This window comes from Eleutherodactylus coqui, chromosome 2 (genome assembly GCF_035609145.1).
Source record: "Eleutherodactylus coqui strain aEleCoq1 chromosome 2, aEleCoq1.hap1, whole genome shotgun sequence".
Taxonomy (NCBI): domain Eukaryota; kingdom Metazoa; phylum Chordata; class Amphibia; order Anura; family Eleutherodactylidae; genus Eleutherodactylus; species Eleutherodactylus coqui.
The window spans coordinates 92,565,359-92,682,531 of NC_089838.1; the positions used below are offsets into that span (position 1 = coordinate 92,565,359).

The 117,173-nt window shown below is 44.9% G+C and overlaps 1 protein-coding gene across 2 annotated transcripts; it reads left to right on the forward strand.

Moving 5' to 3' along the window:
• The first annotated feature begins 36,076 nt into the window (after positions 1-36,076).
• Positions 36,077-98,961, forward strand: SHROOM1 (shroom family member 1). 2 transcript variants are annotated; one of them, XM_066591203.1, is made up of 8 exons: positions 36,077-36,292; positions 71,812-74,371; positions 79,178-79,245; positions 82,254-82,862; positions 83,648-84,169; positions 86,919-87,027; positions 92,537-92,809; positions 98,340-98,961. In XM_066591203.1, exons 2-8 carry the CDS (start codon positions 71,915-71,917, stop codon positions 98,592-98,594), a joined length of 4,293 nt encoding a protein of 1,430 aa, XP_066447300.1. In that variant the 5' UTR covers positions 36,077-36,292; positions 71,812-71,914; the 3' UTR covers positions 98,595-98,961. The 2 variants fall into 2 exon arrangements, with proteins under 2 accessions (XP_066447300.1, XP_066447301.1); XM_066591204.1 differs by having other exon boundaries at positions 36,077-36,274.
• Positions 98,962-117,173: the final 18,212 nt, after the last annotated feature.

Genomic DNA, 117,173 nt, shown 5'->3' on the forward strand with positions numbered 1-117,173 from the left:
TGCAGTGCACAAATATAAAATCTGTACTATCACATATCGTGCCTTTGAGGGATTGTGGTTTATTTAGTTTGTGGCATTTTTTTTGGTAATGTAAAACAAAAAGAAAACCAAACAGGGAAACAGCAAATACACACAGTGTGTCAGCGACCTCAGACATCATTTAAAGTCACTAGTCTGGACGCTACAAATTATTTGCAGGTATAACGCAACTAGGAATGGTTTTCTACAAACTAAAAAGTTAGCTAATAAGTTACATAAAACTACATTAAAAAGTAAACCCCTTAAAAATGAAATTAAAAGGAAACATGAAGAAAGCATGGGGGAGGGGACAAGGAGATGGTGGTGGTGAAGGTGGTAGAGCACGGCCCAAGTTGGTACTTCAAGCAGTTTGCACTGAGGCAACAGCTTCATATTCTGCAGGAGGCAACCATACTGCCATTTCTTAGAAGTGGTTCTACCTGTGCGTTACATCCTCAGCACATAGAACAGGTCGTAAAGTGGATGACTCAACATGAATCAAATGCCACCATCTCCTCTTCCTTCCAGTCACAGGCACGCAGCAGTCAGTCTGCACCAGTTGGCCGTGAGCATCACCCGCCTACTTCATCTCTTCTTAAATAGTCCGAACTCTCTGAAGCAGACCATATGGATCAATCTGAGGAGTTGTTTGACCATTCAGTGTCAACCGTGCAGTTCAAATAACCAAAGGGAGAAGACCAACACATTTAATGCATTGATGCCAAACCATTTTTTCTGAAGAGCAAGATGAAGGGGGGTCAGTGTACATGGTCAGCCCTCCACAGGCAATATGTACTAAGGGCAATGTGGAAACGGAGGTGCCAGCTCCAGGTGCTAACTATGACATAGAGTCTACTCAGGAGGAGAAGGACAGCGAAGAGTAGGTATTTGACACAACATGGATAGACAGGAAGAGTCATGATAATAGCTCACAGGGGGTTGGGAAAAAGAGGTGAATGTTGTGGAGCAGCACCATGCTAAGACAAGGAGTAGGGTGTTGCAGACAGACATAAGGTACTATTAGTCATAGTAGCACCAACATCAAGCCCACAGCTCAGCCTGCTCACAGGACCTTTGAAGCCTGGGCATTCTTTGAAACCACATGTGCTGAAAAAAGAGTGGTCATCCATAAGATCTTCAGTAAGCGTTTAAAACATGTCAAGAACATAAACAACCTCAACACAACATGTATGATCAGTCACATGAACTCCCACCACCTGTTTTGTGATAGACATGATAATTAGTTAGTGTAAAATGTCTATCGATTTGTACTAAACTAGATGTATTACGCAGCTGTAGTGACTTTAACTCTTAGAGGCTAATGACTGCATAATTTCATTATAGTAATTGCTGGACAATGGCATGGTGAAAGATGTGTGTGGTATAATGTTGACTTGGCACCAAGTTCTACAAGCAGCCTCTTAAAGAGTTAAGTCACATTCCAATACTGAAGAAGAGTATCCAGCCCCTCCCCCACACTAAAACTTCTCCAACAAAAGAGATACTTTCAGTTTTGACCGCATGCTGATAGAACAAAGGACTGGGAAAACACACTGGACTTGGAGAGGGGTGGGGGATTCTATATGATCCAACAAATGAGAATCCTATATGTTACTGATGTAATCTGTTGCATGCCCATAAAAGGGCAGGTATAATGTGTTTCAATAAATGAGGCTGTCTGGGCGTTTCTGTTCAGAGCCATCTTGGACATGAGACTGATATCTTGCGTCCAACTTGGGGCAGTGTGCGCATACTGTTTTCCTATACAATTTGGAAGCTACAGAATACCCCGAAACCTGCTGGAGGAAAATATGATCCAGCTCAATTGGAGTCCCTGGGTGAGCAGAGTAGAGATTTTTGATTTCTTTCATTCTGGAAAAATACAGAGATCGGGAGATAACACGTAGAACTCAGGGGCCCGAAAATCTACAGCACACGGTAAGATTGCTTTATCTACCTGTGTCAAGCTGATTTCTAACTGTTAATCTGCCTATGTCTAATCCAGAGTGATAAATCAATGAAAGGCAGGTAATATAGTTCTTTCTACTCGGAAAAAAACACCGTTTTAACCTGCCTAGGGGTATTTTGTATGCTGGGTATGTTATGTCTGAGACGGTTAAAGATTGTGTATACAAGACCAACAGATAAATTCTGTGAGGGTTAATGTGTCAGAAGGGCGGACTTGGCTGTTTAAGCCTGAGGGCGCGCGCCAGAGGGACACATACTCCTAGGTAACTAGTATGAGGTCAGGAAAATTTAAAATACGCGTATGCACTTGTATGATTGAGCGTGTTATGTGCTCTCATAAGTGAGGAGGGATACGCAGGGTTTAAAAAAGGTGTATTTACCTGTATGATTGAGCGTGTTATATTCTCATATGTGAAAAGGTATACGCTAGAATTATAGCCGCCGGCTGGAAACTCCAGAGCTCTTGGTCATTGAATATACTCGTCAGTCTTTGTGTATAGTCAGAGGTCTTGTGTTTAAAGAATGTGCAGTGTTGGTTATTGGGGGTGGGTAGAGTGGCCTGAAGTTAAGCCACTGAGAGCATTTCCCAGTTAACCAGTCTGTTCCCTTTGTCTTGTTTTTATACTGTTAATGTGCATTGTGATTTGCGAGGGATATAAGGAGAGATGGGTGGAATTTGGAAAAGGAGTTTTACTGTGTCCAGAAATTTCAAATAGGATAGAATAAGCAGGCAGAATAGAATACGGGATCAGTGCAGGATGTTTTGGAATATGCAAAACATGTAGAAATGTTTTACAATAAAAAGGATCAGGAAAAATGTTTTTGAAAGAAATGAATATTGTAAGATAAACTGCCAAAAGTTTTCAGAAGATAAGCAGGAGGCCCAGCAGACAGAAAAGGTATAATGTAGGAAAGAGATTCAAGATGAGAAAGTGTAGTGGTGGATGTGTATTGCCTGTATTATGAACAATGTAATGCCTTTGTGTTGACTACAGCCCCTCCCTATAATGGCGGCCGCACTTGCAATGTTTAAAACCCCACATAGTGTGACTCTGCAGCAAGTGTGGTGAGCCCTGCCCCCACCCTGAAATTACTTCCCCCCATGTGCTCACTTTCAGGGTGTGTGATGTTCCTTCCGGCCATTCCAATCTGGGATAGGACTAAACCCCGCCCCTTCCTCCTCCAGCAGCCATCTTGCCTCACCTGGGAGATTTGTAGCCCCGCCCCTTTCTGCCTCTGGCGGCCATCTTGCTGCACTCGGGAGGCCTACATTCCCCAATGCCACTGTATCCAGTGCTAACATCATGATTGTCTGAAGTAAGGTCTTGTTTGACCAGGCTTTGTTACACTCCAAAATGTGGCCACCTTGGATGTGTGATAAGTTCAGGGAGACAAACCTTTGTTCTTTGTGAAGATGCAGCTTGGTACATAGTAGACGACTAAGCTGGTTTATAGTGTATGGAAGATTGGAGTTGATGCATGGGGGACAGAGGCCAGGGACCCATGAAAAGGGGACACCCTCTCATGGTGTGTTCCCAGGGGCTCTGTTTTCCACTGCCTGCTTCTCCAATGGATGCTCAGACAGATGATGTTAAGGAAGGCTCCTACAGATGGAATAATTTCCCTATAGTCACCCAGCAAACTTTTTCACGCAATTTGATGAAGTAATTTTACTTGTTATGTGAGAAAGAGGGACTGAAATGCTCAGAGTAGGATGTCAATTCATCCGTATTCTTTAGTTTTTTCCTTAAGTCTTTTGTATATTCTAGTGTCAGTCTACACTGAAGCTATAATTATATTCCAACAGGAGAGTGAAAGTTAAACATTGACGTTCCTTGAAATACTATTACACCGGGTGATTGTAAATTTTACTTGTGTTGCGCCCCCTTGTGTTAAAAAATGCTAACTGCGACCTGGGGAAAAAAAAAATCTAAAGGAGATTTTCGCTCAGGCTTCGCTGCATACAATGTCACCTTGACCTACAAAGTGCTTGTTTTTATGCCTCTTGGTTTCCTCTTTCAACGTTGTACTAGTTTGAACGCGATTACTCTTTTTCCATTGAGTATTCCGGTTCAAAAGGAGGGAGGCATAGGTGATCTGGGTCTTAGATGATCTAGGTGTTGTAGATCAGCTATTGGGTTTTTTGTTGTTTTTTTTAAAATAAATAAATGATTTTGTGCTACAAGATTCTGATCCATGTGAAATAGAACATCAACATTATTATTTAGTACTGATACAGCAAGAAACTGCAGGTATGCAAACAGTTACCGTAACCTCTATTGACAATGTATATGTTGAGCTTTTTGCAGATGGTACCAGGGTGTCTCAGCACAAGAAGCGGAACTGAAGGCCCTCACTGAGGCGAGTAGAGTTGCGAAAGGTAAGACGGCAACCCTTTACACTGACTCCTGGTATGCATCTGGCATAGCTCATGATTACAGCCCAATATGGAAGGCCAGACAGTTTTTTTTTTACCTTAGCAGGACAACCAATTGAGAATGGTGCAGCGGTGTAGAGTCTCATGGAGGCCCTACTTCTACCTGACAAAGTTGAGAGTTCGCACCGATTCCTACACTGGAGAAGCGAGAGACGACACCCTCGCCGACAGCACAGCAAAGGCAGCGGCCCTTAAGCCATGGAAGAAAGAAGAAAAGATACTGACAGCATGAGTCAGTGGCAAAAACTTTGGACATTGACAAAATTTGGACTTTGATATGCTAAAGACTTTACAGTTACAAGCCAGCAAGGAAGGAAAGGATAAATGGACTAATATGGGAGCAGCAGAAACAGGACAGCGTATGGTGAACAGTCAACAGCACTTGCCCACCACAGTTCCTGTATCACATGATGGCCCAGCTGATGGACGGAAAGACCCACCTAGTAAAGCAGCAATGATGTCGACGCTTGAAAGAGGTTGGGCGACTCCTGGGTTCTCTGTAGCTGCTGCATCATTTGTCCAGTTTAGCATGATCTATGCCATAGGTGAGTCAGGGCAGAAGTAAATTTGCAAAATCACACTTGCCGGGACCACTCTACCTATTTCAGGGATTGCAAATTGACTACGTTCAGCTCCCACTTGTTGGGAAGTATGAATATGTGCTTGTTGTTGTTGATGTCTTTGCAGGTTAGAGGCCGACCCTGTTACCAAGGCAAACAAGTAGGTAACCGCAAAGAAGCTCATGAACGAGGTAAACTGTGAATATGGGGTACCAGAAGTGATTCAGAGACAGACAGAGGTACAAACTTTGCAGGTGAATGTAACATGTCATGTCTGCTCTGGGTGTATCCCGGTCCTTTTACATACTCTACCACCTTTAGAGTAGTGGAAAGGTGGAGAGACTTAGTATCACGCTAAAATGCAAGATACTCAAAAAATGACGCCACTTTGAAAAGACTGTCATCCAATAGCCCTATTCAGTGTTAGATATGAACCCAGGGGGGATCATGCATTATCTCCCTACGAGATTGTTTGGGCTAGCCCCAAGGCTAGGTTGCTACTATCCTCGGTAGTTACAATTACAATCTGATGTGTTGACTAAGTATGTGATTTCCGTTGTTAAAGCACTAACCAAAGCCTATGCACAGGTGTTCTCTTCCAGACTCAGAGGCAGACACTGGGACACATAACTTGCAGCCTCGGGATTGGGTGTGTGTCAAGAAGTTCCTCAGGAAGCACCCTCTTGAGCCCCGATTTGATGGTCCCAACCAGGTGCTTCTGACTACTGCCACAGCTGTGAAACTAGCCGAAAGACTTACATGGATCCACGCTTCATACTGTAAGAAAGCCTCAGATCCGGGAGACCAGTCTTAGTTGTGCCAAGGACATTACTCTGGTTAGGGCTAGTGAGAGAGGAGGGTGGCAACTGGAATCCTTAGTTGGAAGAATATGACGGTATGGTTACCTTCTGGTATAACTCGTCCAACACTCAAGTAGCTGCATATTCCTTCGACTATTGTACTGTGGTCCCGTGTCTAGGCGCAAGATCCCACCGCGGACCAGATTTAGCCCAGTCCAGCTGGTTATATGACTTATATACCCGGGGAATACAATATGTTTGCGCCACTGATAATGTCTGGGGAGAAGACTGCCATTATTGGGGATTAGTGGGATGGAACGCAGGAACAGACTGGTCCTATAAACCGCGAAGTGCCTTAAATAAGAAAGATAAGAGCGGGAAATCCCTAATTAGTCGTATAACCCTCCTTGAGAATAATAAGGACAGCAGGTATTGGAAGGCTGAACTTAGTATGTTGCTTGGTTTTAGTACGGTTTTTACACTAATCATGGGAAATCCAAGCCCGGGGACGGGAGGACTTACAGTTTGGGGACATACCGGTACGGGAGGACAGATCCCTTAGGGAAGTTTAAAATAAGGGATATGGTAGATGCACCCGAATGGAAGCTTTCACTTAGTCCCGTGCCCACAATTAACCCCCTCCGCCGTAAGATAAAGACCTTGACGAACATGATGATCATAGCCGACCCTACCTTTTGAGGACACCTTGACAGTAGCGACTGGCTACTCTGACCAGAATCTCTGGTTGGAGTTGATGAGGTACAATGCTAACAGGAGCAACAAGTCTAACTGTTGCGTGTGCGGTAGTGCCTGACCACACTCGGGGATGGTCCCCCTAAATCTCCCTGTAGATGCTGAAGAGTGGTTTCTTAGTCTCTTCACGAACATTTCCGCTAATTACACTGTTTGTGAGAAGTGGAAAAAGGAATACTCTATAACTACTTAAAGGGGTTGTCCCGCGGCAGCAAGTGGGTCTATACACTTCTGTATGGCCATAATAATGCACTTTGTAATATACATTGTGCATTAATTATGAGCCATACAGAAGTTATAAAAAGTTTTATACTTACCTGCTCCGTTGCTGGCGTCCTCGTCTCCATGGTGCCGACTAATTTTCGCCCTCCGATGGCCAAATTAGCCGCGCTTGCGCAGTCCGGGTCTTCTGCAGTCTTCTATGGAGCCTCTCGTGCAGGATGCCGACTCCGTGTAGCTCCGCCCCGTCACGTGCCGATTCCAGCCAATCAGGAGGCTGGAATCGGCAATGGACCGCACAGAAGAGCTGCGGTCCACGGAGACAGAGGATCCCGGCGGCCATCTTCAGCGGTAAGTATTGAAGTCACCGGAGCGCGGGGATTAAGGTAAGCGCTCCGGTAAGCTTTCTTTACCTCCCTGCATCGGGGTTGTCTCGCGCTGACCGGGGGGGGGGGGGGGGGGTTGAAAAAAAGAAAACCCGTTTCGGCGCGGGACAACCCCTTTAAGTGTTTTGCACCGGAAAGAGTATTACTGACTACCCTGGAAACTACACCTGCCAGGCAAATGGGCAGGGTGGAGGGAGATTTTTGGGGAAATCACTAACAGGTATTGCTCCTCCTACGGTACGATAGGAGGGGAATGGATGCAGAATCAGGTCCAGTCCTTAGGAGACGTTTACTGGCTTTGTGGAGACATGAGGTAGAGGACCCGCCTGGAAGGTAATTGGGCAGGGGAGTGTGCCTTAGTAAAGCCCTTATGCTCCTCCACATTCTGTCAGACAGCATTGAGGATAATGAGGTTACCCCCAATAGTTACTTTATCTCGATCCAACCCTGTCTGTGTTCTGTGGTTATCCTGTCATGTTAGTCTATCATTGTTTTCCGCATAGGTACGGCGGTTCCTTCCAGTCTTGACACTAGGTAGAGCAGGGTCAGTGTCGGCGGCCTGGACGTGTCCACCTTAAGGGCTATCTCCAGGAGGGACATCGGTGTGGGTGAAGATCAGGGAGTCCCACGCCGTGCGTACCTGTGCACACTACTAGTATTCTAACATTATACCCCCTTGAAGACCCTAAATCGAACCTTCAATGCGCTCCAATTATAGGCTCACACGCAAAGAACTGGGAAAATTAGATGGAGAGTTAGAGGATAGACATTTTAAGGGGGGATTGTGATAGACATGATAATTAGTTAGTGTAAAATGTCTATCGATTTGTACTAAACTAGATGTATTACGCAGCTGTAGTGACTTTAACTCTTAGAGGCTAATGGCTGCATAATTTCATTATAGTAATTGCTGGACAATGGCATGGTGAAAGATGTGTGTGGTATAATGTTGACTTGGCACCAAGTTCTACAAGCAGCCTCTTAAAGAGTTAAGTCACATTCCAATACTGAAGAAGAGTATCCAGTCCCTCCCCCACACTAAAACTTCTCCAACAAAAGAGATACTTTCAGTTTTGACCGCATGCTGATAGAACAAAGGACTGGGAAAACACACTGGACTTTGGAGAGGGGTGGGGGATTCTATATGATCCGACAAATGAGAATCCTATATGTTACTGATGTAATCTGTTGCACACCCATAAAAGGGCAGGTATAATGTGTTTCAATAAATGAGGCTGTCTGGGCGTTTCTGTTCAGAGCCATCTTGGACATGAGTCTGATATCTTGCGTCCAACTTGGGGCAGTGTGCGCATACTGTTTTCCTATACAATTTGGAAGCTACAGAATACCCCGAAACCTGCTGGAGGAAAATATGATCCAGCTCAGTTTCCTTGAAGAGCCCGCATGAGCCAGCCTCGTCCTGCTCCTTCTTACGCTGCTGTAGCTGCCTCTTTTTCTATCTCTACAGCTATTCCTTGGAGCCAGTCCGTGCTTGAGTGTTGTGTTCATCTTGCAGAATTTCTCCTTGTAAAATTTATTACCTTGCTTTTAAAACAAGCAGCACACCTCGTGTCTTACTTGGTACAATTTTTGATCTAGGAGACCCTATGTGGGTCTTCTTGTGTTTTCAGTGACACTTGTGTGCTATGATTGACCTTACACAGCTGTACACTATTTTGTCCAATATTTGGAAGGAGCATAGTGTTTCCCAGATGTGTGGCTGTATTTCCATGCAATTTGGAGGGGGGCTTCAGCTGCTTTGGGAGCGTTGGTGAACTCGATTTTTACTCCCATTGACTTTAATGGGAGTCAGAATCAGCCGTCCTGATTCACGATGATTTTTGTGAAATCGGCCTGATACTGACACAAATCTACAATTTGACACTATTCCACTAATTGCTCATAACTACCCATGACATCACATAGCAATTTACCAAGATTGCAGTGTGTACTATTGTCAAGGAGTCTGCACCATAAAAAATATAAATAGAAAAAAACATTAGTCACACGCTTACCCAATAATTGCACAAATGTGTAATCTCAAACACAGGAAAGGTTAACTGGATGGTTTCCTAAGCCTTGAGTTTGAATGCAGGCAAGAGCAGCAGATAAAATGAAATTAGGAATGATTAACCCAGGCGGCAATACGTGAAAGCAAACAGCTGCTATTCTGCTTATGAAATCTCAAATTAACCCTTGAATAGCAGGCTGCCAGTAGGTAGCAAAACTGATAAATAAAATTTATGGGATTTTAAAGGGGTTTTCCAAGTTGTACAATTTCTGTAAATCCAGCCCCCTATAACAAAGAAGCGATATACTCACCTCTCCCCGCTATTGCTGTGTCTCGTGGCACTGCTTGGTCCTCTACACCTGTGTTTATGTTGCTTCAGCCAATAACAGAGCTTGGTGCACTGAGGATTGTTATTGGCTGCAGCGCCTCTGATATCCCGTAAACAAGCTGGGGAAGCCTGGAAAAATGACGTCAGAGGGGAGACCTGGAGTAGCGCTGCAGGACAGAGAGGGAGCGGGGAGAGGTGAGTATAGGCTTATTTGTTATTTTAATGCATAGGTGGCTGGATTTACAAGAACTGTAAAACTTGGAAAACCCCTTTAAGAATATTTTGTTATGTAGTATTAAGACTTTCATTGTAACTAACAATTGCTTTTGCATATTTACATATCTAGCTATAAGGATGCTAGGTTTAGTTAAACACATTGTAAGTCATTAAAGGGGTTGTCCTGCGCCGAAACGGTTTTTTTTTTTTCAATAGGCCCCCCGTTCGGCGCGAGACAAACCCAATGCATGTGTTAAAAAAAAAAACGTTTAGTACTTACCCGAATCCCCGCGCTGCGGCGACTTCTTCCTTACCTTACTAAGATGGCCGCCGGGATCTTCACCCACGATGCACCGCGGGTCTTCTCCCATGGTGCACCGTGGGCTCTGTGCGGTCCATTGCCGATTCCAGCCTCCTGATTGGCTGGAATCGGCACACGTGACGGGGAGGAGCTACGAGGACCAGGTCTCCGGCACGAGCGGCCCCATTCACCAGGGAGAAGACCGGACTGCGCAAGCGCGTCTAATCGGGCGATTAGATGCTGAAATTAGACGGCACCATGGAGACGGAGACGCTAGCAACGGAGCAGGTAAGTGAATAACTTCTGTATGGCTCATAATTAATGCACGATGTACATTACAAAGTGCATTAATATGGCCATACAGAAGTGCTGAACCCCACTTGCTTTCGCGGGACAACCCCTTTAAGTTTTCTTTGTTAATCAATTCTGGAATGTTGAATTGTTTACTGCTATTAAAACAGTACTAACACCAGAGCTTCTGGATTTACATGTCAGAAGCCTGGAGGCACAGATTGTTTAACGCCTATGAACATTTGCTATAACTGTTTATATGTCAGAAACCACATTTATCGTCATGCCTGGTGATTGTGGCTATCAGCTCCTCCTATCTATTACATCTGGCAGTTTTGGTAGAAGCTGCATCCTTCTGCAACATTGGTCCTCTATTAGTACACGCACAGCAAACCCTTTAAAGTGCCAGCTTGTCCGCCAAGCTTTTCTATTCCCAGCCAATTCATCTGGTTTGCATAGCTGTTCTATCGCTCTGTTTTATAGTTTGACCTGTGTCTGCTTTACTCAACTTTCCAATCTTCTTCACTCCTGACCTCAGCATGTTATATGACCACTCTTACTCTGTCTACTGCCTACCCTGCCCCTGATTTATTCTTATGCAAGGCTTACTGCATGGTCTATGGTCATTTCCTAAACTCCAATCATATTGAGCAGAGATTGGAACCCTTATATGTAAAGTATGCAGCTTAACCTTCCGATGTCTCCACAATATATGTTTCACTCTTCACCACCCACATTGAAAATTACAAAATTGGCGCATACTGTCCTTTTTATAAGTAAATGCTGTTTATTACAGTACTGGCTAAAAGTAGAAATTCCACCAATAATGTATGTCATACAGCATATCAAACAACCCCTTCACATAGACAGACTAGAAATAGAAAGACAGGCTGAGCCAAGGCCAAAAAGTTATTTTGGCAATGGCGCTCCTTTATAGAAGCATTTTTCACCGTTCCCCAAATTATGATGTGTGTATCTCCTTTAGACATACTACTTGGTACCTCACTTTGGAAAATGCAGATCAATTAGAGAAATTAAAAATAGATATGTGATTGTTCTCAGTGAGAGAAACCAACTAATCTTGTAGATATGATACCTTTTAATGGCTAACAAAATACATGATTTTACAGCAAGCTTTCAGGTCTTCTATCGATCCTTCATCAGGCTAAAATGAAACTGGTTTGGATGGGGCACATATACAAATATACAAATGCAGAGATGACACCCCTCTTGATTAAAATACAAATATCTATGTGTGGTTAGTCACATGTATTTTTTTATGTCAGGGTGAAGAGAACTAGCACATAGCAGGGCAACAGGAACAGACAAGTACTAATAGTGCACTGAGTAGCCATGTCTGGGTCCCCTATATATTAGGAGAATAAAGTCTCTTGACCAGAGGCGTAACTTGAAGCTCCTGGGCCCCAATGCAAAACCTGGAACGGGGCCCCCAACTATAATGCTTTATTCATAGTACTGGGCTCCCTATATGGAGAAGAGAGGCTTTATGGGCCCCCCAAGGCTCCCGGGCCCGGGTGCAATCGCACCCCCTGCATCCTGTATAGTTACTCCCCTGCTCTTGACCTATTTGAGTCCAGAAGTGGGTATATGAGTTAGAGGCATCATATGTGCATTTGTAGCGAGCAGGAGTTGGGGATGGCAGCTTGTGTTCACTGTGGCTAATGTACTCTGAGTCTGACACATTATGCTACAAATAAAAGGGGTAAATGGTAGATGATGGTTGTAGTTTGTGATGATAGTCCGCAGCAGGCCAGAGTGAGGGGCAGCTGGATAGTTGCACTCCCACCCAGTCGTGCTGCGAACAAAGTTTACGGTTAGGGGTTGCAGTCCCTGCTCCTGCAGGCGGTGTAGCATGCGGCGTAGTGCAGATGTTTCCTAGTGAGAAGGAGTACCAGGAGTCAGGGTGACAAAACTCTTATAAACTTTTATTCAAAGTTCCAAGTAAAACAAGGTTACATCCAATACAATCTAATTTCTGTCCACAAGAATATGTAGTTTGGTGACTGGTGATACTGCTCTCAGGATAATGCATTGTATCTGGCATTGGAGATAGCACTCTTGCGGCGGCCCACCATTGCGGGGGAAACTCCAACAGTGGTCACGGGTGGCTCTATGATCTCTGCCGACAGCGGCGTCAGCATGGTCTAGCTCGATCGTGCACACAGTGAACACGAACGGAGCATCAAGGCTTATGATGTTCCTGATTTTTATCATAAATGTCACATGACACCAGCACCTCTTCTAGGTCGCCATTCACATGGCGCAAAATAAAGAGTCCACTGTCTAAGGCCTCCTTCCCACAGCTATTAGGTTCTATTGAACCTAATAGTTCAATGCTTACGGTGCGGAATTCCGGGTTTATTGCAGTCAATGGAAGCCGTCCGTTCACGCTATCTTCCGCTGCAGCACAGCGGAAGATAGCGTGAAATCGCCTCTCTGCCTAACGCCGCCGCGTCATGTGACGCGGTGGACGTGTCATGTGATGTGGCCGGCGTGTCACATGATGCTGCGGCGCATCACGCCGAAGCGTCATGCGGGAGCGAGGACGCCGGATCCGCAGGTAAGTTTGGGGTCTCTGGGGGGCCCCGCGGCGGAGCCCGTCATGGCCGTGTGCAGCCGGCCTAAGAGGGAAGTTTTCGTTCAATAAATTTTTATTGGATTTTAACATTAAGGCAAAACAGTTCCATTGACACGTAAATGATATTAAACATGGACAGGGCGCTCGTGACCCCATGAATCTTATTGCAATAAATTCTTATTCATACAAAGATGCGTTTTGCTTGTAATTTGTCATCTTGTAAACAAAACATGTGACAAGACAGGGGTTTGGGACCAGGGGGGGAGGGAGGAGCGGGAAGTGTGTGTGTGTGTGTGGGGGGGGGGGGGGTCCAGGTATTTGGTTCAGTGGTATAGAAGCCAGCCGTGGTCGTTTGGTTTTATGAGCAAGAACCCGTTTGTAGCCATCTGGTGAATGAGGGTGTCTCCCTATATCTATCCACGTTGCCCAGGTCTTATAGAAATTATCATAGCCCTGGGGGTCATCGGTTAGCCTCAGTCTCTCCATCCGGGCTATTTCGTCCATTGCCCCCACCCATGCGTGTCTGGGAACCTCCTTATCCTGTTTCCAAAACCTGGGGATTGACAGGCGGGTTGCCAAAATGAAGAATTTTACGAGGCCTTTTTTGAGGGACAGGGTGTTGGGGGCAATCGACAAAAGCGCCATTTCCGGTGTCATGTCCAGAGTTTCCCTGCACGTACTCTCATACAGGTTTTTCACTTGGTGCCAAATGGATGCGACCATGGGGCATTCCCACCAAATGTGAAGCATCGAGCCGGTCTCTTCTTTGCAGCGCCAGCAGATGCTCGAGGTTGATGGGAAGATGGTGTGCAATCTTTCCGGGGTCATGTACCATCTAGATAAAATTTTGAAGTTTAGCTCCTAGATTCTGCTCGCGATGGACATCTTATGTGTGAGCAGAAAAGCCCTAGACCAGAGCTCTTCTGGGATCGGCCGACCTAGCGCCTCTTCCCACGCCCCCACCCATCTGGGGCGATGGTCTCCTAGCTTTTCGTCTAGTAGTTGGTTATATAGCAGTGAGACTGTGTGTCTGGGCGTTTCCGAAGCGCAACATAACTTCTCGAAGGGGGTGAGGTTCGCTGTCCAGCCCCCCGCGGGTTTTATTCTCTCCAGGTAACTACGGATTTGGAGGTATTGCATCCATGAGCCCGGGGGAGAGCTCGCTGTTCCACTAATATCTGCCATGTCCCGCAGCTTTCCCAACTCCAACACCTCCCCTACCCTTGCCTCCCCTCCGAGTGGCATGAACCTCAGGTTGCGTGTGTGCTGTGTTGCTGGGAGTTGTGGGTTACCAGCCAGTGGTGTGAGAGGCCCTGGTATTGACACGTCGCACCCCCCTCTCCAGGCCCCCAGGAGTGAGTTCATTAAAAACGAAATCGTCGATTTCTCATGTGTCCTCAGACCGGGGACCCAGAACACCCCTCGCGTCTCGATGTCGTTACCATCATTCTCTATTTGCACCCACTGTTTGTCAGATCTATGGTGAAAGAGGTCTAATATGAGGGTGCCGATAGCCGCCTTATGATAGAGACGCAGGTCTGGGAGTCCCGCCCCCCCCCCCCTCTCTTTCCGCTTAGTTAGGCTTTTGTAGCTAAGTCTCCTGGATCCTCCTTTCCATACAAATTTAAGGATTTGGCTACGTAGCTTATCGAAAAAAGCTTTTGGAGGGTTACATGGCGCGGTCTGAAATATATATAGGACCCTTGGGAGGATATCCATCTTGATCGCACTCATCCTGCCAAACCATGATAGCAGGATACCCTCCCAATTCTCCAAGTCCTTCTCAAGGGTTCTAAGGAGGGGTTTGTAGTTTAGTTCATAGGTCGCGGTCGGGTCTGTCGGGATTTGAATCCCTAGATATTTTATTGAGACCTGTTTCCAAATAAAAAGGAATTCTGAGGACAGATCAGCTACGATTGTCTGAGGTATTGAAATGTTCAGAATCACCGACTTTTGTGCGTTAACTTTGTAGTTGCTAATTTTTCCAAACTTGTTAAATTCCTGGATAATGTTTGGGAGGCCTACACGGGGGTTAGTGACATATATTAGGAGGTCGTCCGCGAAAAGCGATATTTTATATTCTGCCTTCCCGACCTGCATCCCTTTTATTGAGGGGTTATTTCGGATGGCGTTTGCGAGCGTCAAGAGGGAAGTTTTAAGAAGACAACTGAAGGTGCACGGCTGTATTATACTCATACTTTTCCAGCTTTGATTTCTCCAACAAATCACTTGTATAGTACACTTTTTAGGTATAACATTTTATTTACAAGGTTTCGTTCCTTTTTTCACGCTTTCAATTTCACATGCCTACTAGGAGACACTCTCCGCTCTGAACATCAGACTTCCCCAGTCCCAGTTATCTAATAGGCTGTCTGTGGGGTTTTCACTCATGTCACAGTAACAGCATTCACTCGAGCTTCTATTTTCTCAGGCTCCTTACATTACTTTCCTTCTTTTCATTATAGCAGAAGAACCGTACCGTGCGCCTCAGCCTCGCGTTGGGCCGTCCACCTCCTCCGACTCCACCCCCTAACTACCCAAGACTTTCAACCACGTCACTCACGCAGTTAAAGGTGCACACACATACTGGATTCACTCACCGCAGTCATCCACATACATCAACACTACAACTTCGAGCCACTTCACTCTCAATATAATGCATTGTATCTGGCATCCTCTCGCAGATGTAGGGAATGGACCTATATCTGGCTTTTTTTTCTTTCATTAAAGAAACAACCATTCTAATAAAACTATATACATTTTTTAAAGAAACAAATATTTTAGTAGAACTATTTACATTATTTATGTAGTGACTAGAGATGAGCGAGCATACTCGCTAAGGCAAACTACTCAAGCAAGTAGTGCCTTATTCGAGTACCTGACCGCTCATCTCTAAAGATTCGGCTGCTGGCGCGGGTGACAGGTGAGTTGCGGGAGTGAGCAGGGGGGATCGGGGGGGAGAGAGTGAGAGAGAGATCTCCCCTCCGTTCCTCCCCGCTCTCCCACACCGCCCCCCGCCAGCAGCTGAATCTTTAGAGACGAGCGGGCAGGTACTCGAATAAAGCACTACTCGCTCGAGTAGTTTGCCTTATCGAGCATGCTCGCTCATCTCTAGTAGTGACAAGTCTGGGTGACTACACATGCAGCTCTCTACATTGTAATTGATAGGACTTATGAAATTCCAGGTCGATATCTCGACATCCATCCTCTACAATGGAGAGAGCCATATGCATTGCCTCCTCCTGTCCTGAATGCTGATTGGGAGGTAGATGACTCCCATTCTCCCAATAGGTGGGAGTTCGGAAACTTACTCCGGCTTATTGTGGCATATACTTAGGATACATCATAAATATCTCAGATGGTAATACTTTTGCGCCCCTTGGAAGTGGTTCGGTGTGACCATCAAAGCAAAAAAAAGTTGTGCACGCCAGCTCTAAGCTTTCCTTAGTAATCCTCTACTCCATACTTTCAGAGAGTTATGGCCAAAATGGACCCTCTGGCTGGAGCTAATGTGCTCTGGCATCTGCCCCTTTGATTTTTCACTTCCACTATAGTGGAACAAGTGAATGTTAGTATCTCAGCATTGCAAAGACACTGGCATTGTAGGTCTCACGGGCGCTGTGCTCTGTTTTGATCACCAATGCTAATGCTTTCTTCATATTGCCATCTACGCGTTCTGTCAATGGGCTTCATCATAATTGCCAGCTATGCTGAGCTATTTTTTTCTGATAGAATGATGGAACAGAATAGAATCCATTATAATAAATGGGTTTAGTCAGCTGCTGCTGAGATCTATCAGTCGCTATTTTATTTTCGTTCTTCGTTTCCATTACGGAACAGAAGAATGTAAATATGAACGCAGAATATGCAGGCCGTCACTCTTGTCTCACATAGATTTTTTTCGGTGCATGATGCTGTAGTGGCCCACAGTTAGGGACCCCTCCAGCACTGAACCTGTTTGTCTCATGTCACTGTTGAGAGTGGTGTATGGTGCAGTGTTATCTGTATTAACACAAAACAGGGCATGAAAGAGTTAATGTCTGGTGTCTGGAATTGTATCAGTCTAGTGTATTGTTTGTCCTAACTTCTGTATGCAGGAGCCTGGTAGTACGTCTGGGGTTAGGGGGAGGAGTTAGTGAGAGTTTGAGTGGAGAAGAGACAAGAATTGATCGAGAGAGGTCGGTGAGAATGGTGATGGAGGTGTGAGAAGGTAAAACCACTCCCCACAGAACTGCAGCTTAAAGAAGCCAATAAAGCTGATTGCCATTAGCAACAGAAAGGAGCATGTATGAAAGAATCGTGATGTGCAATACAGTTTGCCTCAAGAGCAGCGTCCATCAGATAAGGCCGGCTGCACACGGCCGTCACGGCGCCCCCAGAGACCCCATACTTACCAGCGGATCCGGTGTCTTGGGTCCCGCATGACGCTTCGGCGTGACGCGCCGCAGCGTCATGTGACACGCCGGCACGTCACAAGACACTCCCACAGCGTCACATGACATGGCCGCGGTGGGCGGAGAGGCGATTTCACGTTATCTTCCGCTGTGCTACAGTGGAAGATAGCGTGAGCGGACGGCTTCCATTGACTGCAATGGAAGCCGGCCGCGCGTACACCTGCGGCAAATAGAGCATGCCGCGGGTGAGGACGGGAGATTTCACGGTGCAGAATTCCGCTATGGAATTCCGCACCGTGAGCATTAAGCTATTAGGTTCAATAGAACCTAATAGCTGCGGACAACGTGGCGGATTTTCGCCGCGTATTACGCAGCGGAAATCCGTCCGTGGGAAGGAGGCCTAACAGCGACTGAGGATGTGTGTGCCTCGGGAAAAGAACTGTACTTTAATTTGAATGAATCAAGGAATGTAAATTCTAGAAAGTTTATTCAGAAGCAGTGAATGCTGTACTGTTTGTAATTGCAAGTAACCAAGTTAACCGTGAGTAAAAGGAAACCGTGTGCCCCCAGTTTTGATAAGCATTTTTGTTGTGGAATGATCTTTATTCTGGGTGGATAATTTGTCACTTGTCCAGAGGCACTGGCATCACGATGACAAACAAGGACACCTTTGGGATAACCAAGTTACATTACCTTATTCTCTCTCGGAGTGTGGCTGATCTGGGTCACCCTTTGGCCAACTTGGAAAGAATGTCAAACTGTACACCGCCGTTCCCTCGGCTGAAGGCCTGGTTAGCAGTCGCTGCAACACCAATAGAAAGTGCCTTGTCCCCTAGTTACAAACATCTACATATAGCACTGTTTACTACCATGGCTGAAGGCCTGGTTACCGGTCACTGCAACACCAATAGAAAGTGCCTTGTCCCCTAGTTACAAACATCTACATATACCGCTGTTTACTAATACTCAACTTTATGCTTAACCATGAACAGTAGGTCAACATCCCCATTCTACTACTGTCCCTTTGGGGAGGTACTTCCCCAGTCCATATCTGTTTCTACGGTAATCTGACATTGTCCCTATAGTGTGCACACTAAACCATTGGAGACCAGTATCACATGTCCTGCAGCTTGATCCTTGTCCCTATTCATGGATCTGTCATCTGCTTATCGGACCCAGTCTCATGTAAGAAGGGAGCCTCCTTCTCCTTCCATGCAGTGCGTCAACATCTTCTTCCTTACAGCTGACACTATTATGGGCCTTTGTGGCTGAAAACTGCACATTTCTTAGGACATGATAGTTTACATGTAATTGCTGTGTAAGACATTTGCTGATCATGTTGTCATCTGGAATTCATAGATTATTCATGAAATGATCCACAAACCCAACCTACGAGTAATCTTCTCCACTGTCAAATAGGAACCTCACCGAGTCTCTTGTGAGCCAGTCTGAGCACAAATGTTACGGTATCTATAGGGAATTTTAAAAAGTCTCCTTTTGCTCATATCAAGACACCAAAAAGGTCAGTTGTTAGTAATTAAAGTTATTTTAATTTAGGCATTGGAAAATGTAATTTTATTTTTCCCTGGAATTTTACTAGTCATGTGACCTACATCGACCGTGCTCTTCATACAGAGACGGGGAATTGTCTCACATTCTTGTATAAAGGTCAGCTACTGTCCGAGTCAGGTTCTAGTTTCTGAAATCCTGCTTAGAAATTCCAAAGTGCAAATACCCTGTTGCATAATCAACAGTTAAGGTTTGTGTTCTTATTTTATAAGAGTGAGAACAATATGGTTACATAGCATTTTCCAGAGTGAGCAGCTCCTGGCTTTTCATCAGAATTTCTCAATTTGTGTAAGTTTAGAACAAGTAAAAAAAGTATATTAAGACTGACATATAGGGTCAGATTTATTAATAATATCACTGTAGATGGCCTGGCACTATAAATTAGGGCTAGATTTACATCAGATTTGGGCTCCACAATCCTGCTCTGTACACCTATAGACTATTGTTAGCCGAACGTCTGCCCATAGCATGGCCTTTTGGCATACATCTGGCGAGTATACACTAAGTTGATAAAAGTGTTGGGACACACATAGAAGTTGATAAGATTTGATTTTATTCACATTTTTCAATACACTGTTGGGCTGCCTTTAGCATCAATGAATGCAGTAACCCTCCTAGGCATGCTTTCCACCAAATTCAGAGAGATGTGTGGACGGATTTGCCTTCGTTATTTCAGATATGGTGTGAAGGTGGTGGTGGTGGTGGTGGGGAAATCATAGGCATTTTGGGCATGCACAGATACAGCATTCTAGTTTGTCTGAAAGACGTTTGCAAACATTCTGTACTTCAAACCAAGGCTCAACACTATATACTATATAACATGGCGCTCAGTCATGTTGGTAGACACAAAGCTGTACCAAAGTATTGCCACAGGGTAGTTAATGCCAGGTTGTCCAGAATGTCTTTGTAATGATTGACATTGAGGGTAAATGTCACTATAGCAAATGGCCCTAGTCCTTCCTGGAAGAAATACACCAACAGCATAACAGAATCTCCTTCCAACTTCACTGTTTGGACAAGGCAGTCTTGAAGAAACCACTCTCCAGGCAACCGCCATACCCAAGTGTGGCTATCCAATCAGTTGGTGGTGTTCTGTGATTTAGTTACCCACAACACTTGTTCTACTCATTTACAGTCCAAGAATGACACTCCAAGCACCATCACAGGTGCCTCTGTGCATTTACGGTTGTGAGGTTAGACTTGTATGCCACTGGTCGTTCACAGTAACCCTTCGTATGCAGTTCCCTATGGCTAGTTCTGGTGGTAATGGATGTTCCAATGGTCTGTGAGATCTCCTGAGCGAGTGTGTCGGCAAATGAGTGTGATGCCTTCACAGCTTGGACAAGGCTTTTTTGTCCACGTTCTGTCTGTTTACAAGGTCTCCCTGAATGTGGCTGCACTGCCCACACCAGATGGTTTCCTTTCTGAGTAACATTGCCAGCAGTGGACTTTGGAAGGTCTAGAAGTGCTGTGATGTCCCGTACCGATTAGTTGCTCAGGTGACATCCCACCCCCATATTCCGTTGGAAGTCGGTCAACTCTACACCTCGTTGCATTCTGATGGCTTCTGTACTGGGATATGCCTTTATAGCGAATGTGCAAGCTTCTGATGTGTTGTTGATGTGATGTGGGAGAGATAACCCTGTGACTAGTGCTTTCATGGAGCATCTATAGCCAATGATATAGGGCTATTTGCGGCTGGCAAGCTGTTATGTGAGCAACTGTTACAAAAGAAATTGCCATGGGGACAACTTTGGCTGGCACTTTGTTATGGGACATCTGTGACTTGATCTCATATGCCCAATAAAGTGGCATGCTAAAAATTTCCCACCACTGTTCCCAAATGTTGAAGGCACGTGGTAGGTTTTTAGTCTATATATGCTGCCTATTTAATCTTGCTGAAGCAAGTTATTTGAACTCTTCTTATATTAAACCGAAGAACCTTATATGAAAAGCTGCCAGTGTTGGCTACAGAAGCCAATGTCCATGTTCCATTTTCAGTCTAGTTTAGAACATAAAAGCTGAACTCAGATTGGTTGTTATGGGCAATAGGGCCAATATTGAGACCAAAACCAGAAGAGACACCCACTTTAATAGATTTGTTATAGGGAACACCTCATAAGCCTATAAGTGTCTGACTGAGTTTGCTTAACTTCCCAGCTTATTATTTTATGGAAATAAGTTGATACCATGGTAACAAATCTCCGGGATATATATATAGTAATGTCAGATGCTGTTTTTTATTAAACTTATTTAGAAACTTGCATTATGCAAGGTACGTAATGTTCCAATATGTTGCACTATGGTAGAAAGGGAAATCAGGTAAAGCAAGAAAAAGACTGAGTTCGGCTTTGCTCATACCTCCTTTTCTGCTTGTGTCGGAGGTATGTACGTCAGCAGTATTCTCTAATAAATACCTCCAACAGAAGTCTTCGTTGTATGCCACTGTAAAAGAATACATAGAGGCATATGTCAACATTTGACTACCATTGTAAAAAAAATTGCGTTAATCTGTATGGGAAAATAGATTCAGCTTTCCTGTATAGTGGAGGAAAAGGTATATCGATACTTATAAGATCAATACATGCCAAATGGACACTGTTTTGACATATACGGGGTGCTTGAGGGTATATCATATGTTCATTTTGTGTGTCGAGAACTTTTGGTGTATTAATCGACTCTCAAAAGTGTGAACAGAGCTTTAAAAGGCATTTCCAGTTTCAAACTATTGATGGGCCTACCCGCAGGATAGGGCATCAACAGTAGACCGATGAGGCTGCACTGCCCAGGACTTTTGCCGATAACCTGTTTTCCACAGTGCTCATGCTGCACTGAGCTGATTTTTGCAGTAAGCAGACAGCTCTGTTCCCACTGCAGTGGCCAAACTTGGTATTACTCGGTCACAACAGTTGGAATGTAGCTGTCTGTTTCCTGCAGAAATCAGCTCAGTGCACAAGCACACTGGACCATCAATAGTTTACAACTAGACAACCCCTTTACTGCAACTAAATGTCTGACATGTCATAGCTTACTGGTGGAGTCTGTGCCCTCCAAGAATCCACAGTTTCCAGGATATAGAGGTTATGTCTTTTGTAGAGCAGCAGAACTGCTTGCAAACCAGTTGTGCACTGGACAGCAGGCTAGATGAACAGCACCCACCCATCATTTACTGATGGGCTGTCTGCATTTCACTGTTTATTCTTGCACATGTAGGGCATGTTCATTTGCACACAGCAGATAAACCCGCCCTGATTTTAATGGATAATTAGCCTAATGAGTTGCAGATGTGTACTTTTTTTAAAACAAAACTGCACAGTGTATTGCGCATCTGTGCGCATCTCTTATAGACTTCTATGGGAGCCTTTGGTGCACAAAAGTGCACAACATAGCGTAGGTCCTATTTTTTGTGCACATGTAAAAATGGAAAATGTGTACAAACCCACTGACATGAATGGGTTCTATACTCTGCATATTGTGTTGTTTTTGAGAGACATAACGTAAGTGTTGTTCCTCCAAATAAAAGCAATTGAGGGCGAGTGGGATAGGTGGAGGGTCAGGGAGATCGGGGCATGATCCGACCAGGTGATGTCTCCTACCTCGCATTCTGTTACCAATGGTAAGAGCCATTTTGTTGTTAGGAACATGTCGATGCGGGAATAGGTATTATGTCTGTGGGAGAAAAACGTGTAATCCCTCTCTGATGCGTGTTTGCATCTCCATACATCGTAAAGATCTTCTTTTTGAAGCCACTCGTGAAGATGGGGGGGAGCTCTGTCGCTTTTGGATGTTGAATCCAAGTCTGGGCTATGGATGATATTAAAGTCCCCACATATGAGGAGCTTACTGTTTAATCAAAGCGTTTAGGAAGGCAAGCTGTGCAGTGTTAGGGGCGTAGACTAGAGATGAGCGAACGTGTTCTTCCGAGCTTGATATTCGTGCGAATATTAGGGTGTTCGGGATGTTCGTTATTCGTAACGAACACCATGCGGTGTTCTGGTTATTTTCACTTCCTTCGTTAGCGCGCTTTTCTGGCCAATTGAAAGACAGGGAAGGCATTACAACTTCCCCCTGCAACGTTTAAGCCCTATACCACCCCCCTGCTGTGAGTGGCTGGGAAGATCAGGTGTCACCCGAACATAAAAGTCGGCCCCTCCCGCGGTTCGCCTCAGATGCGGTGTGAGTTAGATGAGGGACAGTGCTGTTTGTACCGGAGCTGCTGTAGGGAAAGAATTGGTAGTTAGTGTAGGCTTCAAGACCCCCCAAAGGTCCTTATTAGGGCCACTGATAGCTGTGTGTTGGCTGCTGTTAGCAGTGGCAAATTTTTTTTCTCAAAATCGCCTCTGCAGACCGTTGCACCTGGCATTAGGGACAGAAGTGCTGCATAGGCAGGGAGAGTGTTAGGAGTGAGTGTAGCCTTCAAGAACCTCAACGGTCCTTTCTAGGGCCATATTTATCCGTGTGCAGTACTGTCCAGGCTGCTGTTAGCTGTGCTGCATTTTTTTTTGCTTCTCAAAATCGCCTCTGCAGACCATTGCACCCTCCATTGATACTGCAGGGAAAGAATTGTATAGGCAGGGCCACAACACAGTTATTATTCATTGAATATATGCAGTGCTGCCTTTTGGTGGAAAAAAACTGAAAACAAATCTATTTGTCCAGCCTCTGTCCGTCCTAAGGGCGGTGGACACGTGTGAGCTGCGTGAACAACATTGCTAAATCAGACGCACCCAGCTACGCTTTACTGCTGGCTTCGCCATTTGCTTTCCTTAATTGGGAAAAAAATACCTGCTCTCCAAGAGTTATAATAACTCTGCTACCCTCACGTTCTGTGACACATAAGCAGGGACACAGCACAGTTATTAAACTTCTCATGTTCATTGAATATACGCAGTGCTGCCTTTTGGTGGAAAAAAACTGAAAACAAATCTATTTGTCCAGCCTCTGTCCGTCCTAAGGGTGGTGGACACGTGTGAGCTGCGTGAACAACATTGCTAAATCAGACGCACCCAGCTACGCTTTACTGCTGGCTTCGCCATTTGCTTTCCTTAATTGGGAAAAAAATACCTGCTCTCCAAGAGTTATAATAACTCTGCTACCCTCACGTTCTGTGACACATAAGCAGGACACAGCACAGTTATTAAACTTCTCATGTTCATTGAATATACGCAGTGCTGCCTTTTGGTGGAAAAAAACTGAAAACAAATCTATTTGTCCAGCCTCTGTCCGTCCTAAGGGCGGTGGACACGTGTGAGCTGCGTGAACAACATTGCTAAATCAGACGCACCCAGCTACGCTTTACTGCTGGCTTCGCCATTTGCTTTCCTTAATTGGGAAAAAAATACCTGCTCTCCAAGAGTTATAATAACTCTGCTACCCTCACGTTCTGTGACACATAAGCAGGGACACAGCACAGTTATTAAACTTCTCATGTTCATTGAATATACGCAGTGCTGCCTTTTGGTGGAAAAAAACTGAAAACAAATCTATTTGTCCAGCCTCTGTCCGTCCTAAGGGCGGTGGACACGTGTGAGCTGCGTGAACAACATTGCTAAATCAGACGCACCCAGCTACGCTTTACTGCTGGCTTCGCCATTTGCTTTCCTTAATTGGGAAAAAAATACCTGCTCTCCAAGAGTTATAATAACTCTGCTACCCTCACGTTCTGTGACACATAAGCAGGGACACAGCACAGTTATTAAACTTCTCATGTTCATTGAATATACGCAGTGCTGCCTTTTGGTGGAAAAAAACTGAAAACAAATCTATTTGTCCAGCCTCTGTCCGTCCTAAGGGCGGTGGACACGTGTGAGCTGCGTGAACAACATTGCTAAATCAGACGCACCCAGCTACGCTTTACTGCTGGCTTCGCCATTTGCTTTCCTTAATTGGGAAAAAAATACCTGCTCTCCAAGAGTTATAATAACTCTGCTACCTTCACGTTCTGTGACACATTAGCAGGGACACAGCACAGTTATTAAACTTAGATAATTCATTCACTAGAGGCAGTGGGGCCTTTCGTTTTCCAAAAAGGGCAAAAATTATATTTGGCCTGCAGTCTTGCGCCAATTTATTTCCTGCCTGTGAAATCAAATCACTGGTAATACAGCATGCTGAGGGGTAGGGGTAGGCCTAGAGGACGTGGACGCGGCCGAGGACGCGGAGGGCCAAGTCAGGGTGTGGGCACAGCCCGAGCTCCTGATCCCAGTGTGTCGCAGCCGACTGCTGCGCGATTAGGAGAGAGGCACGTTTCTGGCGTCCCCACATTCATCGCCCAATTAATGGGTCCACGCGGGAGACGGTTATTAGAAAATGAGCAGTGTGAGCAGGTCCTGTCCTGGATGGCAGAAAGTGCTTCGAGCAACCTATCGTCTACCCGCAGTTCTGCGCCGTCCACTGCTGCCAATCCGAATCCTCTGTCTGCTGCTCCTCCTTCCTCCCAGCCTCCTCACTCCACTACAATAACACCTGCTCAGGAGCGGGAACACTCCCAGGAACTGTTCTCGGGCCCCTGCTTAGATTGGGCAGCAGCGGTTCCTCTCCCACCAGAGGAGTTTATCGTCACTGATGCCCAACCATTCGAAAGTTCCCGGGGTCCGGGGGAAGAGGCTGGGGACTTCCGCCAACTGTCTCAACAACTTTCTGTGGGTGAGGAGGACGATGACGATCAGACACAGTTGTCTTGCAGTGAGGTAGTAGTAAGGGCAGTAAGTCCGAGGGAGCAGCGCACAGAGGATTCGGGGAAGAGCAGCAGGACGATGAGGTGACTGACCCCACCTGGTGTGCAACGCTTACTCAGGAGGACAGGTCTTCAGAGGGGGAGTCAAGGGCATCAGCAGGGCAGGTTGCAAGAGGCAGTGTGGTGGCCAGGGGTAGAGGCAGGGCCAGACCGAATAATCCACCAAGTGTTTCCCAAAGCGCCCCCTCGCGCCATGCCACCCTGCAGAGGCCGAGGTGCTCTAAGGTCTGGCAGTTTTTCACAGAGACGCCTGACGACCGACGAACAGTGGTGTGCAACCTTTGTTGCGCAAAGCTCAGCCGGGGAGCCAACACCAACAGCCTCACCACCACCACCATGCGCAGACATATGATGGCCAAGCACCCCACGAGGTGGGACGAAGGCCGTTCACCGCCTCCGGTTTGCACCCCTGCCTCTCCCCCTGTGCCCCAACCTGCCACTGAGATGCAACCCCCCTCTCAGGACACAGGCACTACCGCCTCATGGCCTGCACCCACACCCTCATCTCCGCTGTCCTCGGCCCCATCCAGCAGTGTAGTTCAGCGCACCGTTCAGCCGTCGCTTGCGCAAGTGTTCGAGCGCAAGCGCAAGTACGCCGCCACGCACCCGCACGCTCAAACGTTAACCGTCCGCATAGCAAAATTCATCAGCCTTGAGATGCTGCCGTATAGGGTTGTGGAAACTGAGTCCTTCAAAAGTATCATGGAGGCGGCGGCCCCGCGCTACTCAGTTCCCAGTCGCCACTACTTTTCCCGATGTGCCGTCCCAGCCCTGCACGACTACGTCTCCCGCAACATTGTGCGCGCCCTCCCCAACGCGGTTACTGCCACGGTCCACTTAACTACGGACACGTGGACAAGCACAGGCGGGCAGGGCCACTACATCTCCCTGACGGCACATTGGGTGAATTTAGTGGAGGCTGGGACAGAGTCAGAGCCTGGGACCGCTCACGTCCTACCCACCCCCAGAATTGCGGGCCCCAGCTCGGTGGTGGTATGTTCGGAGGTGTATGCTTCCTCCACTAAAGCACCCTCCTCCTCCTCCTCTGTCTCGCAATCAAGATGTGTTAGCAGCAGCATGTCGCCAGCAGTCGGTGTCGCGCGGTGTGGCAGCACAGCGGTGGGCAAGCGTCAGCAGGCCGTGCTGAAACTACTCAGCTTAGGCGATAAGAGGCACACGGCCCACGAACTGCTGCAGGGTCTGACAGAGCAGACCGACCGCTGGCTTGCACCGCTGAGCCTCCAACCGGGCATGGTCGTGTGTGACAACGGGCGTAACCTGGTGGCGGCTCTGCAGCTCGGCAGCCTCACGCACGTGCCATGCCTGGCCCACGTCTTTAATTTGGTGGTTCAGCGGTTTCTGAAAAGCTACCCACGCTTGTCAGACCTGCTCGTAAAGGCGCGCCGGCTCTGCGCACATTTCCGCAAGTCCCACACGGACGCTGCCACCCTGCGCACCCTGCAACATCACTTTAAGCTGCCAGTGCACCGACTGCTGTGCGACGTGCCCACACGGTGGAACTCTACGCTCCACATGTTGGCCAGGCTCTATGAACAACGTAGAGCTATAGTCGAATACCAACTCCAACATGGGCGGCGCAGTGGGAGTCAGCCTCCTCAATTCCTTTCAGAAGAGTGGGCCTGGTTGGCAGACATCTGCCATGTCCTTGGTAATTTTGAGGAGTCTACCCAGGTGGTGAGCGGCGATGCTACAATCATTAGCGTCACCATTCCTCTGCTATGCATCTTGAGAAATTCCCTGCAAACCATAAAGGCAGCTGCTTTGCGCTCGGAAACGGGGGCGGGGGAAGACAGTATGCCGCTGGATAGTCAGGGCACCCTCCTGTCTATTTCTCAGCACGTACAGGAGGAGGAGGAGGAGCATGAGGAGGATGAGGAGGAGGGGGAAGAGACAGCTTGGCCCGCTGCTGACGGTACACCGGCTGATTGCCTGTCATCCTTTCAGCGTGTATGGCCTGAGGAGGAGGAGGAGGAGGAGGAGGAGGAGGAGGAGGAGGATCCTGAGAGTGATCTTCCTAGTGAAGACAGCCATGTGTTGCGTACAGGTACCCTGGCACACATGGCTGACTTCATGTTAGGATGCCTTTCTCGTGACCCTCGCGTTGCACGCATTCTGGCCACGACGGATTACTGGGTGTACACACTGCTCGATCCACGGTATAAGGAGAACCTGCCCACTCTGATTCCCGAAGAGGAAAGGGGTTCGAGAGTGTTGCTATACCACAGGACCCTTGCGGACAAGCTGATGGTAAAATTCCCAGCCGACAGCGCTAGTGGCAGAAGGCGCAGTACCGAGGGCAAGGTAGCAGGGGATGTGCGTAGATCGAGCAGCATGTACATCCCAGGCAGTGCAACAGTCTTTAAGGGCCTGGCCAGCTTTATGGCTCCCCACCAAGATTGTGTCACCGCTCCCCAGTCACGGCTGAGTCGGCGGGAGCACTGTAAAAGGATGGTGAGGGAGTACGTAGCGGATCGCACGACCATCCTTGGTGACGCCTCTGCCCCCTACAACTACTGGGTGTCGAAGCTGGACATGTGGCCTGAACTAGCGCTGTATGCCCTGGAGGTGCTTGCTTGTCCTGCGGCTAGCGTCTTGTCGGAGAGGGTGTTTAGTGCGGCTGGGGGAATCATCACAGATAAGCGTAGCCGCTTGTCAACCGACAGTGCCGACAGGCTAACACTCATCAAGATGAACAAAGGCTGGATTTCCCCAGACTTCTGTTCTCCACCAGCGGACAGCAGCGATACGTAAGCAATACGTAGGCTGCACCCGCGGATGGAAGCTACGTTCTCTCTCACCATCCAAAACGGGGACATTTCTGCTTCATCAATCTGTGTCTAATATTCCTCCTCCTCCTGCTCCTCCTCCTGAAACCTCACGTAATCACGCTGAACGGGCAATTTTTCTTAGGGCCACAAGGCTCACTCAAATAATTTTTCAGAACAATTTTTATAAGTTTCAATGCGCTTAAAAGCATTGGAACTTTAACTTGAACCAATTTTTCGTTACACTGGGCTGCCTCCAGGCCTAGTTACCACTTAAGCCACATTAACCAAAGCGATTAATGGGTTTCACCTGCCCTCTTGGTTGGCCATGGCCAATTTTTTGGATGTACATTAGTACTGTTGATACAGCAATTTTTGTGGGCCCTCGCCTACAGTGTAATCAAATTAATTTTTAGCCCACCTGCATTACAGCTGACGTTACCTCAGCTGTGTTGGGCAATGCAATGGGATATTTTTATGTACCGCCGGTGGGTTCCAGGGAGCCACCCATGCTGTAGGTGCACACTGAGTTTTTAATACATCTGTACACTTCTAAAGAACCCGTCTGACTGGGGCATGCAGTGTGGGCCGAAGCCCACCTGTATTACGCACGACATTACTACCTCAGCTGTGTTGGGCAATGCAATGGGATATTTCTATGTACCGCCTGTGGCTTCCTGGCACCCACCCAGGCAGTGGGTCCACAGGGAGTTTAACCTACATGTGTCCACTTGTAAAGAACCCCAGTCTGACTGGGGCATGCAGTGTGGGCCGAAGCCCACCTGTATTAAGCACGACATTACTACCTCAGCTGTGTTGGGCAATGCAATGGGATATTTTTATGTACCGCCGGTGGGTTCCAGGGAGCCACCCATGCTGTAGGTGCACACTGAGTTTTTAATACATCTGTACACTTCTAAAGAACCCGTCTGATTGGGGCATGCAGTGTGGGCCGAAGCCCACCTGTATTACGCACGACATTACTACCTCAGCTGTGTTGGGCAATGCAATGGGATATTTCTATGTACCGCCGGTGGCTTCCTGGCACCCACCCAGGCAGTGGGTCCACAGGGAGTTTAACCTACATGTGTCCACTTGTAAAGAACCCCAGTCTGACTGGGGCATGCAGTGTGGGCCGAAACCCACCTGCATTAACCCTTTCCAGTCCACTGTGTGACCTGTGAAGACATTAGGGTTTAAGGCTGTACAGCTCCGTTGTTGGTAGACGTCCGTCGGGGTTCTCTTACTGTATATTGCCAGCCTCTCTGCTGTCGGAGCCTATCCTACGTGTCAGCTCATGCAGTACTGGCTTTAGCCAGCATATAGCGCCGTTGTATAACAGCAGAAAAAGAGTAAGCCCCCTAGGAAAACCATATACAAATTGGATTGGAAAGGGTTAAGCACAACATTACTACCTCAGCTGTGTTGGGCAATGCAATGGGATATTTCTATGTACCGCCGGTGGCTTCCTGGCACCCACCCATGCTGTAGGTGCACACTGAGTTTTTACTACATCTGTACACTTATAAAGAACCCCAGTCAGACTGGGGCATGCAGTGTGGGCCGAAGCCCACCTGCATTAAGCACGACATTACTACCTCAGCTGTGTTGGGCAATGCAATGGGATATTTCTGTGTACCGCCGGTGGGTTCCAGGGAGCCACCCATGCTGTGGGTCGACAGGGACTTCACAATAGGGAGTTGTACCTGCCTGTGTCTATGAATTAAAAAGCCCGGTCTGACTGGGGCATGCAGACACCTTGACAGAATGAATAGTGTGTGGCACATAGGTTCCCCATTGCTATGCCCACGTGTGCAGCTCCTGATGGCGGTGGCACAGGATTCTATTTCTCATTGCTTCTGTACAGCATTGTGGGCTATCGCTCCGCCACTTTTAAAGAGGGTCGCTGTCTAGCCGTGCCAACCTCTGCAGTGTGTGCCTGCGGTCCCTCGTCATGGCAGACGCAATTCTAAATAGACATGAGCGTGGTGTGGCATGAGGGCAGCTGAAGGCTGCCCAGGGACACTTTGGTGTGCGCTGTGGGGGGGGAGGGGGGGCGGTTGGGCAGCATGTAACCCAGGAGAAGTGTCAGTGGAGTGTCATGCAGGCAGTGATTGTGCTTTGTTGGAGGTAGTGTGGTGCTTAGCAAAGGTATGCCATGCTAATGAGGGCTTTTCAGAAGTAAAAGTTGTTGGGAGGGGGGGGGGGCCCACTCTTGCCGGTATTGTGGCTTAATAGTGGGACCTGGGAACTTGAGATGCAGCCCAACATGTAGCCCCTCGCCTGCCCTATCCGTTTCTGTGTCGTTCCCATCACTTTGTTGAATTGCCCAGATTTTCACACATGAAAACCTTAGCGAGCATCGGCGAAATACAAAAATGCTCTGGTCGCCCATTGACTTCAATGGGGTTCGTTGTTCGAAACGAACCCTCGAGCATCGCGGGAAGTTCGTTCCGAATAACGAACACCCGAACATTTTGGTGTTCGCTCATCTCTAGCGTAGACGTTCACTATAGTGAAAGTCACATTGTTCATTTTACATACCAAAGCGACATATCTACCCCTTTCATCCAGGAGCTTCTTCTGAAGCTGGAAAGCCACCGTTTTTTTTATTGCAATAAGGACGCCGCTTTCTTTTTTGGGCCATTCGCATAGAAAATTTGGGGAAAGTCCCTATTAGACAATCTGATGGAGTCACCTTTTTGAAGGTGAGTTTCCTGAACGCAAACCACCTCTGCTTTGGATTTTTTAATTTCTCTCCACAGAAGGGATCTTTTAAATGGACTATTTAGTCCTTTTGCGTTAACAGACATAACTTTTAGAGCCATTTGGGATGTGGTGGTTTTACGCTAAGGAGACCGTAGTTTGACGACAGCCATGTTACATAACAACAGATATTGTAGAGAGTAAGCAATAGTAAGCATAATGTAAGAATCAAATAGCTAGGTACCTTATGGGGAGGAACAAACATTTGAAACAATATCAGGATAAGTCTAAACAAAATCGTGCAGTGAGTCAGACTGTGCAAACTTGGGGAAAGTCTGCAGAAAAAAATAGTGACATAACCTGTCCTTGTAGAGCCGGACATCAGCGTCGCGAACATTTTAGGTTGCATCTCTCCACTCCTGTGCGATCTTGGGAGAAGGGTTGTTTCTCTTAGCCGAAATCTGATCCGGTTGAGTTGGACAGGGGATGTTCCATTTCTCTAGGAGGTCCAGACCTTGATCCAAAGTGGCGATTGCATGGGTTCTCCCGTTCTTTGTGACGATGATTTTAGTTGGAAAACCCCACTTGTATCTCACGTCGTGATTACGTAAGGCAGAGGTTATGGGGGACAGTTTCTTTCTTGCTGCTATTGTAGCTTGGGAGAGGTCAGCGTAGAGTGTAATGTTTTGGAAAGGAGCTGGAAGTGTGGGGAGCTGTCTTGAGGCTCGCATAAGTTGTTCTTTAACATGGAAGAAGTGAATCCATGCGATTGTGTCCCGAGGGAAGGATGGTGGTATAGACTGAGCTCTTGGTAGTCTGTGTGCCCAATCTATTATGAGATCCGAAGTTGAGCATTGTGGGAGGATTGCTCGAATTAGGCTTTGCAAAAACTCAGTGAGTTCAGATGGGGGTGTCGTTTCAGGAATGCCTCTAAATTTTATGTTGTTTCGGCGGTTTCTGTCCTCTATGTCCGCCAGTTTGTTTCGCAGGGATTCTACTTCCTCTTCCAAATTGTTATGTGAGTCCACTAATGAATTGTGGGCTTCTGCAAATTCTCCCATTTTACGCTCTGTATGATCCACTCTTTCTCCTAGTTCTTCCACATTCGCATTTATGCCTGCCAGGCTATAAGCGATGTCTTTTTGTATTGATGTGTGGAGCGCCAGCATTGCTTCTTTTATAAATTTCTCCGAAGCAGCGTGGTTATGAGCTGGCATGTCTATTAATGATGGTTCAGTTGTTTGATCGGAACCAGAAGAGTAGCGAGCTCGTTGTTTTTGTGGACTGGAGGAGTTTGACTTGTTCTCCATCCCTCCTGGGTGGGGTTGGGGGTATTGACTGCTTCTCTTGCCGCTTGTTACCGCTGGGTCCGCTGGGAAGGTGTTTGGAGTCATGCGAGCCTGATCTGGGTGGTTTTTGCCGGCCAGGAGCTTATTAGCGGGCGTTGTGCGAGGGGAAATTCGTTTATCTTTGGGACCCGTGATGCTCTCTTTCTCCCTGGAACTGTTTGTCGGGCGTAAAACAGCATCCCTAGTGTCTTGGGAGGTACCCCCTGCTTTAGTTGGGGCTTCAACTCCTACTTCCAGTAAGGTCTTATTGTTATTGAAGTGGCTGGGCTCCTCAGAGGCATAAGCCTGAGAGGTTGGAGATAGATACCTCTGTGGGGTCTCTGCAGCGTCAAGCTGGTCAGGGAGGCTGATCGCAGGGGGAGCTCGTGGGAGATTAGTTTCACCCACCTGTGTTGCTTGTGCCCCGTTCGGCTTGACAGCATCTCTTATGGTAAGCGGTGCGGGTGATAGCTTCTCCGTGGTCTCCATGGGAACGGGGAGGCTGCAGAGAGCGTGTCTCAAGTCTCCGCTCTCCCTCTCTGTCTGCAGTGCTATCGGAGGTCCCGTGGATAAGCCTGAGGCAGCGGGGGAAGCTCCGCGGCTCTTGTCTGAGCGGTGTTCAGCGTCGGAGGTGGTGGAGATGCTCTGCAGGTAGTCCGTGTCGGCGGGAGCGTCTCTTGGACTTCCGCTCAAGCTGTCAGCTGCGCTGTCTCCGCAAGTTAGTTTCAGCGGTGATGTCCGCGGGGAGGTAGAGGGGAGACTTCTCCTTCTTGTGGGCAATTCTGGGAGGTTTTGTCCCCTATTGTGGCTTGGGTCTCCCTCGGCAGATCTTTGCAGGTCGTCCGGCGGCTCCCCCCCTCTTACAAAGCGCGGGAGTGCAGAGCCGCCATCTTTGGGCTCCTCTCCTCGGCTTCTTGTGGCATAAAAATCTGTCAGTTTTCTCGGAGAGAGCTTTCTCACCCTCCTAGGCATGTTGAAGTGTGTAGTCCTTCTTCATGAGTAGAAAATGAAGCTTTTGGGCTGATTTTTTAAGTTGTTTTAGCTGTCGCTATGCAGGTTAGGAGGAGAGCTGTACTAGGATGCGACCATCTAGCTCTCCTTCCAGGCCACGCCCCCTACTCTGCATATTGTGCATGCAAATTTTGCGCACTCAAACAGAATCTCCTCACAAATAGGACGTGCTGCAATTTTTCTAACTCGTAGCAAATGAAAAAAATCACACATGGGAATAGACCCATTGCAAATACTGAACTCTATTTGCATGCGTCTCACAAAGCACAAAACTTGCACGATAAAATCGTTCATGTAAACGGAGCCTGAGGGTGCATTCACACGAACGTATATCGGCTCGGTTTTCACGCCGGCCGATATACGGCGTCTCTCTGTAGGGGGGGAGGCTGGAAGAGCCAGGAGCAGGAACTGAGCTGCCGCCCCTCTCCGCCCCTCTGCACTATTTGCAATGGGTTGTAGAGGAGGCAGAGAGGGGGCGGGAGCTCAGTTCCTGCTCTTGGCTCTTCCACCCCCCCCCCCCCTGCAGATAAGGACGACGTATATTGGCTCGGCGTGAAAACTGAGCCGATATACGTTCGTGTGAATCCAGCCTTAGGGTGCATTGAGACGACCGTATATCGGCTGGGTATTCACGCCGGCCGACATACGGCGTCTCTCTCTACAGGGGGAGAAGGCTGGAAGAGTCGGGAGCAGTGCTCTGAGCTCCTGCCCCCTCTCCACCCCTCTGCACTATTTGCAATGAGAGGAGCCGGGATGGGGGCGGGGCCAAGTTCTGTGAATTAGCTCCACCCCTGTCCCGCCTCTCCTCATTGAAAATAGAGCAGGGCGGTGGAGAGGAGGCAGAGAGGGGGCGGGAGCTCAGAGCACTGCTCCCGACTCCCGACTCTTCCAGGCTCCCCCTCCTGCAGAGAGAGACGCCGAATATCCGCTGGCGTGAATACCCAGCCGATATACGGTCGTCTGAATGCGCCCTTAGACTTGTGTCACACAACCGCATGCGTATTTGCACTGCATTTTTGCTGAATGAGCGTTATGTTTTTGGGTGTGCTTTGGTGTATTTTACTGTAATTTTTGCGCATGCAAGTCTTATTCAATTCTGCATGCAAAAAAACACGCAATGATGTTCTCAGTCATTGAGATGACCAATTAGTTTAATGAGTTCAAGCTGTGTTCCTTCCCTGTGCTGGAGCATACTGTATATTTTTCTGCACGACCAAATTGCGCACGTCAAATACATGCATGTGAATGAAACCCATTGCAATCAAATTAATGGGGATGTACAAATGCGTGCAAAATACACTAGATGTGTGAAACAATGCATCACTGTGCAGGCGAAAGAACACATCTGGAACTCCTTAGACTAATTAGCCATTTCAATCTGTGCGTCTATGCTTGCCAGTAGAGATGAGCGAGTGTATTCGCTAAGACAAACTACTCGAGCGAGTAGTGCCTTATGCGAGTGCCTACCCGCTCGTCTCTAAAGATTCGGGTGCCGGCAGGGGAGAGCGGTGAGTTGCTGGAGTGAGCAGGGAGGAGCGGGGCACCCGAATCTTTAGAGACGAGCGGGCAGGTACGTGAATAAGGCGCTAGTCGCTCGAGTAGTTTGCCTTAGCGAATACGCTCGCTCATCTCTACTTGCCAGGCGCAAATGAACATGCTGATGTAAAAAGTACACTAAAATACGTTGATGTGCGCACAAAAAGTCTAGCGCATTCCGCACATATACAATGCTCATGCAAATACACATGCATTGTGTGCAGGGGGTCTTAGGACACATTCTTGGGACAAGTTTAGCATCTACTTTCTAAACACTTAAAGGGGTTGTCCCGAGGCAGCAAGTGGGTCTATACACTTCTGTATGGCCATATTAATGCACTTTGTAATGTACATTGTGCATTAATTATGAGCCATACAGAAGTTATAAAAAGTTTTTTACTTACCTGCTCCGTTGCTAGCGTCCTCGTCTCCATGGTGCCGACTAATTTTTGGCCTCCGATGGCCAAATTAGCCGCGCTTGCGCAGTCCGGGTCTTCAGCAGTCTTCTATGGAGCCGCTCGTGCCAGAGAGCGGCTCCGTGTAGCTCCGCCCCGTCACGTGCCGATTCCAGCCAATCAGGAGGCTGGAATCGGCAGTGGACCGCACAGAAGAGCTGCGGTCCACGAAGGTAGAAGATCCCGGCGGCCATCTTCAGCGGTAAGTATTGAAGTCACCGGACCGCCGGGATTCAGGTAAGCGCTGTGCGGGTGGTTTTTTTAACCCCTGCATCGGGGTTGTCTCGCGCCGAACGGGGGGGGGGGTTTAAAAAAAAAAAACCCGTTTCGGCGCGGGACATCTCCTTTAAGAAAAAAGATTTCTACTTTTGTAATGAAATATTTAGCAATTTCCGATTTATTCTTTATTTTATGTCCTGCTGTTTGTTAACCTGTTAGGGACCAGAGCAGCTCCCTTGCTGCACCATGTGCTTTCTGACAGCAAGGCAAATGACCATCTATTGTGTGAAGCCTCTGAGTTTCCTTGTCAGACAGAAGCATTCTCTCCCTATTCTTTGGCTCAGGTTGAAGTGTTTCCAGTGACATCAGAGTTTCAGGTTCTCTCTCCCAGTTCCTCCCCTCTTCTGTAATTGGATGGGAAACCTAAACCCTGGCAGTTACCTTTATGTTCAGCGCTCAGTGTGGGGAGAACAGGAGAAACTGGGAGGTAGGACTGCCTGCAACTGTTTAGTTTGGACTGAGCCCAGATGAAGCAATTCCTTGCAGGAGTCAGTGTGCATTGGAGTAAATGTGGCCCCTTCTCCAGGCTGTGAAGTGCCTTGTTTCCTGGGATCTGCTGTGCTCCAGATGGGCATTACTGCGCCCTGGTAGGTGCCCTAATACAGGTAGGTGGAAGCTGATGCTGGGAGAAGTCCAGGGGGATGGCTGCATCTGGTCTGCTGTTTTGGAGACAGCGGGATTGTTTAGCAAGGAGTTTGTTTTCTTTTAAGACTTGAAATGATACTTTTATTGCTGCTTTGCAAATCTCTGTTGTTAACCTTTTATCTGCTGGGATGAAGGGATTCTATAATCTGCTATATAACTAGGATATAGATAAGACCGCACATGTAGTACTTACATTATATAGGGTTAGAAAGACATGGCCGCTTTCTTCCAAACACCCTGCCACCCTTGTTCATAAGGTTCTGCCAGGTATTGCAGTTCAGCTCTATTGAAGTGAATGGGAGTTTAGCTGCAATACCACACAAAACTATGGACAAGGGTGGCACTGTGCTTGGAAGAAAGTAGCCATGTGTTTCTAACGCTGGAAAACCCCTCAAAGGCCTCCTTTTACAGGAGCATAGCTTTTTTTGCAGAACAAACAAATATTTTTCTTTGCATGTGCATCAGTTTATCTTACACCTGTAAGACATGTTCATTTATGTGTGGCAAACAAATGTACACCAATTTAAATGGCTAATTAGTCTATTGACTTTCAGGTGTGTAACACACTGCATAATTCCACACATCTCCTTGCGCATTGCATGTCCATTTGCACACCCCATTGACTTCCATGAGGACCTTTTGATGGGCAAAAAAAATGGTGCATGCTGCATTTAAAAAAAAAAAATTATTATTATTTCTTGCGCAACTGAAACAAAAATCCGTGCATGTTGATGAACCCATTAAAATCATTGAATTCTATTCTTTGCGCACGTAAAGATGACTGTTTGAATCTAGCCTTAGGGATATGTTAAAAATAAAATAAAATACAATGCTTGCGTATATACTGTCCTCTGCATGTAATACGTGTCTGAAAAAGCACTCGGCATGTTCTATCTTACCCCCGTACTACGCGTGTGCCACTCTTTTGTTCTATGTGGGTTGTGTATTCAACGCTGTTCATACACCACTATGAGAGAGCGGGAAATTTGAAAATAAAAAAGTAACACTGCCTGCGATGGCGTGCGTGAGATACTTTCTAATGCGTAGGGCACAAGTGCTGCCATACCCAGCGATAGCTGGCTCCCACAGCGGAAACCCGCTGCGTAATCCGTGAGACTAAGCTCTTAGCTGTATATAAGACTTTGTGTACAACCCGACAGACCCATGTTGGTACTACAGGAATGTTTGGAGGGGTAACATATGGAAACTTTTTCAACAGTTCTGTTGATCTCTATGTAGCCAGCGTAGCACAATACGAATGTCATGGAAGCACTGGCATGGTAGAAGTTCTTCATAAATTGACCTTTATATACATTTATATTAGAATTCCCCCCTGTCACCAATGTTCAAAGGCCACAGGAATGTATCATCTTGTACAGTCATTGCCATATGGTCATAAGTATGTGACCACATTGTCCAGCAGCATATCTGTATGTGAAAAGTATTGTGTAGCCTTCTGTAATGGGGGATATTTGATTTCTATTGTTTAGTTTAAGCTCATGTATCTTTTTTTGTTGGAGCTGTTGTTGTTAGATCGTCACACGTGATGCAAAATGTTACTAAGTTATGTGTTCTGTTACATAAATGACTGACAAGTGACACTAGCCATTGTTCTTCATATGCAAGAGACCTCTTAAAAGGGTTTTCCAAAGTAATTGGTGGCAGTGAGGAGGATGCAGAGTACAGAAAAAAATAGGCCCAGTGCTCCCCTCCCACTGTCACAATGCTTCCCCGTCACACTCTCTCGGTCCTCCGGTCTTCTGTTGACAAGCGCTGCAATGACTGCATGGGTTGTTTACCCAGCCAATAGGGGTTATATATTAGAAGTCCATGTGACAGGTTCACAGGACATCGCTGGGCCTTCTGGCTGGGTGGACATCACCTGTCAGATGCTGCAACGCAAGAGCAATCTGGTGCCGCCGTGAGTATACTTATGGGAGACCCAAAACTACATAAAATAAATAACTTGGAAAACCCCTTTAATACTGTGTGCGTGATCTTGTAAGTATCACGTCTCATTGAGTTATACTGTACACCGGACTGTCAACGGAAGGCAACAGATTAAGGCTTTGTTCCCATTTGCTCCATTTCGGGCCTCCAGTACGTATCTGGCATAAACTCCTGGATAAAGTAGCACAGCATACTGCTCTACCTTGTCTGGTGGAATGCCTGACAGCATAACAGAAGCCTAACTGATCCCATTATAGCCAATGTAGTCCTTCAGGCGCCATTTGCATCAGTGAAATATTGGATTCAGCACTTCCATTATTTTCTTTGTTCAATTACTATGACCGAGCCAAACAATGGAAATCCAAGCAAGGTCTTAACGAAACCTTAAAGGGGATGTCCAATTATGAGTTATTGGTGGCCTTGGATGGAAACTTGGATAGCAATGGTAAGCCAGGTCTCTGCAGCGGGAACGGATCTGCCTGCTTGTAGCATAAATCGTCTCCTTGTGTGACTGCAGCGGTCCAGCCGACAGTAGCTACAGAACCCAGCCAATGTGCTATTGGTGGCTTCTCCTGAAGATAGGCCATCAGAACCTCATAGCTGGACAACCCCTATTAACCAATGTTGTAATGTTCATTAGTGACTTGTATTTGTTTAATTCATTAGTGACTTATATTTGTTCATTCACACAGTTGTATTGTATGTTCCAGTCTTGTAAATATCCAGCGTATTTACATGACTGAACTATGCATATTCCCTGCGTATTGCGTTACTTTGTTTATTGTGTGTGTATGCACGCAAAAACAATTGCGAGAATCTCCTATTGATTTCATGTGCAAATACACAGTTAATATGTATCAGGATTATTCACTGTGTATTTGCGCTTTCCCATTGATTTCAATGGGCTGTCTTGGTGCGTATACCCAAAATAGGACATGCCCAAACTTTTTCTTTTCATGTGCAGAAAACGCACAGGTCTGAATGGTCCAATGTAAATCAATGGGGTTTTAGCACTACGTATAACGCATGTAACACGCCACACAAATACGGTCATGTGAGTCACACATGCAGTTTTTTTTCCAATTCAAAGTTGATCCATAAAAAGGAAAAGTATAAATATATAAGGGGACAATACAGAGATCTCTCTCATCATCTATTTATACCCAGGACTGTGACAGTAACAAGGGGGCACCCTTTACGTCTAGAGGAAAGAAGATTTCTACACCAATATAGAAGGGGGTTCTTTACTGTAAGAGCAGGGAGACTGTGGAGCTCTCTGCCTGAGCATGTGGTGATGGCGAACTCTATAAAAGAGTTTGAGGGGCCTGGATGCCTTTCTTGAGTGTAGTAGTATTACATGCTATAGTCGCTCATCTCTATTGTTGATCCAGGGATTATTCCAATTGCCAGACTTGGAGTTGGAAAGGACCCTTTTTTTTTTTTTTTTAATTAGGAAAATAGTCTTCTACCTCTTTGTTTTTTGTTTTTTTTTTTCCTTCCTCTGGATAAACAGAGGGGAAAATGGGCTGAACTGGATGGACACAGGTCTCTTTCAGCCTCAAATACTATAAAGCAAAGACATGTCTTATTTTTTACATCTACTCCTATATTTTGCAGTGCCCCTCAGAGGTTTATATTGGAGTGATGTTTTAACGAATGCCACCAAACTCTGGGGCTTTGTGAAGACTGCCATTACTGTCACTTTTCTCTGTGACACATTTATTGAAGTGGGCTGGTTTTGGGTGTCGCATACTACCAGTAGTGGTGGAACCCATAGGGAAATTCTGCATAATTACTACAGCACAAATGTTAGTGATTGGCGTTTCGACAAATCCCCTTCAGTCACGTTCAATCTTGACCTGGTGCAGATTTTCCAATCTATATCGTAGCTGTTGCTGATAGGCCACAAACGTTCATGGTGGAGTTCATTCATTTCAGGGGAGGTTTTTAGTCCCAGTTGGGAATCTTAGTCTGCTGCTACATTACAGGCTATACCCTGTGCGTCGGGTATATGCCCCAGATATGAGCTAATATTTACACGAACTGCAATGTATTGTGGACTTTGGACACAGATGTATTTAGTAAATGTACTGGGAGAGACTTGTTTTATGTGTCTATTGTGCACTGAATGGCAACAAAAATATTTCCTATTGTTGCTGATAGATGCACAACATGAAGCCTTTATAGCAGATAGACCGGGCTCACCTGAGTGCAATTCATTGCGTGCCACCCCGAGAAACTAGGCCCAATACCGCGCTTGTGAACGTGTTTTCAATGGGAAACCTTGCATCGCACTCGCATGTTTTCCTGTCCCTTTAAACATGTATGGGTTCATAGTCGTGCAAGATTTATGCATATCGTTACGCACAAATATCGGGCGATTGTCTGCCACATGAAAGTGACCTTAAGGTGGCTTTATACATGACGATTGTTGGGCACTTGACAGTTGACCCGAGACTTATTGCTTCTGTGTTTTCACACAGGAGTGATAGACATTCTGTAAATGAAGGGCAGAACATATCAGAGATCTCTTCCCGCCGTCTACCTTCATTCAATGTGAACAGGCAGTCGATCAATGTGGAATGACTGCCCACTTTGGCCTCATGTCCATGGCATGCGTGGATTTCCGCAGCGGGAGACCTGCGTGTCATTGCAGAAATTATTTTTAAATGCCTGCCGGCAATCGTGGATGTGTTTTTGTTTTCTTTGCACTTCCATAGAGATCTGTGGAGTCCATCCATGCGGAATGTGCGGTAAAATGGAGCATGCTATAATCCCTTTTCCATGTGTGGCATCCGTAAATCATATTCGCAGATGCGAATTGAAGTACGGACGCCCCATGCTTCCCTATGGGCAGTTTGAGCTGCGGATCATGCGCAAACCAAATCCGCCCGTGGACACTGGGCCTTACACTGAGCAAGAACTCGCTCACTGGTCGCTTCCTTTTCAGTGAACGGAAATAAAGCCACTAGCAACTTGTTCTTTATACTGATAGTGGCTTTACATGGGACAACTAAGTAGAAGAAGATTGGGAGCACCAACTGCTACTGATAAAAGTGGAAGCATGCACATTTTATTATGTAGTTGTTGGGGGTGCTCAAAAGCACATGTGGAAATCGTCGTGGGGGTCCACTAATTCCTTACACCTCCTATAAGCAAGAAAGGAAAGCTGCTCACAAAGCGGCTTTTCCTCGGATAAATCTGTCCCGTTCAGGAGTTACATGTTCAGCAATTCATTTGAGTAGCTAATTTGGATACCACTAAGGCATCTCGGCGTCCGCTGTACCGGGAGTCCGGGGGGTGCATTACAGTACAGAGCATAAACCGCTTACTGCGGAACAGCGGCAGGGAATCTAGAGATTCACATATTATTGGCTTTTTGCAGCAGAAAATACGCACCAACTGGTGTCATTTTGGCACGGATTCCTTGTGAATTTCACCCATTAATTTAAAGGAATGAAATCGGCAATGAAAATCCGTAGCCTAAATTTTAATATAATGTGGAATTAAAATCCGTGGCTCAGTAACGTTATGCTGTGTATTTTTGTCTGCCGGGTGTGGATGGGATTTCTAAATTTCACGGCTTCTCCAACCCATGTGAACATACTCTAAAGGAGTTGTATTAGATACACATCCGCTACTGCTATTGCTTTTTAGAGCATATGAATGTCCTATAATGGGATCCTCCCACTCTGGACCTCTCCTATGAGCTGCAACGGAGACTTGCGCAGCTCTCGTTCAGGTGTTCGCCATGTTTTAAAAAGATTTGTGTTTGCTGGCACAGCTCTCCACAGGAAAAAGGTATATAGCTACATACAATAAGGTATCTGATAAATTCTTAGACGATCTTTTCATGTTGCAGCCAAAACCGTGCCAACATGCAATTGTTTTTTTAACCTTCTTGCAGCTAAAAGTAGTTTGATGGCTCATTTAGCTGCAAAACCACACGGCCATTAATAATCTACACGTTGATGTGATTTCACCTCAGCTGCAACGTGTGAATCTGGCCTTGTTCATCTGTAAAGTATGCCAATAACCAATCCAGAAGCATAACTTGAAGCTCCTGGGCTCCAATGCAAAACCTGGAGCGGGGCCCCCAACTATAATGCTTTGTTCATAGTACTGGGCTCCCTATATGGAGAAGAGAGGCCTTATGGGCTCTCTGAGGCTCCTGGGCCCGGGTGCAACCGCATCCCCTATAGTTACCCTCCTGACACTGCTGAAAAGCATATTAACAACTTAATCATTAAGTCTTCTGTGCAGCGCACATAAGGCTACATAGCCTTCAACTATGGTTATATCACAGCCTACAAACCTATATATCTGACATAGGCCAAAAAAGTGATGTGAGCAGAGCTTTATTGTGTCTCACCATTGTCTCATCTCCAGACAATGGTGGAATGAAAGTGCTGTTACAAGGAAGTTGTCTCTTCTTCCTGAATTAACAGGCTGTTCTGGCTCCTCCGTAGAGGTAAATGCCAGGCTTTCATTTCTCATCACTTGTTTAAGCCTTCCATGAAATAAAACCTTCCCTTCCACCACCCCTGCATTCCATCCATTGTGTTGACTACATTGATTAGTTTGAATTATAAGTGGTCAAATGGCCAATAAATCTGTCATCTATTCTACACAAGTTTTCAGAAGTTCAGAACTTTGAGCAAACTTCCATGCACAGGCGGCTACGGAAGGTAGTTATCCGGGCAGGGAAGCAACATGTGACTTTCGGATTTTTACAAAAGCTACCAGATCCTCTACAACGAGTAAGTAAAAAAAACAAAACGTAGCCTACACTTCTACTAATCTATTGGATGCAGGGGTGTAGCGGTAGCGGGTGCAATGGTAGTGGTCACAATATATCCAGTGCCTGAGGTGGACAAAAAACCCCTGTATGCAACATGGGAAGACTCTGGTATTCTAAGTAACGCTTGGTGCGTGGCGGTTGTCAAGTTATACCAGATAAGTAGTTTTGTCCTCTCTATACATTTCCGTCATCCCTGTGCGCATACAGTATGTAGTCATGCATGTGCCCGCTTACATCTACTAATCACATTTCCCAGTTTGTACTCTTCTGTGTGTTCCTATTGAGCATATCCGCTTCAGCCTGGTTTGCTAGCTTTTATTATATCTTATTTAGTTTGCAACACATATGGATATAGTTATAATAAGAATTAGTAGCTGCCTGCGTTGATATGCATCCGCTTAGATTTCACTGTACTATAGTGTGGCCTTGTGTAACATAATCCTTAGTTTATAGCAGCTCCTCAGATTTCATACCCGCCCCGGTTTGGCATGCCTGCTCAACAAGTGTCCATGTGGTACAGCAAAGCTCCTGCATTCTGATGCACTGATTAAGAATTCCAGGCTCTGTAATAATGTGCCTTTTTATTACGCCTCAGCATAATGGCGAGTCCTGGGCATGCTTTAAATCACTGATAGATTTATAGGGCAAAAGCCTCTTTTTATAAAACATTCACTGCTGAATTCCTGAGCTTCTGAATGCCACTACAGTTTGCTCTTGCACTGCTATGTTAATATAACTTTCTTTTAGGAAGTTTTTCTTAACTACGTAAAGCATTGCAAGTGATAAGGTTAGTATAACCTATTTATATGGGTTGAATATTTACTAATATTTGCACATTCACACTTCATTGAAAGTATATGGTGACAAATGCTTATACACTGGAGATCTACATCGGTATACCATTTTATTGAATTCTTAGGTGGGTGCCTCCTACTGTATATACTGTAGAGTAGCATAGTTAACTATGGTTTTCTATACAGCCGACTAAAAGGTATATCGAAACATACCGGCCGACCAAACGTACTTCTCTAACAAAGCATGGTCTGTGTTCACTTCAGTATTACTTTATTTGTAGAATATCAACTAGAAACTGAAGTAATGCTGGTGTCCTAAAGTTGGGCACCACTAGTTAAAGGGGTTGTCCCGAGGCAGCAAGTGGGTCTATACACTTCTGTATGGCCATAATAATGCACTTTGTAATATACATTGTGCATTAATTATGAGCCATACAGAAGTTATAAAAAGTTTTTTACTTACCTGCTCCGTTGCTAGCGTCCTCGTCTCCATGGTGCCGACTAATTTTTGGCCTCCGATGGCCAAATTAGCCGCGCTTGCGCAGTCCGGGTCTTCAGCAGTCTTCTATGGAGCCGCTCGTGCCAGAGAGCGGCTCCGTGTAGCTCCGCCCCGTCACGTGCCGATTCCAGCCAATCAGGAGGCTGGAATCGGCAGTGGACCGCACAGAAGAGCTGCGGTCCACGAAGACAGAGGATCCCGGCGGCCATCTTCAGCGGTAAGTATTGAAGTCACCGGAGCGCGGGGATTAAGGTAAGCGCTCCGGTAAACTTTCTTTACTTCCCTGCATCGGGGTTGTCTCGCGCCGAACGGGGGGGGGGGGGGTTGAAAAAAAAAAAACCCCGTTTCGGCGCGGGACAACCCCTTTAAGCAAAGTCTTGCAAGGAGTACAAGTTTTAGGGTTTCAGTGTTCTATATTTATGTTGTAAGATGTGGCATGAAGGTGCATTATATATGTGACTAGCTGATATACCCGGCTTCGCCCGAGTTAATTTGGTACTGGTGTTTATCTGGTGTTCACACGGAAAATCTTATGAAGTCGTGGTTACTTTAGAGATACCGGAAAAACATATGTTCCCCATTTTGCATAGTTCTCTGCGTTACCCAGGAAACACCACGTGGAGGTAACCATGCGACGTTTCCTTTATATAAAATTACATCGGGAAGCAAGAGATTTAGATTCCATACGTAAAATTTGGACACTAATTATTTTGCACTTATAATTGAATAATCGAGTTGGGACCTATTAGCTTTTCCTATTTATGACATAATCAATGCTCATGCCAAATTTCTATGACATCGGAAAGTGAGAGAATTAGATTACGTATGTAAAATTTGGACGCTAATTCTTTTGCACTTAGAATTGAATAATCGAGTCAGGACCCATTATCTTTTCCTATTTATGGCATAATAATCAATGCTCGTGCCAAATTTCATGTGAGAGAATTAGATTACATAAGTAAAACTTGGACGCCAGTTCTTTTGCACTAGAATTAAATAATCGAGCTGGGACCCATTAACTTTTCATATTTATGACATAATCAATGCTCGTGCCAAATTTCAAGTTTCTATGACATCGAGAAGTGAGAGATTTAGATTCCGTACGTAAAATTTGGATGCTAATTCTTTTGCGCTTAGAATTGAATCAAGTTGGGACCCATTAGCTTTTCCTACTTATGACATAATCAATGCCCGTGCCAAATTATATGTTGCTACGACATCGGGAAGTGAGAGAATTAGATTCCGTACGTAAAATTTGGACGCCAACTCTTTTTGCGCTAGAATTGAATAATCGAGTTGGGACCTCTTTACTTTACTTTTCCTATTTTAGACATAATCTATGCTTCTGCCAAATTTCAAGTTTCTAAGACATCGGGAAGTGAGAGAATTAGATTACGTATGTAAAATTTGGACGCTAATTCTTTTGCGCTTAGAATTGAATAATCGAGTTGGGACCCCTTTACTTTTCCTATTTTGGACATAATCTATGCTCGTGCCAAATTTAATGTTTCTACGACATCGGGAAGTTGGAGAATTAGTAGTCAGTCAGTCAGTCCTTTCGTCGATAGATAAATAGATAGATATGTATGGGTGCGGCAAGGCACCTGCCACAGGCACCTCTGAATGTAGATGTTGTCAATGACGCCTGGCGTACCAGGTGTAGATGCGCAGCTCATGCAGGGCAGGTTGAGGAATGTATTATGTGAAGTAGATTCAATAGAGGCCAATGGCCAGGATTTAATGTACAGGTGACTTTCTGCTGCCAGATGACACATGTTGTGTACCTTAGATATGAGAAGTGATGTTCTACGTGTGGTTTTTCACGAAACGTTTAAGTACTAGGAATAGTAAATGATGTGCTGTGTAACATGTATGTACCAGGGTGGCAAAGCACTCTACAGAGGTGCTGCACACTAATGAAAAGTTATGGTAGACAGATATGACGTGCCGCATTTAGTTTGGCTGTTTTGATATACCTTGCACCTTTTGGTGCAGTGAGTCTGCAAGGCTGCGGAGCTCAGGAATTATTGATAGATAGATAGATGAAGAAGACGGCCGCGATGATGGTGCCAAAGTATGAAGATGGAGAGTAACCAGAGAGATTAAGTGCCTTGTTGGACTGAGGCCTCATTCACACGAGTGGTGTTTAACGCAATATAAGCACATGAAAAGATCGCGTCTAATGGAACCGATGGTTTCCTGTAGAACTGTTCACATGAAGAAATTTTAGAGCTCTCACCTAACCAAGATAGAACCTGCGTGTGCAAAGCTCGCATCTAAGGTCCGTGCTGCGAAAAAAGATATGTCCTGACCTATCTTTGGTGCGAGCTGCGCAGGAGTTTCCATAGACTCCTATGGGAACTGGATAACGCGCACCATGCAGCTCCTGATCATTTGAACAAGCAATTTCACTGCTAATTAAGCTTGAGACTTAATAGTCTCAAGTGTAAATCACCCGTTCATGCGATCTTTAGTGCAGGATAGCGGCGATCTTTAAATGCGCCTATACTGCCCTAAAACCACGCTCATGTGAACAAGCCCTGAGAGTGAGACCTATTGTAAATCAGTATACATATGAGTGATAAGTAATTGACTACTGATTCTTTAGGAGTTTAAAGGAGATGTCCCGCGCCGAAACGGGTTTTTTTTTTTTTAACCCCCCCCCCCGTTCGGCGCGAGACAACCCCGATGCAGGGGTTAAAAAAACCACCCGCACAGCGCTTACCTGAATCCCGGCGGTCCGGTGACTTCAATACTTACCGCTGAAGATGGCCGCCGGGATCTTCTACCTTCGTGGACCGCAGCTCTTCTGTGCGGTCCACTGCCGATTCCAGCCTCCTGATTGGCTGGAATCGGCACGTGACGGGGCGGAGCTACACGGAGCCGCTCTCTGGCACGAGCGGCTCCATAGAAGAAAGCTGAAGACCCGGACTGCGCAAGCGCGGCTAATTTGGCCATCGGAGGCCAAAAATTAGTCGGCTCCATGGAGACGAGGACGCTAGCAACGGAGCAGGTAAGTATAAAACTTCTTATAACTTCTGTATGGCTCATAATTAATGCACAATGTACATTACAAAGTGCATTATTATGGCCATACAGAAGTGTATAGACCCACTTGCTGCCTCGGGACATCTCCTTTAAACTATGAGTTATTATAAAGTAACGTTTAAATATATGCAATCTCCAATGGAGCGGAGTCATTTTATGTTTTAGTAAAAGTTATCTTTATTAAAAAAAATTCTGCCTCCACCATAGTCTGTCACCGCCATGCCATACTCCAACTCCATCATGCCATATGTTACACCTCAACTTGCTTCAACCCCATTGTGGCTCACAATCTAGATTCACTTGTTTTTGGAGTGTGGGAGGAAACCCATGCAAATATGGAGACAACATACAAACTGCCCTGTAGATGTTGTTCTTGGTGGGATTTGAACCCAGGACTTCAGCACTCTGCTGGTGGGCAAGAGTGTTAACCACTGCTGAGTAGCATGACGGAAACCTAACAGACCCAATTATAGGCAATATGGCCCATTGGGTGCCCTTTGTGTCCCTGATTCTCTGGATGCAGTACTTAAGTAATTTCCATTTTGCTCCCATGAATGAGCAGAACAGAAACAAGACCTGCAGACGTGAATATAGCCTACAGGCTCACATACTCTATAGTCATCCGAAGCCACCAGTTTGGGAGTCGTCCGGCCCCAACAAAGTGTGTGGGGGTCTCAACTTTCCACCAACTGATGATGCAACAGAAAAGAAGGATTGGGCATACTGAATTTCAATGAACATTGGGATTTTATTCGGCCGATGGCTGTTCACTGTATGGGTCCTGTAAGCTGGAGTATCCTATTTAAAGGGACTCTGAAGGTCTGTGAGCCTCAAAACTAAAGTTGTGTGCTCATAGGCGCTGAGTGCGTGGATCTTGTAATGGCATACGGACTATTCTTGTCATTATGATCATGGTGTATGATCACAGCTTTGGGGGTACTTTGATGTAGAGTACATGGCTTGGGACTGATCAGAATCCTTGTTCTAGAAGATGTACATATACTCTCCGTGTTTTATATCCCGTTACTCTTCCATGCAAGCATTTTTCTTTTGCTAACTGGGAGGAGGGGGGGAGAGGCTTCTGTGGAACATTAAAAGAGAAGTGATGAGCGTACAGTCATAGCATATAGCTATGCGTCAAAGGACTGGTTTATTGCAGGATGTTCAGTAACACCTAGGGTGCAGCTGAGACTGATGTCATGTCCAACTTGTACAGCACTTAACAGTCACTCCAGTCGTAGACTAAAAGGTCATTCCAGAGGTTCTTTCAGGTTGATTTGAACAATAAGGTTAAATGAAATGAACACACATGCACGCTATGTTCTACTTCATTGTAGACCCAAAGATAGTTGCGCTTGCTGATACGGAGAATTTTTGTCTACCTCTAGCATGTCCATGGAATATAATCAAACTCTCCATTGTTCACTGTTCATTGTCTCGGAATTGCTGCAGCATGTATCTTTGGGTGCATTCACACTTGATGGAAAGGGTATGGTGACCAATGCTTATTCATCGATATACCATTTTATTGAATTCTTAAGTGGGTGCCTCCATATACTATACAGTGGCATAGTTAACTATGGTAAACTATACAGCCAACTTAAAAGTAAATCGAAACATGCTGGCCGACCAAACATACTCCTCTAACAAAGCAAGGCCGGTTTTCATTTCAATATTACTTGTAGAATGTCGAAGAAGCTATTTGATATTGGCTGCAAGTACGCTGCAATAAACTAGTCATTGTGAATTAAAGGGGTTGTCCCGCGAAAGAAAGTGGGGTTATACACTTCTGTATGGCCATATTAATGCACTTTGTAATGTACATTGTGCATTAATTATGAGCCATACAGAAGTTATTCACTTACCTGCTCCGTTGCTGGCGTCCCTGTCTCCATGGTGCCGTCTAATTTCAGCGTCTAATCGCCCGATTAGACGCGCTTGCGCAGTCCGGTCTTCTCCCTGGTGAATGGGGCAGCTCGTGTCGGAGAGCTGGTCCTCGTAGCTCCGCCCCGTCACGTGTGCCGATTCCAGCCAATCAGGAGGCTGGAATCGGCAATGGACCGCACAGAGCCCACGGTGCACCATGGGAGAAGACCCGCGGTGCATCGTGGGTGAACATCCCGGCGGCCATCTTGCTAAGGTAAGGAAGAAGTCGCCGCAGCGCGGGGGTTCGGGTAAGTACTAAACGTTTTTTGTTTTTTTTAAACACATGCATTGGGTTTGTCTCGCGCCGAACGGGGGGCCTATTGGGAAAAAAAAAACAAAACCCGTTTCGGCGCGGGACAACCCCTTTAACTATATACTGTATATTTAAGTACTGCAAAGTCTACTCTGCTTGGGTGGTCCTATACATTAGATAGCTATTACCTGTCTTGACCAACAGCCCCATACACACTCCATGCAGAGCTGGAAGAACAAGGTGCCTACAGTGACTTATCTGCTCAGAACAAAAGCATCTGGCAGTTGAACCCCCAACTGCGCGATCCTTAGCTTCCCCCGACATCTGCTGTTGTGAAGCCCCCTATATGCATTAGGCGATCATCCAGACCTGCTAAATTTGGCAGGTTCCGCCTACGTGTATGGCCACCCTTACTGATGGCAGCCTGTTTTGGGCTCCTTTCTAATTTCTTACAATATTAATTGTCTGTACCAAACTCTCTTGTAATTGTTAGGCCTCCTGTCCACGGGCACGCACGGTGGAATCCCGCAGCGGTTTCCACCCATGCACACAGCCATGAGGCCAAACATGACAGCATACTCACCTGTCCGGACGCTGCGGGTCTTCTCTCCGTCGCGGCTGGATCTTCTTTCTTCAGCACAGCAGATTTGCTTGCACATGAGCCATGCACGCTTTTTTTTTTTTTTTTTTTTTCTTTTTTAATCTCCTCTCCCGCTGATCCGCGGCACAGCACAAAAACAGCTGGGCGTGTGCCGCGGGTCCAGACAACTTCTATTAACTTCAATGGAAGCCGTCTGTGCGTGTGATCCGTAGGAAAATGGAGCATACTGCGATTTCTTCCCATGCATGCGACACGCACGCCGTAAAAAAAAAAAAATCACATCCGCATGCAATTATTTGCCTTGCAGATGCTGATGCATCCTTATGGACTTCTGGAGCTGCGGATCTCCCACGTGGGAGACACATGTGGATTAAAATCTGCACGTGGATATTGGGCCTAAAGGCCCATTTACACAGGACAAGTGTCGGGCAAACGATGCCTGACACCCGTCCCTGTATCCCTGCGCTCCTATGCTCCTGCACAGGAGCTAGCAGAGCTGGCTGGTTCACGGAGCAGCCAGCATGGGGGGTGGGGCAGTGCAGGAGATTTCTTTCCTCTCGCTCCCCCGCCCCTCTCCATTGAGATAACAGTTCGCTACTGAACAGCCGCTGTTTTAACTGAACTATGAGCTCATCGTTTGTGCTGCATAAAAGATCAGCGATGAAGCTCATTGTGTAGTTTAAACAGCGGCCGTTCAGTGCGAACGACCGCTGTTATCTCAATGGAGTGGGGCGGGAGAGCGAGAGGAGAGAAATGTCCTGCACTGCCCCGCCCCCTGCTGGCCTCTCCGTGAGCGAGCCAGCTCTGCTAGCTCCCGTGCCGGAGCACTGGATCGAGGAAACACAGGGACGAATGTTGGGCATCGTTTGCCCGACACTCGCCCGGTGTACATGGGCCTTTAGAATGTGTTACCCCAATATTTTATGTAAAGCTCTACAAAAGTAGTATGTAAGCAAATACTAAAGGTCAGTATTAAACTCTCTTGCTTACCAGTTACAGAAGAAAAATCTTAAGCCACACGTTCTCCACAACTTTATTGTTCACATGCTCTAATTGCTGGAAGCCGCTTATCTTTTTCCACCTCCAATTGAGAAATTAAATATATATTCAGTCTAGGAAAGCAGGCATCCTAATTGGAGAAAGTGTGCAAAATAGAAAGGGGGGGGATTACTTTTTCTTCTTTTTTTTTTTTTTTTTTTTAAACGTACATCTTTTTATGTCCCTGTAGAGATGTTGAATTTCAATGCTAGATTGCAGTTCTTCTGTATTGCAATGCATTATTACTAGAGATGAGTGAGCACGCTCAGTTAAGGCAGTTACTTGAGCGAGCATTGCTCTCCTCAAGTAACTGCATACTCATCCGAGCTGATTCGGGGGGGTGGCAGGAGGGAGAGAGATCTCTCTTAGGCCGCCTGCAGACGAGCGGAAATCCCGCCGCGGGATTTCCCGCGGGATTTCCGCCGCTGAAAGTCTGCATAGGAGTGCATTACAATACGCACTCCTATGCAGACGGCCGCGGTTTGGCCGCGCGAAATCTCGCGCGGCAAACAAACCGCGGCATGTTCTAATTTTGTGCGGAGCACGCACTCACCTGGCCGCCGGCTCCGGTCTGCGCATGCGCCGGCTGCGCGGCAGCCGGCACATCAAAGAGCCGGGGCCGCCAGGCGCGGGTGAGTACGCGCTCGCCCCTGCAGGCTCTGGGGTCGGATCGCGCGGCGAGATTTCTCGCTGCCGGATCCGACCCGCTCGTCTGCAGGCGGCCTTACTCTCCCTGCTGCCCCCCCCAAATCAGCTCGGCTGAGTATGCAGTTACTCGAGAAGAGCGATGCTCGCTCGAGTAATTGCCTTAACAGAGTGTGCCCGCTCGCCTCTAATTATCACTTCTCATAGCAATGCTGGAACCCTGGGGTCCGACTGCTGGTACACCCACTGATCCCAAGATTAAGGATCTAGATTCTAGGGTATTCAAGAATGAATTCTGCCGTGGCCACACATGTGCACCGCTGCTCTATTAAAGGGGTTGTCTCGCGCCGAAACGTTTTTTGTTTTTTTTCCGTAGGCCCCCCGTTCGGCGCAGGACAACCCCAAGGGATGTGTTTAAAAAAAAAAAAAATTTTATTACTTACCCGAATCCCCGCTCTGCGACGTCTTCCTTCTTCCTACTTCTTCCTTCACCAAGATGGCTGCCGGGATCTTCACCCACGATGCACCGCGGGTCTTCTCCCATGGTGCACCGTGGGCTCTGTGCGGTCCATTGCCGATTCCAGCCTCCTGATTGGCTGGAATCGGCACACGTGACGGGGCGGAGCTACGATGACCAGCTCTCCGGCACGAGCGGCCCCATTCACCAGGCAGAAGACCGCACAGCGCAAGTGCGTCTAAAAAAGCAAGAAGACATCAGAATTAGACGGATCCATGGCGACGGGGACGCCAGCAACGGAGCAGGTAAGTGAATAACTTCTGTATGGCTCATATTTAATGCACGATGTGCATTAATATGGCCATACAGAAGTGTATAACCCCACTTGCTGCCGCGAGACAACCCCTTTAAGTTTATTCAGTGTGCTGAAAATAGTTGCATGCGAACTCTTTACTATTTTGAGCTCCCTGTGAATAGGGGATAACTTTGGATTTTGGGAATATTTCTTCAAATTTCCAGGGCAATGACTGAACAAATGAAATACAAAGGGTGGGATGTCTGTGCGCTGTCTGATGTGAGTTACCCCTGAGAACATCAGGCTTACATCGCACAGACCGATGTGAAAGGAAAAATGGACAGAAGCTACTTGCAGTATACAGTTGTGCAGTGAAGGCTGGGTTATTGCAGACTGTGAGCTCAAACAGGATGGTTTTTGGGTTGCATTTGATGATTTGGATGGTAGGAGAGTCCGATGTAAAAGGGTAGTGAGTTCCAGAGTATGAAGAATACATACATCTTGCAGATGATGTTGGGAGAAGATAAGAAGAGAGAAGGTCTTGTGAGAATCGGAGATCACATATGGGAAGGTGTTAAAAAGTCAGGGGAGAGATGTATGGAGAAGACAAGTTGTGGACAGCTTTGTTTAAAAAGTCATTAGTCATCTGTCCCACAGCAAGTCGCCATGGTTCCGCATCATGCCCTGCACTGCGCATGCGCAACGGCTCGCCGGCCGAAATTCTCATGGCAGATCCAGACAGGTGAGTATGGGTCTCTGGGGGTCACTACCAGGGCATCAGGTCTGACTTTTGCAGTCAGAATCCGACCCGGCCGTGCGCTTGACGCCTTAATGTGTTACAGCTACTGAAATCACACCCACACTGCTTAGTACTTCTATAATGCTGTTATTTTTCTGTGTTACAGAGAGTTAGGGAGCAGAATCTACTGTTTTTGTCTATGTGCAGTGTATGGGAGACAGTATAGTAATAGTTTCCACCCACCAAATCAGAGAAAACGGAAGGGTAGAGATGCAGCCTGCAGAGAGGCAAACCTTTAAAAAAAAAAAAAAACAGGCTACAAGTAAGAAAATGGCCAAAAATAGTGTTGTTTTTCATGTACACACGGCAGCTTATTCTGCAATGTCCTCTAAAAGTGCAGGTATGCAATAAATAAAGGGCCCCTCCTGTGAATTTAACTTTTTTTTTTTTTTTTTATTCATGCATTATGTAGCTTCGTGTGTGTGTGTGTGTGTGTGTCAGCTAGTATTACCTTAGAAAGGATAACCATAAACGCCTAGCCTCTTTCTCCGAAGATGTATTTAAAAAGTGAGGATATTGGATCCCTGAGGACAAGCACGCATGCCATGGTTGTAAATGTTACAAAACAACTGGTGGGATTAAGCTCTAAACTTTGCTTTAATAAATGGTTTCCACATTCCTAGGATCAGGAAAACAAAATTACTATGTCTTGTATATCAGTTTTCAAAACAAGGCAACCGTCACTTGGCATTTCCGTGTTCCTGGTATTCTGTATGTGCTTGGTAATTTAATTCTGCCTCTCTTGTATAATTTATTTAAGGTGAGATCACAAAGGCTCTTTTGTCCCCGTGTTTGCAACCAGATCTTTGCTTGCTCTCTGGCTAGGAAATGTTACCAGTCCTCTAAGAAATGGATGATGAAGATACTATCAGAAAAGGCGGTCTCTGCTTGCAGGATGTCTTCTTGCAGATAACAGCCTTTCTCTGGTTGTATATCTTTACTTATAGATATTTAATGCGTGTGTATAAAATGTATGTAATATAGGCAGTGATGAACTATAGCTATTTGTGCAGCTGCATTTAAACTTCTCTGAAAGGGGGTTGTCCCATGAAAAACATTGTTTATAGTTAACCGGCATATGGCTATTCAATGCTGTGCAAAAGGTTTATACAAGTTTATAGGAGCGAGCGCAGGACTCTGAAAAGTCAGATTTTCATGCTGTGTACCAACTTCAGAGGGGGACAACAATGGATCGCGGGAGCAGGTGAGTATAAAAAAATACCCCCCCCCCCCCGACTCCTTGTAACGTCCCCTAACTGCGCCATAACTTAGTTTATGCTGCTGTGGTGACATAACTAGTTCCATTTAACTAGTAGCGTTCTAAATTGGTAATTTAATATATGTTTTATCTTCCTTGTTCCAGTTAGGCAGTTTGTTTTTGAAGCACACATTATTATTTGAGGCTTTGTTTAGTTCTAGCTGTAATTAATTGGGTTAGTTAGGACTGTTCACATATATAACATGTGCGTTCCTATAAATATATAGTATTCTCTCTCTCTTGTTTGCCTTTTTTTTCTTTTAGTTTTTGTGCCATGTTCCAACAAAAAGTGGCAAAAGAATGGAAAGTGAAAATTTTGCAACATTTCTCTTGTTAAATGCATTGGGGTGTCTATTTCTTTTTTGGGGGGAGTGGTTTATGAACTATTTGCATTGTGCAGCTATTGTAAAGACAGCATGGTGGGATCTAATGGCCCATAAGCAGAAATCTAACTCTTCAGAACACTATAAAATGCCTTTGCAATGGGTTACATACAACTTACTCAACAGTGTTTGCCATATTAATATCGGGGTGCTTTTCCTCAATACTATGGAGGTCATATGCTATAATTTTAGATAAAATAACAGTGTAAAAATTCCAAAAAAAGCGGAAAAAAGGCAAAGTTCCAATTTTGCAACTAATGCCTCATCAAATACTTGAGGTGTCTATTTTGGGTGGGTTTCATACACAAATGGGGTATCTTCTTAGAAATGTTAATCCTATTCATGTTGGGGTGCTTTTCCTCAGTTTTGTGCAGTGTGTATGCTGTAATATCAGACAAATCCAGTAGTGTGAAAAATGCTTTTGCGCTTTTCTTCTGTGCCAATTTCTGCCAAAAAGTGGAAACAATGTAAAGGTCCAGTATTAAAATATTGTGTTGAATACTTTTTAAAAAACTTTTTTAAAGTTCATGCCCTTTTTTCAGACCTATTATGATGTGTCAGCCGCAGCAAGGCTCTTTTCACACCGTGCATGAGCAAACTGTCAGACTTCCTGTGGATAGAGGCAGATCGATCATTTGAAATTTTGTTCACATATCATTCAGTCGTTCCAATTTGCTGTACTAGTGAAAGTGAACAATCGCTGTTTACACACAAGGATGATTTTCATGCCTGCACAAAATGAACCAGAAGCGAACAAATTCTTGTTCGTCGTTCAATCGTTGCCCGTGTTTACACTGACCAATGATCTTTCAAACTTACGTGATCCAAAGATTTTTTTATTTATTTTTTTGAACAATAATCGTTCCATGTAAAAGGGCCCAAAAAACATTGTAAAGACAGGATGGTGACCCAATATAAACCATGAAGAAAAGTAAGCTTAACATGGTTAAATATACAATTCAGATGTTTTGGTAAAGGTATGTGCAATTGTACTACTTGGCGAGAACCTGTAGTGGTAAAATAATTAAAAAGGGTCTCCTCTTTCCCCTTTTTAGGCTGCTTTTAGATCTTCGGTGGGGGTTCCGGTTTCCTGCTACATTCGGGGAGCAGCGTAGGGGAATCCCCTGGCCAAATGGATCCATCTTATGATGGAACTGAACAATGCTAAACAGACCCCATTGACTACACTTGGGTCTGTTTGATTTCCACTCAGTTGTTTTAGACGTGACCGAAATGCACAGGAAAAATATGGCATGTGAACAAACCTCATTGAAATCAATGGGTTCTATTCTCTGCGTACAAATATGTCGATGTACTTGTGGATCTAGCTTAAGGGTATGTTCATGTGGTGGAATTCACTGTGTGAATTCAGCCTCGAAAAACTGAACCAAAATCCACTTCCGGCTTTAGCCCGGTCAATGGTCAAAATCCATCTTGCGTTTCCATGTCAGAAACCTGTATGCAGATTTTGACCATTGATGGGGTAAATCCACAGGCAAAATCATGGAAGAAAGACACAAATTTTACCACGACTTTCAGAGGCAGAATTTACGCAAAATTCTGTGATTAATTCTGCCGTGTGAACATAACCTACACTTGTGTGAGCACCTTAAATTGTTTACCATAGTGGACACAGAAAAGCTCTTTAATGGAAATGGCAGGTGGGGCTACTAAAACACCCGGAATATCTGGGGATGGAAACCTTTATTAACAAGTGTAAATACAAAACGCGGGTATAATCATGGGCTGGATGGAACTATAAACAGTGTTTTTCATGTGTCAACCTCTTTAATTGAAACTGACTTGTAGAAGACCTGTGTACGTTAATGTATGGTTTCAACTTTAATGGCTTGATTGTAAGTAAAGAACATAAGAGCAGAGTGGGTTGGCATGTGTTCGCATGTGGAAACTTGGCATGCTGTACTTATATGGCGCGGTGAACTTGTAGGGTTCCGGAGCAGTCCAGGACCCCTTCGTTCAAACCTGTGTTTTTGGGAAAGGTCTTTAGAAAAACGGCTGGTTACAGATTTACCTGATGTGCCAAGGAAACACCTTCCCCTGCTATGATAGATTATACTAGTAGTAAGGGGTCTGGAATAAGAGCTCATCCGTAAAAATCGTGCTGATTATAGATCTGCTGACATTTGGCTCCTCTCAGTAAATATTAACTAGAATCTTAGGTTTCCGACTGTTCTGTTAATACACTTCCTGTAGAGGCTGTTACATCGTCATACCTGCCACTGCGAGTAGCCGATTCACAGAATACATTCTTCCGTTTTAAGTTGCTTGTATTCTGCTGTTGACTGAGGGCACACCAAGAGCCCAAGACAATAGGAGTCTTAAGCCACTTACTACTCATTTGAGAAATGTTGTTTATCTTCTCTTAGTACTCCATAAGTGGCAATGTATTGGAATCTGACCTTTGCACACGTCACAGAACATACCTAATGCTGTGTTTAGACAAAATGCATATTACTAAAAAAAAAAAAAAAATTCAAGTGAACAATATCATTTAATTTAAATGTGAGCAAGCGACAAACGAGAATTGTGTGCTTTTCATTCGTTTTTGGCTTTTGCTTCATTCACTTCTCATTGTGTTTTAAACACTCATCGCTCAGTGTTTCACATAGGAACACTGAACGAGAAGGGAATTCTTCTCAATGATGATCTGCCTTTCTAAACGGTTCACATGAACGAGTTAACGGTGACATCACTCGCGTGTTCAGATGACAATCTGCTTGTCTTAACGGGCCATTAAACCGTCTCCCATGCAAATCAATGGACTAACTCTCATTCATTGTGTGAATGGCCCATGAGGTTGCTGTAAAGTAGATCTCTAAATGTTGTTAAATGCGGCATTGGGAATATGGCTGCCCCAATAATTGTGTACAGACAATAGAATAAAAAAGAAAACCACAATTACAATAAAGCTGTATGAAAAAATAATTTGTACAGCTATGTTAATGTGGGGGAAATATGACTCTTGGAAGGCCAAAAAAAACCCAAAGAATTTCTGGACTTAAAAGGGTTAATCCAAGTTTGTTATCGGGAGCACAAGGCTCTCTGTAAGAGGGCCTTTGGTTCTATGTTCTGCAAGTCACTGGTATGTGAAGAATTTTTCCCAATGTTTACCTGTGTTGTTTGCACTTTGATGAAGGATAAGTTACTTATGACCATGACATAGTGTTCCGGGAGCATGTAACACTATTTGCTTTGTTCTTCACACTATCGGAACTCAGATCCCTTCTAACTATTATCGAGTCACTTGACTGTCCAAAGACCACTACTATTGCTATGTGCAGCTATAGGGTCTTCAGTCTAAAACCTCTGTACCTTCTCCATATTGACTATTATTGTAACTGTTTGCAATGGATTTGCATCTCCCCTACAGAGTAGCGCGTCTGTAATAATAGGACTTCATTATGACAGCTTACATTTATAAGGTAAAGGAGGAGAAGTGGATTGGATCGACTTCTCTACTCAAGTCTTCACAGCGTAGCTATATGGATGATGATCCCGTTCAGTTACATCCGACCTTCGGTCACTCTATGGATCAATGTTCTCCATGCATTTCTGTCCTTCACAGCTTCTTTCTATTCCGCGATTGACATGCTTGTGGTGGCCTTGCTTGTATCTAGTCCTCTTGTTTTTCATCGTCCTGATCTTCTCTTCCCACTGACCTTGCCAAGCATCAGTACTGTTTCCAGTGAGGTAGCGCACATCAGGTGTCCAAAAAAAGAGAGCTGCTGTTTGATTTTTGCCCTCTAGTGATCTCTTCGGTTATATGGGATCTAACATTTACCTTGTTTGTCCTGACAGTCCAAGGTATCTGTAGCATTCTCCTCCAGCACCATAATTCAAACGCATCAATTTTCCTTCTGTCTGTTTTCCTGAACATCCAACTTTTGCAACCATACGTCATTATGGGAAAGACGATTGTATTGACCAGTCTGGTTTTTGTTGCAACGCTAATCTTGTTTTTCCAGATCTTTTCCATTCCTCGCATTGCATTCCTACCAAGTGTAATCCGTCTCTTGATCTCCGGTCCAGATTGCCCATTGCTTTTGATTTTTGGATCCAAGGAAGATGAAATCTTGGAGCATCTTGACTTCTTTGTTGTTGTTGTTTATGTTCACTGTACCGTTGCTTACAGTGGTCACGGCTTTTGTTTTCTTGCTGTTGAGATACAGTCCCATGCGTCCGCTTTCCTTTTGCACTCATTGGATAAGGTATTCCAGGTCCTTTTAACTTTCCGCAAGCAGGGTGGTGTCCTCTGCATATCGGAGGTTGTTGACATTTCTGCCACCGATTTTTGATTTTTTTTTTTTTTTTTTTTTTTTTTTTTTTGACTCCGATTTCTAATCCGTCCAAATTGCATCGCCTCACGATCGTTTCTGCATACAGATTGAAAAGGACTGTTGATAGAATGCAGCCTTGCCTTTCTCGACTCCCAACCAATCCGCGTTTCCATAAGCGGTCCTGACTGTTGCTTCTTGGTTGTTGTAAAGCGACCTTATAAGATGTTCATTATGTTCTGGGATGCCCATTTGCTTCAGACACTTCCAAAGCTTGTCATGTTTGACACAATCAAATGCCTTGATGCAGTCGATGAAACACATGTACACATCCTTTTGATACTCTCGGGTCTTCTCCATAATCCAGCGCAGTTTCGCGATTTGGTCTCTGGTGCCACGACCTTCGCGAAAGCCTGCTTGAACGTCCAGCAGTTTCCGTTCAACAATTGTCGCATTGCGTTTTTGTATCATCTTTAAAAGAATTTTACTTGGGGTGAGGTAAGAGGGCGATGGTGCGGTAATTGGAACATTCTTCCAATTACCGCTCTCTCGCCCTCTTGCCTCACGCAAGCAAAGTGCCTATATTAGACCTGGTGATCTCAGGTGTTCCCGGCATGACGGAACTGCTGGGCTTTAATAGACCTGAATTGGCCCTGCGAGTGAAGAATATCTGCACAAGGGGGGGCTGTTTCTGACCGTCCTTTTGAATAGGATAATTGTTGGACAGTCCTCCCAGCAATTATCACTCATGTGCTTTCATATAGGAGTGGTAATTGTTAAGTGAATGGAAGCGGAGTGGCTGGAGATCTCTTCCAGCTTCCCACCTACATTCACAGTGAACAGGCTGTCGTTCATAGATGAATGACTGCCTGTTTACACGGGCCGATCGTCATTTGATCTTTATGCCTGCCAGAACTGAACGCTGAAAAATAGGCAAACCAAATTATTCTACGTCGTTCAGTTGCTGACACGGCTTACACTGAACAATCTGAATATCATTCAGTATAAAAAGGCCCTGAGTCTCCTATAGAACCCGTTTACCCTATTTTTTTTTTTAACAACTGTGCATTGCTTGGTGTTAAAAGGAGTTTAAGAGAGAAATAAGAAAATATAAGGGCATCCTAGATGTTGCATTGTAATCCTGCCTGTAAGTATAATGAGCACTTCTCCTGAAAAAATGATCTGTACACAATACAGTCATCCTATTGTGACACCATAGTGGAAACTGCAGGATTTCAGTATTTTAGTTTTAACATGGTGAAAAATATGCCTATAGAGAACGAGTCATAGGAGTATGACCAATGGTAGAAGTCATGTTTGACTGTTTAAACCTAAAAATCATCACATAGGTAAACTATTTCTCCCCCCCCCCCCCCCCCGCCCCTCACAGATCATGCCAACAACACATTCCCATAGAAGTCAGTGTCCACTCCAGTCTATAGTGCATGGTATCCATGAGGCTACTTTTAAACTAATTTCTAGATGCTGTTAACTGCATCAAAGTAAAGATGGTCGTCCCCATTGTCACATAGTTATTTACTAAAAAAAAGCATTTAGAAAATCTACAAGTGGGAAAATAACAGATTTTAAAAAGTGGAAATAGTTCCCTACATGTTAATTAAAACTGTATGCAGGTAATCGTGGATTTCTCGGCAGTAAAACGTAGAATGGATTGGTATTTAATTGATGAAAAATTAAAGGGGTTGTCCCGCGCCGAAACGGGTTTTTTTTTTTTCAAACCCCCCCCCCCCCGTTCGGCGCGAGACAACCCTGATGCAGGGGTTAAAAAAGAACACCGGACAGCGCTTGCCTTAATCCCCGCGCTCCGGTGACTTCTTACTTACCCGGTGAAGATGGCCGCCGGGATCTTCTACCTCCGTGGACCGCAGCTCTTCTGTGCGGTCCATTGCCGATTCCAGCCTCCTGATTGGCTGGAATCGGCACGTGACGGGGCGGAGCTACACGGAGCTACACCGAGCCCCATTGAGAAGAGAAGAAGACCCGGACTGCGCAAGCGCGGCTAATTTGGCCATTAGACGGCGAAAATTAGTCGGCTCCATGGGAACGAGGACGCTAGCAACAGAGCAGGTAAGTGGAAAAACTTCTTATAACTTCTGTATGGCTCATAATTAATGCACAATGTACATTACAAAGTGCATTAATATGGCCATACAGAAGTGTATAGACCCACTTGCTGCCGCGGGACAACCCCTTTAACATCAATAGTTGAAGATAGACATGAAGGGTTTCTGAAAATTTGGAACCTATGGATAAACTACACACTCCCTTCCTAAAATAGTGGCCCCCAAACACCATTTAAGTTGCCATTTATAAACACAACCACATAGCCCTCTACTCCTCCTCCGTACACTGACCCCACGAGATAGGACCCCCGTCCCTTCCTCCACCCCACCCTCCTAATCCCGACCACTCTCCCTTCCTTTTCATCCTTAAAGGGGTTGTCCCGCGAAAGCAAGTGGGGTTATACACTTCTGTATGGCCATATTAATGCACTTTGTTAATGTACATCGTGCATTAATTATGAGCCATACAGAAGTTATTCACTTACCTGTTCCGTTGCTAGCGTCCCCGTCTCCATGGTGCCGTCTAATTTCAGCGTCTAATCGCCCGATTAGACGCGCTTGCGCAGTCCGGTCTTCTCCCTTCTGAATGGGGCCGCTCGTGCCGGAGAGCTGCTCCTCGTAGCTCCGCCCCGTCACGTGTGCCGATTCCAGCCAATCAGGAGGCTGGAATTGGCAATGGAACGCACAGAGCCCACGGTGCACCATGGGAGAAGACCTGCGGTCCACCGTGGGTGAAGATCCCGGCAGCCATCTTCGCAAGGTAAGTAAGAAGTCACCGGAGCGCGGGGATTCGGGTAAGTACTATCCGTTTTTTTGTTTGTTTTTTTAAACCCCTGCATCGGGTTTGTCTCGCGCCGAACGGGGGGGCTATTGAAAAAAAAACAAAAAACGTTTCGGCGCGGGACAACCCCTTTAAGTAGGTTGGCCCTGGCCAGGCCATTTTGATTTCTTGGATGTAGAAGTTCATGCATAAATTAAGAGTTCTTATCATTCAGAACAACATATATGGAATTGTCATTTACCTAATTTGGTATATATTTGATCATGTTTCAATTACACAATGTTGTACCTGATATACACTTTATTAGTATTTTAAAATGTAATAATTATTGTTACAAAGGGAAAAAAAACTGTATTCAGGTGATTGTTAAAATCCATGACATTGTTGCCAAATTGTAATGCTGTAGATAGACGACTGTTAGGGCCAGAAGTGACCCCCTACGTCCTAGAAGTACTGGATTTATTTGGAGGTTGTTTTGGTCTATGGTCCGGGGGATGTTGCCTAGTTACCCTAAGTATTATCTGAAGTAATAATAAAAGCCATCAGGATCCTGTCAGGGCTACTTTGTCATGAATGCTAATGCTTGTTCTGCTAAGACCTTACTGTTTACTTCCCAGAGTCTGTGTTTACCAAAAACAATCTAATGCATTGGTTAATCTTTTCTTAAAAACAATTGCATTCCTTTTTATTTCGCTTATGATTATCGGTTAGGTCAAGTTCACATTCGTGTTGGAGGCTCCGTTCAGAACCTCCATCGCTGATTTCCACTAGAAAGTGGTATGAAGTGGCCAAACGAGATGCACTATTTTATCCTGTAAATTCCGGCAAAATGCCAAACTGCTAACCAGAAAGTTTGAACGGACCCCATTTTTGTTAATGGGCGTACGTTCGGCACTATCCGTTCAGCCAGGGGATTCTGTTTAACAGTTAGGGGAGCAGGAAGATTAACCCCCCCCCCCCCCCCCCCCCAAACTCTGATGTGAATGAGCCTTAAAAAGACATATTGAGATATGGACTATTCCTCTATTTGCACATGTACTCCAACTTCTTGCTGCCTGGATGGACTAAACGGAGTAGGGAAATGCACATAAAACCATAACTGGGTGAGAAAGGACAGTAATGAGAAACCACAAGGACATTTACGCTGGGTCATAAAGGTTTGCTGGCAGATTTTGCTATGAAATTGTGTCAGATTTCATCCGTGGGGTCAAATTGACAGTCTGTGAATTTGAAAATTAGTGCCACGGGTCATTTGCATCTGCAAAATGTCCATGAGACTTGTTCAAATCTCACCCAATTTGCCGCTAATGTACTATGATTTTCCATGTAGAAATTCTGCAGTATTTTCAGTACATAGACTAAAGCACCTTAGTGTCTACAAAGTGGAGTATAGCCCCCATCCCTACAGAACAGGCAGTGGGCAGGAATTTTCAGAGCCTAAGGCTGGGTTCACATGGGACAGATTTGCCGCAGAAATTCCATGCAGAATTTCTGTGTGGCAAATCTGCCTGCGGTGCCTAATGCTTGGATTAGCCAGCCATGTGGACGAGATTTTGCAAAATTGACAGCCGGAATTGACAAATTGGTGCAGAATTGACAGCCGCGGAATTTCCTTTCCGTGGGAACCCAGCCTTAGGGCTCTTTCACATCAGCATTAAGGAGGTTTGTTTTCCTGCTTTATTCAGGAAGCCGGAAAACTGCACTCCCTTGCCAAACTGTTCTCTTTTGACGGAACTGAATAGCACCAAATGGACTCCCATTGACTGTAATAGGGGGGTATTCGATGTCTAACGCTTTGCCAAAATTTACAGGACGAAATTGCTGTGCTATTTTTGCCTTTTTTTTTCTAGCGGAAATCAGCAATGGAGGTTTTGAATACAACCTTTTACACGAATGTGCATAAACCCTTATCTGTATAAGCACAAAATGTTATTAAATTCTCTTTTCATACTGTTCCAAGCTACACAGCAAAGCTAATCAGTGAGCTGCAGAAAACCGGAAGTGTTGGGTACTGTATCTGCTCTAGAGCCCAGTGGCTTTTTTTTTTTTTTTTTTTTTAATCCCCAGTAGAGATCTTTGCACACAAAATATAAAGCTCCACCAAAATATATACAATATAACGTGATTATCAAGACAGCAGATTTGGACTCGCTGTGTCCAGACCAGGGTTGAGTACCTGGTAATCCTTTAAACCTCACTAATCAGGATCTGGTCTTTGCTGCAGAGAGCGCCAAACCATTGCTCCAGAAGTCTTGATTTTGTGGCATCTAGTTAGGGTATGGGTACATGTAATGTGGTATCTGTGGAATAGGCAGAGCTGAGGTCAGTGCAGGTAGAATTGTTGCATAACTATAAATCGGACAAGTCAGGGCAAGCAGCAGACAATAAGAAAAGTCCCCTGGTGCAAGCACCGAGGCATGACTGCCTAGAAAATGTCCCAATGTGGTTTGCCATTGCCTTCCCTAAGAAGACAGAATAAGTGTGGCCAAATAACCAGCGGAGGTTGAGTGGAGAAGTTGGGAAAGGACTAGAACAGGCACGTGTCGAACCAGGAAACTGTCAGTACAATAGAACACCTTTGCAAACAAGACAGCTTAATTACTTAGGCACCATCTACAGCAGTGCTTCCCAAACCCCACCTCCCTCCATCCTACCCCAACAGGCCATGTTTTCACGATATCCTATGTCTAATGGCCCTTTTAGATGGGACGATTCTTGTTCAGGATCATTCAATTCCTGCGCAGGAAATTGAGCGACAGTCGTCCCGTGCAAATGCATGCAGCAACTGATGGACAATTGCTCAGAAAACCGAACAACATGCTATCAGTGTAAATAGCAGTCATTCACCTCTGAACGACTGTCTTCTTACTGTGAATGGAGGGGGACATGTGGAAGAACGCTCCCCGATCCGCTGCACCTCCATGCCGACAGCGCTGTGAGTGATCTCAGTGATACTCCTGTGTAGCGGCACGGGAGGAGCATCACTGAGGCGAATTGCCGGGCATTGCTTGCCCAAAACTCGTCCCTTGTAAATGGGGCATGAGACACTGTGCATTAGCTGTGCAGTACTATGGAAAGACTTATTTGGATTGCCCAGGGATGTAAAAGCTGGGTGTGCACCTGGCCCTTTTAAGAGGTGGGTCGTGTGTACACCCAGTAGAGGACCTGTGTTGTAGGAGGATGCGGCATTTGCCGTGACTGACAGGAGGGGGACGGAGGGAATAGGAGGTGTCGGCAGTCATATTGGCAAGTAGCATTGGGAAGAGGTGTAGTTGATAAGATGGACAAAGTCTACAATACTCCAGTCATGTATACATGCACTTCTGATATAGCGTATATGATTTGTACTTCATTGCAGCTGCTAAACCTAGAGCTGTGAAATTGCCATGTATTTAAAAGCTAATAATTAGTGTTTATTCCCTGACATGCCAAGCCGCTAGAAATGCATTTTCCCATGAATATGAAGGTTTTGTCTGGAATGTATAAATGGCCCTGCATCTGATCTGTGCCCGGTGACGCTGCCAGTACATTTTTGACATTTTTGAGTGATGGATATTTGCAGGTTTACCAAATCACTCAGCAGATTAGGGTAACAATGCCATCATTTTCTATAATTGAGTCTGGAAGGAAATGACTAAGAAATCCTCCATTTTGGCACAAGACCGTGGGTTTTGCACCTTGTACCGAATAACAGAAATCTTAGCTGCCTCAGAGAAGATCTATTATTTATAGGTGTCAACATATGTACTAGTTCCCTCCTGAGAGGCGCAGAAACCGTTCTCTGAAGGAGCGGGAATACATTTTAGGTTGGACATACACAATGGATGTAGATCGACCAAAGCCACCGTTATCTAGGGCCATCCCGACTCTTCCCTGACAGCAAATGTTATGGGTGAGTAGGACTGGAAAATTGAATCTCAAGTGCCCAATGGACAGCCTTGGAGCTTATTCACATGGATGTATATTGGGCGGGATTTCACGCGTGGCTGATTTTATGCTGCCCCTCTCAAAGGGAGGAGGCAAGATGGCGCTGGAGCTAGGGTGCTGAGCTTCCGCCCCCTCTCCACCCCTCATCACGGTTTGCAAACAATGGCTGGGGGCGGGAGCTCGGCAATCTAGCTTCAGCCTCATCCCGCCTCCTCTTGCAGAGAGGGACAGCGTACATCGGCCGGGCGTGAAAACCCAGCCGATATACGTCCAAGTGAATAAAGCCTTAGATTGGTAGACTCTGGGTGATCGGCTTATGTTGCACTTAGACGGAACGATTAGCATTCAGAAAATAATTTAAACAAGCTAAAATTGAATGATCGTTCAGTCTAAACGCAGTCAACAGCTTTACAACAAATAAGAATCTTGAGGTTGTCATTCTTCCAGTTTCAGCCGGCATAAAAATCGGCGCCGGTTCCTTTACATATCGTGAAGTTAAAACACTGATTATTCACTGTGTCACATAGGAATGCTAAACACTGAACAACTAGTAAATGGGAAATGCCTTCTCAACAAGAATTGTATATTCTAAACGGGCTCCCCAAGAGCGGTGGAGCTGGTGATGAGGTCACCAGTTTGTTTACTCGGTCAAACAAGAATCGTTCAGGTCTCGTCCTGTGTAAAATGAGCATTGGTGAATGTTTGCAAGACAATCCAAATTCAGTGTGGTCTGTCAGTGTTCCCCAACTCCAGTCCTCAGGGCCTGCCAACAGGTCACGTTTTCAGAAGTTCCTCAGTATTGCACAGGTGATGTAATTATTGTTGGTGCCTCAGGCATTTCCACAGGTGTTCTTACAGTAGGAGATCCTGAAAACATGACCTGTTGGTGGTCTGGACCCTGAGGACTGGAGTTGGGGACCCCAGGTCTATGTGACTCTTGACACTATATCCCAGGCAGTTGGTAATAGATTAGTGCATGCCTGTTTACACAGGCAGATCGTTGTCCAGATTTGCCTGTCTAAACTGAACGATAAGCAAACGAGTTATAGTTTGTTGTTTATTCGCTGGTAGCATTTACACTGATTATTGTTCAGATTATGATTAAATTGTGCAAAACTGAATAAAGTTTAAAAGGGCCCTTACAGTCATCAGGACAGATCCCTAAACTTGGGATATCGAAGAGATGCCCTGAGTAAAACAAGTCCTTGTGTGTTCAGTTACCAACTTAAAACCCAATCTTCACTCTTCAGAAACTGTGTAGATGTGAGGGCAAATGGAGAGTAGGAGTTAATGGCCTTTCCTTTTACACAACTCCTTTAGGCCTGAATCTTGCATCTGAGTACTAAGTTTGCTACTGAGTAAACTCGGACAGAACTCAAACCTATTAAAGTCAATGGGGCTACCCAGAAATAAAATATATTAAAATATCTTGTTTTAGAAAAAGTTATAACTAAATTTTATAAAAGTTTCTAATACAAACTAAGTAATAAGTTTTTATATAATGCATGGTAATCATACCAATACATTCTTCATATACCGGTAATATCTAGTGGTTGTATGAAATTTTTCAATCCACCTGTGCAGAAAAGCACTCTGCGGTCTGTTATAGTTTAGAGAGCGGTCAGCCTTCATGATGCAGGCGGTAAGAGCAACCCCTCCCACCCCCCTTTAAGTCTAAGCTTTTTTCCAGCCCCCTTTCAAGTCCTGCTACAGCAATTCAAAATATAACCCACTTTGACGTGTCGTAGAATAAAACTCACATGGAGGTGGTATATGTACCTGTCCCATTTACCTGCGGTCTGGTGACAGGTGTCCTTTCCATGTATTAATGTATGGAAAGGTTATGAAGTAAGAATCATGTGCCTGTTGGACAATCATTGGACAATATATGTCTTCTTGCTGTGTTCATTTGGTTCCCAAGCACATGAGATAATGTTTACATACCACTTGTTAGTTTAGACATCTGTAGGTAAATAGAGATTAATTAAAATAAACCTGTCCGGTGAATCATGCTGCCCTATCTGTGGGCAGGATGGAAGAGCGGGAGAAACGCTGAGCTCTGACACATATACAGTACTGTGCAAAGGTTTTCGGCAGCTTAGAAACAATGCTGCAAAGTTAAGAATGTTTTAAAAAATAAATGGGTTAATATTGTCAATGAACAAAATGCAAAGTGGATGAACAAAAGAGAAATCGAAATCAAATCAATATTTGGTGTGACCGCCCTTTACCTTCAAAACAGCAGCAATTCTTTTAGGTGCGCTTGTACAAAGGCATGGATTTTGTAGGATTATAGTCGGGTGTACTGTATGTGTAACCAATTATACCAAACAGGTGATGGTGATCAAAATTTTCATATGTAGATTGAAATGCAGTCGTAAAAGGGGTTTTGTCATTTAAAAAAATCAGTACTACTTGCCTATTCCTCCCCAGGCAGTCTTTGCACATCTTCTCCTCGCTGATCTTCTCCAGTCCCCCAGGTCACATCACCTCCAGCTGACCGGATCCTCTTCTTGTCATGATACATCAGTTATCTGCATTCTTCTGGTAGGTCAGTGTAGGTTATGTCACTAGTAACGTAACATTCACTGCCTAGGAAGGAATGCCGACCTAGCTTTGCAATAGCTGAGCACTTCCCTACTAGGCTGCGAATGCTACGTCACTATTGATGTGGCGTACATTGCTCTGCAGGAAGGAGAATGCTTGCGATGGCCGCTTCATCCTTTGAAGACAAAGAATCAGCTGGCTGGTGGGCAGGTGACCCGGGGGACTGCAGGAGACAGGAGAAGATCCAGTAAAAAGGCTGCCTAGGGAGGAATAGGTAAGTATATAGATTTTTCTGTTTTCAAATGAGAGAACCCCTTTAACTGAAACAAATGGCTGTGTAGGAGGCTTAAAACTGGGTAAGAAACAGCCAAACTGCTACAAAGGGGAGGTTGTAGAAAACTGTTCCATGTCACAGGTCATGCACTATGGTAAGACTGAGCATAGTAACAAAGCAAAGGGTATTTATACGGCATCAGACAAGGATTTCACAGCAGACTGGGTGTTTTCGAGATGTGCTGTTCAAGCTCCTTTTTTTGAAGAAACATAAAAATTGGCAATGCTGAAGACCGCAGACACAGTGGTAGGCCAAGTATACTTAGTGCAGCAGATAAGACCCATCACAAGATGTCCAGCAGTGCCAACAGTTTGGCAGAAAGCAGTGGAACGCAGGTACACAATGTGTTAGTGTATCTTGACGCCACCAGGAATTCCTGGTGGAGTCCAGATTAACAGGGGGTTGATGCCCCCTGTACCTGATTGGCTGCACAGCAGCATGCCACATGGGTCCTGGAAGGGCATTACAAGTTGGCAGAAAATAGATGCTGTGGGGCCTCGTACAAATGCTGAGCTAGTGCTCTCACGGTGTTCCTGGCCAGTGAGGCACAAGGCTCCACCCGCCTTGAGGAAAAAGCTTCCTGAACCCCTTGTTGTTCCGGCGCTCCACAAAAGCCACCCCCAACCGCAACTTTCACATACTGGCGCCTGCGGTGAGCCAACAGGCCCAGGGGGAGTTACAGTGCTATATGGCGGCCGGCAACAGCAGGAACACACGCCGCGGTGCTGATGCGGCTTTGCCGCTGGCAGAGCTTTACTACACAGAGTGCCAAGTGTCCGTGTGGGGGAGCAGGGGGCACAGATGTAACAGTACCAGTGGCAGCAGAGATGAAGCGTTCAGGGCACCATGTGTCACCAGGAGAGCGGCGATGACCGTCCCGGCAACTGTGAGCGGGGGACCTTGGGGTGAGGGTAATTTTTTTTTTTTTTCTTAGGATTACATTATTACATTTTTGGTCAGGATTATTGGTGTCCTCAATTCTGAGAAATATAGGCAGATACTTGCCCATCATGCAGTACTATCAGGAAGGTGTGGGTTGGCTATAAATTTATTCTGTAGCAGGGTAAGAGCCGCAGACATACAGCTAATAACAACTATCTTCAGTGTGAACAAGGAGTCCTGGAAGTGATGCTATGGCGCTCACAGAGCTCTGATCACAACATCATTGAATAGGAATTTTAGTAAAAAGAAAGTCTGCCTTCATAGGTATGGAAAAAATCTTTAGCCTTTTATTAATAATCACTATCACAGCATAATAAAAACTTGGAACGCATTTCGGTCAGCGTCTGACCTTGTTCACCCTATCGTAGGGTGACCAAGGTCGGACGCTGACCGAAACGCGTTCCAAGTCTTTTATTATGCTGTGATACTGATTATTAAAGGGGTTGTCCCGCGGCAGCAAGTGGGTCTATCCACTTCTGTATGGCCATATTAATGCACTTTGTAATGTACATTGTGCATTAATTATGAGCCATACAGAAGTTATAAAAAGTTTTTTACTTACCTGCTCCGTTGCTGGCGTCCTCGTTCCCATGGAGCCGACTAGTTTTCGCCCTCCGATGGCCAAATTAGCCGCGCTTGCGCAGTCCGGGTCTTCTGCTCTCTTCAATGGAGCCACTCGTGCAGAATGCCGGCTCCGTGTAGCTCCGCCCCGTCACGTGCCGATTCCAGCCAATCAGGAGGCTGGAATCGGCAATGGACCGCACAGAAGAGCTGCGGTCCACGGAGGGAGCGGACCCCGGCGGCCATCTTCAGCAGGTAAGTATGAAGACGCCGGACCGCCGGGATTCAGGTAAGCGCTGAGCGGTTTGTTTTTTTTTAACCCCTGCATCGGGGTTGTCTCGCGCCGAACGGGGGGGGGGTTAAAAAAAAAAAACCCGTTTCGGCGCGGGACAACCCCTTTAATAAAGGCTAAAGATTTTTTTCCGTACCTAATGAAGGCGGACTTTCTTTTTACTAAAATTCCTATTGGATATCATGAAGGACTACATGAACTGCCTAGGAAGGATACATAGCCGAGCCACAAGGATCAAGTATATGCAGGAAAGAGGGTGAGCGTTTATTCTTGTTATAGTCACAACATCATTGAGTCTGTCTGGGATTACATGAGTAGACAGAAGGATTTGAGCAAGCGTACATACACAGAAGATCTGTGGTTAGTTCTCCAAGATGTTTGGAACAATCTTCTTGACGAGTTCCTTCAAAACTGTGTGCAAATGCTGTTTTGAAGACAAAGGGAGGTTACACCAAATCTTGATTGGGTTTATATTTCTCTTTTGTTCATTCACTTTGCTTTGTTTTTATTGACAAAAATATGAACCCTTTTATTTTTCAGAGCATTCTCACTTTGCAGCATTTTTTTACACCCGCCTAAAGCTTTTGCACAGTACTTTTTTTTTTTTTTTTTTTTTTACTTTTAATGGTTTGGAGAATGATCTGAGTATATGTTGACTGGACTCTAGGAGAGAGAGTGAAAGTTCTGCTTACCCTCCCTACACAGGATGATTGACAGCATTCTCCATGCAAACACTTCTGTGTTAAAGCTGTCAATCACTGTGTGTGGGTGCGGTATAAGCAGGACCATCGCTGTCTCTCTTAGGAGTCCTGCCTGGATTTACTGAGCTTTTTATTCTAAATCCTACTCCAAATCCCTTTAGAGTATCCTATCTATCTAGACAGCAGAAATCACCAGATGAGTTCGCTTTAAGTACACCCCTTTTCATATATTTTCTACAGTCATGATTTGTCTTTGTTTACCCTTCAGGATAATACACTGAAAGATGGAAATGAAAGAAGAATGACTCTTCAATGAAAAGTCAAGATTTTTAAGTTGCAAAAAAAAGAATCCCGCTCCTCTTCCCTTAGTGATGTCTTCATTTGGAAATGCAATAGAAAACTGGAGTATACAAGGCACAGGTGACATATCAGATCTTCAGCATAAACTGGTCTCTGATGGCTGTGCTCTTAGTTCCCAACCTATGAAAGCTATGGCTGCTATAGTTGACTCTGCCTACAGTTCATTTTCTGGCAGTTCCTATGTTATGGACTATCAGCCATTCCAACATGGAAGCTGTCAGCTGAACGACGAACAGATTTCTTACATGGACTCTGAATATGTTAAAGCTATTTATAATCCAAGTGCAGCAGACCAAAGACCTTCTCAACAGAATTTGGGTTGTGACAACTGTTCATCCAAAAGTTATCCATCAGAGAGAATCACTAAATTAAGCAACAGATCAGAGGTAACTCTTAATGAGGATCATTTACCACTAACGAGAATAAATTGCACCACCATTCAGCACATTGAACAGTCTGATATTAACAGGGAATCTGAAGATCACTTTAGTCAAAAAAGTAAGAGAAGTCCCACAAGCACAAGTGACTTTTCTTCTCCCGAGCACAAATTTGGTTGCCACTATACTGAAGATCAGAGTCCCACGTGGGTAAGAGACTCGATACAGGGAGAAAGGAACCAGTCATGTGTTACATCCTGGAAAGAGGATTATTCACATTTTACAGATTCATCATCTTTGTCTTCTGTTGGTAATTTAGCTAAATCTTATAATGTTACCTGTGTTGGCAATGAAAATAATCCCCCTTCTCAAGGGAGTGCGTTAAATACAGACTGCCTTGAACAAAAAGATTTGCAGACAATCCAGCAAATCCGTATGAAAAGAAAAGGACAAAATCCAAGTAATATCTTCAATTTGTTTACTGATTATTGCCTGAATGAAGGAGAAGCCACCAAAAGCACAAGATGTTCGCTCAATGAGCTTGTGTCAGAAAAAACTGAAGTTAGGAGTGGTTCTTGGAAGTCTGCTCAAGAAACCGATTGTTATAATGATGAAGGAACAAACGGTGAAGAAGTAGAGGATCTGGCACATAATCAAATGTGCAAAGAACAATATCGCTCACAATCCCAGAACACGAAGGACCTAGAATGTGACGGTGTTGGACAATGGGATAACAAATACAAAGGTTTGCACACAAAAAATAGCCAAGCACTTTACAACAGGCCCAGTGAAGATTTGTTTGAACAACCCTCAAAAGCACTGAATCGTGATGATCTCCAAAAAGTCTCTAAAATCCATGTCCGGAAAGATGCCACAATAAAACCTATCCCTTTGCTTACCCAGGAGCAAGAACTGACTATTCCATTCACTTCCAACTTTTGTGAATTTACCAGTGAAAAGATTACTAAGGCATCAACCCCAATGCTGTATCATCTTGCTGGAGGAAAGAACAGTTCTTTGGCTGTACTAAACTTCAAACATCAGTCTAAGCATCTAGATGCAAATAAAGAATCCAAGACCTTTCAGTCAACGGACAACTCTATTAAACCACAAACAAATGAGCCACAAAGGCTTCTCCAAGAAACCAAAAGTCACTCACAGCTTGTTGATAATTCTGTCGATGACTGCAGTGAATCCGAGACATCTGGAAACTTGACTTCGTCAGAAGAGAGCTTTATGTATGACTACAGGGAAAAACTTAAAGTTGCCCAGAAAAAGGTCTTGAGAGAAACCTCTTTTAAAAGAAAAGACCTGCAGATGAGTTTGCCTGTAAGACTAAAATGGAATGCTCCAAAAAGGCCTTCCATCGATCATGTTAGATCATATTCATTATCTGCTTCAACTGAAGAAGCTAAATCTGTCCAGCCAAAAACCTTGGTAGACAACAATTGCAAGAAAGAGGAACCGGAAAAGTTGATCATCTCACGAATTGGGGGAAGAAAAAGACTTACAAAGGAGCAAAAGAAGTTGTGCTATTCTGAACCTGAAAAACTTGACCATCTTGGTATTCATAACTCATTCTCTATATGGAACAATGAGGGATTGAGTCAAACCAAAGTAGATGAGCATCATAAGATGAAGTCTAAAGACAAAGAAAGAACACTTTCATCCTCAAATCTCTCAAAGACAGAGCTAAAGCAAATCCAGCATAATGCTCTTGTTGAGTATATGGAGCGAAAAGCAACTCAGAGACCCAACAGTGTTCATCAGTCTCAAATGCAGAAACCATCAGGACTAAAGTCTGCATTAGAATGGAAATCTTTGGCAAATGAAGTGTCAAATAATGATCTTCCAAAGGCATATTATCATAGGAGATCTACTGGAGCCTCCTCTTCTTATGACGCTACAGTGACTTGGAATGACAGACTCCTAAAGTTGTCTCAAGGAGATCCTATAAATTCAGTGGACAGAGTTGTGAATGGAAAAAATAAAACTTACCTTGATCAATCTCCTTTAAACAATAACAAATGTTTTGAAGATCCATCATCAGCTGTTTCCCAGAGAAACTCAAAATCCGTTAATCACCCTCAGGTACTTGGTTACATTTTACTTAAAGGGGATCTGTCACTGTTTTGATCTGCAGGCAGTAGCTTCTATAGATTAAGAGAACTCTTTGTGGGAAAAGATTCACTATAACTTGTTCATTTAAATCACTAGTACCGTAGGTGGTGCTACTAGACTCAAAGCCATAGTGATTGATGGTTATTTCTGTATGCACACGAACACAGGGCAGGTTGTCAATTTAGTATACGGACTCTTAGGTTGGTCTTCACCAGGGAAGGTGTGAGTGACACTAAATGGAGAAATATAGAAATACATAACACACATCCAAATGGGTCACCATGCAGCGGTGGAGCCAAGTCCTCCACTGTAGGTGCTCTCTCCCTCTGAAATCCATCTACTCTCATAGGACATACGGATAAAAGTTGCCAGAGTACATCATAGCTAATCTCTTGAGTAGTTTTAATGTTGGTTAGAGAGGACATGTCAGTAAGGCAGCAGGGCTGGCTGCATGGCTCTACAGCTAGGATCCCACTGGCTCTGTCTTCAATTCACTTTTTTTCCCCTTTGCCCAGACGGGCTCTTAGGTCTGGCTTTCAGCAAACTCAATGTGTTAAGTAGCTATTCCCCAACGTTCACTTTCTATGGACTTGATTGAAAGTCTGTAACCCATTGGGAGACAGTGACAGGAATCTCCCACTTGACACATTGACAGCAACGGGAGTAGAACTTCGAGTCTATCCACAATAAGGGAGGGGAGTATGGAAGAAAACTAGGGATAGTCATTGCACTGTTGCTGCAGAGCCATGCAGCCAGCCCCACTGAATTTATCCAGTGACAGGTCCTCTCTAATATGGTATCCTGTATAGGATATCGTTATCTATATAAAAGAATCTTTTGGGATGTTTTTATTTCTCCATAATTTTGGTTCATTTTATATCTATTTCTTGACCAAAACGAGAGAAATAACCAGGATAGGAACGTAGGAAAGCCCTGTGTTAAAAGGGTTACTGAATTAGAAATATCACTGTATGCTAAAGCCTCATTTACACAAAATGATGGCAACCAATGAACAGTTGATGTAAGGGCTGAACTTGTGTTAACCTACGTTTTGTCTAAAATTAGGTACCTGATTTCCCCCCACACACCCCTAAATACTGCCAATCTTTTTCTATGGGCAGTGTGTGGTGGTGCAGGACATCCTAATTCATGTGAATGGCACTTAGGCCTCATGTTCACGGGGAAAATCAGATCCGCTGCGGATTTGTAACGCGGATTTGGGCTGCGGATGCACTGTAATTACCTTTTATTTTTCATGTGGGAGATCAATTGAGCTATGTGCTTTATGAGCTTCCGCACGCGTGATCCGCACCTATGGAGCATGTCCATTTTTTAATTACCATCCGCGGGTATTTATCTACCCGCGGGTGGTCAATGCATTCCTATGGGGTGCGGATCCGCGTGCGGGAAAAACGCTGCGGATTTTAATTCTTATTTTCCCCGTGGACATGAGGCCTTAGAGTGTTTTTTCCAAGCTTTTTGAAAATGGAAGGGAGAGAAGATAATGTGTTTTTTTTTGTTTTTAGTGTTTTTTGTTTGTTTTTTCTTTCATAAATACAAAAAAAACACTACTCTCCTTTTGAGTGCACAGCGGTTATATGCTATACATCGTTCACATGAACACTGCATCCAGTTGCTGGCCTCAATTTTCACATGCTGTTCATGCGTATACATCCGCCAAGGCCAATGATTGGCTGCAGCATTCGTATAAATGATGAGTAGCAAGTGCTTTTGAAAGTGAAACGCTGAGGACCAATGTAGTGGCGCTGGAGTACAAGGGCGCTCAAAAGGTGAGTAATGTGTTTGTCGGGGGGAGGGGGATTTGTTTTGGTTTTTTTTGCGTTTTTTGTTTTTTTTATAAACTTGTCTGCTCTCCCTTAATTTAACATAAAATCTCAAACCTCAAACTTTTATCCGTAGCAATACCAGATCTACAACCCCTGATGTGTGAGATCCGCCAAGGTTTTGCTTTATCTAATTACTTCAGGAATGAGTTACCTATTAAAGTATTCACCTGTGGACCTCTGCCTGTATTGTGCAACTACATTAGATCACAGTTCATTTAATAGTTTTCTTGTGACATCAAACACTGTAGAGCTTATAGATTTTGCTATCAAATCTGCAAAACTGTAATCTAGGTATTTGGTGAGCAAATATTGGATATCCCTTGGATATAGACTAATATCTGACGTGTACAACTACACCCAAAACTGTAGATTTTGAATATAATGACCCATTTACAGACCGTAGTGTTGAGCTTATTTTCCATCCTTTGTAAGATCAGATGTGTAGCTTATAGTGCACCGTATACGAGGCATCTGCTGGAAAGTCAGTTGAAACCAAACACCCCAAATCATAAGTATTATAGAAAGGTCACATGCCTCCTTTAAAGAACAACTGTTCTGCCAGTTAGAATGTAATATGGCACAGCTGATGGATAGAAAGGACCAAAGGAATGCCAAAATTTCTCTATCAAATGACTTGCACTAGTAGGCAGTATTGGTAAACTGTCCCAATATAAATGTGGAGCAGTACCTTAAAACAGGGTATTCCCAAGTTTGACTTTTATCACTCATCCATAGCCTTTCTCAGGGGTAAGACCCCCATTGATCCTGAGAAAAAGGGACCTGTGTCCCCTCTTCTCACTGCAGGCCCCCACAGTAGGCAGGAGAATACATGGAGTGGTGGTTGAGCATGTATGGTGCCTCTTCATTTATTCTCAGTGGACTACCGGAGATTGCCGAGTGATCATATTCTGCTATTTATGTCAGCACCATTGACATGAACAGTCCTGGCACGGATACAACAACTCAGACTGGTGTGACAAGGAGGATTCTCGGGATATCTCAGATGATCCACAGTCCAAGTTATGTGTGTGATCCCACTCCTGGCGACTTTCTCTCTCGCGCTCTACTGGTTCACACTCGCATTAGTTGTGCCTTCCTCGCTTTGAAGCGGTTTGTCTCACTCTCAGCACCCAACAGCTGCACCCAGGTTTCCTGGGCAGGCTGAGCATGAGACTGTTCCTCAGCCTCCTCCATGCTCCCCACATGGACCGATCTCATGTGGGGAGCAATATATATACTCACTTGACTCTCACAATGATATTTTTTTTTGCAGACTGAACCCAGACATTAACCCATTCAGTACTGCAGAAGTGCAATACACATCTAATGCATGCTACACATAAGATGCTGACATGAGAGCTACACAAAACATTGAGGGGCCCCACTAACTCTGGGCCACTACAGCCATGGTATACGGTTACCGTTGATTCCTACTGTCCAAAAAAAAAAAAAACAGGATCAATCCGGATCTTGTTTTTAGGCTGTCCATGTATGTTAAATAGGTATCAGCCAAACAAGCTTTCACCTACCCGCTATGTAGCCCAACCCCACTTCTCTATACATTTGCATGCTCAGGCCAGCCAAGCATGCATGTGCTGTAAATGCAGGGAGCATAAACACTTTAGGCAGTGGCTTATCTCTCCAAGAACTAAAGAATCAGGCTGTTGTAATCCAAGTTTGAAATCACAATGTCTCCCAACATCTAACAGCAGGGGAAGGTGTGGAGGCCCCATACCCAGTTGATGATGGGACAGTTCCACTGAAAATGGATAGGTTCACACAATATACATCTAATCTATATGGCTATCTTAAAATGACACACAAAAGAGCCTATATCATTTTTGTGGCATCCTGTTTTAACAGTAAGTTTGCCCAACTAAAGTACCTTTCAACAGGATGCAAAAATGTGGTGTGAACCTGGCCTAATAGTACTTGTCTCCTCGTATGGGACCCCAGGGCCCTGAGTGCAGCTTTTTGAGCCAAAGCTAGTAGTCTGCACTAAAGATATGATATAGGAAATATAAAGGAAGGTCTTATGTCTTCCCACTGGATCCCTTTGCTTTTGGCTCAATCTACCAAACAAACCTGTGTGGAACCACCTTATCACGTGATTTTGAAACTTTTACACATGCTACAGCAAATGAAAATTCTTCAGTTGTCACTCACCTTTTAAACCATTTGTGTCTGATAGCCAGTGTGATAAATAGCAAAAGTGCTATTGACTTTGATGTAAATCATCCTAACTGTCCACTGCCTTCTGTCAAGTGATATTAACCCTGTTAGTGGAGATGGGTGATGAGTCCTCATTATCATTGTACAATATATAAAGGCCACGGTGCATGTGGCCGAAACATCGCTGCTGAATACGCTACACTTTTTTATTGAATAAAAGTTTGGAGGTTATTTATGACCTGAGTTCTGCCTGATTGAAAAAAAAGAAGAAAAAGATCCCAGCGTGCTGCCTTTCCCATTCATATATTGGCCTCATTATCATTCTAGTCTATTAGAGCAGAATGGAGGGAGAGGGGGGACAAAAGCAGACAATCTCGCAGCTCTCCTGTTAGAGCTAATGGTTAGTGATTTTGTTGCTATTTATTCACATCTACACTGCACAGTTCTACTGTATGCTGACCTGCTTGATGATATGTCTCCCTGCGTGTGTTAGCAGATTCTACAGTGCTCTGTGCACAGTTTGTAGAAGACATCATAGCTGCTAGACTCTTCCGACCAGTTCTGACAGAACTGAGAATCTGACATACAAGATGCAAAGGGAGCAAATGGGGAAAATGCAGGATACAAGTCACATGATGACCAGTTATAGTGTTATACCTCATATTCACACATGATGGTCAACAGTGTTCTGAAAAGTCAGCTAAAAAGTTGAATACGCTTTGAGTTTGTTAGTAATTGCATTTTTGCTCCCTTTTAGGTACCAGCTGGGCACTCGGCTTCCTCAACATCAGCACTTTCAAGCAATAACCATGCCTATGACAACAGGTGAGAAAAATAAAAATATTTCTGACTATAACAGAATAGGATAAAATACAGCGTATACAAATCAAGCTTGTGTTTCACATAAGATTATGCTAATGGATTATTCTCTAGAGCTGCATTCACAGTTTTGCATACTTTAAGAGCTGAAATCTGAAAATATTCCTTGTCGGCTCAGTGTATTCTTATGTGATTTGCATTCTGGAAGATGTCCTCTCATCCGATGCTGTGCTGGTACGCAAATCTGATACAGAGAGATGAACGAGGGCATTGGAATCAACTGAACATGCGGAGGGGTGAATGGCAGCCACTTAGGCCACTCTTACAAATGCGCTTTTTACCGTGATTACAGTGGCATACAAAACGGTATAAGGATGATTTTAAATGGGGCTTCGCAGACGTGAGCTTTAGCGTGGCATGTTCTAACGCTGCGATTTTCAAGTGCTGTCTGCTCTATTTTACCGCATTTTTGCGCTTTTTAACGCATATCCCTCATCTCAATGGCGGTAAAATCGTGACAAAAGGCGCAATCAAAATTGCAGTGTTTTGCCGATGCTATGTGTGAGAGTGGCCCTATAGTATATAGCTGAGTACATGCAGTTGGCTGCTATATATATATATATATATATATCTCTCTTCGATCCCATAAATACCCCCCATATGGTGATCGACACTGTATGCTCATCCTGCTCACTGGCCATCAACAAGGGTTTTGAGACCCTTCTCAGCAGTAGTGGGGGTCCTAGAGGTGGAACACCCTTCTAACCTATTTAAGCACTTGTTTGACAGGTTAGAGAAGCAAAAAGGAATTCTCCTGGATATCCCAAGCAGGACTCTTAAGTCATCGACTAGAAGTTAGACTGTTAGTCATATTAACTCCAGGCTAACTATACAACTAAACCTATTGCATAACTTCAGCCTACATAGAATTCGTGATACTCTGGACATTTTGTCCCAGTCCTGGTGCAACGGCTAATAACAAATACCGGCAGTTTTCCCTTTAAGCACTACCTGCGGTTTACATTGTAATAACAGAATACAGTGTTAGTGACTCCACATGGTGTTACATGTGGCTTTGCTTTGAATGTCATCCGTTACAGTTCAGAGGGCGAAATATACAGCAAAAATCTGCAAAGTATCAGTGACCTGTAGTGACAATGTCTTTTATTGTACAGAGCATGCCTTAACGATGAGTTCCATTGGGTTTTCTTTTTTAATGCTTGAAGCCTAAGGCCTCATGTCCACGGGGAAAATCGGGCCAGGCACGGATTCTCCATGCAGAATCCCGCAGCGGGTCCCTCCTTTCCCGGGGACATGAGGCTAGAAATAATATTAAACTCACCTGTCTGGACGCTGGGATCTTCCCTCCGTCACGGCCGGATCTTCTTTCTTCGGTCCGGCGAATGTGCTCGTCACGCCGGCAGCGTGCGGCGCGCATGCGCCGAGCACTCCATTTTAAAAAAAAATTTTTTTTTTGAGCTCCTGCTCTTACGCGCTACCGCGCAGGAGAGCAGGAATTCAGGTACGGGTGTTCCTCGGATCCGGATGACTTCCATAGGCTGCGGGAGCCATCCCCGCGAAAGACCCACACTAAAAATGGAGCATGCCGTGGGTGTTTTCCCGCAGACACAATCCGCGCCTGAAGGGAAAATGACATCCGCAGGTATTTAACTACCTGCAGGTGTCCAATGCATCCCTATGGGGCGCGGATCCGCGTGCGGGAAAAACGCTGCGGATTTAAAATCTTATTTTACCCGTGAACATGAGGCCTTATACTCTAAGGCCACTCTCACACAGCTCACTTTTTACCACGATTAGAGCAGCATTTCAAACACCACGTTGATCGCAGTACAATGCTTCCATTGATTTCAATCGGACGTCCAAGACCTGTGCTCAAATGTGGTGTTTGCTCTATTTTTGCACGTTTTAGTGCATTTAACGCACTTCATCACCCATCACAAAGATGGGATGCGTTAAACGCTGTTGCACGCTGTACCATGCATTCAAAAATGGTGCTTGAAATCACAGTAAAATGCTACAATTTTGATTGCGTCGTTTTGTGAACGCATGTGTGAGCGGCCTAAGGGTGTATTCGTACGGGTAAATGCTGGTTCTGGTCTTCATGAAATAAAAATCCTGGTCTATTTTTTTGAATAACTCTTATTCCTCCTAGAAGTTTATGAATAAAGTGATGGCCGGGTGTTATAATTTGGGAGGTGTGCCTACACACTACGGCATTGTCCAAACTGCTGACAGTGCTAGACGGTTTAGCAGATCAGTAACATCCAGTTCTCAATTGATTGATAAATATTCAGGAGGAATAATAGAGGAACAATACAACAGAGTTGGGGCTCATGTCCACGACCGTGTTTTCACCACGTATTATATGTGCGTTGCACAGACGCCTGATACACAGTAAATGGAGTCAATGAAAGTCAATGAACTTCCATTGATCCATGCACACAGCGTGTGGACACTGCGTATCGATACGCAAGAGAAATCCTCACATGCTCTAGTTCTCTGCGTTTGTACGCAGTGTGAGCCCTATATACTTGTATGGGCTGCGTATTATACGCTGTCCAGACACAATACATTAAGTATGGGCAGCATTCTCATATGCATCCCTGCTCTGCTCCAGAGTGTCGAATTTAAAAAACAATCGCACTGCGCAAGTCTGTTAGCGTGTGATTCACAGGCCTGTGCAGTGCCATACACGGTCTAAACCAGCAGAGCGTATGGCTGCCGAATGTGTAAAACTCTGCAGGGGGACTGTTTCACGCATACGGCCGTGGGCATGAGCCCTTAGATACTGCAGAAAGATTTTTGCATGGGGGGAAATTAAAGTACTTACTAAAACAGACCTTCCAGAAGTGATGATGGGTCCTCTTTAAGGGCTAGCTTCATTTTTCCAAAAAATTGCAATGGATGCATCTAATGTCTACACAACATCCTGACCTCCTGCTACTTGGGATGTTTTCAAATTACTTTTTGCTTTTTATTTATTTTTTTTATAGACTGTCTGATACTATGGATAGCACTTCACATGAGACGGAGAAAGTTTGCATAACCAGAGGCAGAGGAAAGTCTATGGAAGAATTGGGAACTTCAGACAGAATCAGGCTTTCGGTGCTGAGTCAGAGCTCGGAGCAGCTTTACCACATTAAAGGCCCTGCGCTCAGCCCACAGTCAGGAAATGCAAGCGGCACAGCTGTGGTCCATCAAGACAAGCCGAAGTCCAGTCCTGAGCCAGGAAGCCAGCCCAGACAAACAAGTACAGAGGATCTGCTGGGGCCTCATAGATCTGATATTGCAAAGTCGGCACATGAGAGACATTCCAGGCCCCCGAGAGCAAGTGGTGCTTCTCCAGGCATAGATAATTCCAGCTCCTCTCTTCCTGCTCAGTCTTATCCAAGAACTACAGAGCAATCCCATTCTCTACAACCAGACAATGAGGTTTTCTTGCAGCCTTACAGCATTAGCATGGATGATGTTTGTAGTCCCCCTAACATTTCACTGCAGAAGCCTAGTCAGACATGTCATTCTGAAGATGGTCTACAAGCCTACAGCCCCTTCCTTATGCCCTCTCATCCGCGACAACGAGCTACGACTATACACACATCAAGGTAACAAACGTAACTCTATATATGAGCTGCCGGCATATTTATTTACAACCTCTATCAGTGACTTATCTCCTCTTGGGTATAAAGTATTGGCATGATGAAATCCGGCATGCCCATGCTTGCTTCCTATGGCATATCCTATTGAGGGAGAGTCGAAAGTCCCTCATACATAATACATGGTCAGCTGATCTTGAAATTATTTGGTTCAGGCAACTTTTATCTCATGCGTATGGCCAGTTTAAAGTGCCCAATACAGACTAGTGGAAAATAATCTGAAACTGCCGAGTTCAGCAGGAGCGGATGACTGGCGCGTGTGTATGGGGGCCACGGCTTCCTGGATATAAACCACCCAAGCTGTCTGGCAGTAGCTTTCTCCACATGGAAAACACATGAACATTCGTCCAAACGGAGTATTTATGCAATGTGTATGGGGAATCCAGCTAAATTCAGCCAACGTCTATCGAAGGGATTTGGTCACCTTTAGAGTCATCAGGCCCGCATTATTCGTGGACCATAAGTTGACAAATCCAGCTCTTCTAAATTTTTGTGTGCAACAGAATTAGGTTTGTTTTATAGCATAACAAATCTAATTTCTGAGGACGGGGTCTTTCATATTTGCTACATTCTTAAATCACAGAATCTTTCAGAAACTTCTATATATTTACATTAGTTTTGGTTATTGTGTCCTCTAGTAATATAACATTTATGAACCGATCTTGTAACATTGACTAGTTTTTCTTTAGTTTATCATTCTAAGCCTTTTAACAACTTGTGGTTGTTTCTTTAAGCTTGGAAGCCAATGAGAAAACCGTCCGATGGTACGCTAATGAAGCAAGAGCTGAAGCTAATGACCTTTCTAAGAATTCGGAAAGTCAAGAGTCAAGTGTCTCTATAGCAGAAAATCCCGAATCCGGAGAAGTAAAGGAAGACTCAAAATCCCCAAATATTCAGTCAAAAAGTATTTTGCAGCAGAATAATGTTGGCATTACTTCCTCCAGCCATGAGAATGGAACTGAAGTAGCCAGTACTTTTCTCCATGGTAAGAACAATGTGAATGATGAAAGTTCTGGGCTGGAGTCTTGTATGGAGGAAGCTCCAAGGGAGAACGGGACCAAGGTCATGCTAAAATCCTATGCAGAAGAAAGGTACATGAAGCTTGTAAAGGAGATCACTGCAAGAGACAAGTCTCTGGTTGATATTCTGAAACCTCTTCCTGTAAGGGAGTCTGCAATCGGCCTCATGAAGAGCCTCTTCTCTGTAGATGTGTCAGCAAGAGAGAGATCCAGAAACCGAGACGTAAAGAGTAACAAGTAAGCAGTTCAGATGATGTCAGCTGATGTTTTACTCCTTTATGCATCCGCAGAGATGTGTGTGTATATAGCAGAGATCATTTGTTGTTGCTAGTCATTTTTTATGAACCAGTCATCACATTTTAATGGTTAAAGGCATACTAAAACTAAGTTTGGTTTACAACTGAGGAGTTGGCCTCCGTGGTCTTGAGCCATTAAATATGATTGGCTAATTAAAAAAATGGAACAATAGCTCTGCAGCACCACCTATTCAATGGCAGCATTCCTTCAAATCAATGTACGACTTTTTAAACAAGCCTTTAAAAAAATGATTGGAAATGGGAAACCAAGCCAGAATCCATACACAGACAGCTGTTTTAGGGTGTTTGCCCCTCACTAGTGTGCAGTAGATTTCTGGCTTAGCTAGCGAGAGGCCTGTGACATGGGTCAGGAGGGGCATCGTCTCTTCCCAAGGAGAGCACCTAGAAGGGGTGTGGCGACACCTAAGAGGTGAGTGAAGAGACTTAGAAGACCATGTGCCTTTTATAAGTCTCCACACCCCTTCTATGTGCTCTCCTTGGGTACAGACTATGTCCCTCCTGACCAACTCGGCCCATAAGTGTCTCTACACACACCTTCTGGGTGTTCTCCTTAAGGAGAGACGACACCCCTCCTGACCCACATGATGGCTGTAGCGGTCACCTGTATTTACAGAACATCACCACTACAGTAGCCCGGTAGTGAAGACTGGAGTAATTGCAGTAACAGCACTTAACCAGCCTGGGGAGCAGAGTTATTGGCGTGTCTGAGTTTATTAACCTTTTCCTGCCCTCTGTATCATTTTTATAGAACTTGTTAAATCTCTTTAAGGAAAGGTCACACTTGCCTGCTTAGCCATGTTTACAAAGAAAAACCTAGGCTACTAAGCATTCCCTAACCATTACTGTTTTAGGAATAGCAAAAGCACTGATCTATTAACATTATCGCTCAAATATCATTTAGACCTGAGATCAGACCCTTTAAATTCCTCCAAAACCCAAAATTTATGACCAGACACGTAAATTTATTTAGAGCCAAAACCCATAAATTAATCAGGCGCCGAAAAAAAATAAAAAATCAGAACCAAATGTATACTTGCCACCTCACGCAAGCACCTGATAATTATTAGTTTGAGCAGCCAGTTATAATATTGTGACCTGTAATAATACATTCGGGAGAAGCACTTCATATTGCATTGTGATATAGCAAGGCCATTCTATAATTATAACTTTTCGCACTTGCTGGAAGTCGTTCATTGTGTAATAAAGCCTAGCCACATGTGACAGAAGCAGTAATGGTGCCCTGCTGAGTCAGGTGACCAGATTGTTTTACATGGAAGCATGAATGTAAGGGCGTATGTACCATGGAGGCAGACCATACGACTGCTACAGGAGACCCCAGCTGTGATTGAACATCCTTATTCTACTGGGTAGTGAACACATATGCCAGACCTTCCCCTATAGAGGAACTGCATTAACAAACAAGAATGTGGAGAATTTACCTAAGGACTCATTCACACGGACTTATTGTCACCGCATATTACACACGAGTATTTCCCATGCATAACACGTGGTGAATGGAGGCAATGAAAGTCTATAGACTTTCATTCTTCTATTCAAACCTGCTTTGGCACTGCGAGGGGACACTGTGTGTAAAAAGCTTAATACGCAGCCCCAATCTGCATAGAGCGGGGAATAAACAAACAAAAAAAAAAAGTTATACTGTGTGTTCGTGACGTCAGAATCCCTAGCATGCACAGTGCCAATCGCAGCACGTTTGCAATCTCTAGCGACAGAACGAACGGGCTGCAATGAGTCCAACGCTATGACACTTGCAGCATTGTACTCATACGCCTGTGTGAATGAGCCCTAAGTCATTTTAGCCCCATAATACAGGACGTAAGTATATGTCCTGGCTTGGAGGCACTTAATCAAACAGGACATAAAGTTACATCCTGTGGAAGGCGCAGACTCAGATGTGAGCCTATGCCATCCCTCAGCAGGAGCCAGCTGTGGCTGATAACCAGCCTCATACTGCAAGAGCAGGATCTGTGAGAACATCAATCCCCGCTCTTAACCCCTTACATGCTTCGATCAATGTACATTGCCGTATGTAAAGGGTTCACAGAGGCTTCTGTGACAACATTGGCACTCCGCGATATAATCGCAGAGGTCCGATGGGTTGTCATGGCATCCGGATGCTATAAATGGGTGTCCAAGCGTACTGTGGCCTGTGATGGGTATTGTGATTAATAATACATTGCAATACAGAGGTACTGTAATGTATTATCATAGTCATCAGACCTATTAATGGTTCAAGTCCTCTACAGGGACATAAAAAATGTTAAAAAAAATAAATAAAAAAAACCTTACGAGAATTATTTTTTTTTTCCGATTTTGAATCAAAATAGTTTAGTTTTAAACGCAAATATAGTTGGTAGCACCTCATCCATAACAACCTGAGCAATCGATTGAACACCCTATTTATCCTGTACAGCAAAAATTGTAAAAGGAGAAAAAAGACTAAAAAAGGAGGAAAATGGTTTTTGTTCATTTTGCCTAAAAACAAAAAAAAACACCCAGGTTATTTTTTTTATATGGATGTTGTACTATTTATTTTGTACTTTTTGACTTAACAAATAGTAAAATGATGAAATTGTGGATTTTAAAAAATGTATATGTAATGTGAAATACTTGTGTTTTATAAATGTGATATGTTTCACTCAAATTAGGATGAATATTGAAGGTCTATCCAAATCTCCTTCAAAAAGCATACTGCCTGAGAAGACCTGTAGTCTGAAACCGGATGGAGAATGCCTAGACAACCTCACTTTGTTGAAGGTTAGTAGAGTCATAAGCTGTATGATTAAGAATAGGTTGTTATTACTGAGGAATAACATCAGGTGATGTGTGATGGTGACTTTACGTGGGCCAACTATCATCTGAATGGTCACTAAAGCATGTAAACAACAGTTTGTGTGCTTTTTACACAGTGACTAGTGTTGACTTGTTCAATTTTGCGATTACTTAAGGAGTTGTTAGGAGCATCGTATACGGGAAGTAACTGCAAGAGGAAAACCGCTTAATACAAATATAAGAAATCTGCAGCAAATCAGCTAAGCTTCAATGCATCTTGAAGTTGGTTGAGGGACATCTATGTTGAACTGTCCACCTCTTGGGTCCTCATTTGCTGTCTAGGAGTTGCTGACAACCATGTACTTGCTGTATTGAGAGATATGCAGTATATATGGAGCTTTTAATCAGGTAGGATGTATGTTTATTTAAGGTTTTGTTTTTCCAGTAGACTATTTATTGAAGCCTATTTTTGTATTTCTTCTATTGTAGCTGCTGGTACATGAGCATTTTCATGGGCCTATTCTCATTTGCACAAGGAAAGACTTGAAGCAATGAGATGAAACTGCAAGGGAGGAGGCACAAATTAGATATTTCATAGTGAGGGTGATGAATGAGTGGAACAGGTTACCACAGGAGGTGGTGAGTTCTCCTTCAATGGAAGTCTACAGACAGAGGCTGGACAGATGTCTTTCTGGAATTATTTAGTGATCCTGCATTGAGCAGGGGGTAAGACCCCTTCCAACTCTGTTTCTTTGACCAAAAGCAACCAGAGACCATGGCATCGAGTGTTCTTTTTAAGACCAGCGGGGACTAATCTGTCAAGGATCACTCACACAGATTGGTGTCTCAGAAACCAATGAGCATTCAGTGGGTGGGCAGCATGTTCAAAATAAGGCAGCAGCCAATCAGCTTTTGGTGGGAGCTGCAAGCTGAAGAAGAGCACACCTCCCTGAAAGGTGTTAACTAGTCCTGGAAAAACCATGATAGCCTGTTTTACATCAGATTATAATTAACCTGTTAAAGGCTGGGCCTTTTTTTTATTTTCGTTTTTTCCCAAAAATCAAAGACTTTTATTTATACATCGACTTAGCAGTCTGAGGGCTTGTTTTTTCCAGGCCGAGTTGTATTTTTCAATGGTGCTATTTAATGTACCATATACCGTATTGTGGAGTGAAATGGAGAGAGAACCTGCAATTCTGCCATCTTTACACAGGTCTTGTTTTTATGGTGTCATAATTGTACTAACCCACAGAATAAAAGTCATGTCATTTTTTTCCCCGGCGTCATCCTGACGGCAGACATGGAGGTTGCACCTTGACCTCGTAGGGACAGGAAGCAAGAGACTTTAAAAGGCACCTCCCGCCTCCCATTCACCAGTGCTTCCTGTCGCTACAGGGACATGCAAGAGGAGCTCCCTCCAGGGAGCTGCAGGATGACAGCTGGGGGAACGGTCCACAGGGCTGTTCCCCCCCCCCCCCCCCTCCCCCCACCCCCCTCACCTTTCTTCCAAAGCTGACTGTAGGGATTGACGGTCCACAGGGCTGCTTCCCTTCTCATCTCCCTTCGGGGTGTCAGCGTGGTCCGGGAGCACGGCGGGCCACAGGTCTGACCGCCCAGGGTTCACCACCGCAGCGGTCGGAGCGGCGGACCAGAGGTCCTTGAGTCCCCTCCTTCCTCTTCCACAGCTCGGCGCAGTTGTTTTCAGCCGGGGAGAGCGGTGGGCCATAGGCTCAGATGCCTCCCTCCTCCAGGCATGCCGGCACGGCCGCGCGCGGCGTCGGGGGGCAGAGCCAATGACGCGGCGTGACGCGGTGACGTCAGACGCCGTCAGCTGACCCGGAACAGCGGGAGATTTAAAAATGGAGACCCCCCCCGGCAAGCTTCCACTGACAGCACACCTTCAGAGAAGCATTTATCTGTCTAATCTGGTTCTGTCTGCGTTTTCTGCATCATGACTACAAAGGAACCAGAGATGGAAGCCCTTCAAACTGTAAGTGTAACTTGTTGCAGGGATGTTATGCTCAGGGATTTAGCATTGTATGGGGGTTTTTCCCTTATGTACATGCATATATCTTTGCAGGACAGGGAATCCACCTGGTCTAAACAGGTCTTAAAAAACTGGACGAGGCGTATAAAAACCCGCTATGCCCTGATTGTACCTCCAAGATTCTTACGGATGAACAGGCCGCATTCAGGGAAGATATTAGATCCCTGGTTAGAGAGGAGGTCTGGGCATCGATTTCCAGTCTCCCCCCAGCTCAGTGGGAAATAAGGGCCGCTAAAAGGGCGAGCCACATACCGCTAACGAGCTCAGAGTCTGAGCAATCCCTGGGCGACTTGTCAGATGGCGAACTCTTTGACCGTCCCCCTGACGCCAGGGATGAGAATAAAAAGTACTATTTCTCATCTGGGGACCTGGATGACCTGATCAAAGCAGTCAGGGATATGATGAAGGTCGAGGATGTGGTCGAGCCAAGGTCCGTACAGGACGACATGTTCGGCGGGCTCAGACCAGGGAACCACATAGTGTTTCCGGTTAATGATACCCTGAAGAAAGTAATCATGGATGAGTGGGCTTGCGCGGACAAACACCTCTATTTGTCCCGCGAATATAAAGAGAGACTCCGCTTTGCGGAGAAAGACGTGAGCATCTACGAGGAGGTCCCCAAGGTGGACGCACAGGTGGCCAGAATGGCCAAAAAGACAGCCCTGCCATTCGAGGACTCCTCATCTTAAAGACCCGATGGACAACAGAGTTGATGCCTTGATGAAACGGGCCTGGCAAACAATGGCCTATACGCTGGAGTCCAATATCGCAGCGACTTCTGTGGCGAGGTCGATGTTCCTCTGGTTAGGGGAACTCGAGGACCAGATTAAACAGAAGGCTCCTAGAGATGCGTTACTGGAATGCATGCCTCTACTTAGATCAGCAAAAGGCTTCCTGGCAGACGCGTCTGCCGAATCTATGAGGCTGGCGGCCAGAAGCACCGCATTGTCTAACATGGCCAGGCGGGCGGTCTGGCTGAAAACATGGAAAGCAGATACGGCTTCCAAAGGAAGGCTGTGTAACATCCCGTTTCATGGCCAGCACATCTTTGGCGCGGACTTGGAGGAGATCCTAAAAAGAGCTACCGACAAGACCCACAGTTTCCCGGACCAAGCAAGAACGGGATTTCCCCACAAATGTCAGCTATCCTTCAAGCCATACCGAGGCAAAGGAAAGACGGGGCGCTGGTCCTACCCCAAAGGAGGCAGGGGTAAGACAAAAACAACCCTTTCCCCTGTAGGCGAGTACCAGGTGGGGGGGCAGACTATTGAACTTTTCCCGGGAATGGCAGGGGATTACAGACAACCTGTGGGTCCTGCAGCTCATAGCCCAGGGATACAGAATAGAATTCTTCACCCGGCCCCCCAGTAATTTCAGAGTCACCCCCATGCGATCCCCCGCCCTGCAGGATAGCTTTAAAAATGAAATTTCTAAGCTGCTACAGATGGGGGCGGTAGTCCGGGTCCCCGCAGTAGAACAGGGCTTGGGGTTCTACTCGCCCCTATTTCTGATCAAAAAACCGAACGGCAGTTTTCGGATGATCCTTTATCTGAAGGGCCTGAACAGGTTTATTACCTACAAAAGGTTTAAGATGGAAACCGTCAGGTCTGCAGTAACTCTGATCAAAAGAGGGGACTTTATGAGTACCGTCGATCTAAAGGACGCGTACTACCACGTCCCAGTCTTGCCGGAACATCACACGTACCTGCGGTTTGCCATCAGGATGGGCAGCCGTGTACACCATTTTCAATTCCAGTGCCTACCCTTCGGAATTTCAACGGCACCCAGGATATTCTCTAAAATAGTGGCAGAGATGAAGGCGCATCTCCATGTGGCAGGCATAAACATTGTCCCATATCTGGATTTCCTGGTAATTGCATCCTCGCCGAAGATCCTCAAAGAGGATACCAGCCGAGTCCTCTCCCTATTTCAGAGACTGGGGTGGATAGTTAACTTCCCTAAATCTAGTCTTCTCCCCGAGACGCGAAAGACCTTCCTGGGGGTACAGATAGACTCAGTGTCTCAGACCTTGTCTTTGCCTCCACCCAGGCAGGAAAACCTTAGGCTGGCAGCACAGAAATGCGGCCAGAAGAAACAAATAACGATTAGGGACGCAATGAGGCTCCTGGGTCTCATGACCTCCTGTATCAGCATTATTCCTTGGGCCCAGGCGCACTCAAGGACGCTACAGAGAGCCACCCTGGGCAACTGGGACGGGGCAACAACCTCTCTGGACAGCAGAATGCCCGTGTCATTATCGGTCACAAGGTCCCTCCGCTGGTGGCGGTCAACTGGCAACCTAGAGGCGGAGTCCCCATGGGTGGCAGAGCCCTTCATCTCCGTAGTCACCGATGCAAGCCAGTCTGGCTGGGGAGCGCAAGTGGGGCAGCATTTGCTCCAGGATAAATGGGGTCCGACATTGCGTGCCCAGACCTCAAATTTCAGAGAGCTTAGGGCCATCTGGGAGGCGCTTCACAGAGCTCAGGATATCCTAAAGAAGAGACGTGTTAAGATCTTCTCTGATAACGTGACCGCCGTTTCACTTATTCGCCACCAGGGAGGCACCAGAAACTTTCACCTGCTGAAATTAACAGCCCGGATCTTCCGATGGGCCGAGTCCACGGTACAGTCCCTGACAGCGGTCCATCTCAAAGGATCCCAGAACCTGACAGCCGACTTTCTCAGTCGAAGACGCCTAGACCCCGGGGAATGGTCTCTGAATCAAGAGGAATTTCGTCTCATTATAGAAACCTGGGGCAGTCCACAGGTGGACCTGTTTGCGAGCAGCAAAAATTCAAAATGCCCCGCCTATTTTTCCCCTAGATCCGAGGGACAAGGCCGAGGGGTTAGACGCTTTTTCCCAGAGTTGGGATTTCAGTCTGGCATACGCCTTTTTTTTTTTTTTTCGGAGCAAATAAATATCTTCCTTGGTTAACCACGACATGTCCATGTAAGTAATTTAGAAGACACTGGTGAATGGGAGGCGGGAGGAGCCTTTTGAAGTCTCTTACTTCCTGTCCCTACGAGGTCAATGTGCAACCTTCCTGTCTGCCGTCAGAATGACTCGGAAAAAAGGAATTTTCGGTAAGAAATTCACTCCTTTGCAGTAGCATGTACAAGACAAAATTTATGTTTGTTGTGCTATTTAAAAAAAAAAAAAAAACTAAATATCTTCAAAGAAAAACTTAAAATTTCATTGGCCATCTTCTGACAGCCATAATCTGTTTATTTTACCATCAACATAGTTGTGTGAAAGCTCATTTTGTGTGGGTTGTCCTGTAGTTTTCTATTGGTACCATACATAAAACTTTTTTGCTTGGAGACTGGGTGACCAAAAAAGCACAATTCTGGCTTTATTTCTCTGATGATATTTATTATGCATGTAAGATACAGCTGCGCCCCCCTGAATTCAGGTATTACATTTTCTTATTTCTTACTGCTTTACAGATGGAACTTATTTCTAGCATCACTACACAACTGAAGGACCTGTGTGCTGAGCGGGAACTCCTCCTTTCTGAAATTAGGAAAAATACAAACCACGGCACAAATCTAGAGGCGATTGTGAAGGACGTCTGTAAGCCCAATGAATATGAGCGCTACATGATGTTCATAGGAGACTTGGAAAAAGTGGTGAGCCTCCTGTTTTGCCTGTCGATGAGGCTCACCCGGGTCGAAAATGCTTTGAGCAAAGTTGATGATAATACAGATGCAGAAGAAATGGTATGTTGTCCTCCTTCCTAAATGAGTCTACAAATGCTGCAATAATGTGCAAGAGGCTGTGAATATAGAATGATTTGTTATTACACGACGTGCGCCAAGAGATCCACAACAGGTGGTTCATCCATTAAATTCATGGCATTACTTGCTATACTTATTAAAGTGACCCTCTAGTTTCAGACAAAAGTTCTGTCCCAAGAACATGGGGGGGGGAAGGAGAACGCTACCACCAGTAGTTCTTCTCTGCTGTCTCTCCAATCCACTGGTTGCCAGTCTCGTGTTCAGTGATTCAGAATGACTGTTCAGGCTACCTAATCCCCAATAGTGCATTGGTAGTGTTGGACCAACAATATACCTGCTCTTTTGATTTGGCCATAGCTTCTCACATGATCATACTGGCCTATCAGAGAGCAGTACATATGTGCATTAGTCAGAAAATTGCTGCGACTGGAACCATTGAATCAGGGACAGCAGAGCAGAACTGCAGGTAATTTATCCCCTCCCCTTCCTATCCTGGGATAGAATTTTGTAAGTTGCTTTAATACAGCCACATTCTGCTTTTAAGTCTCCTGGTTTATTTTAGTTTGTTGCAGCTGCAACATTTATAGATTGATTGATTTTCCCTCGTAGTGCTGGAGATACACTAGATAATTAGGAGATTCATGTTTGGGAGTTTAATTAATAATATACAATGTGTTTTCTTTCATTTCTCCCTTACAAAATAAACATTTCAGCTTAAATTTGAAAGCTCAATGTGTCCCACAAATGGGGAAAAATCTTTGGGACAGACTTAAGAGAAAACTATAACTCTTTTTACATAGGCAGCATTGAAAAATCGTGCTCTGAGTCATAAAAGGGTTAAGATGGTAAAAACGTCCTCATTGGGGACTAGAGAGTGCCAATATCCCACTCTTTTTAAATGGATTTTCCAGGGAAAATACTATTGATGACCTATCCTCAGGATAGGTAATGAATAGTTGATCAGCTGGGGTCTGTTTCTCAAGACCCCAACCGAACAGCTGATTGGGCGCCTGCTGACAACACCATAAATACATGATGTTAAGAGTGGAAGATGCTGCCTGCAAGTGCCGACCCCCTAAGCAGGGGTCAGAGCAGCGTTTTTTGTTCCAACCCCAGTGTACTTACGGCGTTGTCAGCTCAGGATGTGCCTTCCCCGTACGATCAAACATTGATCATGGCACGTTGCCAGAGATGGGAGAGCCCATAACAGGGTGATACTTCAGCAGCAGTTGACATGCAAACTGGAGGGATTTCTTATATGAAGGTGGGGCTAAATATATTTACTTATATCACTTATTTTAGTAGTACTCCTTTTTACCAACCTCCGGAGAATGAAAGGCTGAGTCAACCTTGAGCCAACTACCTGAACCAAGCAGGGATTGAACCCGCAACCTACAGGTCGCGCTTAGTACTGCATTTCTGCTGCCTTAGCACTCTGTGCCGCCAAGTTAATTAAGATTCCAGACTCGTATATTTAGATCCCAAACTAGACTCTGCTTCTTCCACTTTGTCTGTGGGTGGAAGGTACTCACAGACAGCTGCCTTGCACAACTCTGGCAAGCCCAGGCCAGGACAGAACTGGACTTGCTGAACTCAACTCAGCAAGGCCCCCTGCGCACGGGTGGAAATTCTGCAGCAGGATTTCCTGCAGAATTTCCGCCCGTGGAAGCTGCCATAGGATTGCATTAAAAAACGCAATCTTATGCAAGACGGACGCGATTTGTCTGCGTGAAATCACACGCGAAAAACAAATCGCGACATGCTCTATTTCTGTGCGGGTCTCGCAGAGGCGTGCACAGAAATGTCACTTCCCGGGCCGTCGGCTACACTCTGCACATGCACCGGCTGGCCGGCAGCTGGCACATCACAGAGCCGGAGCCGTGGGAGAAGGTGAGACCCGCACTGGTCCCTGCAGGGGCGCAGGTTGGGTCCTGCTGTGAGAATTCTCGCAGGGGATCTCACCCGGCCGTCTGCAGGCGGCCCAACTCTCCAAAATTCCCACTCATGCACCTTGCATCCACATATATATCACAGGGTCACCTGACTAACAAACAGATACATTTTCCAGACAGCTCAAATACCAGACAGCTAAGTCTTTCAGTGCTGCAGCAATACACATCATTCATGCAGCACAGAAGACCCTGACATTACATAGACAAATTCATGCATACAGTTATGGGGGGACCCCATTGTTCTGGGCCACTACACCCACTGCCGCAGCAGGGCTGCAGGATCCTACCAGCCTCTGATCAGCTCTGCCAATGACTACTGTCACTAATAGGGGGATGTTTCCCCTGTAACTGGGGCTTCTGTGGATGCCCCAGCTACAGTGAAAAAAAATACATGAATGGCCTCCAGAGATCTTGTATGATGTCATGTGGGACATGGATGGTAAAAAAAAAAAAGCCACAGAAAGATGTTTAAAAAAAAAAGCAGCAAAAATAGTTTTGGTAGCTGAAGGAAAAAATAGGTCCATAAAACCACTACTCTGTTAAAATCCCTAAAAAGTGTCTGATCCTTTTCAGACCAAAACACCCTGGTCCTTAAGGGGAATAATTTAATAGATGCCTGATTGAGTTTTTTGTTTTGCAAAACCATATATCACAGGGTGATTGGGTGAGAGGCTGAATTAAGGGTGACTCACCATAAAACCGGGTGAGTTGACATGTCTGCATTGTTCTGCCCCATCTCCCCCTGTTTATGTATGGCTGTGACAAATGGTGAAAACAGATTTACACAAAGTTTCCAAATTTCCATGATTCGTAGTTGCAGCAATAAGTTCATCCACAAGGGGGTGCCATTTAATCATAACCTAACTGAGGTTCAGTAGTAGTCGGATGGAAGAGGTTAACGTAAACTGACGTCTGCGTGGAAAAGAGACACAATTCCTTAATCACATTTATTATTTTGGCACAAGAACATGCGTTCTTTTGTGAGAAAACGGGAGCAATTACTTGAAAACGACTTCATTCCAAGCATGTAATTTAGTCCAGAGACGTGTGATGGGATTCTTACCGGAGCAGTCCTTATTTATGTTCCAGTTTTGAGGATGGAAGGGGAAGGGGGTGGGGGGTCCATCTATTTCGATAAATGCATTTCCAGATTCTTTCTATAATATAGGTGGGTTCTGCACCCACTACCTGCTTTACTCTGGGGGTCCGCCTCCACAACCAATTTGGTCTCACAACATGAAGTTTGTGTTGTCACTCTTACATTTACGTGATCGCAATACAACTGTTGCAAAAACACAACTCTTGGCCCACTCATGACTTGTTCAGCCTAAACCGCAATGCAATATGACTGCAAATTGTTTGCAACCTTATAGCAATTTTGGCTCTTTTTTGTTTTTCTTTTTTTTCTTTTTCTTTTTTTTGCAGACTGATCACAAATTTTAAGTGGTCCGGTAACACAGTCATAAAGGTTTTCTTAGCTGCACAACTTGTCTGAAACTTTCTTCGCATGTCCCATGCAGCCCTCAGCTTAGAATGGTTTCACACTGTTTTTAAGAAAAACACAATTTTTATCCCACTATTTTCAGCATTTTCACCTGTGATTTTTGTGTTGCTAGGTCTTAGGCCGCTTTCACACTGGCAACAAAATCGCACGGTTTTCTTGCGATGCGACAGTACTACAAATCGCATGTATGTGATGCCCATGCTTTTGAATGGGTTCCTTCACATTAGTGATGTTTTTCACTGATGCAATGCTGCGAGAGAAGAAAAACGTCACATGCTCTATATAGGCACAACTTGCGAGTTTTTGTAGCCCATGTTTCCCTATGGAGCATTGCACGAACTAAAAATTTTCATGCCATGCAATACGTTTTTTACATTACCTGGTTGTGCGCTGGAAGTGATGGCTCTGATTGGTTCATCCTGCGCTACTTAGTCAATCAGAGCCATCACTTCCTGGAGGCGGGATATATGAAGCCCGCAACCAGTAAGTGATCTTCTGTGGCCGACAAACGACTGCAGCTGAGTAGCGCTGCATGAACCAATGAGAGCTACTGCTTCCTGGAGGCGGGATTTATGAAGCTCGCAACCAGGAAGTGATCTCTTGTGGCTGAATGAAGACACACAACAGAGCTCTGGAAAGCAGTAGGAGGACCCAGACTGAACCTGCGAGGCAAGTATTCCTTTTTTTTTTTTAAGGGAATGCAGCTAGGGCCTGGTTTTAGGGGTAGGGCTTTAACTTCTCGTAATTAAAATCGCACGTTTTTATTGCGGGAGGCAGCTATGCGATGTTCGACCTTTCACAAGAAAAACCCATCACTGACGCTACAAAGTCACGGGAACACAGTTGAATATAAAGTTGTTTTTTATGGAATTTTTTATTTTAGATGCTAAAAAAAAGTGTGCATTATAGTAGCAAAACTAAAATTAGGTTTTATTTACTATTGATATGTTTCTTATTGGGTGTGGCAGCCATCTTTAATAAAAGTGACCGAAAGTGCAGCCATGTTGGTTATAATAAACTAATGGTAAAATTGCTAATTATACATAAAACCTTATCTCTCCCTAATTCCAGTTTTACATCCTAATGGGGTTGCTTCTAACAAATGTGGACTCAGTACTGTACATGCCATAATAATATTATCCTGTACATCAAAGGGAACTTGTCATCACCTGTGAGCCCCATAATGCAGTGTATGGGGCCCAATGGTGATGAACAGGGAGGCCCGGAAGCTGCGTTTCATGTTTGCCAAGCACTGGGTTTCAGCACTAGCCCCATGAAGTTGGTGTGTGCCACCAGTACAGATGAAAGGGACATGTGCCTGCAGAAACGGGCAAGCTGCTGGCACACACCAACTTCGTGGGGACAAAGTGCTAGAATGGGGCTCCCAGAAAATATGAAACGCAGCTCCCTGCACTCCTTGTTGCATCACCTTAGAGCCCCATAATCTAGTTTATGGGGGCACAAGGGTGATGACAGTGTCCCTTTTTAAAACCTATTGCGTCAAGAATAAAACCCATCTTTAACACTAAGGCCAGATTCACACGAGTGTATAAATATTTGCACACATGACCATAGCGTTCTTGCAGAACGAATAGTGCATTTTTTTGTGTGTGCGCAATGGCGTATTTTTCTATACTTTTTCCACGTGCAAGGCGTATGCATTCGCGCACGGCAAAACAATATGCATCGATTTGAAATTAATTAGTCTGAGTTCCAAGTGTGTTTTTACCTGCACAATTATCTAGTGTTTCATGTATCTCCTAACGTATTTTGCATGCATTTGAGCATCCCCATTGACTTCTAAGGGGACTTCCAGTGCGCAAATGTGCAGGAAAAATAAGTGCGTGTGAACAAAGCCATTGAAATCAATGGGTTCTATTCACTGCATTTTGAGCACGCAAATACTCCCATTTGAGTATGCCCTAAGGGTACAGCCTTAGAACAATTAGAACTGAACCACCCCTTTAATGGACAGTCTTGCTAGAGACCAGAGCTGTCTGACATTTTTTTTTTTTGCTATACTGTTTAACCCTTTAATACCTATTGTACTTTTCAGCAATCGTTGAAGGAACGTCACAACCTCCTGTCTAGGCAGAGAGAGGATGCCAAAGATTTAAAGGACAACCTGGACCGCAGAGAACAAGTGGTTACAGGGATCCTAGCCAGATACCTAAGTGAAACGCAGCTGGAAGACTACAAACATTTTGTGCAGCTGAAGACCTCATTCTTGATTGAGCAAAAAGACCTGGATGAGAAGATTAAATTTCACGAGGAACAGTTGGAAAGTCTTCAGAGCAGCATTCCCCCTTAATTAGCCTGTGGAAGGCAAAAGCCACATTCTTGCTGGCATTCCATGTCATGACGGCAGAGTCCTTGGGGCTTTGAGATATTAAAGTGTATTGGTGTTGATTAAGCTGCTGCTAAGACATAACAGAATTAATTCTCATATTCCCAAACCGTAAGTGGGACTTGCTGAAAGCATTTGTGTCAGTGTTAATCAAGTGAGAAAATGAAGTCCTTGAAACGGATGACAAAGAAGAAGGTTGAAATTTGCATTAATAAAATTGTGTGCCTTTTTTGCATAAGTTATCAATGTTTTGTCTTTTTCGATGTCCTAACTAATATTGTCCATGTTATGTGGTTTCTTGATTGACTCAGTCATTTCAATAAAATATATACGGTACATTATTCCTGAATGTGTTGTCTTGCTGCTAGTTTGTGGGGTCTGATCAGGCAAGGCATTTTGAAAATTGGTTCCCTAACAAACTACAGTTGCAAGAAAAAGTGAAACCTTTTTAATTACCTGAACGGTTTGCATTGATTACTAATAAAATGTGGTGTGATTGTTATCATTCATAATTATACGAGGGGCTGCTGATAAGTCTTTGGCTTTACCCAGAAAGTAACTAGATAAGATGAAACTTTACATTTATTCCACATACTCCCCACTGATGTCAGTACACTTCTTACATCGGTATTCCAAGTTCTGTAAGCCTTGCAAAACCAGTCATCCGTAGCAGCCATGGCATCAGAAATACTGTGAAATTTGGTACCCTTGGGTTATTTCTTCAGGTTTGGAAACAGATGATAGTCGGAGGGAGCTAGATATGGTGAATAAGGTGGGTGATCAACCAGCTGAAAGCCTAGCTCCACCAGTTTTGTCGTGGTCACTTGTGCAGTGTAAGCGGAGGCGTTGTCTTGCAGGAACAAGATTCATTTGGACAGCTTGCTGCGCCTTGTGGCCTTCAGAGCTGCCTTCAATTGGTCCAACAGTTCAATTTAATACCTTGCATTGATGGTGGAAGCAGTTTGAAGGTAGTCCACTAGCAGCATGCCCTCCTTATCCCAGAACACAGACACCATCACCTTAGTGGCTGATTTATGCACCCTGAACTTCCTTGGGTGAGGAGAACCACTGTGCCTCCACTCTTTTGACTGCTCCTTGGTTCCAGGGTCATACAAATAAATCCAGGTCTCATCCATAGTGACCGGTCGATCCAGAAAGTTCTTATCAGTCTGGAAACGCTGGCAAATGGACCAGGAAGTTTTCACTCACATGCTTTTCTGATCTGTTGTCAAACATTTGGGGACCCACTTTGCAGATAGCTTCTTCCTGTTCAAATGTTCATGGATAACGACACAAACACGTTCACCAGAAATCCCCATGATGTCTGCTATTCCTTTAGCTGAAATTGGCCGATTCTCCAGTATGAGGTTGTGCACAGCATGGACGATCTCCGGAGCAACAACCTGTCTCGGTCGTCCAGGACGTTCCTCATCATTGGTGCTGAAGTGGCCCATCTTAAATTTGGCAACCCAGTTCTTAACTGTAGAATATGAAGGGCACTGATCCCCCAATGTCTGTGACATATCACCATGAATATCCTTCATGGTCTTTCCTTGCAGAAACAAGAATTTTATCACTCCTCTGCTCTCATTTGCTGTGAACATTGCCTTAGACTCCACCATTTTGTTTTACCTCATGCCTAAACTACAAACACAACATTTTGAAAACCTATATTAGACACATAAGGCTTTCATGTGATGTAACATTCGTTACCATAGAAACAAAAAAAAAACACAAAGCCAAAGACTTATCAGCAGCCCCTCGTATACAAACACATTGAGCAAACATACACAGAGCAGGTAGAAAAAGTTGAATTTAATAACCTTTTAGGCCTCATGTCCACGGGTGGGTCGGATTCCGCATACAGAAGCCGCAGCATTTTTTTTAAACTCCTGCTAATCCGCGGACCGTTTGCAATGTCAACTGCGGAGCAGATGCCTTCTATTGACTTTAATAGAACCGGGAACCGCAGCAAAATGAAGCATTCTGTGACTTTTATTTATCCGCGAGCAGAAACCGCCATTGGTTTCCACTGATGGACACGAAGGATTGCTTTACCATAGCATGCTATGGAGGCTTATTGCTGTGGAATCTGGAACGCCTGTTCCAAATTCTGCAGCAAAAATCCGCTCGTGGGCATTAGACCTTACATTCTCCTTCAGCAGCCATTACTTCCATCAAACATCATTTACAAACATAAGATCTACACAATATTGGAGGAATCTCAGACCGATTCTCTAACAAAGTTTCACAGGTGCTTTGCACTTTCAATAATGGTGCACAAAGCCCAGTTTCAGACGAGTATATTACAAGTACATTTGGAAACGGAGCTCCCTTCTACTTCAAATGACTGTAGCTTCGGTTGTCTCAGAGCTACGGGCATGCTTTTAAAGCTAAGATTCTTGGCATGTTGCTAGTCCTTACAGAACCAGAGTGAAATCTGTTTGAAGTGGGGTGGGGAATATGAAACCAGCTGTAAATTCAAGTCTGTGTGCGCAGAGGTGTTCCATGAAAAATGCCCACAGAAAAAGCCCACGGCTATAAATGCCCAAAGGAAAGTTACCCACATAGAAATTTACCCGTACATGTTTTTGCATAATTGCAGCACCACAAAGTTATGGATCTGTGATATTTGAGGTGCAAGGTGAGTATGTTCACATGATATGCAGTTAGATTTATAATTTTGGGTTGACCTAGTGCAAAAATTATGAGGCTCCATGCTTTGCAAATACATGTTTGTTCCAGTCTGTCATCAATAGATTGATACAGTCTGCTCTCATCAGTCGCTGGTCCTGCCCAGCACATGGCAGCATACGCTGAGCTCACAGAACTGCAGTGCGATTCAGAGGGTATCTATCAATGCTATCTGTACTCAGTTATCACTATATTATCAGTGGTGTTACATAGGACTACATTAGAGTTCGTTCACATCAGCGTTCGTTGTGTTTTCCTGCTCCTCTAGCCCCCTTGCTAAATGGTTCTGTCTTACAACAGAATCAAATGGATCCATATTGACTACAATGGGGTCAGTTCGATTTCCAGCCAGCAGTCCAGCATTTTGCCAAAATTTCATCCAGTTTTCTAGCAGCAATCCGTGACGTAGGTTCCAGACAGAACCTCCGACGCTTATGTGAACAAGGGAGCCAGCCATCTGTACCCAAAGGAATATCGAGGCATGGGCTGGCAGATAGTTAGCTGGGAGGAGAGGCCTTCAACATATATTGAGTGCAGCTGGTAGAGCCTCAGTGTACTATAAGAATATGAAATCCTCATAATACAGCCCTGGAATAGTTACCAAAAACTGCACAATGTTGTGAGAGACTTCCCAATGCACTTAATTCCCTGTTCAACTGCAGTTATCCCACCGTGTGGTTCATGTTCGATGGATTGCAGAGGGACCTGGCTTGCCACAAATGAATACTGACAAATGCACAGGCGCATCACCTTAAGATTAAAAAAAGAAAAAGAAATACACACTGTCTCCCATGATCTTCCTGTACAGAAGTGGCAATCAGCAGGTGGAAGATCAACTTAAAGGAAATCCATCTCCATGTTTTTGCAGCCTTCATGGAGAGCACCATAAGGTAGTGCATGGGATTACGGTGATATGTCTGTTGTGTAGTAGTTTGGGAGGAACTTACATTTAATTACCGTGTTTCCCCAATAAGTCCTACCCTGATTTTCAGGGTGGGGGCATGAAATATAAGCCCTACCCTGAACATAAGCCCTAGCTACTTTCCGGCAGGTTTCCGTGTAGCCAACAGAGCATCTCTTGCTGGTAACGGGGCTTTCATACCCCACCTCCAGCAAGAGATTGATCTGATTGGCTGAGGTGGCGCTCGATGAACCAATCACAGCCATTTAATGTACAGTCCTATGTGCTGATACATGCGCAAATCAACCTCGTTCCCTGTGTAAATGTGTTGCGGTAAAGCATGCGCAATTGCAGAGAACTTACCTCAGTGTATATATATGCAGCAACAGAACCTAAGTTAGTATGTAGATACAGCCCCAGAATAAAGCTCAGAATGTGGATACAGCACTAGAACCAATAAGTATATTCCTTCTCTATATGGCCAGCTTTTAGACACATCTATCAGAAACACATTTTATAATTTTTAGGGCACTATTATGCTGTGCGTTCTGGCTCTTTGCCCCACGATCGACACTTGTCTGTGATTACTGGCACCAATCTGCGGCTGTAATAGCCTTATCTGAAACTGGCCTGATAGTTATTACAGTGCTGTTACCTCCATTTCAAGCACTTGGCTACTTTGGGAAGTCTCACTTAAATGAATTTAGTAGTGTGCATTTTCAACTTTTACTTTCTTTATTCCTGGATGGACCACAGTTCCATTCTTGGAATCTGTAGAGCTCCCGGTGGTCAGACGCCACCTTCCTCTGAGTAACCCCGTGGATAAGGCTACTTATGCACGGTCAAGCGCGATATCGTGCTTGCCAAAGCACATTTTCACAAGACGTTTCTATGGCATATGGTTCATATAAGTGCGAGATTTTTGTGTTTCGCAGCACGTTTATAAACTACACACACTGGTTTTTACAGCGCCTCCGTTGATTTCAATGGCGCTTCTCAGACAAGCGTTCGAACACCACGATTTTTAAACTCTGTCTGCTTTATTTTACTGTGTTTCAGCACTTTTTATTGTAATGATTGGGTGCATTTAAAAAATGCACCGTTTTATCAGATGCCTGTGTGAGAGTGGCCTTACGGATAACCTATATAGGTGAGGCAACCCCTTTAACAGACAGGTGTCAGACAAGACAAGAAGTTATAGCTAACTTCATCATTAGACTTCTGTAAAGCTCTGATGGGGTCGTCCACCAGATGGGATTACTCGTTTATTGCTCATTCCATTTTACTGTATTTAAATTTTTTTTCTAAGGCCGTATTTACATGGGTGAGTGCAATATCTGTCTGAGCAACTCGGAGCAATATCACACTTGTAAACCTGTGATTGCGATGCATTTTGCATGAACACACGTGAAAATCACACGTGCCAATAGTAAAAATAGAAAAAAATCGCATTGACATGAAAATCAGTTTCCATACATGTGATGCGTTGTTTTTTTGCAATGGATATTGGTTATTCTGGCACAGAATCACCCAAAAATAAGACATGCTACAAATTTTCAATATTGCACTGTCAGTTCGAGTGAAGAACATGTAAATTAACTCACTGAAATCAATGGGTTATTTTGCTGTGCGAGCTCCGTCCATATCGCAATCGGACACGAAAATTGTTTGTGTAAATACATCCTAAGTAAAGGAATAGGTGGAGAAGAAATAGACATATATGGCATAAATCGCTGCATTTTCCATAGGAATGATGAGACTGCCTCAACAATGGTCAACCCTAATGGAATGTAACTGCACTTACTGTAAGCTCGTTCCCACGGCCGGCCGGCTTTACTCCAGTCTCTACCTCTTGGCTCACTGAGACGTATTCTGCAGAAAAATTACTCAGGCCTGGATGAGTTATTTTGAGTTCTGTGTCTGCACTTCTCACAGTGGTCCAATTAACCCCTTCAGCTTGGGATGAGGATTGCGTCATGGGAAAAATACTAGGGCTCCTATTATGAATCTGGAATGATGACCTATTTGGCTTGTTGAAGAAAACATCTGTGAATGCAAATTCTGGTAGCATACAAACTTTTTAATTGAATTTCTGGCTGATCTTGGTGAGCTGCGGGTGGATGCGTGCTGGAGCTCACATATTTCTGGGGTTTTTTGAAGAAGCAAATAAACAGAACAGGGTAAAGCTATTCTTGTGAATGTTTTCTCCATGTCCTCTTTTTGTATCCAGCAAGCAGAACACTGTTCAAATCATTGGATAGGGCTTTACTATAATCATTCTGTACCCAAATAATAGCATGAGGCCGAATTTATAAGGGCAAGCGCAATATTGGTCCAAGAAACCCAGACCAGTATCGGGCTGGAAACGTCATGTATCCTGCAAGTGTGATCCGTTTTGCGAAAAACACCACATCTGATCTCTGCATGCGCCGTTTTCAAAAGCATGAAAATTGCATGTAATTTCAAAAGGAAGCAAAAAAAAATCCCATTGCAATCACACGAGAATCGCATCTGCATACGAGTGCCATGCAATTTTATTTTTGCTCCCACAAAAAATAATGGGCAGTATCACCCGATAAATAGGAAATGCTGCAAGAAAAAAAGTCACCCATGTAAATACACCCATTGTGAATAATGGGTTCGTACAATGTGCACATTCTGCGCAGTCATACAGAACTCGCATGTTTTTCTCACCCATAGAAATGCACCCTAAGGGCTCCTACCCACTAGCGTTTTTTTAACGCTGCCATATCGCTAGTTTTTTTTTATGCAAATGTCAATGGGACTTTCTAATGTTAAAAATCGCAGAAGCACAAATGTGCGATTTTTGTGCGATGCAATTTTAGCATTAGAAAGTCCCATTGACATTTGCATTAAAAAAAAAAAAGAGTGATATGACAGCGTTAAAAAAACGCTACTAGGCAGAAGCCCTCGGGCTAATTTAACACGGAGGAGTGCGATATCGGGTCGTGAAACTTGGCCTGATATCATGTTCACCAACATGCGATGTCTCCGCGGATTCGAGGCGTTTGTGTGTTAAAACCGCCTGCATCACTTCAGGGAAGTAGCGATCCTCCGCCGTGGCTTTTAGCATGCTGTATCGGCCATGTTGAAAGCAATGAACGATGTGATGCGATTCCAAGGGAACACCCAAAGATAGGACGTGTTGCTTATGTATATGACCCCATAGAAAAGAACAAGGTCCATATTCGTGTGGGATTTCTGCATCTTGCAAGGCACATATCTTGTGCGATTCTCTCAGCTGTGTGGAAGCAGGCTAAACGAAATTTTAGCAATCCAACTCCATAAGGCCTGCTGCTGGATGGCTTCCTCTTCACTTATGCCGGGCGGCAGGGTTGGCATGTTGTTTTTTGCCTGGGATCAGTCCATGGTTTTCATCCTCGCGATTGAAGTGATGAAATTCATTGAGAAAATCCACAGTGTAAGACCAATCTGTATAAACGTGGTGTCGCTGGAATCGTGCTGACCAGAGAAGAAGCTTATCACATTATTTATTTTGTATACTGAACTCTGCAATAATGAAATCCAAAAAAATAATGGCAACATTTCTTTTTTTCCCCCCAATTCCCTAAGGGCTCATGTCCACAGGCAGGTTGGATTCTGCATGCGGGAGCCGCTGCGGAATAAGACCCTGCCCAAGGCCGGCGTCCCTGCTTACCTGTCCGGATCTGCACTGCGGATGTGTGCGGGAGCGCCAGACGACGCTACGGTCCACATGTGCAGTTCTTTTTTTTTTAATTCAAGCTTTCCCGCGAAATCCGCAGCCTGTCCGCAATGTCAGCTGCAGACGGGCCGCGGATCGTATGGCTTCCATTGACTTCAATGAAAGCCATCTGTGCGGGAACCACACTTAGGGTGCGGGCAGACGAGCGCATAAACGGCGCGTTTTTGCGACCAAACGTATATACGTGACCATCTGAGGCAATGGTTTCGAATGTATTCGTTCACATGGGCGATTTTACGGCGCGTAAAAATGGCAATTCGAAAAAAAACGGAACATATGCGACCGAAATACGCGCCAACGCATATTCGATCGCCGAAAAGACCGTTTGCAAAGTAGGAACAAACGAAAATACGCTTTCTAGCTCTGGTCGTGATCGGTGAAAAACGATCGCTCGGGCGATTATACGTTGCGCTCGTGCGAACGTAAATACGCCTACGCTCGTCTGCCCGCACCCTAAAGTAGAGCAAGCTGCGCTTTGTTTTCGATATGTGGAATCCAGATATCAAATCTACATGTTAAAATTCCAGTACGGACACCCATGGTTCCCTATGGGTGGTTTGAACTGCGGATCTTCCGCGCAGGTGCCCCGCGTGGATTCCACAGTTCAAATCCAACTGTGGACATTGGGCCTAAAAAAACCCTAAAAATTATACAATACATGTACCCAAAACCGATACCATTAAAAAATACAACTTGTCCCGCAAAAAACAAGCCTTCATATGGTTATGTCAATGGAAAAATGAAAATGTTATGGCTCCTGGAATGCAACAATGAAAAAAATAGAAAAATCATTGGTCATTAAAGGTGCAAACCGGCTTTGTCACCAAGGGGTTAAGTATATATCATAGCTGTACATCCGGAAAGTAACAAGTCTGAAATTTCCACCTCCACTCAGATGAAAAGTGATCGATACGTTAAATTTTCTGCTACTTCCCACCCACACAATTGCTCCACAGCAGGTGGTATTTTCTTGCATAAGGATGTGTTCAGCATCCAACAGTTGTAGCAAAACAGCAAGAAATATCCGCTGTGCTGATAGAGCCAGAAGCTCTTTATGTCTCCAATTACTTAATTACCAATTACTGAATAATCGTGGCAGATATTCTGTACATAAATTAAGTGAATCACAGGCTCAAGCCCAGTTCCCTGATGAAAAAACTAATTCCGCCAGCCTGCGTCCCAGAAAGTACCATTTAACTGGTTATGTCACCTTTAATTCCCATATAGAATTCTATTGGACTTCGCTACTCAGCCTATATGGCTTATATACTGCCGTAAACTAAAGCACTCGTACATTGCATTATGTCTAGTAAGGACCCTAAGGGGCTGTAAATTCCGCTGGCATTCAAACAAAAGTGAGGACCCCCTCGCCATGCAGCGGCCGCAACGGCACAGTGTATCGGGGTTCCTTTAAAGACTATTTGCACTTTTCAGATACTTTTGATATATCAGTGAGACATGGCAAAACTTTGGATCATTGGGGCTCCTGTTGCTGAGCCCCCCGCTGATTGCTAGAACATGGGTTCTGCAGAGCGTTGTGCCCCTATGGCTTTCTTTGCTGCTTTTCGGCTCTTCCTGGCAGCTGAGGACGGCTGCATAGAGTTCTATAGCGCTTTCTACTTCGGTGCAGATTCCAAAACCAAAATTCTGCAAGATGTATCAGTGAATTCACATTTATGGCCTCATTCACACCACAATTTTACATACACAGACACACGCGTATAGATGCTCTGTATTGGGCTAGTTTCACACAGACATGCGCGATATCAGCCTGTCAAACTCAGCAAGATATCACGCTCGTGCAGGTGCGATATCCCTGCGGATGCGAGATCATCTGTCATGCCTTTCAGTTTTCAATGGGGAACTTCACATCGCTCTCCCGGGCATGTAAAGTCTCTGTTGGATCTCTGCCGGTAGACCTGCTATTTACAAATACCGGTATGGCCATGGTCATGAGGCCTTAAGTGAGAAATATCCTGAAACTTTCCACACTTCTTGTCTGTTTATTGAAAATGTCCACTTTTTGTGTATGTAAGTCAGCAGAGAAGCTGTATGATGAGGAGCGGTATATATTTGAGACCTTTCTGGCGCACATAATAATTAGTGCGTAGGTCTGGAGCATTACTTCTATCCGTGACAGTAATTACAGTGCAGGAACATTAATATCTCCATTCCTTTATGTAAATTTCAGCCGCAGAACATTGTTGATCCTGGATGCCGGCCAGGTGAGCGCTTGCAGTGTGCTGGGGAGATGAAATATACAGAACTGCTTCTTGACACACCTGCTTCTATAATTTACATCGCTTGAAGTATTTACTGTCAAAATTTATGATTAGCAATATTTAGAAGGTCAGAAAATAAGAAGGAACCAATTCCCCGGCTCAGGCTCCCAGGCACTTCGTTATAGCTAATTATTCACTCTCATATCATTATTGGTTCCACTAATTCTACTAAAACCCAGTTTATTATATTGAACCAGACTATCATATACAGTAATTACTCACTTTATATTAACTTCACCCTGAATATAGCTTTCCATGAACATTGAAAAATAAGGGTGTACTTACTTTTTTTTCAAAGATTGTAAATTCTGTACATCCAGTGAAGGCAATGCATTTGTCAATCTGTTTTTGCAGCTAATCACATTGAAGGAATATATGGATTAGCAATTTAACATTAGGGGTCCTTTAAAGGGGTATTCTGGTCTGAAGCATTCATCACATTTCCATTGGATAAGTGATAAATGTTAGATGGTGCGGATCTCACCGCTGGGACTCTTACAGATGATCAGATTGGGGTGACCAGACCCCTGTTACATGCAGCTGCTAGACTGCAGCTAGGAGTCGCTTCAAATGTGGCAGCAGATGGGCATGTGCCCTGCCACTTCTTTCAGGGTCTATGGCACTAATGAACATAGTCAAGTCTAAGGCCTACAGCAGGGCCTAGTGGGTGACTACATTTGATAGTACTGGAGACACTTTTTTAGGCTCCTGCTCCCAAATATAACAGTCGGTCCCGGTGATCACCTCATGTGCGGGAGGTAGGAGGACAAAGAGCCAAACCCTCCCTTCGTTTACATCACCTAGATCAGGGGGCCCCAACTCCAGTCCTCAGGAACCCCCAACAGGTCATGTTTTCAGGATATCCTATAGTAAGAACACCTGTGGCAATGGCTGAAGCACCGACAATAATTACATCACTTGTGCAATACTGAGGAAATCCTGAAAACATGACCTGTTGGCTGTCCCTGAGGACTGGAGTTGGAGAACACTGACCTAGATTACCATTGTCATTATTGACCACAGCATCTAAGAGGTTAAAAAGCCAAGATCATAGTTATTTTGGTCGTTGCCTTGGGGGTCCGTCTGTCAATTACAGCATTTGTGGGCATATACTCACACATAGATTTAAAGGTAATTGAAGATCTGGGCTGCATAGATTTACAGCCCTAGTCCTTAGATACCTTCTTCCAGTGCCATAGATGTATGGTATGTAGAGGCTAATCCGAGAAAGTTCTATTCCAGTTCTCCCTGCTCAGTCTTCTGCATCAGTTCTTGTAAAGTTTCACATTGTAATACTTAAGTATGAGACTTTTTAGTTTATTGAATACCAGATTAAAGAATGTCACTTTATTCAAACACACTGGTTTGAATGACTATAGATAAGCCAATCTAATTCACTTGTGTTGCCACAGTCACCATAATGCTGATTTCCAAGTGGTGAATATGGTCCTAATATGGAACTAAGATACCATTTAATAACCCTTAAACCTTCCCTATCCACAACTCATTGGGTGAAGAAACCCCAGAACCAAAGAAGCTTCACATAAATCACAATGCAGACTGTGCAGGGGTAAAAATCATTGGTACTGAAAATCAGGACATGAGTGGAGTTATTAGGTCTGCAATAAGTCCCAGATATACTTCACTACAATGAGCCATTTTATTGGCCTTAAGTGGATGGTTATATCAATTCTGTTGCATCACACCACATTCAGAAATCAAAGACTGGAGACCCAGATGGTTTCATGTTTTGAGCCTCTTGGACAGCTACTAGGAAGGAAGAACAAGAATACAATGAAAGTTATAGACCAACTGCACTTTTTCAAACTTTTGACATGTGAAGTTTGGATCATTGGGGTGCCGCTGTCAAGAGTTCCCGCTGATCGCTAGCGCAAGGAGGCGGTCTTTGTTGCTTGCTGGCTCCTCTTAGCAGCTGAAGATGAACTCATAGAGACCTACAGATATCTTCTATATGCCTCTATGGCTATCTTCGTTGCTTGCTGGCTCCTCTTGGCAGCTGAAGATGGATGCAAAGGGGCACAGAGCTTGGGTGAACACTGCAGCCCCCTCTTTCTAGTCATCAGCGGTCAGATTCACACAGGCGTATTTGTACACACAATACGCAGTGACTAGAACTCATTGATTTCAATGGGTTCATTCACTTGCGAGTATTTTTTGTGCATATTTCGGTCACACAAAACCCCCCAAAAATAATGCAGCATACTCTATTTTCCTGCGCATTTGCAAAAGTCATCCAATGAGGATGCACAAATGCGTGCAAAATACACCAGGTGATGCATAGAACACTGCATAATTGTGCAGGAAAATACATCTTGAACTCATTAGCCATTTCAATCTGCGTGCACAAATACACGACTTGCGCGCAAAAAAAGTACAGTGAAATATGCCAATTAGCATGCAAAAAAAACACTGTTCATTCAGCAAAAATGCTATGCTCATACACACACAAATATGCATACACTTATGTGAATCTGGCCTTATAAAGCTGAAGTGGCTTAACATAGGACCCAACAATGAAAATAGATGTTGAACACAGCTCACCTCCTCCCCCTCCAAGCATACTGCCATTCTCACAAGTCACGGAGCATGCGCACAACACTCTGCCATAGAAGTCAATAGGTTGGTTTACTGGGGTTTCCTAGGTTCAAATAGCAAGTCTCTGAACTACTGTTAGTAACTCAGACACAATGGCTGGACTCATTATGTGGAGAGCCTTTATATACAACAATGCAAATTCTGGATGTGTTTCAGTATCTGGGGTTAACTAGCAAAAAAAGGTAAAATAAATTATATAAAAACAAATTGCCTTTAAAATAGAATTGAACTTGCACTTGCATGCGTGATTTGGAAGTTGGGTCTATTAAAGTACATACATACAGGAGACAGTAGGCCTTTGTTAGTCTGCAGTACCCCACGTCTGCAGCAATGGCTCCAGTCTGTCATGTTCTATTAGAACCATGTGTCTTGCTTTAAACACTGAGGAATGTTTATTCAGCCATCATCCGTGTCTGAAGGTGGATCTATATCCTATTAATGAAATCATGTAAACAGGGCGGATTGCTGACCTTAAGATACCCAGCCAGTTCATATTTTACATCAGGAATTACTTCACTCTGAAAGAATGTGCTGGAAAGAGATTTTGCTGAAGTCTTCATCCTATTTTATCTGATTTTTCGAAGACGCTGAGTGCCGGCATCATACGCTTTACTGCGAGGATTCTGAAAATCTCATAAGACGAGTGTTTTCTATTTCCATCACATACAAATGACCCATAACGCCATGTATAGGGAACAGTTTTTAGTAACGAGTAGTTCTGCCTCTTAAATTCACACCGATGAGTTTGCACTACCGTTCTAAGCTAAGCTTTGTAACTTCCAGATATTACTTCTCGCATGAGAGGAAATCTGAGGATTTGCCAAAAAGCTTCATGCTGTAGAAATTTGGGACACTGAAAAAAATCATTTCTGTTTCGAAGAAGCAGGAAAAAAAAGTTGTAAAGATCCAGAGGTTAATGTAGAAATTATTGACTCCATAGCAAAAGTCAGAATTGGGGTGGGAGATAAGGAGGAAGAGACTCTGGGAGGGGGGGGGGGGGGCAGACAATACCAGCAATTTGTTAGAGAAGAAGGAAGAACAGAAGGTGGCAGGGGGTCTTTGGGTGGAGGGCATCTGATGCTGCCATGAGCTCTATGAGGGAGCTCAAGGACATGGAAGGCAAATGGTGGCAGAGGACCTTTAGAGGAGCTCCATACTAGAATCCAAGTAGACTTCCTAATGACAAGGTGTTTCCACATCAAACTTCGGACCGTCCCGAGGTCCACAAGGAAGAGCAGCTTATTCCAAACACACCAAGAGATGGTATACAGTATGATGTAGACCAACAAAAAAAATATGGTATAAAGTGTTCAGTACAGCAGTTAGAGGATAACCAACGACATCCATCAGACGGGGTACACAGAAGAGGCTTTTGGGGATAATAGATTCCTCTTACTCATGAGAATGAATGAGGAAGGGAAATCGGTCATCCTGAAGCATTATATATCCTTTATGTACCGGCTGATGGATGTGTGTACAATTATAGAAAGCTGATGCTACCCATGTGGTTATCTATACAATCAACTGATTAAGGGAATTTGCTTATCTTTGATTTGTGGGGGTGAGTTGGGTTGACACCAGGCTTTAACCTCCATGACCTATGAGTACTATCTAGTACATTGAAGTTTAACACTGAATATCCTTTGGTGGCCCTACCCAGCAGGACCCTGTGCCATATTGTTTTTTGAGAGGAGGTTGACACAGAAAGTGGTAAGGAGTATTGTGGAGGTTAGGGACATGAATGAGAGAAGTTGGAGGAGGCTGTGTGAGGGGCAAAGAGGCTCCGAAGGTGCCAGGGGCTCTGCAACTACTGAAAAATTGTGACAAAATGCGGCTTTGCTACAATTCATTAAAGAAACAAAACAAAACAAAAAAAAGGACTAAAAAAAAATGAAAAAACACACACACCATTTGCCCATGAGTTTGAAATAGTTGTGGCCATAATCACAAAAACAGTGGGCACCGCACAAATAATAAGAGTACGTTGTGCATACAAGTCATCATTGAGTAATTCGGTTTACACAGCAATCATTCAGTCTTTTTCATTTGCTTATACAGTCAGTGTGAAAGACTGAACAATTCTCGTTTGAATGAGCCAATGATGCATCTACGTGTCTAAACAGGCTGCCAGACAGCGAGCGAGAATCGGGTTTGTCTAAAAGGTCCCTTAGTCTGACTTCACATCGGCATTGTGGCTTATGCTTACAATAGAAGCAACTTTGTTCCATATCCATCATAACACGACCCTAGTGGCGCCGGATAAACCTCACTAGTCAGTCAGGTTCTGCAGAGGCCGCTATTGTCTACAGGAGAAAACCAACAGAATTTGCAATGGCAGCTCCTAAAGGATCATACGGTGCAGTCGCAGTTATTATGCTGCTACACGAATAGCGGTGGGAGCTGTAATGCAGGTGTGATACTGTGATGGCGCTCAGTGGAGCGGCTGAGGCAAGATAGTTCATGCAGCACAAAAACTTTCACTATTTCTTATCATACACCCTGACGCTCCACCGGAGGGTCCAATTTCTTTCAAAGAGTCCTGAACAACTACAACAGCAGGGCCTAGCACCCCCAAAGATACACTGTTTTACGGGTCTCACATTATGGAGGTGGCGCTCTCTCACAGGCCTTTACTTCAGCATCATCTGGTGTTGCACAAGTCATTTTTTTGTCCCGCAGGCATGCACTCTTCTGGACTTGGACTCTGGACAATTACCACCATACTCTGCAGACCGAGACTGCGTCACCCATAGGTCTGCTGAATTGTCACTCTTGCACCATCCTCACTGCCATGTCTTCATGGATCCAGTCACTGTGGGGAGAGAGCCTCACTCTCCTCCCAAACAATTGGGAGAGGTCTGCACTGGCCAGTCAGAAGCAGTCATCTGATCACTTACCACAGCCATGATACTTATTGTACAGTCTGGGTCTGCTGCCCCATTGGCTACGGTCACCTGTTCAGGTCCTTTATTCTTGTCCCCCTGTATTGCTGGACCCTAATGCTGCTCTCTAGGCCTTCTGTCTCACTGGGCCCTGGCACTAGCTCTTCTCTCATTGGGCATATGTTTCTCTTAGGTACCCGAGCCTGGCACATGTATGGGTAAAGGGGGGGGGGAAAAAGAGAGACAACATAGCAAATACATGCTAGTATCTGCGTTCGCTTATTTTATTATTTTTTTTTTGCAGATGCCATTTTCTGTGGGTTGTGACTAAGCTGACATCACTTAGGCTTTTTTGCGAGCAAGAATGAATGATACATGGATATTAAAAAAAACCGAAAACAAACAAAGCATACACATCAAAAACACAGACACATGTAGGGAAAACTGAAATTTCACAGACAAAGATTGTATATGCCCATGTGAATGAGCCTTTAGTCCAATACACTTTGAATGGAACAACCGCATGGACATTCAACTGTCCCTCCATTTAAACACCTCGACATTGTCTGGGGGAACAAGGAACATTGATCAACTTCCTGTGGAGAGATAGGGAGATAGCAGTTTGTTGTGGGAATACCGCTTTAAAAATGGTAAGGCTGTATCATGCAGTGTCCGAGGAGCGGGCCCACAGCCGAGGAGATGGCGGGGTAGATAAGGATTTCTGTCACAGTGGCTCTACCATCTCCTTCCCTGGGGGTAGCTCTGGACCCATCCAAGTTACTGCTGGGGGAGGTCACAGGGAAACTGTAACCGGAGGTTACCTTAAATCAGTGTTCCCCAACTCCAATCCTCAGGGACCGCCAACAGGTCATGTTTTCAGGATTTCCTCAGTGTTGCACAGGTGATCTAGTTATTGTCGCTGTCTCAGGTGTTCTTACCATAGGACAGTGGTGGCGAACCTATGGCCCCGCGTGCCAGAAGCAGCACTCAGAGCCTTCCCAGCTGGCACTCGCCGCCGCCGTCGGCCGCTCACCACATTAGTAAATACCAGCAGGGGTGCCTCAGCTCCCCTGCTTGTATGCACTCAGCAGCCATGCTAGAGGCGCTGATGCCGGCGCACACTGTGATGTCAGTGTGCAGCCGGGATCCTCCTCCTCCCTCCTCTGACGTCTCCTACTTGGTTCCGCGAGAGCAGGGATGGGAGGTGGTGTCCGGCAGCACGTCACAGTGTGCTCCTGGGATCAGTGACAGGAACAGTGCCAAGCAGAGGAGGTGGAGGGGCGCTATTACTACAGGGGCCACTGTGGGATGTCGCTATTACTACTGGGGGCCACTGTGAGATGTCACTATTACTATTGCCTACTGTGGGATGTCACTATTACTACTGGGGATGCTGTGAGGTGTCACACTATTACCGCTGGGGCCGCTGTGAAGTGTCACTATTACCGCTGGGGCCGCTGTGAAGTGTCACTATTACCGCTGGGGCCGCTGTGAAGTGTCACTATTACCGCTGGGGCCGCTGTGAAGTGTCACTATTACCGCTGGGGCCGCTGTGAAGTGTCACTATTACCGCTGGGGCCGCTGTGAAGTGTCACTATTACTACTGGCTACAGTGGGATGTCACTATTACTACTGGGCTGATGTGGGATGTCACTATTACTACTGGGGCCACTGTGGGATGTCACTATTACCACTGAGACCACTGTGTGGTGTCACCATTACTACTGGGGGGGGGGGGCGCTGTGCGGGGTCACTATAACCACTAAAGCCGCTTTGAGGGGTCACTATTAGCGCTGGGGCTGCTCTGGGGTTGTCACTCTTACTGCTGGGGCCTCTCTGGGGGGGGGGGGGGGGGTGACTATCACTGCTGGGATATGTTTACACGAGGTGGAAATGCTGCAAAATGTCCTCAGCGGAAATTTCCGAGGCAAATTCCACAGCATTTCTGCATTCAAAAAAAGGCAAAATCTGCACACAGTCTATTTTGAAACAGCCTTGTCCTTTTAAGACCGACGGAGGTAAAAAACCTACGTCGTGGTAAGGCCCGCCCCCTGAGGTGTTGGCACTTTGCGATAAATAAGTGGGTTTGGAGTTGCAGTTTGGGCACTCGGTCTCTAAAATCCTGAAAACATGACCTGTTGGTGGTCCCTGAGGAATGGAATTGGGAACCCCTGCCTTAAATCTCCTTGTCACTCTTGATGCCACCGTTCTGTCCTATGCGGTGAAACTTGCTGTAGGATATACCCTAGTCCGCACCCAGGGATAACTTTCTGGACAAACTGGGAACGGTCGGTAATGTCCATTTAGCCTGGGTTCACACGGGGTGGAACTGCCGCGGAATTTCTGTGCGGAAAGTCCGCCCGGCAATCCCACTGGCGGCTCCTACTCCCGGGATTAGCCAGACTTTTACTAACTCCAACTCTCTTGCATCCACCTTGCAAACACATGTATAACAAGGTCACATGACATACAACATGATAGCTTCTCAGATATAACTTAGACATTAACCCATTCAGTGCTGCAGAGGTGCACTACACATCAAAAGCACACAACACAGAAAACACTAACAATACGATTGCACAAGACAAAAAAAACACATTCAACATTATGGAGGGGCCCCGTTAACTCTGGGCCACTACAATCGCTCCTGTGCTTTTACCCTAGAGCAATAATTTTTCTGTGAATGGAGGCAGAGTACGCTGGAGATCTCTTCCGGACGCCCACGTCCGTTCACTACAAACTAGCAGTTGTTCAGAGACTGAACAACTCAGTGTTTACACTGAGCAAGGAGACTCTCAGTTAGTCGTTCTGTTTCAGCTCACTGACATGGAACAGCCAGCAACTACTGGCCATCATCTCGCCATGTGTACATGGGCGGACTATTGTCCATAATCGTCCATTTGAGCAACTATCAGCCCGTGTAAAAGTAACTTAAGAGCCCATGTGTTCTCCTGGCATGTCCGTTTTAGTAAAAACTTGTATTCTCCATGATATAACCGTGAAAAATCTTTTTTTTTAGAAATCTGTATTGCGCCATTCATCTAAAAATTCTAGATGAATAAATCTGACAACTGGTCCTTACTGTAGGATGACAGATCTGATGATTCCAATAAATATAATGGAGTACATATCATATACTCTCCACTCCACGTATGTTAGATCTGAAGTTACTCAAACAGTAGCTAGACTTTAAAGGCAAATATTACCAATTGGTATTTTAACGCTAGTGAGAGCAGGGCTTCAGCCCATCAAGGTGGAGTTCAGCTCTCAGATCCGAAGACAAGGTAAGGCGAAGAAACATCCAGTAGATCATTTATTGTATACCACAAAAATCACACAGGGGTAACATCATATTACATCAGTTAAAAACCATTCCACTATCCTATGCAACACAAACTAACACACATTCACTAATACAGAGGT

Bases quoted from the DNA above. Each gene is read 5' to 3' on its own strand.
- SHROOM1 (XM_066591203.1), top strand. From the start codon at position 71,915: ATGTCTTCATTTGGAAATGCAATAGAAAACTGGAGTATACAAGGCACA. The intron at 74,372-79,177 runs GTACTTGGTTAC...GCTCCCTTTTAG, and splicing joins AATCCGTTAATCACCCTCAG to GTACCAGCTGGGCACTCGGC. The intron at 87,028-92,536 runs GTTAGTAGAGTC...ACTGCTTTACAG, and splicing joins ACAACCTCACTTTGTTGAAG to ATGGAACTTATTTCTAGCAT.